Below are 138,427 nucleotides of genomic sequence, written 5' to 3' on the forward strand. Positions count from 1 at the left end.
ATAGCAACGAGGCATGAATGAATTCGTTGTTGCATTGATCAGTTATTTGCCACCATATTTAGACTACTGTACAAAATGCTATAATGTCTTGTGTTCCCTTTTCAGTATTAAATAAAATACAAACACATTGTATTATTTCCACTTATACAATATTTCTTTAAACATATTTCATTAATTTCATTGTGCCTATTTTAAAACAATAAGAACCTATTTTATAAATTTTTCCTACCTATATAGGCCCTTAAAACTTAGTTTTTTTGAGACCTACAGATCCGATGTCTTCTTATGATATGGAGACAATACACTGTGTTTCCCATTTTCCTTTGGATGCCAATAAAAGGTCCAAGCAAATTTTTTTTAGACATGAATAACTTTGTTTGGAGTGTAAATAATTGGATGATAATGCATAATGTATTAAACACAACCAAAATTTTTATTTATTCCTTTCACAGAGAAACTTAAAAGAACCCACAGTTTATATAGGTGCAATTCAATTGTTTTATTTTTTAGGAGATGATTTCATAATAGTTTTGATTTAATGGGTTGAATTTTCAAAAATTTGTATGTACCGTACCGTTTAAATTTGTACTTTTTTATTGGAGGAAGGAGATGTTTGAACCCTCGTACCCCCTCCCCCCCTTGGCTTATGGCCATGGACTATGAACTGGATCTAATATTTTGTTTTGAAATATTGTTTAAAACATGATGAAATACAGGACGATAACTTGCTGGATAGACCCTTTTTTAATATTGTCAGTTTAACAGTTATTTTGTTACCTGGACAAAGGTCCGGACCCGCGCAGGCCGGTTAAAAGGGCATCCACTGTATAGGGCTCCCATGTAGTTCTATCTAAATCTGTATGTAGCATGGTTTCAGTGGAAAGATTTTTCATATTCCTGGATATGAAATGGTAGCAAACAAAGGCCCAGATTAAGGTAATTTGCTGATTATCAAGGATTGTAGGCAGCAGGTATAGGAAAATATAAATTTGATATTTAACACAAAAAAGTCATGTTTTTCAAATCATGTGCTGCATAGAAACAGAAACAAAGAGCTGCAAAAAATTGTTTTAATTTTTGTTTCAGATTTCATTTAAGGTATGATACTCCTACATAGAATAGTATAAATATACACACACAAACAATGACATGGTCAATGAATTAACTTGAAAAATATGTACTAAGAAAACATTCTTAAAATAATATAAATAAAATATTTTAAAATGTTATGAACAGGTATGTATGTGTGAATATATTTAGGACCTACCAAATACAAATAGAACAGGCATAAACAAACATTGACAAAAAAGCCAAGTGCACTACAGCACCAAATGTTTTAACAAATCCAGCTGAATGAGAATCAAGATTTAAAAAATTGCATGCTCTGATAGTGTGAGGCTGCTAAGTGAGTTGGTGGGTTGGTGAAATAAACAATGAATCAAAAAGGTTTTCCTCTCTTTGAAATGATCTAATATTTTTTCAATATTTCTAGGAAAAGAAAACCTCATTGATACTACTAATCTATTATCTACCAGAACTTCAAAGGAATACATACACACAGGATTTTACATAAAATAAATTTGAAATCAGAATTGTATCCAGAACACTTTTAATCCACATCACTATTCTCAATCCATTTTCATACAGTTTTCAGCTGTCATAAGATCATAGCAACACTGAGATAACTCACGGGTGAATTCCTTCATACAGTTTAAGAATGGGTTTACTGGTAATTACCTACCCTACATGGCAGAGAATACTGAGAACATGCGTCTATTCTCAATATATCTCTTCTTTGCACCAAACACACATGCACAAGTTATTAAAAGTGACCATTTTCTGAGCAGCTTCCCAATACACTCTGTGTATCATTTGAATTTTCACAGTATGTATACAGAGGACAGCTGGAATCTGAAATGATAATATCTGGAACTCACATTTTAACGAGCAGAATGTGTCTGGCATATCCAACACATCGACCAGCAAGTTGTGACAGAGCTTCCTTCAGCAAGAAGGTTTTCACAAACCACTTCACACAACCAAGAGCAGATAACCTCAAAGCCTATCTGCTGTAAGTAGATGTCAACTCATGGCACAGGGCTGTGCTCATACTGGGGGGGTATGTAATCATCATACAGAGCTTTAAACTGGAAGTAGTTCAATGCCATTACTGACACACCCAATTTCTAATAAACATATAACATAATCAAGTCTCACATATGAGCAGTCTTCTTAGAACACAACAGTTAAGTTGAAAATCAAGTTCAGGAATGAATAAAGGTGCTAATAACTTGATCATTTCTCTGATGTGTAAACACCAGATCAGAGAAAAGTTCAAAATCTGCGACTGAAATGACGGAGTACTTTTATTCATTCCTGAACTGCAGTCAACATACACTTCATTAGGCTGGATATCATTAAACATCTTCACAAATTCAAGACTGGTGAAGACAATTTGTCTTCTTCCCACAACCCCGTCTACCATATCACCGATATTCTGACGAGTCTCGATACAAGTCTCTTGTTCACCGAAACTTATATGCAAATATTTCAAACTTAACAACCCCATCCCACATATCACCACTCACTCGCGATGAAACACAATTGAAGCTTGTATACAAGTTAAAACAAGGAATTTGTTAGAATGCCAACATGCTGGAAGTTACCTAAACCCACGCATCACCAGCTTAGTACGTAACGAACATTGTCAAGTGTCCTAACAGCAGTCCCTGAGCAATAACAGGATGGTCTTTATGCTGTTCACTACATGAAGTCATCATAGTCGTCATATTCGAAATAATCCAAAGTTTGCTGAAAGAGAAGAACAACAATGATTATATAATTTATTTCATGTGTCAGGCCAATCCTAAATAATGTCAAGGGAAGACAGAATGATAAAGGAAACATTAGAGAAAAAAAAAACACCAATGCATTAATATTTTGAGTAAACAGCCTTCCTCATAATTTAACTATTATCAAACTCATATAATTATACTCATATCCTTAAACCAAAAGTAAATTATATTCCAGTCCTATATTTTCTACATTATCTTACTCCCTTTCTTGTAGCACATACTTCCATTATGAACACAATTTTGAGGGGATAAAATGAGTGCAAATCATAGTGAATTTATGGGTGAATAAACATTTCTAGTTTCAGCGTAAATAATTACGTTCTACAGAAATCAATTTGATGCCTTTGTATCAATTGTTGCGAAAAGTCTAGACTGCCCACATTTTAGTAACTCTTAATTACTACTGTATTACTATTTCTTTCTACTCAAGGGTGAAATTTCCACCTGAAAAATCATGAGCTATCTGGAAGGGCATCAAAGAAATTGGAAAGTTATTGAATATCTTCCTTGAAAAATTTTACAAATCCCTAATTCCAGTTCCTATAAACAAATATTTGCCTCCAATTAGTCCTCTTAAATACCAGCTATCTTCATATTATGATCCGTTGTACTTTAAAAAACTCCATTCAAGCTTATTTGTCAACTAAAGTCATTCCGTGCCATCTCTCCACAGCTCGGAACATTCTGTTTAATCAAGCACGTCATCTCCTTACTCCCAAGTCTTCCCAACCCAAAGACATTTTCATAACAACTCTTGAGCTGGGAATCACCCAGAACAAACCATGCTGTTTTCCTTTAGTTTTTAAATTTTTTTTTCCAGTTCTCAAACTGAGGGTCCTACTGGAACAATCAATGACTTACATGCCCTCTTCCTTACTACAACCATTAAATATCTTCACAACCATATGAAGAGATCTGTAACCTTTATTTACAAGAGAACTTATCCTCTCATTGAAACTTACAACCTGACTTCTCACCCTATTTACAACAATACCACTCTGTCTCGCAACAATTTAATAATTTCGTGTGGCTATTTCTAGCCGAGTGCAGCACTTGTAAGGCAGACCCTCCGGTGAGGGTGGGCGGCATCTGCCATTTCTAGGTAACTGCATGTTATTGTGGTGGAGGATAGTGTTATGTGAGGTGTGCGAGTTGCAGGGATGTTGGGGACAGCACAAACACCCAACCCCCGAGCCAATGGAATTAACCAATGAAGGTTAAAATCCCCGACCCGGCCAGGAATCAAACCCGGGACCCTCTGAACCGAAGGCCAGTACGCTGACCATTCAGCCAACGAGTCGGATGTCTCGCAACAATATCAAGGTACTTTTGCACTCGCTCACAATCCTGTAGTTTATTTATAGAATTACTCTATACAGTATACTATCACCCGCAAAATGCCTTATCTGTGATTCCAGTTCTTTACTCGTATCCTTTATATACTGTATAAGAAAATATCTAGGTCCAATAATACTTGGAATGCACCCTCTTAATCATTACAGGATGAGATAATGCTTCACATATACAATTCAGACTTCTATTTTCTAGAAATTTAGCCACGCATTCAATCATTCTTTTGTCTAGTCCCATAATGCTACTTTTCTTGATAAATAATTTTCATTTCCGCGTTGATGCTACTTACTTCAAAACTACCTAAAAAAAGATGTTCCACCAAATCAACACTTTTAAATACTGAACTAGTTTATTACATTAGAGGACCAGTTCGAACTCATCATGGAGTCATCTTCAGTTCAAATATTAAAGATAAGAACCATAGTACATGCATACATACAAGTAAAAAGTTACAAATAAAATATGTTCATAATGTTGAACCGTCAAGGGTTTTGGAAAATTCTTCCTCAATGTCCTGTTATTTACATTTACAAAGTGTCTTGTTTCAGCTCAAATATTAAAAAAGAGCACAGCTAACACTCCCAGTGTTAGGAAAACACAGGCAAGGAAGGGAACATTCACATACAGTATTTTCAACACCACCAGCTGCAACATAGACAACTAACTTCACAAGTTTACTGGCTCTCTGCGCATAACATCATATTTACAAGCAATATTCACCTTAAAGGATGTTCCCGTCCAAAACACCAATATATTGATAAGTTTAGGCAGATCTATGTAAAGAAGGTTCATTTGACATCAGTTTAATATCCATGATTCACAGAAGTGTTAAGACTTCTACAAGGAACATTTCCAATCATATTACAGCATAACTTTTTCATTCTGTAACGTTAGTAACTTTCAATACGAGTTTTAAACACGAGACGTTTATATATATATATATATAAAAAGAGGACACTGAGGAAGAATTTTCCAGAACCTTTGACGATTCAACATTATGGAATATATATTTTATTTGTAACTTTTTACTTGTATGTATGCATGTACTATGGTTATTTTTAATATTTGAGCTGAAGATGACACCATGATGAGTTGAAACTGGTCCTCTACTGTAATAAATTAGTTAAGTACTTAACAAGTGTTGATTTGGTGGAACATCTTTTTTAAGGTAGTTTTGAAGTAGCATCAACACAGAAATGAAAATTATTTATCAAGATTACTTTTACAGTTTTCAGAAATGCTGAGGTGCCAAAATTTAGTCCCACAGGAGTTCTTTTACATGCCAGTAAATCTACAAGACATGAGGCTGACATATTTGAGCACCTTCAAATACCACCGGACTGAGCCAGGATCGAACCTGCCAAGTTGGGGTCAGAAGGCCAGTCCCTCATCCGTCTGAACCACTCACCCCGGCAGGAAAAGTTCAGTTTCTTGTTCTGTTCCATATACTGTACACTCCCCTTATGTTTCTTAGTTTGCATATGTTTCAGTATACTGCACTTCCCACCATTTGCCACTGCAAAATTACACTTACGGACAATACAAAACGTGAAAGTGGGTCTCTTCCTTGACTCCTTCAAACATGGAAATTCCTCCTTACAAACACTTCAGAACACTGCATCATATATCTAACTTTTGGTCAAGACATAATTACGATGTAAATCAAAAAGTATTACATTACATTATCTCTCAACACGAGCATTACTGCTGGCAAAGCAGGGAAAATAAATATTTTCTTTTTATAAATGATATAAAATAAACCACATAAGCTTTTTTGTAGGTATAGTTATTGCACAGTGAACTTACAATCTGAAATCAGCTCAAAACAAGGAAACAAGCGACGAACAGCAAATCTCATCACATATCGTTTTTTGTAGAAATAGTTATATTTAATTATCTTCCCCTGGTGTTTAAGTATGACTGAATGATGGCATTTCGGCAATTCATAGGGGAATTTTCTGAGACATTCCTCATCAAAGCAGGTTTAAGACAGGGAAATTACCCATCATCACAGCAGTTCAACTGTGCCTTGGAATCAACGAGCTAGAATAACATAGAGGGGCTGTACACCTGACATCAGCGCTCCCTGCTTGAAGCAAGTTGATAAGGGGCAGCCATGTTAACGGTTGTCAAAACAAAGCGGATTGGCGCGAGAGCATATGGTGAGGTGACAGGGAGATCGTGCATGCCAATTTAATTCTCTAAGTTTTAAGAAGTGAAAACATAGATTCTCGCTTTCAAGAATGCCAGCCGTAAGCTCAGCGTATGGTTGTTCTAATCGGAGTAATAAAACCAAGGATATATCGTACTTTAAGTATTACTGAATTATAGCCGATATTCCTTTTTGTAATTTCTGTTTGTAATTAAATCCATTTTATTGTTTACTTAGCGAAAGTACGGATAGCCACGGTAATTATTTGTCGAATTTTGTTTCAGATTTCGTTCAGATGCGTTGTGAGGCCGAAAAGAGATGAATGGTATCCCACTCAATTCAGATGCTTATGCTCTGTACATTTCCAGCCCTATTTAATTTTCATTCACATTTACAAATAAAGGAAATGGAGCGCCCACCACCAAGAAAACGTAACCACAAAAAATCACATTTCGTTCAAACGTACACCAAGTATGATAAATACAGCATTTTACTGCTATTTTTGAAATGTATACAGCCTTTATTGTAGATGTCTGTTGCCACACTTCATAATGGACAACTTTCAAGCTAGTAATCCCAGTATGATATGGTAATGGGAGAAACATGATATCCCCCCTATATTATAATAAATAATTACACTACACGATTATTGTGGTAAAGTATTCATGGGCGGCCTCTGTGGTGCACTGGTTAGCGTGAGCAACTGCCACCCCTGGAAGCCGGGGTTCGATTCCCAGCTCCGCCACGAAATTTGAAAAGGGTCACGAGGGCTGTAACGGGATTCTATCAGCCTGGGGAGGTCAACTGAGTAGAAGTGGGTTCGACTCCCACCTCAGCCATCCTCGAAGTGATTTTCCGTGGTTTCCCACTTCTCCTCCAGGCAAATGCCGGGATGGTACCTATCTTAAGGCCCCGGCCGCTTCCTTCTCCCCCCACAAGGCCCCTGTTCAGCATAGCAGGTGCAGCCCTCCCTCACAGTTGTATCCCCCGACCCAATGTCTCATGCTCCAGAACACTGTCCTTGAGGTGGTAGAGGTGGGATCCGTCACTGAGTCCGTGAGAAAAACCAACCCGGGAGGGTAAACAGATTAAGAAAGCAACACGGTACTCATGAGGATGCAATAATTTTAAAAATATGAACAGCATGGGGTTGTAACCTATTGTAGGTCATATGATTTTAAGGTTTCCTGTCATAAATATTTATGTCCATCGTTTTTATTCTAATTTACGCTTAACCACAACAGCCAAGCAGGGTAACGCTTGTGTTCCGATTTCGAAGCCTATTCGTTTGTCACTGTGCGATGATTTCGAATTACCCTACAATCAACTGATCGTGATGTTGGCCTCGTGCCGCAATATGATGAAGTGGCGGTATTCGCTTTAATGCTTCAAGCTTTCGGCAACGGTCTTTAATTCTATCCCAGTGATTCTAAAATGCGCATTTTCTACACTTTTCGTCATTTAAAGGCCAAGCCCCCTTGCTTTTGTGACCACAGGAAACATGGCGGACGTTCGTTCTATTAGCTTCATCCAGGCAGCGCTTCCGCCTCTCTATGTTATTCTAGCTCGTTGCTTGGAATATATAATCAGAAAATGATACAAGCATAACCCAAAGAACATCAAAATTGAAGATCCAAAGACAATGTTAGTTTAAACTGCATAGGATTTGCTGATGGCCTTGTTAGTTCAGTCACTACAAAAAAATAGCACAGAAAACCAGCTTCAGAATATTCTAAAAAAAAAAAAAAAAGAAGAAATGATGTTAAATTACCCACCACTTGTACATAAAATCATCACAACAGAACAGAAAATAGGTAACAAATTCAAATATTTAAGAGAAATAATAAATAGTAACATACAACCTTAACGAAAAGCTGGCACAGCATAATATAATAAATAAACTGACCAGAGCACAATATATTAAGAACAACACATACAATATAAAAGACCTCTCAACAGCCACTATAAAACAGTTACACAACCAGAAATAACATACACAAGTGAAACTATTTTCAAAACGACTAACATAGCCAAAACAGAAATAGACAAGATTTAAAGAAAAACCAGAATGTGCATAAAAAAACTACCAAGAAAATGGACAATGGAGACTATTTTCTAATGAAACAGCCTACAGGGAAATGGAACAAGTAATGAGCACAATCGGGAAGAAACAAATCTAATTCTTTGGACATTTACTCAGGACACCAGAAAACAGGATCATCAGGAGAATTATAGAAAAATGATGAAACATCAAGAGCAAAATTAGATGGATTAAAGAAATCAAGGAAGATGAGAGAACTAAAATTAAAATAGAAGCTTTAAAGGGGCCAATGACATAGATGTTAGGCCCCTTTAAACAACAAGCATCATCATCCAGGAAGATTTAAAACACAAACCAGACACAATCAAGAAACTAATAATATTTGTTTTTACGTCCCACTAACTACTTTTACGGTTGTTGGAGACACCGAGGTGCCGGAATTTAGTCTCTCAGGAGTTCTTTTATGTGCCAGTAAATTTACCAACACAAGGCTGACGTATTCGAGCACCTTCAAATACGATAGGACTGAGCCATTCAGCCCGGGAAATCAAGACACTCAAAAAACAAACCAAGATCAACAGATGGACAATGGGTCAGGTGATTTCAGATAAAGAAAGTAAAGATCCAACAGAATGAAGTAGTTCTAGGCTGACAGGAAAGTAAAAATCCCTCTATATAAAACTGACAAAAGTGGTTAAAAGGCCATGAAATGCAAATATGTATTACATATATTATTAATTTATGAAAAATTACCAACTTCAAATCTACTTATAAATTACACACAGGTATAATTATTTTTGTTATTCTTCTTGTATGGTCCTTCAGCAGTTCTGGAAATTACATATATATATATTTTTAAATTTATTCTTTGGAAGATACTTTAGTAAATTTTCTCTTACAGTGCAATGTTCAACAGGAAGATTTTAAAATATGAATCTCACTGGATGGAAGACACATTGCCGGCTGTTGAAAATGACACATCTATTAAACAGGCTGCAGGGGGACATGGTGTTCCGAGCAACACCCTCTCCAAGGACGTCAAAGGAAAGACTCCACCAAGGCGCACAATGGAGTCCTAGTCTTAGCACAAAGCATAAAAGGAGAGCATATTGGTAGGATAGGCTGTTTTTCATTGTAAAGCAGAAATTCCCACTGCAATGGAAGACCTGCAAAATAGTCTTCAGCAGCTTACAAAAGAAATGAATAGACCATTTCCCTCTAAAGATGCATGGGTAGGAAGAAAATTACACATCTTTCTTAAGAGGAATTTTGGGCTGCCACAAAAAAACACTACAAAACTATAAAATGTCTGGTTGTGCAGCAGTTTCCCAGAAGAGCATTAGGAACTAGTTCAAGGAGATCCACACATTTTTGGAGAAAAGCAGCCTGGAAAATGTTCTCGTTGATCCACAGTGATTATCCAACGGGGATGAAAGGGAAATAAAGTTGTTGGCAGAAAGTTTTTATCAGCATGTTAACTCAGATCAGAAAGAATGTCTGTTTTACTGATTGGAAATGCTGTTGCAGACTTGTGTTCACCACGGATTTGTTTCAAGTATCAACACCTTCCTCAAGATAATATAGCCAACATGTTCACCGAGTGGGGTGTTGAGAAATCGTCAAATGGGTGGATGACAGGGGAAGTCTTCTGCAAATTTCTCAGTGATATATTTTCACCCAGAGTTGGTGAAGAACATCCCTCTACCAGTAAAGTTTTTCATTAATGGTCATTCCTCACATCTTACATTATATACAAGTTAGTTTTGTAAGGAACATGGAATTATTCTCGTTGCTCTCTTCCCTAACACCACACATCATCCAACCAATAGGTCTAGGAGTTTTTAAGCTGCTAAAGACTGGGTGGAAAACAGCTCTCCATGACGCATTGGAAATGTATAAATTGACAGTTTAGTTGTGATTAAAATAACAGCGCCAAAGTTAGAGTAAAAGACTTGATTCATTAACATGTCTAAAACTCAATGCTAACACGACAATGAGATTCTGGTTAAAAAGTTTCATGCATTTCATCTTTCATTCTAATGGTGAGTGAAACTGTGTGTACTGTAACATATTAGTCTACAGTCTTGATTAAAATTACAATATCGTCTCAAACTTAAAACTTCTGAAGTTTTTTGTCTTTATAAACGTGTTAATTTTATTGGCATTGTACGTTAATCCTTATGTGGCTTTACAACGTTACAGTCATTAATTAATACTGAAGGTTGAATGTGCCTTCTTGGTCGTTTTCCCAACCACAAACTTAAATTGACTAGTTGACATTGTAGAATTAGAAGCTGTTAGGGACTACAGTAGAAAGGGACATTCAGCTACATAAATCACAGGCGTTGATAATATTGCTTCTACGATGTCTGTGTGTACTGGTATATCTGTAACAAGAGAAAGTGTTGATTTATTTTTAAATTATCCTGTTAAACAGTATCACTTAGCCCTTCGACTATTGCCGAGATGTTTAGCGGTGTTTACCGCATAATGGTGACTGTTTGCTACCGCGCCTCTACTCCTTGTGTTGTAAGTGTGGAGAAGCTGTGATGGAGTGCGAGTAGGGGAAGGGAAAGTAGGCGGGGCACTGGTAGCTGATGTAGCGCATGGAGGGGAGTCTATAGGTGTTATTGAAGTGGGGGATGTATCTATTTTTGTAACGGGAGTAGTAATAAATTTGGGGTTAAATATTTTGAAGAAACTTTTTCTGATTTGAACATTTGTGGCAAGTTCAGTAATTGTTTGAGTAAAGGACTCGTTTCAATCACATTTAGATTTTTGTCCTTATTAAAATGTTGATCCCGATGGATATATATATATATTTTCAAACTCTGTCATTAGTTTACCCTTTTCAATCCTTTTGATGATTTTTAAGTCTTTCTCTATTGATGTAAACTGATGGCCAGTTTCATGTGAGAGCTCATTGCAGAGTATTTGTTATGTTTTAAGGCATTAAAGTGTTCTAGATATCTAGTGAGGAAACTGCAGCCAGTTTGGCCAACATACGAATAATTACAGTGTGTACATGAAAGTTTATAGATCACGGATCCCAGGTAGCGGTTATTGTTTAAATTTACGATGTTTTGGTTAAAAAATATGTTCTGGTTAGTGTTATGCATCTTGAAAGCTATAATTACTGACATGTTTTTTCAGGGGATTTGCAATTTGGTTGATGGCAGGATTAGTGTAAGTGAAACTTGCATATTTAGGTTTTTTTCTGGGGTGAGATTTGTTGCCAACTTGAGCTTTATGTATGATTCGGTTTATCATTTCTATTTTATACCCATTAACTAAGGCTATTTCTTTTATGAAATTTAGTTCCTTCGTTAGATTACTGGGTGAAAGGGGGAAAGACCCTATAAACTAGGCTGAAAAAGGCTGCCTGTTTGTGTGATTTTGGGTGAAGCGAATCACTTTTTATTGTTGTTGGGGTATATGACGGTTTTCTATATATTTGAAAACTGAATTTAGTGAATGCATGTATTACATTGATGTCGAGGAAATTTAATGAACTATTATTTCCATCCTCCTTTGTAAACTTTGTACTACGGTCAAGATTGTTTTAAAAAATCTAGAATTTTCTCACTATTGTTTTTCTGATTATCTATTATCACAAATGTATCATCCACATATCTAAGCCAAAGGCATAGTCCTTCTATATTCCTTTTTATTATATTGTACTCCAAGTTGTCCATGTAAATATCAGCCAATACACCTGAGATGGGGTCACTCATAGGTAAAATCATTTGATGATAAATTTTGTTAGTGAAGGTGAAATAATTATTATTTAAAATTAATTTTTGTAAATTCTGATAAACCTTACACTATAGTAAATAAAGACCCTATTCCTACAATTCATAGAATTTATTAACTTTTCAAATAATATGTTACAGTACACACAGTTTCACTCACCATTAGAATGAAAGATGAAATGCATGAAACATTTTAGCCAGAATCTCATTGTGTTATGTTACCATTGTGTTTTAGACATCAGTGTTAATGAATCAAGTCTTTTACTCAAACTTTGGCACTGTTATTTTAATCTCAACTAAACTGTCAATTTATACATTGTATATCGTAACTTCATTTCAGCAAAATGTTTTTATCTAAGTAGTGTTAAGACTATCCTAAAAACTCAACATTTTTACTCAAAGAACTAGAACAAAATAAAATGATTAATACGAACTCGAAACTTCCTAAGGCGAAGGCATTGCCCAAGATACACAAGAACAACATACCATTTGGCCAATTATAAACAGGATGAACAGTCCTACGTATAAAACGTCAAAGTTTATACATAACTTTCTCAAGACACTGTAAGTTTAATAATGAATATTCAATTAAAAATTCAACAGAATTCTGTGAAAGACTAGAAAAGTTCAATTTACAGCCCCAACATAAAATGGGCTCATTCGATATTACAAACATGTATTCAAACAACCCTATCAATGAAACTGTCAACGTTATTAAACTAAACCTTTCCGAACACAGTAACTTAAGTAAGTTTGAGATATATGAATTTATTAACTTACTAAAAATCGTTTTAAATAATATGTTACAGTACACACAGTTTCACTCACCATTAGAATGAAAGATGAAATGCATGAAATCTTTTAGCCAGAATCTCATTGTCATGTTACCATTGAGTTCTGGAAATCAGTGTTAATGAATCAAGTCTTTAACTTGGGCACTGTTATTTTAAAAACTAAACTGTCAATTTATACATTGTATACGTACGTGGTTTGAAAAGTTCTCGGAATGTACTAGAATAAAATATCTTACCTCGGTGGAACTGCTTTTATTTTTCAACATAGTTTCCCTGTAGACTAATGCATTTGGTCCAGCGATGTTCCAATGCCTTGATCCCATCTCGAAAATGAGATTCCTCCAGGCCTGCAAAATACCTCTCCAATTCGGCTGTCAGTTCTTCCCTTGTAGAAAATCTCTGTCCACCGAGGAAAATTTTCAGCTTGGGGAATAGATGAAAGTCTGATGGTGCCAAATCAGGTGAATAAGGTGGATGTGGCAACAATTCGTACCCCAGTTCATGAAGTTTTGCCATGGCAATAACATTTGTGTGCGGCAGAGCGCTGTCCTGATGAAAGATGACATTTTTCCTTGCCAAACCAGGCCTTGTTTCGCGTATCTTTTCCTGTAGTTGGTCTAGGAGGTTTGCATAGTATTGCCCTGTAATTGTTTGGCCAGTAGGAAGATAATCTATCAGCAGAATGCCTTTTGCATCCCAGAAAACTGAGGCCATGACCTTTCCGACCGAACGCACTGCCTTTGCTTTCTTTGGTGGTGGTGGTGGTGGTGGTGGTGGTGAGTCAGCATGTTTCCACTGCTTTGACTGCTGTTTTGTCTCTGGGGTATAGCAGTGGACCCAAGTTTCATCTGTAGTCACAAACCAGCGCAAAGAATCTTGTTGGTTGCACTGAAAACGGGCCAGACTTTGTTCGGACATTTCCAATCTGGTGCGTTTATTGTCCAATGTCAAGAGCCGCGGCACCCATCTTGTGGATAATTTTTTCAAACCCAATTCTTTGGTTAAAATATAATATACCCATTCAGAAGACATCCCTACAGCTTCAGCAATCTCCCGCATTTTCAGTCGACGATCCTCCACGACCATTTTATGCACTTTTGCGATAAATTCTGGGGTCGTAACATTTTTTGGCCGTCCACTACGCAGATCATCATCCAAGCTCTACCGACCAAATTTAAACTCGCTGGTCTACTTGGCAACAGTTGAAAATGAAGGAGCAGAGTCCCCCAGTGTGTTCTGAGAGTCGGCATGAATTTCCTTTGCTTTCATACCTTTCTTTACAAAGTATTTAATCACTGCTCGAATCTGTTTCTTCCATTGTCACAAATCACTACGCAGGAACAACAACAAAGAGTCGTCACTACCACACTCCTGCACTAGAGCACATGACGCGCCACGTGTTCACTCACAAAGGATGTGTGATTATTGCGTGGGAACCTCATTGCTCTAGCACTGACATCTAGCGGTGATTCTGAGAACTTTTCAAACCGTCCTCGTATTATAACTGCATTTCAACAAAATGTTTTTATCTAATTAGTGTTAAGACTGTAATTAAGTATGATTAATTATAAGTAATTCAAGATTATAACTTAACCCTGAGACGTTGTAATGGCTGAGGATGCTCGGTAGACGAGCGAAACGTGTCCCAACTGTAGTATTATGTCAAGGATAAAATCGTAGCAATAAAAACATTTTATGTATTGAATAGGTAGAAAACAAATAAATATTTATGTATTTTATAACAAATTTCAACGCGGGCCTAAATATGAGAGTATTTACATGTAATAAGTGGTATGTTCCGAGATGTCAGCAAGAGATGGCGTGGAATGAGATCAGTAGACAAATAAGTTTGATTGGTGTCTTTAAAAGTACAAAAGATCACACTATTAAGATAAAGTTGGAATTCAAGAGGACAAATTGGGGAAAATATTCCTTTATAAGAAGGGGAGTTAGGGATTGCAATAACTTACCAAGTGAGATGTTCAATAAATTTCCAATTTCTTTACAATCATTTAACAAAAGGCTAGGAAAACAACGGATTGGGAATCTGCCACCTGGAGGACTGCACTAAATGCAGATCAGTAGTGATTGAAATCTGTAGAGTCCTTGAGAACTTCCTTGGAAAGGACTTTTTTGTCTTCAGGAGATGTTTGGCACCGGTATATGAAGGATACATCACTGTTTGAATTTTGAAAATTCATAAAACTCCATAGCCAGCTAGACAGCTCCAATGACCATCCTGAGGTGCCATCTCCAACAATACTCCAACTTCTGTTGTAAAACATTTGTCCACAGTTTCACTGGGTCCTGTTCCTGGTTCAACAGATCATTCTGGGAAAATGATACCCACTAATGAAGATAGATCCACAGTCTTTCCTGACTCTTCCTAGTACATCTACACCCAAACACAAATAGACTCCAACGAGACTTCCCATAATCCTGAAGGGTTTAAACCTTGTTTAAGCCTTCTGAGAAGTTCCCTCTGTTGCTAGCTCAAACACCTGGCAGGACTATTTTTCATGCGAAGAAGCAGCAAAAAATAGAAATGCAGAGAAGAAAAAGGAAGAAAGGCAGCAGAGATGCGAAAGAAAACTGAGAAGGAAAAAGAAGTCACCTGAGAGAAAAAAAACAAGGTTGTTTATGAACTTTCTTCGTTATTTTCAGGCAAACTTATTTATTTGGCATCATCTGATGGAGTGAACTACAAGAAGATAAATTTGAGCTGGAAAATTTGACAGAAAACATTTATGATCTAGTTCTTTTGCTCTAGTGACATTCACTGAAGGAAAGCAAGGGACATAAAAATACCAATAGGCCTGTATAATCCAAGGTACTGAAGTGGTGGTGGTGGTGGTGGTGGTGATTTTTGTTTTATGAGGAAGTACAACTAGATAATCATTCTCTCTGAACAATTAAAGTGGAAAATAAATGTAAAATAATATAATCAACCATTCACTGGAGGAAAGCAAGGGACATAAAAATACCAATAGGCCTGTATAATCCAAGGTACTGAAGTGGTAATGGTGGTGGTGATTTTTGTTTTATGAGGAAGTACAACTAAGTAATCATTCTCTCTGAACAATTAAAGTGGAAAATAAATGTAAAATAAAATAATATATTCAACAACATTTTTCTTAGATGAAGAACAAAATAAAACAAAAATTATCTAATTAAGCCAAAAGGGTCACTAATGAATCCAAAGGGAACTTAAGTTCCCTGACTAACAGAACACTTGAAATTTATATACGCTTGATTAATCCACTTTCACACAAAGCGAATGCCGAGATAAGCAATAGTCGCGTCATCGGCTAATATGAGTTTGAGTAACTCCTGCAGGCCGAGGCTTCGTACTGGGCTAAAGAGATTGGTGAACTCTGTGAGGATGTGGCCACCACAAGAACACACTGTAGGGGTCTTCCCTCTTTAGAAGATAAGAGTGCAGAGATCGTCCATAACCTATCTTCAGCCTACACAAGACTACGGTCTCCCTCTGTTAAGGCCGGATAAAGGACCACAACATGGTAGTTTTCTTCTTAATTACTCCCATCTTGTTGGGAGTACAGATAGATAGCCACTCCGATTCCCAGGACCCCAAGATAGTTCGACGTAGCTGAGAACAAATATCTTTAGCAGGTACATCCACAGGCCTTGGAGGTAAAAGTACCACTTGCTTTGCAGCTTCGTCCACAAGTTCATTTCCCGCAATCCCTACGTGGCTTGGAAGCTATGTGAAAGTGATTCTGGTGTCAGAATAGCTTAACCTGGCTAGGTCATGAATCTGCTGCACCAATGAGTGTTGTGGAGAAACAGGTATCAATGGACTACAGAAACCTTAACGAGTACACGTAATAAACTTCATATTAGAGCCCGTATTGTCAAAGTATCAACTTGTATTGTAAAGGTGGAATTATATAATCCAAATTTTCACAAGTTCCTTAACGAGTAGGTGCAAAAGAGAAAGTAGTTTCTTTCCTTCTTTCTTTCCTCACACAATGCAAACTGCAGAGCTTCTAAGATGGCAAAAAGCTCTGTAGTATACGAGGGTCGGGGCAAAAGTCATGGCAACTATTTTTTTCTTGAAGATACCAGTTCGGTTGGAAAATGGGACATATACATACGAAATGACAAGATGTTAACTACATGTGCGGACAATGAATAGCACTGAAATATCGTAACACACTAATTTATTACGGTAGTATACAGGGCAATATAGCCTTCGTGGTGCAAAAGAATGACAACACAGTACACATGAAGTTGACATGACAAACCTCGGCCTAAAGACCCTCAAAGTAGTCCCCTGCTACTGACACCACACACTGCCAATGATGTGGGAGGTGCTGAACACCATCTGCTTCAGCATTTGCCACACTATGTGTGAATCGGGTCACCTGTTGGCGCACAGCATTAGCAATGTCCTCTCGTGTTGCAAACCGCCTACCACGTAGCGGTTCCTTAATCTTTCAAATGAGATCAAGGTCACAGGACAAACTGTTGGGAGAGTACGGTGGGTGCTCCAATTCTTCCCATCCCCAACGTCGTAGTAGCTGCCCTACACACTTTACTTTTTGTGGTTTTGCACTGTCATGCAGGATTATTGCACTATCCACAAGATACGGACGTTTCTCCCAAACGCGTCGTACCTGTCGCACCAGGAAGTCTCTGCAGTACTGTGCGGTCACTGTTCTGCCATGTGGAACAAAGTGGCAAACAATGACACCCCTGATGTCATGCACGATGATCACCATCAATTTGAATGGGGAAGGATTTTTTTGCTAGGTGCTTTACGTCACACCGACACAGATCGGTCTTATGGCGACGATGGGACAGGAAAGGATTCTGACGGACCTTCTGCCACCTTGCCGATCCGGCATGTCGTCGCTCCGCGGACTGACGTTTCAGTTCTGGTTCATATGCCCTGTCCCAAAATTCATCGATGGTGATTATTCGTGACAATTGATCGCCGTCCTGTTGCCAGCGAGCAAGGTGGTCGGAGCATATTGCATAGCGCACCCAACTTTGAAATTCCGTCAGTACATGCGGTACCCACCGCGATGTGATTTTGCGCAGTTGCAGCTCATTATGCAATATCCTGTGGACAATGCATTTCTCTATGCCACTTGCCCTCTCTAACTCCAGTAGCGTCTATCGTCTGTCTTCATCCAGGAGCTGCTCCATGCCGGCATGTGCCACGTCGGTCCGCACACTAACAGGTCGTCCTGAATGTTGCTCATCACTAGTTGACACGTCCTTGCTTAAACTTTCCAATCCACCGTGCTACTGTACGGTATGGTAGAGCATTATTCCCAAGGGCTTCCACTAATTCACTGTGACATTCCATCGCATTTCTCCCTTGGAGAACGGCTATTTTGATGTAAGCGCGCTGCTCAACACGGGTTACTTCCATCTCGCACGACACTCACCAACTGACTGATTTCACAGCCCTCGCTGCGCTACTACCAGCTATCACAGAGCCATCTGTTGTTCTGCATACACACTATGCCTGCAGAACTTCCACACGACACATATACGTTTGTGATCCGTTCACATGTCCACAAGAAAAAAAAAAAAATAGTTGCCAAGACTTTTGCCCCAATCCTCGTACATGCTACAGACACTAGGAAAAGAGATCTTCATGCTTATATTATCGGTGATGAAAGAACTACCAACATTTTCTCTGATCTTAGAACCATCTGTGAAAACTTTTCTTGCTGTCAGATACTGGTGAACGAAGTCCTGGAAATACCTCCAATGAACGGAGGCATCCGTGTTCATTTTGGGTCCATGAAGTAGATCTAGCCGTATATCCGGTCATGGAACTAACCACGGAGGTACCTCCATTCAAGACAACCATCATTAGCCACAACTAACCCATGATACAAGCTATCAATTTGAATCCTGGCCGGCCGCCTGGTATTCGGCAGGTCTTAGTACCTCTGATGGCAATGGGTACTAAAAGCATTGATAGCTTCGATGTAGCAGCATTTCACAAATTTTGGCGGTGTATATGAGGAGTAACTGCCACCTCCTTATTCGTAAAGATGGAACTCCTGCTTCACCAAGTAGGCTGGGAATGGAGCTAGTATGGAAAGCGCCCATTACCAGCATGATAAACACTGTCTAGAATGTTCAGTGTAGATCTTGATGCAGAACTACACGCCGAACTACAACAGCCTATTCGGGAAAGGACAGTTGCCATATAAAGACGCAGCAGCACAGCACGGTCAGCCCTCTACGAAGTACTGCTGAGAATCTTAAGCATGTTAAGTCTCTTCATGCAGGCAACCTTCAGCTGACGAATGTGGGACTGCCACATTAGTTTATTTTACCAAAATGGAGACCCAGCAATCTGCAGGTGTCTACCATGGATAAGACACTGTTTTGCAAGTGGAGCTCTGGTTCAGGATGCACAAGCCAACATGAACACAAGTGTACAACTGAGGTTTTCACCGCTGAAAATAAAAACCGTGTTGCATGGCCCATCTGTCGACTCCATTAATAGCTTGCTGTAGCTGCCTCTCAGCTAACACCATCCTTCCGGAGCTGTAATGTAGAACTAAATCTTCTACATACAGTGATGGAATGACTGTAGGCCCAGCAGCAGCAACTATGCCGTTGATTGCGAACTGTGACACTCAGTACAGATCCCTGTGGTACTCCATTTTCTTAAACGTAATACTGAGAAAATGCATTCCCTACTCGTGGACTTGAAAGAACCGGAGGGAAATGAAGTTCTCAGTAAGTGTTGGCAAATTTCCCTGAAATCTCCACCGGCGTAGTGTGAAGAAAATCCTGGGGAGAAATGGAAGTTATGGGTTTGTGAGCTAACGACAAGGAAGAAAAGGTGTTCCTATCCAAGGAGAATGCTGTTTCGTTTATAAATAGATTATAAACATGAGACATACTTCCACATCCAGAAGTGAATATATATATATTTTTTTGCTATTTGCTTTACGTCGCACCGACAAAGATATGTCTTATTGCGACGATGGGATAGGAAAGGCCTAGGAATTGGAAGGAAGCGGCCGTGGCCTTAATTAAGGTACAGCCCCGGCATTTGCCTGGTGTGAAAATGGGAAACCACGGAAAAACATCTTCAGGCAGAAGTGAATCAAGAAGGTCCCAGAGTGAAATACATTTGTAAGGGTCCTGTTAATGTTCGGGAGAACTACATTCACACCTAATACAATGAGCTTGAAATACATTATATCCAAGCAAATTTGAATAATTTATATTATTTTTTGAATACGGTTTGCATTCATGTATTAATAATTTCATAAACACTACTGTATTTTATTTATATTGTTTGATTTATTTAACTACAGCTGTACTGTATGTATTGTACCATGAAGGTGGGGTGGCAAATAAACACACAACTAGTAATGTTTACTCTAGAATTTGTTAACTAACACTACCGTGATAGTTAAGGCGCTGAAGTCTAAACGGTCCGACACCGTGGTTAGCCGGTTCAAATCCTGCTGGTTGAAAAAATTTACACCATCAGAATCTTGGCCTGCAGGATAGGGGTGGTATATGATTTCTAATCACTAGATTGCGTGCCAAAAGCCTGGATTAAATTCCAAACCTCTCCACAGTGCTCATACGGAGTCAGGGCATATGACGCTGTTGATGGTGATTTGTCCATTGGATGGACACGTTAAGCCTTGAGCAGAGCCCTTGGTGCTATTCAACAGGAGTAGGCTATGTGCCGGTACCGGGTTTCACCCTCTCCCTACTATCACGTCACGTCAAGTCACGTCATTCATTTCATCACATTAACTCCTCTGATGAGGTTGGCGTCAGGAAGGGCATCCGTCATAAAATCCACCACGACAGATTCATTTCACCTCATACCCAACCCCATAGAGAAACGGGACAAGGGTTGGATAAACAACAACAATTGCTATAAAAATTCACAGGCACACAATTAATTTTTTTTTTTGCTAGTTGTTTTACGTCGCAGCGCCACAGATAGGTCTTACGGCGACGATGGGACAGGAAAGGGCTAGGAGTGGGAAGGAAGCGGCCGTGGCCTTAATTAAGGTACAGCCCCAGCATTTGCCTGGTGTGAAAATGGGAAACCACGGAAAACCATCTTCAGGGCTGCCGATAGTGGGATTCGAACCTACTATCTCCCGGATGCAAGCTCATAGCCGCGTGCCTCTACGCGCATGCCAACTCGCCCGGTCACAATTAATCTAGTATGAGCTCTATCTGTCCTTGCTGTTTAATCACACTAAATATTCACTCTAACACAAGGTAAAGTCCAGCTGTCACTTGAACACTAGGGCAGTTCCCAACTGAACACAATGTATATCTGCCATGGCCACACAGTTCACAGTATGTGCACGCACAACACAGTCTCACAATTCTGATTCACAGTCCACACACTTGCAGCGGGCTTCATTCACAGTCAGTTCACGAACAGCATTCAGCCAACACTATCCACTTGCTGATCCAATACATCACAGCTGCTTTCAAAACTGAAGAGTCTCAATCGCTAGCAGAACTGAATCCAAACTGAACAGACTCAATAAATAGCACAGCTGAACCACTGAAGCTTGTCTGGCCTAACTTGGTGAAGTCACTTACGGATGGAGCCAGGCTAACTTGCTCCTCCCAAGGCCTTATATTAAAATTGCAGACACCAGAGTATTATTGGAGATGATGATGTTTGAGTCATCAGTCCATAGACTGGTTTGATGCAGCTTCCATTCCATCCTATACTGTGCTAACCTTTTCATCCTTTATACTTGAAATCATCTACCTGTTCCAGCTTTGTATCACCAATCTGACATTCAATTCTCTTGGACTTCTTACCTATTGACATAAATTTAGTCTTTGAAAGGCTGATTTTCATACCACACTCACTGCTCCTATTTTCAAGTTCCAAGATATTAGACTGCAGGCTTTCGGCACAATCTGCCATTAAGACCAAGTCATCAGCATAGGCCAGATTGCTTACTACATTTACACCTACCTGAATCCCTCCCTGCCACTTTATACCTTTCACGGGAAAATGGCGACACGTATATTGGTGCAACTCAGTATTTCATTTCAAGATAAAGAGGGATGAAACTATGCTGAACATTATTTTTATAGAATCAAGGATACAGGTATTTTAGAGGTACTTACTAAGGTTTTTACATAAACTATAACAACAAAGGTGAAAGATTACACCCTGTCTAACCCCAGTAAGTACCCCCAACCAAGAACTCATTCTACCATCAATTCTCGCTGCAGCCCAGTTGTCAACATAAATACCTTTGATTTGAAAAATCAACCTCAATCCCGTAGTCCTCCAGTATGGAGAATATCTTTTCCCTCGGTACCCTGTCATACACTTTCTCTACATCTAAGAAACGTATACATACTGAAAATATAATTATGATAGCCCCTCTGTGGTCTGAAACCACACTGTTTTTCATCCAACTTCCTTTCAACCACTGACCGCACCCTCCCTTCCAAGATGCCAGTAAATACTTTGCCTGGTTATCAATGAGATACCTCGATAGTTGTTGCAAGCCTTCCTGTTCACTTGCTTATAGATAGATGCAATTACTGCTTTGGTCCAATCTAAAGATACCTTACCAACTCTCCCTGCTAATGTTATTACTCTATGAAGCCATTTCATCCCTGCATTCCCACTATACTTCACCATTTCAGGTCAAATTTTATCTATTCCTGCTACTTTATGACAAAGGAGTTTATATACCACCTTTTCCACTTCCTCAAGCGTAATTTCACCAACATAATTTCACTCCTCCCCATGAGCTCGGTTGTTTGCGACACCACAAGGAAGATTTCCTTTTATGATGAGAAGATTTCAAAATATTCCCTCCACCTGTCCAGTGATTCCCTGGGATTTATTATAAGTTCACTCGAATTACCCAAAACACAGTTCATTTCCTCTCCTTTAGCCTTCCCTTCCTAAGATTTTTTATTACTGTCCATAAAGGTTTCCCTGCTGCTTGACCTAGCCTTTCCAGGTTATTACGAAAATCTTCCCATGTCTCCTTTTTGGATTCAGCAACTACCGTATTTACTCGCGTATTAGACCCCTTTTTTCCCCCCACTTTTACAGCCAAAAATAATAAAGGGGGGTCCAATATGTGATAACCTCAAAATTTTGTGCAGCGAACACGACTTCTAGGTTATAAATTGTACGTATAAACATTCTATACTATTATTTAACAAACTTAGAATATATTTAAGTTATACCGGCTATTTTCGTCGGAAGGCAGTGTTTCTAAATGTAAAAAGACAAAAAATGGTGAACACGAATTTTAGGCCTACGGTACGTATAAAAGGCCGTTTTAGTTACCCATATCACGTCATTCGATACATCTCATTAATTCCTCTGGTGAGGTTGACGTTAGGAAGGGCATACGGCCGTAGAAACTCGCTACGAAGATTCGTCTTACTTAATAATCCCGTAGAAGAAAGGGATAAGGGTATCGTGTTATCATATAATTAAATATTGATACAAAAGAACTTAATGGCCAGTCATTTGTCTCTATCAGTTCAGTAGTAGGCCTACCACACAGTAAACCTGATCACTGCTTTAATTTGAATTATCGCCTTGTGCCGCCAACTTCCCTGCCTTGCTACCTGCGTGTCGCCATTCTAAGTGATGTCATCTTCACTGCTATCTCTCGTCAGTCGTGTCAGCCATGCTTCATTGTTCATTCTCTTCGAGCCATGCACTGCAATCAAGAGCATGAGAGGTCCCGTCTTTTTGAACCTTTTAAAAATAATTTCGTTCCTGACTATAAAGTCTAAACAGTGTAAATCTATTCCCTGATGGTCTCTGATATTACCAGTTGGTGTATATGTAGCAGAAGCCACCCTTCTGAATAAAGCTGTACTGTAGAAGGCATGCCAAACCATCAGCTGATAACTAACTAGCGTATGTTACGAGTTGTACTTCTGAATGTAAAACATAGTAACTGGAAACATTCTTTTGATAACTGCGGTTGTTGAAACACAGAGCCTTATTTTTGAGTATATTTCATGCATGTTCTCTACATTTATCACATCAGGATTTGCATAAACAGCTGTCCATGAGATAAGACAGACCACGTTGTTTAGGTTAGGTATATTATCGCCCTGATAGTGCCAAAAGTTTGACGGAAAAAATTAAAATAAATAACAGGAAAATATACCGCATTTATGGATATCTACAGGTGTGGTGGTAATGAGTTTTATGATCATAATGTTTAATTTTGTTCGTTCGTTGTCTCTTTTTTTATTAACGCATACCCTAGTATGTTTTGTTTGGCGTCTCCAAAAATCGTTTAAAGTACGTCGGGACATAAAATTATTATTATTATTATTTGTTAGGTACGTTGGTGAGTAAAACGATCGTTTGAATTGGATAGCTTTTATCACGTTTTAAACTTACTTCTCTCCAAATATATACCTATAATGGCCCGAGTTACGAGATATTAAACGACCACTTTGCTAACGATCTCGCCTGCTGTATAAATAGCAACAACTGCGAATATTTCTCAACTAAAGTAAACTCGTTTCCTCATCCCGAGGTGATACAGCTCTTTTTAGACACACGTCTAGTGGAGGGGAGTTACAGGTACCGCTTTTACCGCATATCAGCCTTCCTGCCATTCGTAAATCTCTGGCAGTACGGTACCGGGAATCGAGTCAGACCCCCGAAAACAGCAACTAATTGTGCTAGCCATTATGCTGGCGGACATTATTAACTACAAAACAAAGATATATAGCATGACTGATGCATGCTAGCAATGCGGGTTGGACACGAAGCTAGGCCTATTCATCTATTTGTGCGACGTCATCAGAGCTGCAGTAGACGTACGCTACAGAGGCGGACATTTCTTAACTACGAAACACAGATGTACCGCATGGATTCGATGCGTTTTTCATTGCGTAGGTCGTACGGACGAAACTATTCACAAATTTGTGTGACGTCATCAGAGCTGCAATAAGACTTGTACCCGCTTCGAAGCAAAATCGTCATCGTTCTCTGACGAATTACGTTGGGGGGTCTTAATGGCAAGATTTATTTTTTTCATTTTCTTCGTCTCGAAAAGCCAGGGGGGGCCTAATATGCGAGGGGGTCTAATACACGAGTAAATACGGCATTTGTTTCGCTCTCTTTCTTTCATCTACGTACAATTCCCTGCCATTTCTGATAAGCCTTCTTTTTACGTTTACAAGATGTTTGCTTTTCCCATCTTTACACACAATTGTTCCTAGGCATTCCCTTGCTGTTTCTGCTACAGCATCCCTGTATGCCACCCACTGTCTTTCTATATCTTGAACCTGCTTACTGTCCACTGTTCAAAACTTCTCACTAATCATATCCATGTACTTCTGTATAATTTCCTTGTACTGGAGATTTTCTACCCTTATTCATTTGCAGACAGATTTCACTTTCTCTACCCTAGGCCTAGAGATACTTAGTTCACTACAGATCAGACAGTGGTCTGTATCATTGAAAAATCCCCAGAAAACCTGTATATTCCTAACAATTTCCTGAATTCAAAGTCGGTTAATATATAGTCTATTATGGATCTGGTATCCCTACCCTCCCGTGTGTAGCTGTGAATAGCCTTATGCTTGAAGAATGTATTCGTAACTGCTAAACGCATACTACCACAGAAGTCCAGCAAACACTTCTCATTCCTATTAGCTTTCATATCTTTCCCACATTACCAATCGCCCTTTCGTATCCTTCAGTTCTATTTCCAACTCTTGCATTGAAATCACCCATTAGCACTATCCTATTCTTGCTGCTGACCCTGATTACAATGTCATTCAATGCTCCATAAAACTTGTCAACTTCATCTGGACAAACACATGGTGAATAAGCTGAGACAATTCTCGTTCTAATTCCTCCAACTGCCATCTACCCATATTATTCGCTCATTTACGTGCCTGACAGAAACTATTGTTGGGTGCAATAGTAATCCTGATGAACAGCCCTACCCCACACTCTGCCCTTCTCATTTTAACACCTGCCAAGTACACTTTATAATCTCGTATCTCTTCCTCGTTATCACCCCTTACCTGAATATCATTAACTCCTAACACATCCAGGCGCATCCTCCTTGCTGACTCAGCCACTTCTACTTTCTTTCTTCCATAACCCCCATTATTACTGATAGCTCCCCATTGAATTCCATTTCGTTTGCCAAGTTGTGTCCAGCTGTCAGTGGAGAGATGGCGTGGAATGACATTAGTAGACAAATAAGGTTGAGTGGTGTCTTTAAAAGTAGGAAAGATCACAATATGAAGATAAAGTTGGAATTCAAGAGGACAAATTTGGGCTAATATTCATTTATAGGAAGAGGAATTAGGGATTGAAATAACTTTCCAAGGGGGAAGTTCAATAAATTTCCAATTTCTTCGCAATCATTTAAGAAAAGGGTAGGAAAACAAAAGACTGGGAATCTGCCACCTGGGTGATTACCCTAAATGCAGATCAGTAGTGATTGACAGTAGAATGAAAATTTAATGCTTGGTTCTTCCTAGACAAAATGCCTCTCATTCGGAGGGGTGAAACTGCCATTTTCTTGCACGCAGCAACATTAATATCTACTAGCATAAAACTGAACTATATTCTTAGGCTAATTTGATATTAACATGTTCTTTACCGGGCGAGTTGGCCGTGCGTGTAGAGGCGCGCGGCTGTGAGCTTGCATCCGGGAGATAGTAGGTTCGAATCCCACTATCGGCAGCCCTGAAAATGGTTTTCCGTGGTTTCCCATTTTCACACCAGGCAAATGCTGGGGCTGTACCTTAATTAAGGCCACGGCCGCTTCCTTCCAACTCCTAGGCCTTTCCTATCCCATCGTCGCCATAAGACCTATCTGTGTCGGTGCGACGTAAAGCAAAAAAAACATGTTCTTTTCATAACATGTTTGACTGTCTAAGACAAGCTTACGAACTAGTTAAAAATAATAAAAGAATGACATGGAAGGCCTCATCAAACTAGCTTTCGGACTGGTATATGACAAAAAAGTAATTATAGCTAAGCAAATTTATAATTTACGTTCTGTTTAATTTTTTTTTTTGTGTAAGTACTGTACTATAAAACTCTTTTATTTGAACACCTTGTACTGGATTTAGTATAAAACAAGATTTCAGTTCTATGAATTCACAAGCTTGTGGACTACACTACTCTCATACAAAATCTTTCAAGTTAACATACACAAACATTCAAATTCAACAATTTAACCTGTTTAAAGTGGCACTGAAGCATACCGTAGAATGTTCAATACTTACATTTTCTCCTTCTACTTTCAGTTTAGCTTTCCCTTTCCCCTTGTTCTTTTTTACTTTATCGCCTTTCTCTTGCTTCGTTTTTTCTAGGAACATGTTCTCAACAGTTGTTTTTAATTTTTTCAAATCATGTGATGACACTGAAAATATAAAAATAAGTACCAAATGCATAAAACAATAAATAATGAGACTTAAAATAATGATAATATATACTTTTACTGTATTACAAATGTAAACGACCTTGAAACAAATTCATAGACTCAAATTCTTTCAAGATGTTGTACTAAGTGCACTTTCAATAACAAGTACATTCACTTAACAAATGTGATCTGTGTGAAAATATGTTGTACGAAGATGGCACTGCAAGTATAACAACAATGTGAGAGAACAGGCAAGCAATTGTTATTAATTGCAAGTTCACAAAATATGTTTCAGGACTAAGTAAAATTAAGGAAAGAGCAGAACAAAGGGTAAACCTAAAAAACAAAATACTCCAATTCGAAAACAATTATTACAATGACACATTCACAAATAATTTATAAAAAAGTCTATCACCAGCTGTGGATAGACATTTGTTTGATATAAGCCCTGTAAAACACGAAGAAAGGACACAGAATCTGAAGAAAAGAGTACAATCGACTACACAGGAAACCAGGCTGCCCGTTAGTAACCTAGATCTGTTTTCCCTGTATTTCCCCTGGGATATTCACATTTTCCCTGCATCAAATTTACTGGGACATGATTCATAAGAGTGATGCACGAGTATGTTTATCATACTCTGGAATAATCTTCAAACATATTTTTCATGAAAACTTACAATGGCTTACAGAACTTCAAATAAATGTATCATAGGTCAAAGGAGCTATATGATAACATGAAGTGCCAATCTGTCAAGTAGGTGATCAGTAATCCCATCATAAACAGTCACTACAAGAAACACTACAACCAATGAAAATGAACTACATTGCTCCTAGTAAGCTATCAGTCAACTACTCTTCAAACTAATGCCTGTGTTCATCAGGAACCTTATTCTTGAAATTGGCTTGAGTGGGCGTGCCAGTTTCTAAACACTTTTGAAATAGGAACATACGGGTAAGTGTTCAGAAACTCAGGAATACGATCCTAGATCCTGTAGCAAATGGAAGTGCCATTCGAATACATATGCTGGTCAACTACAGATCAGTCCACATGATGAAAACAGCATTTCTCTCATGACAACAAGCTCTGCCGAACAGCATCACAGGAAAATGGCGGCACATATATTGGTGCAACTCAGTATTTTATTTCAAGATGAAAGGGGAAGAAACTAAGCTGAAAATTATTTTTATGGAATCAAGGGTACAGGTTTTTACAGCAACGGTAAACTACTGCACATACACAACCTCAGTATTGAAATTCAAGACATATTGGGTGAGAAAATTAACAGATAATTTTTATGGAGTCAGGGAAGGAGGACATGCAGTTAACTGCATTTAATAAATCTGCCCAGACAATGCTGGCTGGCTACTACTGTGCTGTCAATAATAATAATAATCGTATGGCCTCAGCTACCGTTTGCAGACATTTCGATTTGACGCCATCTGGCTGTCTGCTCGTCAATTTCGACGTTCCGGTTTACTCTGTCTGCCATCTAGCGGACCTAGAGTAAACCGGATCTCTCTTGGGCGTCTATGGCTGAGATTTAATTAATTTTGTCGGGTAAATACCAAATGTATCACCAGAGATCTTTTACATGCCGACATCGTACGACATGGAGTGTCGAATGGACTTTTTTCCGCCCTTCAAAAATCCGACTACCTCTGCCGGGTTTGAACCCGCTATCTTGGGATCCGGAGGCCGACACTCTACCACGGCTCCACAGAGGCAGCTGTCAATAACAACCCATGAAAAAATGGTAAAAGTTAAATGCGCTTGTGAAAGAATGTGATAAAAATAAAATGCGCTTAAGAAACAACAGCTAAATAACAAAATCAAGCATAGATAAAAGTCATAGCGAATTTCTGTATCCATTTGGTACAAACCGAAATCTGCAACCCTGTTCCTCACCATAACCAAGAAGTAAGCCGTGTCATTTGGGCAGCATCAGTTTTAGTAGTAGTAAGTGCTTAGGATGGATTGTGGGAGTTTTCATTATAGTTCGTTCGTGTCTAAAGAAGACTGTAACATTATTGAAGAGGCAAACAATTTGGTCGCTGCACTGTTAGAAGAAAGTACGATGAGGCAACAGTTGCGATACAGTACGTGACTGGAGGAAAAAAAAAAAGCTTGTTTTGAAAGGAGAAACGGTAACTGCCAGGCATTTCGTGGTTTAAAACTGAAGTTCCCAAAATAGGATATGCGAATGTGTGACTGAAAAACAGTCTGGATGTGCAACCACATGTGTCAGTTGGAATCTAAATTACGGGGTATAAGGCTAGCCATTGATATCTCACGTGTTTCTGAACAAAATAACTTTGGTTTCTGTACGAAAAAGATTTTTCAACATCTCCCAGCCAATTATAAAGTAAATGTAGTGAATTTCCACGTTTGTTATGGGTTTATGCCAAAATTTTTTATACGGACTCTTGCAAGTTGGTAATGCAAACTGGACACCAGTATACTTTGAAATGCTGCTGGAGTATGGGCTACTAATGAATCTTACACTAGGAATTATTTTTCGTCTACCTTTTTCCCACACCCCTGCAGGGTCGCAGTGTGAATTGAGGTAAACAGGTGGGTTTGGCCGCTTTAGAGCTGGATGTCCCTTCCTACACCAAACCTATGTGAAGGGCTGAATTCACCTTTCCATGTTTCTATGGTAGTCAGTTGTGTGGTGTGTGTATGAAGAGGAGAGTACTGGGACAAACACAAACCCCCAGTCCCCAAGTCAGAGGAATTAAGCATGAACATTTCAGACCAGGCCAGATATCAAACCCGGGACCCTGTGAAACAAAGGCCCCTGTGCTGATCATTCGAGCCAAGTTTACGATACGACAAACTGCTTCATACGTTTATAATTGATTGTACTGTAGTATTTACTGAAGTATTCTCCCTAGTTTCACCTGCCGTTTTTACAGACCGCCCGGCTAACAATCTAGACAGCTGCTAGTTACATAATATTAATACATATTTGACTCATTGGGTGCTCCAAATTAAAACGTAAATACTGTAAAACAGTCAAAACTATTTATTTAATAAACTTTGTTATTGTCGGCAAAATTGCATCAATCACATGGGAGTTTAAAACGTTTAGCTTGACTACTGCGTAGTGTCGTGCTTGAGCGGTGTATGGATTAGCGTGGAATTATATATAATCACTCGATTCCACATGACGTTACAAACACGTACGGCACTCCACAGCAACCGAGTGGTAGGCCCTGGAGTTACACGATTACGAGCAAGCAGTAGAGTAGAACACTAATTCAAAATACTCTTATGTCTTGTTCGTGATAATAGCACTAAAATATTTCAGTTTTGCAGTTAATGTTTACCTGCCTTATATCACTGTCAATGCCATGAGGGGGATAAATTGAGATTTTATCATATTCATTTTTTACGTAGAATTCTCCGTCCAGCTACTCATTCCTGCCATCCGACTGATGAAAATTTCTGGGGAGATCAATGTACTGCTTTCAATATAAATATTTAACACAAGAAACATTATTTTCAAAATTTCCTCTCCTAAAATTAGGGTCCAGGGGTTATTCGATGCCAGGTATTATTTGTATATATACAGTACAGTATATGGCATGGGGGAATATTTGGAAGAGGATGACACAAAACAGTATACTGTGTTTAACACAGTCAGTGGCAAATCTGTTGATGTAAGTTTTTAAATCCCGTACTCAACAGAACAAACACATACATGTATGTTTTAATCCAATGCATATTTTGCCGAACACGTATATTTATGGGAAATTCAGGACTTGAATTCCCGCTGAATGGTCAAAGTGTTTCAAGGGTTCAGATATGTTACTTTTTGTTGTTTTTGTTGCCGCAGTTACAAGTAGAATCATTAAATATTAACTTTGGAGTGTAGAATCTTCCTGTTGTTCTGGTTCCAAGATGAAGCGTGGAAGTAAGCACTCGTCTCTTACTGACGAAGAAATTGGAAATTTTCTCATGAACAGTGATTCTGAAGAGGAATTTCTCAAAGATGAATGTGTGTTCAGTGAAATGAAATGTCGTATGGCTTTTAGTGCCGGGATATCCCAGGAAGGGTTCGGCTCGCCAGGTGCAGGTCTTTCTATTTGACGCTCTTAGGCGACCTGCGCGTCGTGATGAGGATGAAATGATGATGAAGACAACACAGGGTGATATTCATCTACAGGAAATCATGACATGTACCGAAAGTGAAGAGTCTTAATGAGGAAAAATTGTCACTCCACGCTATGAGGAGGAAGACGTCAGAAAAAGTAAAGCAAGCCTCTCTATTTTCGTGGTTGTCAGGTATATTCCTTCCCATTATTAAATTCTTCATGATAATTCCCCGAGGTTGATTTTTTCTTGTGTTTTTGTCTCATTAGCTTGTCCAGCTTTTAACTAAAAACCAGTCCCATATATATGAAATGGTGTAATTTTTAGTTATTCTTACAGCAATTGAGGCTGTCACGGCCGATGCTACAAATCATGTCAGTGTTTTCTGGGCTTGTAGGCCGTGGTCCCGGAGCAAGTGATTGTCCCGACATTTCACCGAAGACTGTGTTTGGCATCATCAAGTGTTCTAACTGACTTCGACAGCAGCGAAGCTTTACAATACCAAACGCAGTCTTCGGTGAAATGCCAAGACAATCACTTGCTCCTGGATCACGGTCTACAAGCCCGGAAAACAGTGACATGATTTTTAGTTATTCCATTTAATTTTGTATTGAAAGGTGGATAATTCTTCTCCTATTCTCCTGAATACTGTGTCAATACAGATTATATATGGAGTTTCTTATGACATTTAGGTGAGGGATAACAGTACAGCAGACTATAATGACATGAAATTCATGGTATAAATATAACTACAGTAGAAGTCCGTTATAGCGAGAATTCATAAAAGCGAAAAATTTACTCGCTATAGCAGATTGTCATTATACCCAAATTTTGTATCTAATTCGGAAAAACTCCCATACACATTCAAATCTGTATGAAACGGCAATCAGTTTGTTCAAAACTTGCGTTTCTGCGGATGATATCCACACTATGGATTACTTGTTTGTTATTTTTCGTGGAAGCGTGTGTTTATTTCATTCTGAAAAAAATATAGTACTGTATTTCTCCAAATCCAAGACGAACCCCACTTTTTCTTTCAAAAAATTTTAATCAGGCTCAAAAAGTGCTTTGTAAAATCATATGAATCCCCTTTGTTGAACAATACGCATTTTTAGATGCCGAACATTGGTTTCGTTATGCCGTTTTTTGTTTGTTTTTGCAGCTGTACAATTATTCTTTATTTCCGTGGGTTTAATGACAACTAACTTAAAATTGGCATCATAATACCAAAGAGAACCCGTTGAAAATTTGCCGGCAATACCTATTCCATGCGTCTCTACAATACGACGATCCATCAGGAAAATATTCTTGCCGCCTATAAAATTGTTACTTTTACTCAGCTTAACATATAACCGACTACCACTATACGCACGTCTCACTTGCCGGGTTCGGCCAACTTCAGCGGCAGGTGATGTATAGGCTTAGGCCTAATCGCGGACGTTGAAGGTCAACGACCGAGTTTATTGCGCCACGGTATGGCCATTCTGCCCTTCAGATTTTTGTGCACATGCCTCATAATTTCATCTTCAACTTCTTTAAAGCATCCTTGTTGCGGACCACTGAATGCATTTTTTGTACAGTACGCATTCTTTTTAGCTATCTTTGTCTACATGCTAACGTCAAATATTGGCTTTCGTTAGGCCATATCGTATTTTCTTGCGGCTGTAAATTGTTCTACATTTCCGAGTGTTTAATAACCGTTTACTTAATATTAGCATCATAATATCGACGAGAACCCGTTGATAATTTGCCGGCAATACCTGTTCCACGTATCTTTACAATACGACTATCCATCAAGAAAATGTTCCTGCTGTCTATAAAACTTAATTTTACTAAGCGTCGAGTACAGTAGACGCGTTATAACTCTGACTGAGTAGCTGTACCTTTCTAAGAATTCGAAGGCTCGCATGTTTTAATGCCATTCTGCAGATTTGAGCAATGTTTTTGTAGAGGCTAATAGAATGTCATTCTCTCTTCACTATTTCCCGAGATCCAATGACGTTACACACAGGCACTCTACAACCGGTTGTCGCGGCTAGCGATGTATAATAGAGAGACTGTCGTTTATTGTCAACAAGTTTTGTGTGCGCGCGTGCGGGGGTGAAAAGAAGCAGCGTGGTTACCGCGGTAGTTGCCAGTGGTATTCGTTACTGTTTGGCCGCGAATGCAAGACAACATTTTAGTTTTCTTCTTTAAAAGGCGTCACGTAACTTAACCGTGTATGTATCCTGAAAAAATTTGATACGCATGTAGAGAAATGATACGTTTCTCGCCAAAAATTTACATGTGAACAGCCTTTCCAAAATTTACCTAGACGCAAGAAAATATGAAAAATCCTCTGAAATCAGTGATGTACCCTCTGCCACATCTTGAGGTGCATCACATTCTTACTTAATTTCAGTATATAACATTAAAATTAAGCAATTATTTACTTCAGTATTTTTAATGAGTTGACAACTGCTATCGGCCACGTTATTTACGCATTTATTACGAAAACGTGTTATCCTCTTTCATTTCGAATTTTCTTTAGAGAACAGCAGTTGATGGGTATTACTAATCGACTCCAACATCGCCTTCGAATGACCACGAGAGAGCTCGCGAAAGTACATAGTGAGAAAACTATACCGTGCCGAAGATGATCCATCGCATTTTGTGGCAAACGTTCCAGTTTTCTTATTCAAACAGCATCATCTATCCTAACTTGATCGCACTATACGTATGATGTAAACACGCTTCAAGCGCCAGTATTTACACGATAATAGCCTTTCCGTAATTCAACCAGACGCGAGAAAATATAAACTAACCTCTGAAATCAATTATGCACTCTGTCATATCTCAAGGTGTATCCCATTCTTACTTAATTGCATTATTTTGCATTAAAATTAAGCGATCGTTTAGTCAGCCTTTATAATTAACGAGTTAACAACTGTTATCGAACACGTTATTTACACATTTATTATGAAATACGTGCTCTTTCATTTTGTTTTTTCGTAACAGAACAGCAGTCGACGGGTATTACTAATCGACTCCGACATCGCCTTTGAATGTCGACGAGAGAACTCGCCAGTGGAAATAGCGAGGGAACGATACCGAAAGTAATCGATCGCATGCAGCATAATCGTTGGGGTGCATAAATACTGGCAACGGAAAAAATCGTACACGCTTAATCATTTGTAATAACGGATGCGTCAGTGATAGATCTGTTGCTGTAACTGAAGGACAATACACAGTTTAATATAGGAATTTCGAAGGGACAGCAATAAATAGCCGTTATAACGGGGTTCTCGTTATATGCCGTACTCGCTATAGCGGACTTCTACTGTACTTCCAAACATATTCCTGTCTAGTAAAGTCTATAGGTAAATTTCTGTGTATACTGAGTCAAATGCCTTTTCAAAATATACAAAGGCGAGATATAGCTCTGCCATTCTATGCTTTGTTCTAGAATATAATGTAAAACAAAAGCTAAAGGTTTCCACCTATTCAATACTATTTATTGTAACCTTAAAAAAAGTTACATACTGTATTTGCACGAATAATTCCCGTATATTTTTAAAAAAATTTTGAGGCACGAAATTGGGGTGCGGATTTTATTTGCATCAAGGTTGACGCTCCTGGCTTACCTAGTTTTCAATGCTGAGTGTACAGATATGCTTTGTGCAACCGTAGATGGAAGAAAACTGTCCCCATATGTCATATTTAAACAGAAAACAATTCAGACTTTTAATTCTATACTGACTTTACATTAAAAAAAAATAGTACCGTATTTTAAATTCAAAATTTCTCCGCGTAATGATAGAACAATTCTTCCGGAACGTGCAGGGGTAGCTTTCCACACTTTCACTCACTTCGGTGTGTCTATAGCGTTTCATAGTTGAAAATCGAGTGAAATCGTAATGCTTTTGTATTCAGGGTTTTAAGGAACGCCGCAATATCACGTAGAAATAACAAATGTTAAAATGTTATAAAAACTGCAGGGTTTTTTTTTTGCGCACATTACATTTAAAAACTTTGTATCATTTTGCAGTGCAGGGAACGCGCTTTCCAGCTGAGTCAAGGCCGCGAATACCCATAATTTCGGAAGTGTTAATATTTTTTTCTCTTTCCAATTTGATTCTGATTAGTGACGGGCACAATTGAATATAATGCATTTGAGAACTTGAGGATCGATACTTACATTCGAAACCATATTCTGGAGTTCAACATAACCTTTAAAAGTAGATGTAGGCCTAATTTACGCGGTACAAGATTCCATGAACTGACTACGAACAGTATACCGGTGACCGAATTATAACAGAAGATTAAAAAAAAAAAAGGGATATCGCAATCATGTTGGGTGCTTTGGTATCTAATGTGCTTTATTTTATTAGATTTGAGAATTAAAAACTAATTGTGGTCGGACGATGTCTGGCTTGGCCTTACGGGTATTAGATTTTTTGAAGTTATTATCCGTAAAAACTGGCGAGGGTTGGCATTTCTGAATTACAAGAAGACTGTTAATTCAAAATCATGTAATTGGATGCCCGATTTCTGTATTACCAACACTTTGAATAAATGAGGTTTTACTGTATCGCAAAACTAACATCAGATTTCGCCAGTCTGTCTAAATCAAGTGTCTACATTGCACAAAAAGAATTATCCACCACCGGTCGTGTTACTATCCAGTAAAAAGAGACCACGTGTGAGAAGTGTGACAAACTTATAATTTAGGAGAGGATTCTAGTGATGCAAGAGACAACGAATTTTCTCATCTACAGGGAATCGAGCCTGTAAGTTCAGATTAATGAAATACCTGTCATGTAAGTAGGCCTACTTGCTCATTTTCATGAAAAACATATTTCACAGTAGAAACAATAACTTCCTCGCTGAAGTTTACACGAGAATAGCCTTTCCTAAATTTAACTAGACACAAAAAAATATAAACTATCCTCCGAAATCAGTGATGTACTCTGTCCTATCTTGAAGTGTATCACATTCTTACTTAATTTCAGTATATAACATTAAAATTAAGAGATCGTTTACTTCAGCCTTTATTTTTAATGAGTTAACAACTGCTATCGGGCACGTTATTTACGCATTTATTATGAAAACGTGTTATCCTCTTTCATTTCAAATTTTCTTTAGAAAACAGCAGTCGGCAGGTATTACTAATCGACATGCGTTTGAAATATGATTCTCATGATACATATACGGTTAGGTTAGGTGACGCCGTTTGAGGAAGAAAACTGAAATGTTTGCCACAGAAGTCTCTGGAGTGATGCCGTATTTCTCCGAATCCAAGACAATTTTTTTCTCAGAATCTGTGAAAAATCAAGGGTCGTCTTGCATTCGCGGCCTAACAGTAATGAACACCACTGGCAACTACGGTACTGCAGTAACCACCCTACTTCTTTTCACCCTCACGTGCACGCACACAAAACTTATTGACAGTAAACAATCGTCTATTATACATCACTAGCCGTGGTGACCGTCACAGTGCCTATGTGTAACATCACTGGATCTCTGGAAATATTGAAGAGTGAATGACATTCTATTAGCCTTTACACAATCGTTTCTCAAATCTGCAGAATGACATCAAAAAAATGCAAGGCTTCGAATTCTTAGAAAGGCCAGATAGTAGGAATATTTTTGCGTATTGTAAAGATACGTGGAACAGTTATTGGCAGCAAATTTTCAGTGGGTTCTCATTGATATTATGATGCCAATTTTAAGTAAGTGGTTATTAAACACTCGGAAATGTAGAATAATTGTGCAGCCGCAAGAAAATACGGCATAGGCCTAACTAAAGCCAATATTCGAGTTCGTGTGAAGAGAAAGATAGCTTTAAAATGCGTACTGCATAAAAAATGCATTCAGTGGTTCGCAACAAGGACGTTTTAAAGAAGTTGAAAATGAAATTGTGAGACATGTGCACTTAAAACGCAAGGGCGGAATTGCCATACCGCAGCGCAATAAACTCGTTCGTTGACCTACAACGTCCGCGATTAGGCTGAAGTCATTGAAGTTGGCTGAACCCGGCAGGTGAGACGTGTGTGTAGCGGCAGCCAGTTATATCTGACGCTGAGTGAAAGCAACAGTTTTATAGTAAGCAAGAATATTTTTCTGATGGATTGTCGCATTGTAGAGACGCGTGGAATAGGTATTGCCGGCAAATTTTTAATGGGTTCTGTTTGATATTATGATGCCAATTTTAAGTTAATTGTCATTAAACCCGCTAAAATAAAGAATAATTGTGCAGCCGCAAAAGAATACGCCATAACTAAAGCCAATGTTTGGCGTCTAAAAATACAGTGGAACCTCGATTCTCCGTTTTTGGAGGGACCGCCGTAAAAAAAGTACAACACGGGAAAACGGAAAATTCGGGAATGAATGAACCATGGACAATCTGGCTAAACATCACAAAAAATAAATATGTATACTTAAAATCTTAAAAACACCCCGAAACCAAACCAAACTACAGCCCCAATGGGCCTTCCGCCTACCAAGCGACCGCTGCTCGGTCCAAACGCCTGCAGATTACGACGTGACTCACGGTCAGTGTGACGAATCCTCTCAGCCATTATTCCTGGCTCTCTAGACCAGTGTCGCCATCTCACCATTAAATAGCACCTCAATTAAAGGTAATCGTAGAATGAGTGAACCTAGAACCAGCCTTCATATCCACGTAAAAATACCGGACCTGGCCGGGAATCGAACCTGGGTCCTCCGGGTGAGAAGCAGGCAAGTTCGATTACGGGGCCGGCTTCAAACATTAATTACCACTACGCGCCTTAAAAGTCTCACAATTTTACATTCAGTCTGACCGGGGAAACTTCGGTTTCCTCTGAAAACTTCTTTCAGTTCAGCAACTTTGATCGGTCAAACTGTTCGAAAAACCTAAAAACATCAAGATAAACAATTGAACAAATATTTTTTAATTCTCTAATCTAATAAAATAAAGCACATTGGATACAAAAGCGCCCAACATGATGGCGAAATCCCTTTTACTTTAAATCTTCCATCGTAATTTGGTCACCGGTATACTGTTTGTACTCAGTTTGTGGAAATTTGTACCACGCAAATTAGGCCTACATTGACTTTTAAAGGTTATGTTGAACTCGAGAAAGTTGTTTCGAATGTAAGAATCGATTCTCAAGTTTTTGAATGCATTATATTCAATTACTAATCACGATTAAATTGGAAAGAGAAAAAATTTCATCAAAACTTCCAAATTTATGGTTATTCGCGAACTTGAGCTCAGTTGGAGAACGCGCTCGCTGTCCAAGTCTGCACGAGTGCGAAATGATGCAAAGGTTTTTACATGTAACGTGCACAAATAAAACGACTGCGGTTTTAACGTTTTAACACAATAACGTGAAATTCCCAGTCTTACATGAGGACCAAAACAGTAATAGGCAATCCCCAAACCTCCCATGGCTTTATGTATGTAAGGTGCAAGATCTGTTCTGGTCTCGATAATGTAATCGATACGATAATATTAAAATACTAAATTTGTGTTACTTAAGAAGGAGCCGTTTAGATTCCTGCCTGAAAGCTCATTGACTATACAGTGCCCTGAGGGAAGTGCCGAAAACCTGTTCGGCGATACACTCTGAAAACAAAAAAACATCTAACCCTGGACGTAATGTAGACGCTTTGCAAAAACAAATATTTGACGAAACTCCTTCCGTCTTCAAGTAGAGCTGTCAAAATGTGCTCTGTCTCCTTCCAATTGTTGTGGACACTCTCTGCTTTATGATTTCGATTCTCTAAAAAATACCACCCGAATGTGATGCTAAGATGGTCCCTTATACAAGTTCACCGCCGATCGCTTTTCCGCTTCCTCAAATTACCGCAATGACTGGACGTTAACACCAAGATCCGCTAGTATGCCATAGCCGTCCTTTCGTGAGATACAGTTTCTTGAAAAACGCATGATCGAGTTTTTAGTGTTGATGGGACTGAAATTTCTGAACGGTTGATAAGGGAAATCTTTTCTTCGAGGAACAGACAATGCGGGATTTTTACAACATGATTTAATTAGTATGCTCACGGGACCACGTAATTTGAACGGAGAATACGGGAAAACGTAGTTCCCGGGAACGTATAATCGAGGTTCTACTGTAGTCTAAAATGCGTACTGTACAAGAAAGGCATTCATATGATTTTACAAAGCACTTCTTAAGACATTTAAATTTTTTGAAGGAAAAAGTGCGGGTCGCCTTGGATTCGGAGAAATACGGTACTACAATTTATTCAGAATGTAATTAAACATTCACTTTCACGTAGTATCGGATATCGAAAAATAACAAACAAGTAAACAGTAGTGTGGATATTATCCGCGAAAATGCAAGTTTTGAACAAACTGATTGCCGTTTCATGCTGATTTTAATATGGGGGTTTTCCAGACTTTTTTTAAATTTTTTTTTTATTTACAAAAATCTGATATAATGACAATCCGCTATAGCGAGTACATTTTTTGCTGTTATGAAATCTCGCTATAACGGACTTCTACTGTACATAAATAAATGTCAATACAGAATGAGAATGAAGTTTATGGTATGTAATTACTTAACATGTGCATAGCCTCTAGCAGTTGCTGCCTTTAGCAGAAGATTATATTTGCAATCCGTATGAGTTTTGACCTTGAGGATGGCTTTATACTTCAGTATTGTGCGATAAATTTCAAAGCATTATTCAAAGGACTAGTGTTATGTTTAAAAACACCCATTTAAGCTGCAAACTCACTGGTACTTTATATATAAACTCTTCACCTTCAATCTCCAATGCCTTCATTCTAATAACTTTCTGATTAACTGGATAACCCTGGTTTCACTTCTCCTTCATGAATCTAGAAAACCTATAAATGTTGTTAAATTTTCCTGCCTTTAATCCTCTGAATGCTTCTCTTGATGTGCTTGCATTCTTAAACCTTTCTTTGTCTTTCTAACAATGTCATACGTAATCTGTACATGATTAGAACAACATACAAAGCTTGAACATTTTTTAGTTTACTCGTTGCTTCAAACTCAGCTGAAAAGCAAAGCCACTACAAATGGAGAATGATCCAAATATATCTTCACAAAAACGAGTCTTTAAAAATGTGAGGCTGCGTATACAAGATGACTAAGGTTTCTATTAGTACATTTTAACCTCTTCAGTGGCACGGTTGGTCATAACGTCACCGCCTGAGAAATTCTCATTTAGCTACAATGTTCATTTCACAAACGCAAAATAATTTCTCGGGTACTGCAATCTCTTTGGAAAAAGTTTTCCAGCATTCTCAACAGACGCCGGGAGGTTAACCATCGGTATTCACAATGTCTCTGGCCTAAAATATGCCTTATCTTCTAGAAAAGATTAACAAATACAAACCCACTATCCCTTACTACAAATCTAAATACCACCTTCAGGAAATTGAAATAATAGGGATAATGGTCGGAGCTCGCGGTACCATACCTCGTCACTTCGTCGCCACATGGAAGCACTTCCAACTCCCAATGAAGCTCATCCTAGAAATCGCGACCCTCGTCCTCCGAGCCTCCATCAAGATCATGAGGCACCACCTCTACAGCTAATTTTGAATTTTCTTTTATTAATACATATGTACATAAAATTGATATGTTTTACCTTGTTCTTAGCGGCAGCCTGTAAATACAGGAGGTCCTTCCAAAATAAATGGAAATTATATACAATCTCTGGCCAGCTGACGAGGTAAACAGAAATGGCGAGTGCGAAACGGAAAAGATGTTTGTCTGAAGACAGAATAAGGAATTACATCAAAGATGAATCTCTAAGTGACATTAGTATTTCTGATAGTAGTGATAATGATTCTTCGGATGATTACCTTCTTATTATTTATAGTGAAAGTGAAGAAGATATTACACCAGAAGCTAAGGTGATGGTAGAAGATGTTGAATATACATTCGTGTGGAAAAAGTGTAAGCCTGGGTATAATGTGCGATCTAATATAATTGCATTTATGGGAAATCCTGATGTGAGGGTTGGATTATTATCAGAGGTGAGTGCGATTGACTGTTTTGAACTGTTTCTAAATGGATGAAATTGTAAATTTGACAGTGACAGGGAAAAAATTCGTAGGCTCTATGCTAAAAGTAAACAAAGGAATCTCTGCATGCAAGGGCACAGTTTTGGAAAGAAACAAACTCTTACGAAATTTGGCAGTTTATTGCATTAGTGTTGTTGGAAATACAAAAGCCTGAAATAAAAGTGTATTGCTCACAGGACAGTATTCTCAAAACACCAATATTTTATGAAACCATATCACAGGCCTAGCGTAAAAAAAATGTGTAAATGAGTGTAAAGTAAATTTTTATTAACCCTGAATAATATATGAATGTGTTCCCTTAATAATTGTTACTCAATCCTTGCTTCCTGAAAATAAATAATTTCCTCTGAAAAAACCTCACTTCCCTGCCACAGAAGGTCTGCCAGAACCTGCCACTGAAGGGGTTAACGTAAAAAAAAAAAAAAAAACCAGTCCTATATCCAAGCCAATATGGTAGATTTGAATCAACAGCGAAGAATGCATATAGAGTCAAATCCTGCTAACTCAACCTTCGGTATAATTCAATGAGCACTAATTTTCTTAATTTTTTAATCGGTGAATGGTTTTCGCTGGTCGAGCAGAACATTATCTTTGAAATAACATGGTCTATTAACAGTTAAGACAGTAATACTGCAATTTCTAACATCACCTAAACAGTGCAAACAGAATAGTTACATTTTAATTATAGTACTGTATTATTGTAACTACAATATTGCACATATCATCATCATCATCATCATCATCATCATCATCATCATCATCATCAATGTCCCACTCCAGTCGCTTGGCTGTGGTTAACAAGCCTCCTCCACTCCTTTCTATCCTTCCACTTTTCCTGCTCCATTACTTCTGCCACATCCAATCCAGCTTCTCTAATGTCCTTCCAAATCTGATCCATCCACCTTCTTCTCGATCTTGCAACTGGTCTCTTTACCGTAACTTCTCTTTCCAATTCCTTTCTTGCTACCCGCTCCTTTTCCATTCTTTTTACATGTCCGAACCATCTTAGTCTTGCTTTCTGTATGTTCTGTACTAACGGTTCTATATTTAGCTCTTCTCTGATTTTAATATTTTGAATTCCATCTCTTCTTGTCTTTTTATCCATGCAGCTGAATATCTGCATGCTTTCACATTCTGTTCAGACATATGTCATGGTACTCAATTTGTATAAGATACTTGTCTGTTTGATCCTTTTCAATACTTAATTCATAGAACTGCCTAATGAAACTGGTGACAGGTTTTGTTCTTTTTGTGAAAAATTCCTGTCTGCCCCACTCCCCCCTTTTAGAGATTGCTGGTGAAAGGTAAGTAGCTCGTCAATCAACACTGTTCCTGATTGTGAGCTAAACTTTGAGTTCATTGATCGTACAGTTCCTCAATTTACATCCAGCCTTACAAGAGCTGTATTTCTCAGAAGTCTTTTGTGGTAAATGGAACAATAATTTTACATTTGAGTAACTTTTGACAAAATTTATCAATTAAAATAAAATTTCATAAGAGCTCCCATTTTCATTATTGTAATTTATTATTATTAAAAAATTATTTTTATATCGTACTCATTATTGTTGTTTTGTAATTGCAACGCACATTTTATACTAGCAAAATAGGGTAGATATAACAGTATTTCAGAAAACTACTTGCTTAGTTATCTGTCAGACCTTTCCTCCATTCGCAAAACATGGTATAATATAAAAACAATTTTAAAATCTCAGGTGATGGTAGACGTGATACAAACAGCGTTTTTCAAAATTGGATGCTCAAACAAACAAAGAAAAAGAATCGTGCAAATATCTCCTACAGGTACAGAGATACAATGTTTTAAAAATCCTTAAAAATGTCCAGTCTAGAACGTTTGTTAGGGATATTAAGGCCCAGACTGGAATGGATTAACAAACATTAGGTGTTGGGACAAACTACTACAGTAACCTGTCCCCAGCAGAAACCCAAGGGACCAGATTTTTTCCGTGCTATGTGCAGGATTTCATTTCAAAAAGGTGGTTAAAAAAAAAAAAAAAAAAATCATAAGTACATACCTCTGTTAGATAATACAGCAGTAGAATTTTACGAGTTTGTACAGTAGTAGATAAAATTACACTAATCACGCACTTATATCACTAGAACCGCCAGAACGGTCAAAATGACCGCTAAACATTTTCCAAACTCAATTTTGACTATAGTTTTTATTGTAGGATATTGAGCTGCAGTGACTTTACCTGATTAGTGCCCAGAAAAATCCATACTAAATATAATTAATTTTCCATCAATGGATGGGGCATTAGTAACAGCTATACCTACTACTGCCAGAGCGATCATTTTGACCACTATATCAATTATCATAATAAAATGTATTATAACACATACTTCTTGTTGAGATATAATCATCTACTTATTATCCTATCAACAACAGTAATGTTCAAAACCACAACAATGGAACTCGGATCTATTACAAATTGTACAAGCATTATTTCCACTGCGTCTTCGGTAATGCAGTAAACACGTCCCGTAAACCATCATTTGCTGAGTCTATTGCATGACATTCCTGAAGATATGTCTGACGTAGAATGTGGTCCAGATATAAAGGACCTAAAAAGACAAAATGCATACGAAGATTACTACCAGTTAAGTGATAACTTGGATAACTCGTATCACGCTGAAAACTGTATTGTTCAGGCTGAAGGTAAGTTGATATTAGTGCGAAGGGCGTACTATATTGTTTTACACTATAATGTTTTCTACCTTCTCAACATAATCTCCTTGTAACTGTATTAACTTTTGCCATCGATGTGTCATTCTCTCCAGGACTTCCTGAAACCATTCTTTCGGAGAGCTGCGTACCCATGCCTTGACAGCAGTGTCCAGTTCTGTAAAATCCGCAAAACGGTGACCACGCAGAGGTTTCTTCATGTTCCCTGTTTTCCAACCGTCCACCCAGTTGTAAACTGTTTTCCGTGACGGCGCATGTTCTCCGCAGACTGCCACCAAGTGCCAATGAATTTCTGCAGTGACCACACCTTCTTTCCATAGGAACCAAGTTGTATAGCGCTGTCCCTGACGGTTGCTTTCCACATTGTTCGCTCCTACGGTGACAGTGTTGTTATGAAATGGCTATGATGAGTGCATTCGTTGGCCCCTGTGCATGTTCTGATACCAAACGATGGAACAAGACACTAGTTACATGTCACCACCTTCAAAAGTGAAATGTGAACCATACCCGGACGTACATAAAATAAAGTGTAAAACAATAGAGTACGCTCCTCGTATTATTATAACTATCAGGGTAACAAGTTTGGTGTAATTCCTTGATTTATATCGTATTCAAATTATAGTGGTGCCTTGCATAGGCAGAGTACTGACGAGTATTCAATTATTCCATTACAGCCGAAGAAACAGTAACCCGTAACGCATGGTATAATAGGGGACGCAACAACCAAGGTAAAAGCCTCTCATGCCAGATAATGCGCCATTAGGTACTGATGGCATCAAGAAGTGGAGTGTAGCAGAGTGGGAAGATGGCACTTGGATTGCTTGCCATACACCCTTGAAAGAAAATCCAGGACTTAACCCATATTCAAAGTGGCATGTTTCTGACGATAATGTAACGAATGGGTGGTGTCTTTTTATTGATAATTATTATTGAAACTCATAAACCTATATGCAGAAACAGAGGCAAAACAATAGTAATGAATAACCATGCATATCGAGAACGAAAATATAATAGCTAATTTCAATAGCGGTCAAAATGACCGCATCGGGCGAGTTGGCCGTGCGGTTAGGATCGCGCAGCTGTGAGCTCGCACCCGGAAGATAGTGGGTTTGAACCCCATTTTCGGCAGCCCTGAAGATGGTTTTCCGTGGTTTTCCATTTTCACACCAGGCAAATGCTGGGGCTGTACCTTAATTAAGGCCACGGCCGCTTCCTTCCAATTCCTAGGCCTTTCCTGTCCCATTGTCTCCATAAGACCTATCTGTGTCAGTGAAACGTAAAACAAAGAGAAGAAGAAAAAAAGAAAAGACTGCATTGGCGGTTCCAGGTGTACAATATATTCCGGCGGTTCTAGTGATATACAGTAGTTCATCAGCACTAACACAAATCATGTTCGTACTTAGAACTTCCGCACAGTGCATAGCAGTATACTTATTTAATACAAATTACCGTATTTACTCGTGTATTAGAACCCTCAACCTCAAATTTTGTGCAGTGAACACATGGCTTCTAGGCTGTAAAGAACTATAAATTATAAATGTAAACATTCTACACTATTCTTTAACAAACTTATGAATGTATCTGAGCCATACTGGCTATTTTAATTGGAAAGCAGTATTTCTAAATGTAAAAAGACAATAAAGGGTGAACGCAACTTTTAGGCCTACATATCATGTCATTCGTTTCATCTCATTAATTCCTCTGATTTAGGTTGATGTCAGGAAGAGCATATGATCGTAAAAACTCCCTATGAAATTTCGTCTTACTTCATACTGACCCGATAGAGAAAAGGGATAAGCGTATCGTATTACCATATTAGGCAATACTGATAGAAAGGAACTTAATTGGCCAGTCATTAGTCTGTCAATTGAGCAGCAAGCCTACTGCACAGTAAACCTGAGTAAATCTAATCACTGCTTTCATTTAATTTATCGTCTTGTGTCGCCAACTTCCCTGCTACCGGCATGTCATTATTCCAAATGATGTCGCCTTCACCGCCGTCTTGTCAGCCATGCATCGAAAGCATTCGAGGTCCCGCCTTTTTGAAACTTTTAAAAATAGTTTCCTTCCTGACTAGAGAGCCCAAACAGTGAAAATCTATTCCCAATTGGTTTCTGGAGAGTTTGTGTATGTGTAGTAGTAGCCACTCTTTCCGAATAAAGACATGCTGTAGAAAGCGTGCAAAACCACCAGCTCATAACTAGCGGATGTTACGAGTTGTACTTCCGAATGTAATACATAGTGACTGGAAGCGTTCTTTACATAACCGTGGCTATTGAAAGCCAAACCCTTACTTGGAAGTATATTTCATGCTTGTTCTCCACATTTATCACACCAGGATTTACCTAAACAGCTGTAAATGAGATAAGAGAGATCATGTTGTTTAGGTTAGGTATGTTATCAAGTGCCCTCAAAGTGCCACATAGTGTCAACACCCAGTATATCACAGCCTACAACATATAGGAAGAAGCCTACACGCTATCATTTAAGATATTAGAAATGTAAACCATATGACACTTGACATAGCATATAACGTCATATTAAGGTGCACGTCGCAAACTAAACAAAATTTTTATACTTACAATACGCATTACTATTAACTCAGCATTTAGAATATACTATGAACATAGTACATAGACAATGCATCGAACCGAACATTAAACTACGACCTATTTCTTCATAGACAGTGTCCAGACCACTTCAAGATACACATACTACCAACAGAAGGACATCATGTAATAAGCAACATAATCACCAGAAGAATAAAACTTCGAAATGTTTTTAATAATTATAAGATTTAACGTAAAATAGTGATTACTCTATGAACATCAGTGTATACACAATAGTACAAATCTCAGTTTACGCTGTAACCGTAGAACAGGGTTACAGATTCCATTCAGTATTTATTATTATTATTATGATTATGATTATTATTATTATTATTATCATCATTAACCCGATTCATTAGATTTTATATATTCTGTTTCTCATCATTTAGACTGTAATAATTAGGTATCACGTATATTATTGTATTTAATCATAGGTTAAGTGAAATTTATTTGTAATTATTCTGTATTGTAGTAAGTGAGATTTGTTGGTTTCATATTGTCATGCTGTGGCTTGTAACTCTGGCTGGATGAGCTGGCATAGTATTTTGCAATCGAGGCTATGTTTAACTGTGCAAGTAGATTTTCCGGTGACGCATTCAGCTTAGTCATTCTCAAGCCGCTTGGGTACACTTAGACAACACTTGACTGATGACATCAGTGCGTGGGCACGTGATTGCGGCCAAGTGTCAGTATTCGCCAGCTACTGTATGTTGAAGTGGAAGGGATGGACAGTGAGTAGGGAGATGAGTCGTCATCGCGAGGTGATATAAGTCGAGGCGACGGTGGTGAGAGGTATTCAAATCATATCGTTCAGTTCATATCGTTCAGATCATAGGTAACAGTCAGATGTATCAAATGGAAGAAGTGGTCTTAGTGTGATGGTCAGAGCTAAGAGTTGTGTTTTCAAGAGGTCTTGTAATCATCGAGGAGGTCTACAAGTGGTGGTTGTATCCGAGCAGAGACTGGTACTATGCTGATAAAGAAACATCATCTTCTTGTGAGGATGGACTTCACAAGATGTTTCAATAATATTTTCAAATTTCTAATTATATATTGAGTGGACGTAATTACATTGGAGCTCCCTACACGCGTACATGGTATGTAGGCCAACTCCTTGTTATATAAGAAGATAACAGCAGACGGCTCCCGACTTCAGCTCAGAGGTTTTCCCAAGAATTTCAAGTTCAACAGCGGTGAATGCAGACATCAGGTAATTAAAGCATCAGACATGTTATGCATTCATAACATGAAGAAGAATGTAATCAGCGGCGATATCACATCTCACTTCAAGTTCATGCCAATAGCTTTTTTTAAGATTAAATTTTCCTTTTATTTAGTACCGCAAATCTCACGATATATTTCTTTTGTTAAATTAAAAGACGTCAATGATTGTTCATTGTGACGTAAATTATAGTCATAAACTCAGTTTTATTTTAATTATAATAAGTGATTCCAGTTCCATGTACAATCCTCAATTGTGGAAATGCAACAGTAATTTAATATTGTCCTGATCCATATCCCTGTATATTGCCAGATATGTGAGTTTATCACCTCACGCCTTGAGATAATTGATATAAGAGGTATGCTCTACCGAATTTTGTTGTTTTTCTTAAAAAAGCAACTGGCGCTCAAACAAATGTTATTTATATTGTGTGGAAGATATGAAGGTATAAGAGTAGTGGTTGGAGTAGCCATAACGCTTATCAACAGGAACACTGTAGTGACATGCCTCTCACATTACGTAATCTTTTTATAATTGAAGAAGAGAGGATTTATTTTACCATTTTAACATACAACTTATTTTAAACGGCCTGTCATATTGGGTCAATTTTCATGTATGTACACACCTTCCATTGTGATGTTTTAATAACTATATTGGTATATGACAGCTGAGGATGACCCTAGAGGGGTCGAAACCGGTACTGTGATTACTGTGATTAATAGTATATAAATAAATGTATTGATAAGGTGGAGGCTTCAGTATCATTCATATGTTGTAGCTACAATCAATACGGAAATGAAGCTTATAGATTAAGACAATATTGTCATTGCCGATGAACTGCATTGCTTTCTTTTAATGACGAGCCCAAACGGTCTTGTGGTTTTAAAGGAGAAAGTGCCAGCAGGGAAATCGTACAAGGGCGGGGGTCATTATAATGTGGTGCAAAGTTGCAATGCACACGGAAACGAGAAACTTTCTCCCCTCGTCGTATGTAAGTTCGATAAGCCACAATGTTTTAAGGGCGTAGGGCACTTTCCGTGGAAGTACAATGCATTTAAAAATGCAAACAGTACAGTAATCCAAAAAATTATGTATTTCCACAATGGAAGCAGCATAATTTATCCTCGTCATTGAATTGTGTGATTTCTTTTTCTTTCGTTGCATGCGGTTATGTTTATCAGTGAATTATTTGAACATTGTAAATGCATCTTGTTGGATACATTTCGAAAATAGTTTTCTCCATGGCATTTGAAAGGTTTAAACTATGAATCGAGGTGATTGCATGCATTAATGGGTCTTAGAACACTTTGTGACGTAGCAAGTGTTTACATATCTGAAGTACGAGAGAAGTGCCATGGCAGGAAATCGTACAAGGATAGAGTCATAGGAAAGTTTGATTAGCCAGGATGTTTTAAGTGCATAAGTACAAGGCATCCAAAATGCACACAGTACAGTAATTCAATGAATAAAGTACTAGTATATGGGAGCCAGCATAGATTTCTCCTCATCTTTGAATCGTGCTTTTTTTTTTTCTTTCGTTGCGTGAGGTTATGTTTGTCAGCGAGTTACCCAAGTTCATTATTTGAATACTGTAAATGCACCTTCTTGGATACATTTTGGAAATAGTTTTTTTTAAATGGCATTTGAAATGTTTTAACTGTGAATCAAGGTTAACTGCATGCAGAATATTTTGTAATGCGGCAAGGGTTGGCACTTCTGAATTGCGAATTGGCGGTTAATTCGAAATCACATGATTCGAAGTCCGATTTTTGAGTCCCAACGACTTCAAATTAACGAGGTTTTACTGTACCTACAAAACACAGTCACACATACATGAACGGTGAGTGCTTGCAATGCGCGGGCTGGACACTAAACTATTCACCTATTTGTGCGTCGCCAGCAGAGCTGGAGTAGGCCTACACTAGAGATGGACATACGAAACACAGATGTACCGCATGACTTTGATGAATGTTTTCATTGCGTGGGTCGTACAGATGAAACTATTCACAAATTTGTGCGATGTCATCAGAATTAGGCTTGTGCCCGCTCTTCTGACGAATTATGTTGGGGGCATGGCAAATAATGTTGAACAATTTTGTGTCATTTTTCACTAGTGAAAAAGACTGAATGTTCTTTATGGCTGATAGGGCACATTGGTAGGACTTCACATAACAGAAACCATCTTCGTCCGCCATCAGTTTTTGTTTCCTTTTCTTGGAAATGACGCTCCTCGATTAAGGTTTGATTTATATGTTGGAGTTCTTGATGTTTTCTAACGCAGTCTCTCTCAACATCTAGATCAATGGCTACGTAATTTGCACTGACATCACCATAGTTACACTGTTCAAGAGTTTGTTGTAGCACATCAGTATTTTCGTTTATTATGGTTCCTTCGTCAAGGTGCGAGACAAGCACTGATGTACCGTATTTGGCGACACTCCTTTTACTACTTCTGTGATGCAAATTACAGCATCAAGCGCACAGACATTTCCTTGCTGAATGCTATCTTGGCTATCTTAGACCCATTCGGGATACACATGTACAGGAAAGGGTCAGGAAGGAAATTTTAACATATTTCCCCATTATAATATCAAAATTTCCTTACATTTCCACGTCAGACAGGTTCCGCTAAATACAGGTAAACATACATGAATATTAAAACATAATTCAGGGGACTGGGAAAATTTTCCGATTCATAAAGGTTCCGCTAAAGGCAGCCTTTAATGTATGATAGAGTGGAAAAAGAAAGGTCCAAAATTGAGTCTTGGTGTGTGAAAACAGCCTGTATTGATAGTTTAAATGAAGGGAAAAGTATGAAAGGTGGCAAATTCAAGAAAGCAAGTGAAGCATTTTGTTTGTAGTTTAGGCAGCAAAGAGAAATAGGAACAGCCATTTCAGGAACTTTGCAAGCAAAAGCGCTATGGCATCAGAAACATTTGTGGCAGAATACTATCTGCTGACTTGGAAAATGTTGACGAATTCAAGGATAATTTCTATACATTAATTGGAAAGGAAAGGAGGGTCTCTCTATGGATCAAATTTACAACTGTGATGAATCCAGTCTGAATTTTTGAATGCTGCCTTTGAAAACACAGGGAAAATGTTTTTAAAAATCAGTCCCAGGCTAAAACAGAAGTTAGGAGAGAGAGTTTCAATCTTAGCATGCAGCAATGCAACAGGCCACCATAAAGTCAAACTAATGTTCACAGGCAAATCGAAAAATTCTCGGGCGTTTAAAAATGCAAAAAGTCCACTAATGAGACTGACACCTATGATCTGTCTATCTGGTACATGAATCAGTCAAATGCAAAGATGAATGGAGCGATTTTTAAGGACTGGTTTTGTAAGGAGTTTGTTCCCTTGGTAGAAAAGTTTGTAAAATCGAAAAACCTGCTAAGGAAAGCACTTCTCACTGTCTTGTCCCATTCTCATGTTGAAAAGTTATGAAACGAAGATGTAAGAGCCATGTTTCTCCCTCCTAATATGATTTCATTGTGTCAACCAATGGACCAGGGCAGAGATACAGATGTAAACTTCTTTCTTCTCTTGTTTTGGCCATGAAGGAAGGGTGTGACATGGACAAACTAAAGAAAACAGATATGTTGGACATTGTGGGGTGGATATCTGAATCTTGGAATAAAACAAGAGATTATAAGCTTTGTTTGTTTCTGGGGAAAGTTGCTGGAGCATTCAGGAAACGAGTTTCAAGGAAGCACAGATGAAACAGAAAATAGTGGACTTATTGAAGAAAATTCCAGGCTGCGAATATGTTGCTGGTGGGGTGAAGATGTAGACTGTATGGGGCAGGATGAAAAAATTCAAACTTTTAGATAGTTAAATAGATGCACTAGTGAAAGAGAATGAAGAAAAAAATTATGATGAAACAGAAGATAAAGAGATGGAAGGCAATGGGGAAGTTAAAAAGGTTTCACAGGGAAGGACTACAGGCAGCTAAAGAAAATGTTCCATCAATCACATGAAGGAGCAAGGTGCATCTGGTAGGGGCATTTTGTTTCTCCATTGCCTATGTGACAAAGCTGCACAAAGATGAAATGCAAGATATAGTCAAGTATAACGGCATTTTTTCATCTCTTCAGTTTTCTTAAGTTTCTTTATAATTTTTAACAATTATTTTAGGATATGATGTACTGTACTTTTTTGTGTTCTGTACTGTGCTGGAACTTTCATTAGAGTAATATGCAGTAAAATACTGAGAGATGTGAATAGCTTACCCCTTTATTCCGTAAAACTCAACATATCGGTAACTCGACACCCTTTCAGTTAATAAACCGTATATAGGATAATATCTTTTGTTTATTTCCACCTATTCAATACATTACAAGAAGTTGGCATTTACTTTAAAACATTATTCAGATGAGAGGCGAACATGTCTCATCTGAATGATGTTTTAAAGTAAATGCCAACTTCTTGTAATGTATTGAATAGGTGGAAATAAACAAAAGATATTATCCTATATACGGTTTATGAAACTTTCAATACGGACGAAAAATGATTTTCATCACCCTCTCAGTTCACGTAAGGTTGAGTTTGCGGGAATCTATTGTACTACATTGTATCTTAAATAAGCATTTACAAATAAAATTGTAGTGTTTAAGATATGGTAGTGTGTCTACTATATTCTAAGAACTGAATTATAAATTTATACTGTTACTCAACAGAATACTTACAATTAACACAAATATTCCTGATTAACTCTTCCGCAAAAGTTGGAAAATGTGATGACTTGTTATATAAATTGAGTTTCTTTGTTAATGCTTCTTGTAATTCATCGAATTCTTCTTTACTAGAGGGATTCATGGCATCGATTCCATTTCCCGTGCTTTCCGAAGCACCTGAAAAAGAATAATTTTCTTATTGTACAGGAGAAGGAAACAAAATACACAAGATATAACATCAAAATATTATGAAAATAAGGGGTTATAGTCATTAATTTAGTTAAAGCTTATGATAACATTACAAAAAAAAAAAAAAGCTAGAAATTTTACATGACTATTACTATCATGATTAATGCCACGGGATCTTGAATTTTGCTAGGATATGAACTACGGCGGCCTCAGTAGGAAGCCAGTGATGATGCAACTTGCATCTCATGCCCCATCCCTCCAGAAAAAGATTTCTGCATTACATTACTGAAAAAAATTAACAACCCACACTACAATGAGTTTTAAACGCTACAGCTATGACATGATTTAGGAGTCTGGAAGTTCATAAAATCATAAACCAGCTTTCCACCAGGCTAAAATTGATATGGTTATGTTATCTAATAATCAATTTTTGAATTTCTTAAAGGTTTTAAAATGAAAACCAAATCAAACCTTCTGGCAGAATAGCCCCGAAGGGCCATGGGCTACCAAGTGACTGCTGCTCAGGGCGGCAGATTCTAAGGTTACAAACCATTAGTCTCGTCATTATTCCGTATTGAAAAATAGTTGATCACAAAGTTTATACAAGGAGTAAGTTTAATACCACCTATTCAATACAAATTTATTCCACTATAGTGTGGTTAAATACACATGGAAATTATCAGAAATCTGAAGTACATGTTTCACCCACTATTTATTGGGCATCATCAGCTTCAATCAATCTTAAAACACATACAGACTAACGCTGCAGATACCTTCGGACATACATTACATCTTGAGAATAAATTGACAACATTGTTTACTACGGACATCCACGTCTACAAGAGGCATTTTCTGTTACACGAATTTGTCGTCCAGCCTACCTTCTTTTATTCGATATTTTAGCAGAGTTTTACGGCAAATTCTTCGATGTTTTTCAGCACTTCACGACATACAACTATTTTATTCCAACTTTTCAAGACGTCATAAACTACATTGCCTTCAATTCAACTACTTCTTTCCATCCTTATATTAAATATTGGCCTCAAATATGAACTTTTACTGCATCTTTTAACCGTCTTGTTCTTATCCTGTTGACGCCCTATTTTTTATATTCTGTTTTCCTAATGTAATATATATTGCTTAAGCTTCTCATCAAGAAGATCCATTTCAGTGTCAGACATGGACTACTTTTAAAAAAACAATATATGACTATTACTTTTAGATAAACACATCATTTTTTCAAAGGTTTGTTTTAATACCAATTTTTTTTTTTTACTGTAAACATTTTGCATACACAGTATTAACACTTGTAAATATTCATCAATATTTTTTTACGTAAGTTATTATGATTCCTTAGACCATATGTGTTTAAAGATTGATTGAAGCTGATGGATGCCCAATAAATAGTGGGCGAAACATGTACTTCAGATTTCTGATAATTTCCATGTGTATTTAACCACACTATAGTGGAATAAATTTGTATTGAATAGGTGGTATTAAAATTACTCCTTGTATAAACTTTGTGATCATATTCTAAGGTGTCGTGCGCTTGCACGACGAATCCATTCGGGTGTTATTCTTTACTATCTAGACTGGGGAGGCCATCTCATCATCACATAGCTCCTCATGTAGGCCGAGTAGACCTCGAACCAGTGCTCAAACCCAGGTAGAAATTTCTGACTTGGCTGGAAATCAAACCCAGGGCCTCTGGGTAAGAGGCAGGTATACTACCCCTACACCACGTGGCCAGCAAAGTAGGATTTAAGGTAAAATAAATAAATAAATAAATAAATAAATAAATAAATAAATAAATAAATAAATAAATAAATAAATAAATAAATAAATATGATTAACTGGATTAAAGTCACTTATTTATTATTAAAACAAAGTCGAGCTTTCCACCAATTACACTGGCCTTCATCAGGACATGGAAGGTTTGCTTCTGACTGATCATAGAAATTCTTCAAAGAACGTGGAAGTCACTACTACACTATCCACGGCCCTCCCACTAACTGAACTCAGTTATCGCGCTGTGCTTTGGTGGCTGGGTGTGAAGTTACTGATTCAACACCCTCTGTCGACAGTTTCTGGAGCGTGTTCCATTGTGCCAGGGTAGTGTCTTGCATGTATTTTTATGGACTACAGGTCTCCATGTATCTTATAACTTGAAGCCGCCTTCACCACCATGGCACAGCGCGACCCACTCCAGAAACTGTCGGCAGAGGGCAGTGTATCGGCCGTAACTTCACTCCCAACCACCACCACCACCACAGCACAGCAGGATGACGCGGAGTCCAGCTGGAGGGGGGAGCATGGACAGTGTGGTCATGACTTCCACGTTCTTTCAAGAATTTCTATGACCACTGTCAAACAGATCTTCCATGCCCTGATGAAGGCCAATGTAATTTGGCGGAAAGCTCGGCTTTGTTTTAGTAATTAAAATATAGGTTTTTTCCCACCTTATTCAATGCACAATGTTGTTAACTCTAAAATTAACATATGGATAGTTTAAAGCATAGACATGTTTTGATCCTTTGGATCATCAACAGTACATAAAAATGTTATAAAACAATTAAAATATAAGGGTATTTGTGTGAAAAGTTTCTTTTAAGAGTTATGTCTTCTCACTGCGATTTTCTTTTGTGGAAAAGTTCTTGTGCGTTTCTCATCATTATATGTAAATGTTGTTACAAAGTTCTTAGTTTTTGTAGATGAATAACAGAATGTTGTTGAATCTTATGTGCCTGTTGGTTTTAGCATAGTGAAATATAGTTAAATCGGACCAAGGCTGATATTCTAAGAGTTATAAAATCGAGATTTCATGCAATAGAACCTTATGGCCTGTGGAGTGGTGTGTTGTGATGTGGTTTGTAGTTGACCTGGGGCCTATTCCATGAACAAACTTTGCAACTTTTCAGTTCAGATTTTGTTCCACCATCACTTTTCAGATTTAGCTTGCAAAGTGAAAAGTTAGGAATCTTTTCACTTTTCAAGCCTGTTATGTTCCTCCATTGGTACAGAAATGCAAAGTGCAAAGAAATGAATTGAAAAGTTTTCATAAATCTTGCAAAGAGATGATTCCCTTTTCATATGTTAATTAACAAGTATGCACACTAGTTTCTCGGCGTAGAATTTGGTTTAGTGATATGAACACGTTACGACGTGAGTTTTTGTTAGCATCAAGTGAGGACAGTGATGAAGAATCCAATAAGAGAACATACAAAGACAGGATTAATTTTCATAACCTCACTTCGACGTAATTTCGCGAGTGATTTCGTATTACCCCAACACAAATTGATGATATTCTTCAAATGATCGAACATTTATTGAAACATGCAACAAAAAGAAGTCAATTCCTTTCCAAAAAAGAACAAATTCTTATGTGCTTACATTGGTCAGTAAATGGTGCTGCACGGTGTAGCAGCAATGCATGGGACATCAAAATCAATTACTTGCTGAACTGTTACCAAAGTCGTAGATGTTATAGTAAATGTAATATTTCCTAAGAGTACGTTGGCTTGATAATCCACTTAATATAGCGACGGGATTTCTAATGAAGGGCGAATTTCCTTCTGTGTGTGGATGTGTTGACGATACTCTGGTTAACATTGATGTGTGTCATTTGAGAGGTTATCTTTAAAGTTGTCAAAAAAGGATGTCATGTTTCTCCTTGACAACTTCCAGCACAGCCAGCTTCTTGTAATAACATTTCTTTCCCATGATAAAAACTTAAACGGGACGACAATTATACCGCCAAGTTCGCCGCGAAAAGTAAAGCGTTCAAATCATAGAGTATTAGGCCTATACAGTTTGCTCATGGAATAAACTCGATCGGATCACTCATTCGCAAAGACTTTTCACTTCGCGAAGAAATTGAAAAGTACAACCTAGTTCATGGTGGAACAGAAAGACTTTGCACTTTGCAAGAATTGAAAAGAGAAAAGTGCAAAGTTGAAAAGTTTGTTCATGGAACAGGCCCCTGCTACTTTAGTAATAAATAAGTGGCATTAATACAGTTAAAAAACATAATGAGCCACAAAAAAGTACGTTCATTAATTAAATTAAGGTTTTAAGTTGCACCATTTTTATACATGGATCAATCCATCACTACTGATCTGCATTTAGGGCAGTCGCCCACGTGGCAGATTCCCTACTGATGTTTCCCTAGCCTTTTCTTAAATGATCGCAAAGAAATTGGAAAATTATTGAACATTTCCCTTGGTTATTCCAATCCCTAACTCCCCTTCCTATAAACAAATATTTGCCCCAATTTGTCCTCTTGAAGTCCAACTTTATCTTCATATTGTGATCTTTCCTACTTTTAAAGACACCACTCAAACTTATTCGTCTACTGATGTCCTCCCACGCCATCTCTTCTCTGACAGCTCGGAACATACCATTTAAATTTATAAATCTCATTTTTCTTTTCAACCGTATTGGAGTTCAGAGTATCAAATTATTATAATTAAAGAACCACCTTTCCAATATACAAAATCCTTACATTTAGGATGAAACCATTTAATCACAAATTGGACATGTTTCACTGAACTTTGTGAGCATCATCAGCAATAGTTAACATAAATCATTGGTGGGTCAGGGCCCTGATCCTGGTGTATATCACAAAAGAATGTCTAATATACATCGATAAAAATATATAAATTTAACACTTTAAAATAATCAATAAGATAATTTATGTCTATTAAAACAAAAATTTTTTTTCATTAAAATTGTTTAAAATGTAAACGTAATGGATGGTTTAGAAGTTAAAAATAGTATATGGTAATTAGATGTTCTTAAAAATCGTTGTCCAATATATCTACGCTCGATTGCATTAAACTGTTTGATAAATTCAGTTTTTCATATCAGGGCGAGTTCTTATCATAAACTATATTGCTGTTTTAAAAAAATAAAGATGATGAAAAACGCTAAAATCGCACACGATGGTTGAAAAACGAAGTTCACTGGTGATAAAATGTCGTCTAGATCGGTGTAAATTAGCCTTTATGGGACTCCTTGCGTTGTAATTTCAGCCGTTATTTTGTGCAGTAATGTGTTGAAATTGTTCTTCTAACGGAGAATTACTGATTTATTATATGGAATTGATCGGATGTATCCTGAAAAATAAAAGGGGGGGGGGGGGGGGGAATATGAGTGTCGTCTATTGGAAAAATTATTTTTAAAAAAGTAGCACTTTAAGGAGATGATAACAGAAAGCACTTACCCATGTGTGAACTGGTCCCTTGGTTGTTTACTTAGGTTTGATGGTAACTGGCTCACTGCTGCGTGTGTTATACGAATGCGGTCGTGGAAACGGGGAAGGTAGCGGTGAGGGGAAGGTAGGCGGGGCATTGCGCGAGTTATCAGCCAATGGGGAGGATGCAATGGTAGGAAGCGTTGTGGGTGTGGCTACTGTTGCTGCTGTTGTTACGGGAGGATTAAAAGCATGTTTATAATGTTTTCTAAAGCTAATCGAGATAAAGAAATACGTTGCATCAAAGAACTAGCAATGACGAATGGTTTTAAACCTTAAATGATCACCAGAATCATAGGTAAAATTAAACTAAAGAATTCAACTACACTAGTTCCCGAAAAAACCAAAAGAACAAATTTCGCTACTTTTACTTTCACCAACCCAGCTATTCATAATGTCACTCAACCATTAAATAAACATAATATTAACATCGCATACCGAACCTATAACACCAACCGTAATATCTTTTTCAATTCTAATTCCGTCAATACAATTTACGACAAATACTCAAACTTGGGAATATATAGGCTTAAATGCACACAGTGCAATTTTTCTTATATAGGGCAAACTGGCCGCAGTTTTTGAATAAGATATTTAGAACATTATAATGCCCTGAAACACAGAAAGCATTCTGCTATGAGTATTCATATGAGAGACACAGGACATAACTTCAGTACTATCGATCAAGATATGCAAATACTCAAATACGTAAATAAAAGCAGTCTAATGACCGTGTATGAAAATGTTTATATTTCATAGGACCAATACTTTAATAAGGATAGTAATTTAAATAAGGTATCGGATATTAACAGCCCCATAATTGAGCAAATCCCCAAATTAATTGCTAAATTCGGAATTAATGCTAATAATTTCCTGAAGATTTTCCATTATAAACATGCTTTTAATACTCCAGTAACAACAGCAGCAACAGTAGCCACACCCACAACGCTTCTTACCATTGCATCCTCCCCATTGGCTGATAACTCGCGCAATGCCCCGCCTCCCTTCCCCGTTTCCACGACCGCATTCGTATAACACACGCAGCAGTAAGCCAGTTACCATCAAACCTAAGTAAACAACCACGGGACCAGTTCACACACGGGTAAGTGCTTTCCGTTATCATCTCCTTAAAGTGCTACTTTTTTAAAAATAATTTTTCCAATAGACGACACTCATATTCCCCCCCCCCCCTTTTCTTTTTCAGGATACATCCGATCAATTCCATATAATAGATCAATAATTCTCCGTTAGAAGAACAATTTCAACACATTACTGCACAAAATAACGGCTGAAATTACAACGCAAGGAGTCCCATAAAGGCTAATTTACGCCGATCTAGACGACATTTTATCACCAGTGAACTTCGTTTTTCAACCATCGTGTGCGATTTTAGCGTTTCTCATCATCTTTATTTTAAAAAACAGCAATATAGTTTATAATAAGAACTCACCCTGATATGAAAAACTGAATTCATCAAACAGTTTAATGCAATCGAGCATAGATATATTAGACAACGATTTTTAAGAACATCTAATTACCATATACTATTTTTAACTTCTAAGTCATCCATTACGTTTACATTTTAAACAATTTTAATGAAAAATTTTTTTTTGTTTTAATACATAATCAATCTTATTGATTATTTTAAAGTGTTAAATTTATATATTTTTATCAATGTATATTAGACATTCTTTTGTGATATACACCAGGATCAGGGCCCTGACCCACCAATGATTTAACTATTGCTGATGATGCTCACAAAGTTGAGTGAAACATGTCCAATTTGTGATTAAATGGTTTCATCCTAAATATAAGGATTTTGTGTATTGGAAAGGTGGTTCTTTAATTATAATAATTTGATACATACCATTTAATCGAGCAGCTCGTCTCCTTTCTGCCAAATCTTCGCAGCCCAAACTTTGCAACATTTTTGTAATGCTACTCTTTTGTCAGAAATCACCCAGAACAAATCGAGCTGCTTTTCTTTGGATTTCTTCCAGTTCCTGAATCAAGGAATCCTGGTGAGGGTCCCATACACTGGAACCATACTCTAGGTGGGGTCTTACCAGAGATTTATATGCCCTCTCCTTTACATCCTTACTACAACCCCTAAATACCCTCATAACCATGTGCAGAGATCTGTACCCTTTATTAACAATCATATTTACGTGATTACCCCAATGAAGATCTTTTCTTATATTAACACCTAGGTACTTACAATGATCCTCAAAAGGAACTTTCACCCCATCAACACAGTAATTAAAACTGAGAGGACTTTTCGTATTTGTGAAACTCACAACCTGACTTTTAACCCCGTTTATCATCATACCATTGTCCACCGTCCATCTCACAACACTATCGAGGTCACCCTGCAGCCGCTCACAATCTTGTAGCTTATTTATTACTCTGTACAGAATAACATCATCTACAAACAGCCTTATCTCTGATTCCACTTCTTTACACATATCATTTATATATAGATGTAAGAAAACATAAAGGTCCGACAATACTGCCTTGAGGAATTCCCCTCTTAATTATTACAGGGTCAGATAAAGCTTCGCCTACTCTAATTCTCTGAGTTCTATTTTCTAGAAATATAGCCACCCATTCAGTCACTCTTTTTTCTAGTCCAATTGCACTCCTCTTTGCCAGTAGTCTTCCATGATCTATGTAGCACAAAAATCCAGCCCATGAAAATCCGTATTCACTCGCATGTTAGACCCCCTTTTCCCCACTTTTACAGCCAAAAAATTAAAGTGGGATCCAATATGCGACCAACTCAAATTCTGTTCAGTGAACACATGACTTCTAGGCTATAAAGAGCTATAAATTGTACATGTAAACATTCTACACTACAGGTTTTGATTCTACACTTATATTTAACCTGCGAGTGGTCGCTATACGAGACTTTCACTCACATTATTTTGTATTGTGAGTTTACTTCTCAGTGATGCAAGGGAGGTGACTGTTCTCTCTTCTAGCTGAGTTTATAACTGTCATGACTGAGGAGATTCACATTTGAAGGATAAGCATCCCCGCCTCTAGTCGGAACAAAGATTCATATGAGTTCATGCGGCCTGTGTGAGAGGTTCTCTCATCGCGTTTGTGTATGCTGAAGTCGAGAGGGAAACTTTCTCCTGTTGTAGGCATTAGTATTTGACTTAAGTCGCGCGCGAAACGTTCTCTTTTTGCAGTTACTGATAAATGAGTCTTCAAAAATTATGAGACGCGGAAAATGCTGGGTAATAAGCGCTGTTACAAACTCCAGCCAGCTCAAATGTTAGAGAAAAGACATACTGTACTTTATTCCTGCATTTGTATTGCGATTGTCAGAAAGTTCTATATTAAAATCTAAAACTTATAACGCAGACTTTGCGTCTTATTTCAGTAATTCATTTCATTCTTACACCTCGCAAAATTGTGGAATATATATTTATTTTAAATGAAGTTTAATGTGAGAGAAAGTCTCGCGTGCGACCATTTGTGTTACAATTCAGCTAGTGACCACTCGCGGGTTAATAAACTTACAAATGTATTTGAGTTATACTGGATATTCTTGTTGGTATTTCCAAACGTATAAAGACAATACATTTGGAACACGAGTTTTAGGCCTACATATGAAGTAAATATAGTCAGTTTTAGTTACTCATATCATGCCATTCTTTTCATCTCATTAATTTCTCTGATGAGGTTGACGTCGGGAATAGGGTATTTAAAAAACTCACAAAAAAGATTTGTCTCACTTCATACTCAACCGCGTAGAGAAAAGGGATAAGGGTATCGTATCATCATATTTTGCAATATTGTTATGAAATAACTTAATGGCCAGTCATTTGTCTCTGGCAGTTGAGCAGTAGCCCTATCACACAGTAAACCTGAGTAACCCGGATCACTGCTTTCATTTGAATTATCGTCTTGCACCGCCAACTTCCCTGCTACTGGTGTGTCATCATTCCAAGTGACATCATCTTCACCGCCATCTCGTCAGCCATGCACCGCAATCTAAAGCATTCGAGGTCCCGTCTTTTTGAACCTTTTAAAAATAGTTTCATTTCCAACTATAGAGTCTAAAATGCGTAAATCTGTTCCCCAATGTTTTCTGGAGACGGTCTCTGATATTCTCAGTTGGTGTATGTGTAGCAGAAGACACTCATTCCGAATAAAGACGTGCTGTAGAAAGCGTGCCAAACCACCAGCTGATAACTAACGTATGTTACAGTAATACTTCCGAATGCAATACTGTACATAGTGACTGGAAGCATTCTTTTGATAACTGCGCCTGTTGAAAGCCAGACCCTTATTTTTAAGTAAACAGTATTTCATGCTTGTTCTCTACATTTATCACATCAGGATTTACATAAACAGCTGTAAATGAGATAAGAGAAATCACACTGTTTAGGTTAGGTATGCTATCAAGTGCCAGCATAGTACCAGAAGTTCCACGTCGCGAAGATAAAAAATAAATGACAGGAAAGTTTACCGCATTTATGGATATCTACAGGTGTGGCGGTAATGTGTTTTATTATCATGTTTAATTGTGTACGTTCACTGTCTTCCATTTATTAAATTAACGTATATCCTAGTATGTTTTGTTTGGCGCCTCCGAAAATCGTTAAAAGTGGGGATAAAAAAAAAATCAATATTATTATTACCGCATTATTTTATTATTTGTTAGCTATGTTGGCGAGTAAAACAATCGTTATTGTTCTGGGGTATCTGTGGAACGCAGAGAGATGAAAGAAGGTGCGGATTTGAATGGGTCTAACTACATCATCAAGAATTGAATTAAAATTTTAACAAAGGTTATATTTCTTTCAATATTAAAAAAACAAACTTAACCAATGTCCACTAGGTGAAATCACAATGAAAAATCAGGTACAATGCCAATCTTGAAACGAGACTTGGAAAAATCCAAGATTTAGACCTTTAACAATTTTGGGCTTCAAGTCCTCTAGTTTCTGAGCAACAGCTCAAGTTTACAATTTAAAATGAGGAATAATTTAGTCAAGGGCAGAAATCCCCTAATATCAAGAGCACTTGCTCTCTAAATGACAATGTCTAGCCTTCCAGAGGCACCCTACACTGTTACAAAACTTTGAAAAGAGCTAACAGGCTCTCAGCTTCTTCCAGCCTACTCAAGGCAACATCAAAATTTTACAATCTCTAGCTTCTCACAGCACAACTTACAAAATGAAATAGTTTTACGCAGGGATATCTAGTACCCAACCTACAGGACCTTTGTAAAAAAAGAACAGGTTAGATAAACAGCCCGAGCACAAACTGAACGGAAGCGTACACTGCGCTCCCCGATAATGAAAATTTAAAACCTACCGGGCCCTCGGTCGTTAAAACTGGGGCTAGTCCCAAACTACTGAGGTGGCTCGCATGGAAATAACTTTAATACATTACAAAAACAGTTACTAAATCGAAGTCACCTCACACCAAGATGAAGGGGAGTTCTATCCCCGATTTACAGTTAAAGATTTTATGAAATATTACAATAGCCGAAAGAAGATTTACATTTTAGAAAAGTTGTTACATAGTTAAAGGTTTGGACCTTCCCCTCAGATAAATTTGTGGAGACAGCAAGAAAGATAGAATTTATGTGGCCATTACGTTGTAGATGTTCTGCTGGTCCCTACTTTCCCTTCCTTAGCGCTTCATCACATTGCACACGACACGAGCAGACACTCTCATTGTACTGCAGTCGCCGCGCAAAGTACATAGCCATTGAGGTGAGTCGACTTCATGAATATTTTGATTCAATCAAGTTTTTAATATTTATCTCGCCTTCTATTAACATTGGGCTTTCATCATTACAGGGGTGTATTGAACTGAGAGGCTATGCCCGCTTAACATCAGGGCAAATAATCACAGTTCCAACCATTAGATATACAACATAAGAACTAAGTTTCCACATATCAGTAAACGTCAGAAGACGACGCAGTCTAGCAATTTAATGAACACGAGTTTTTTAATCAAATAAATGGCTACTAATGCATCTGTGAAATGAACATTTTAACATTTTAGGACGTTATTCAGCTCGAATTTCACGATTTTAAGAATGTAGTTGAACTTGATTTTTACAAGTGTATAGAATAATCGCCAACACAGAATACTGAAGACAACTCATCACTCAGAGATGAGATTTTACATTTTTGACTCAAAGGGTTATCTTGTTTGTAAATTAGAGTTTTAAACTTACCATTAGATAGACATTAAGGAGTTAATTATACCAATATGTTGTTTTATATTGTTATATCTCCAAGTTTCTCAACTTATTATGCAGCTGATAATGGTGCCTGAATGAGGGCAGAAAGTAGTTCTGCAATAAAATATATGTTTTAAAAACCATCTAACAACAGTGTATTTGTATTGAACAAGGTGGAACCTTAAAGATTTTTATTTCAATTGTGATCTCAGTTCAATACAGGCAAATAAGATGAAGTTCCTCACGTTTAATGATGAAGCCCACCAGGCATGCACTATAGCTCATCGGTATATGAATTTAAGAATAAAAGTGAGAAAACTTGGTAAAGATATTAAATTTATTAGGCAATGTATAGCATATGATTTGACTCCAAATTTCTTAAAAAGGGTTCTAAAAAGGGACCCAGGGGCGCCACATCAATGTAAAACCTGGAAGTCTAAACAACTCTGGCTAAATAACGAACTAAAATTTCTTCACAAAAAGAAAACCTTTTTGAATCAGCAATAATATGAGGCTCACCTCAATGCTACAGTATCACTATCTACTGCACAACGGAATCTGTTCCAAAATAAAGTTCAATTTAAACTATCTAACATACTTGCAAATAAACAATCAACATTGGAGAAAAAACTAGAAATGCTAAGGAAGAATGCAATAACAGGTAGAACCCAATTCTCTTCCCCGATCCAAAGAACCAACTCGACACATAACAGAGATCCATTGAAACAGTTTCATGTTCCAGTCATTAATCTTTCCAAGGACAACTTGAACAAAGAGGAAAGATGCATTCTTGAGAAAGGTCCTAAACATAATTGGCCAAATTTTAATCAAGCCAAAGTAACTAAAAATCTTATCATAGAAGCAGAAATCGCGTTTGCAAGATGAAGTCAGAACAGAAGTAAAAAAACAGCTTAGCAAAATGGTTAATAATAATAATAATAATAATAATAATAATAATAATTTTGTTGTCCCTAAAGGTTCCTTCAAGGATAGAAAACAAATATTAGAACTTAAAAAGAAAATAAAAAACGAAGAGCTTATTGTCACTAAAGCTGATAAGGGCAACATAACGGTTATCGTGCACAAAGCACATTATATCAAAAAAACAAAAAACTTTAATGATGACTCATTTTCTATTATTACGGAAGACCCGACTCAGTCGTTGCAGAAGCAATTGAAACTAACACTGAAGAAATCGTCTTTCCTCTTTAACGAATTTGAGAAGCAAAAATTAATTAGCATGAACCCCGGCCTACCAACCGCTAAAGCCCTGCCAAAAATCCACAAGGCCGGTGTCCCCATCAGGTCAGTTATAAATTACAGACCTAGCCCCTTTTATAAACTGGCACAGTATATCCAAAAATTCCTAAAACAACATTATAGATTCACTGCAAATAAATCCATAAAGAATCCCGTAGAATTGATTAAAGCTCTAAGTAAATTTTGATTACAAGATCACCACACAATACATTCTTTTGATATAGTAAATACGTTTCCAAACATTAAAACTTCTAAATTGCTTCCTATCATTGCCAAGAATTTGAAGAAATATAGTCACCTAAGCAATTTTGAAATCAAAGACTTTATGGTGATTTTAAAATTGCTGGTCAACAACAACTACTTCACATTTGATCAGATCATTTATAAACAGGATTGCCTTGCAATGGGGTCACCGGCCTCGGGAATCTTGGCAGAGATTTATCTAGATTTTTTTAGAAGATACGCAAATAATTAATAATGACAAATTTAAGAATGTTCTATTTTGGTCCAGGTACGTAGACGATGCTTTTGTTATTCTGGATGAACGCATATCCGACGCCTCTACCACTCTGAATAATCTCAGTACAATCGATACCGATATAAAATTTACTTTGGAATCTGAAATAGAAAAATCCATTAATTATCTGGAGCTAAAGATCAATCGCGCATTTAGCGTACCAATGTCCAAGACTTGGACAAGGAACTGAACATTATTCGATCTATGGCTAAGGCTAACGGTTTTAAAGGGAATTTTATAGAGCGGATAATAAGTAAATTTAAATATTGCCCTCCCACAACCCTGACAAGATAAACCAGGAAAAAAAAAAAAGAAAAGAAAAAAAAAAAAAATCGCGACCTTCACGTTCAATAAAGAGGTTTATAGAGTTACGAACATTTTCAAGAAACGTAATATTAGGATTGTGTTCAAAACAGATAACAGAAGTACAGAAATTTTGCATAATACATCAGCTGTCAATAAGGTCAAACCATACTCTAAATCAGGCGTATACAGGTTCGAATGCAAAGACTGTGGAAGTGGATTTATAGGGCAAACTGGACATAGCTTTAATGTCAGATATCAAGAACACCTCAACGCTGTGAAATATAATATATTTTCAGCCATAGGCCAACACGTCCATGAATACAAACATAAATTCACAGACATAGATCACGATCTTGAGATCATGGAAACAATAGCTAAGGGACCGAGGCTTGACATTACAGAAGTGTGTAGACCAGTATTATAACGCTAACCTAAATCTGAATGAAATTTCAGAGAAACCCAAAGTATTATACGATTGCTTGATTCCATTACTTGACAAGCTAAGAATTCCAGAAAATTTGTCCGTCTTTCGAACACTACGTAACAGTTTTTCATATTAATGTCTTCGTCCACAACGCCCCCCGGAACCTCTCCTACATTGTCAACGTTCCAGAAACATTCCCCTTGCCGCCCCTACTTCCCCTTCCTTAGCGCTTCATCACATCGCACACGACATGAGCAGTCACACTCATCGTACTGCAGTCGCCGCGCAAAGTACATAGCCATTGAGGTGAGTCGACTTCATGAATATTTTGATTCAATCAAGTTTTTAATATTTATCTCGCCTTCTATTAACATTGGGCTTTCATCATTACAGGGGTGTATTGAACTGAGAGGCTATGCCCGCTTAACATCAGGGCAAATAATCACAGTTCCAACCATTAGATATACAACATAAGAACTAAGTTTCCACATATCAGTAAACATCAGAAGACGACGCAGTCTAGCAATTTAATGAACACGAGTTTTTTAATCAAATAAATGGCTACTAATGCATCTGTGAAATGAACATTTTAACAGTTTAGGACGTGATTCAGCTCGAATTTCACGATTTTAAGAATGTAGTTGAACTTGATTTTTACAAGTGTATAGAATAATAGCCAACACAGAATACTGAAGACAACTCATCACTCAGAGATGAGATTTTACATTTTTGACTCAAAGGGTTATCTTGTTTGTAAATTAGAGTTTTAAACTTACCATTAGATAGACATTAAGGAGTTAATTATACCAATATGTTGTTTTATATTGTTATATCTCCAAGTTTCTCAACTTATTATGCAGTTGATAATGGTGCCTGAATGAGGGCAGAAAGTAGTTCTGCAATAAAATATATGTTTTAAAAACCATCTAACAACAGTGTATTTGTATTGAACAAGGTGGAACCTTAAAGATTTTTATTTCAATTGTGATAAATTTACACGATAACAGCCTTTCTGAAATTTAACCAGACGCGAGAAAATATAAAACTAATCACTGAAGTCAGTGATCCACTCTGCCATATCTTGAGGTGTATCCCTTTCTTACTTAATTTCAGTATTAAGCATTAAAATTAAGTGATCATTTAGTCAGCCTTTATTTTTAACGAGTTAACAACTGTTAGCTGACACACGCATTTATTACGAAAACATATTCTCTTTCATTCCGAATTTTCTTTATAGAAGAGCAGTCGATGGGTATTACTAATTGACTCCGACATTACCTTCGAAGTTACATGTTATAAACCTCATTTTAGGTCCGTATTGAAAATTTAACAGTTCAACAATGATAAAGGTGTTTTAATTTATTCCACCTATTCAATACTTATATTTTCACGTATAGTTGTTAAATTCTTAGTTACATGTAATCGCATGCGCTTAATCACTCGTAATAGTGGCTGGATCAGTGATAGGGCTCTTGCTGTAACCGAAAGATAATACACAGTTTAACATAGGAATTTTGAAGGGACAGCAAAATATTGTCGTTATAACGGGGTTCTCGTTATATGCAGTACTCGCTATAGCAGACTTCCACTGTATATCTGAATTCCAGAAAATTGTCAATGACTTGAATATTACCAACATTAAGAGAAATAACTTACCACTTTACATCAAGCATCTTTTACTTTTATAAAAACTTTTGTATCTATTCAAACATGGCAATAATGATAGCCTTACCACCACAGCTTACCAAATGTTTCCATGGCTACACGTAGATCAGATTCTTCTACAAGTTTCTGGCGCAACAATTTTTCTGCCTGTTTTTCTGCAGCTGTTAGCTCAGTTTGTTCTAATTTAACTCTCCTTTCTAATTCCCTTTGCTGTAAACAAACAAAAACAATTAGGGTAAAAACTGAAAAACAAAAAAACACACCAACAATAATGGATAAGTGAAACTACCATTTTCATTAGATAGGCAACACTATCAACAGTATTAAGCTTTGATAACAATATACAACACACAAAGTAATAACTAAAGATGGCACAGCAAATTCTACACAATATTTTTTTATTCCATATTGTAATAGAGGAGGAATGTAGCTTTCGAGTGATCCACATCATCATACAAAATCTATCATACCATGGTATTCTGAAAATCTCCTTTCAACAACCTGTAATAGAAGAAGGAAGTGTTAGCGTGTATATGTGCACGATGTCCAGCCAAATCTATGGCATGCAGAGATCAGATTTTTTTAAACTTGTGGACGGAAGGGGGTCCAAATGCACTTCGAAGACGGATTTTTCATTTTTGCGCTTGTTTGGGAGTTATGAACGAATAACTGGGGAAAATGTGTGTTGGGATATGACAATCCACTAGGATAAAATTTATAAATTCAATGTTGCTAGGCAATGTATATAAATAGGCAGTACAATTCAAGCACTCTCGGTCCCCGACACGAGAAGCTATATTCAGTCTGTGATATCTGGAAGTGTTTGTGTGTATGTGTGCGATGCACGGCCAAATCTACGGCATGCAAAGATTGGAAATTTTTAACATACATGGGCACAATTATAAAGTTTTCATTCATCCTCCTATTCAATACATATTCACACCTGCCTGAGGGGGTTAAAAGGTCATGTCAAAAAATTCATACAGGCTTCAACCCTATTTATGGGTCATCTTCAGTGAAACCTCTTTTCTTCAGCTTTAAAACTTTACAAAGGTACAAGTGTTACAATATTATTTTATTTTAGTTAAAATCTTTAAAAAACATAGCGCAAAAATCATCAAGCACACTACACAAAAAGCTTATCACATGAAGAAGAAAGTTAATGTTCAATCTTTTGACGTGTAAGGCCATTGAATTGTCTTTTGAAACTAATAACTATAATTGAGGACCTGAATACAATAACAGTGTTAGTCTACTTATGCTCTTATTGCATAAACATCATATTCAACATCCTTGAACCCTCTGTTATACAACAAGCTATGTCTTAGTTCTGTACGCAGCTTCTAGAGGTAAGGAGAAGACAGAAATTAACGGCGTGCGCTACGCTGTTGTTGCAAGGAACGAGAGTGATCCTTTATCAACAGTGTAAGAGAAAATGGCGCTTGCTAGTTAGATGATGCACGGGACACATTCAATCTAGTTTTTTACAATAAAATGAATCAGATGTGCCTATTAATGAATAGGAGGTAGATTAAAGTTTTACACCCAGGTGTAGAAGGAAGAAAAGGAAGAGAAAACACTGGTAACTGGAAGAGAAATATTATAAAACGTGTTTCCAAGAGTACCTACTGCAAAAGAGTATACATTTTCAATCCAGTAATACATGAGGCTTCATTTCGAGAATGGCATTGTATCTGGATCTCAGATGTACTTTTCCAACTTTCAGCCATTTGTGTTCATAAATAAAAAGGTTAACGCTCTGTCTTACAATGATTTACAACTAAGTAATATACATAAGCCAGGTTTGAAAGCACAAAAGAGGGGTGATATACTATCCTTAGCTAAGTACTTAAAACCTGAAAATGTAGAGTAGTATGAAAAGGTCTTGTGTGTGAGGCATGAATCAGAAAGTTCAGAAAGTGATTCTGATTGTAACAATGCACGAGTGAAATGATAAATAAATAAATTTTTAAAAAATTAACAAAAATGTTAATTAATTCAATGTATCATCCAAACCTATTTTCCAATCATAGTTGATGTAATCACTCAGAACCTGCGTTTATACAGTATTTCGGAGTTCCACACAATAACAGCATATACTAAGAAAATTTAAGTCATATTATCCTTGTATACATTCGAGATATTTGAGTACAAACTTTAGAATGTCTTATCTGATTGTTAAATATTATGTTTATGTATCCTAAGACCTTATATTAGTTATTCAAATTTAAAACTTTGACTTCCTGTTTCTCAGACAACTTAAATCTACTAACGCTCTTATTGCATCCAGGTCCTCAACTGTAATGTTGTGAATTTATAGTTCAATCTAGGACTGAAAATTCTAATTGTAGATACTTATACTGTGGTACATGAAAAAAAGTGCTTTAATATCTTATACAATGTGGTGAAATGACATAAAATATCAAGAGTATATTCTCTTGTCTTCGAGTGTAAAACTGCAATAAACTTAGTCGTTAGTTTTTTTGTAGTATGAAACAAAATGAATCTTGCAATATTTTTTTATGATAAAAGCAACATAATGTAAAAGGAGGTTTCATAATTCCAGTAGATTCTACAATTAATAGAGGATTGTCAATCATCCTTGATTCAGCCCGCAAGCAAGGAAACGTATTTTTAGCTAATTGACTAAATCGGGTATATAAGTGATATCGTTTGCAAAAATGAGGGAAATTTACATTCAACATTACCTAGCCTTGGTCTGACGTGAGCTTAGCCTTCCTGTTGTGGAGTGTGTGACTATGGGGGATCTGTTGTTGCTCGTGTTTGTGGGAGTTGGTGCTATACTGAGTGGCGGGCTTGTGGGGAAAACGGGAGAGAGATACAGTTGGAAGAGGCAAGGTTTGAAGTAGGGGTTGCTGGTCTTGTGTGTTGCAGGTGGAGTGTATTTTGTTTGCATGTGATCAGAACATAAGTGTCTAATAACATGTTTTTTTTTTTTTTCATTAATGTCCTTTAAATTCTGGGATTGATTTATAAATTGATCTATACCAATGTATAGATTCTCTAGAATGTTGAGCAGGGGGCTCTTCTGTTCTTGTCTTACTATTGTTAAATCTTATACTATGTTAGTGTAATTGTGATTAGTACTTGCATGATGTTCACTCATTGCAGAAAATATTTTGTATTTAGCAGCATTTTAATGTTCGGCGTATCTCAAGGTGAAGTTCCTTCCTGTTTGTCCTACATAGGAACTATTACATGCTTGACATTTGAGTCTGTAAACTCCCGTGTTCATGTTTTTGTTGATGGCGTGGGTGTTGAAAACAGTTTTTTTGCTATCAACATAACCTTACAATCCGAAAGTTCAATCTACAGAAAACGGATCTGTAAAAAACTTTTATAAAAAGCCCTTTGCCAGAAACCTTGACATAGTTTAGAATTTACCAGTGAGTGTGCAAGATAGAAAGTGTCTTTATTTACCTCTTTCTCTTCTATCTTTTCTGCCCTAATTTTTTTCGGTTTCTTTGGCTGTACTGTTTTCACAGCAGGTTCCTGCTTCTCTACATCTTTCTTTTCTTCTTCTTCATCATCTTCCCAGTTGTCCTGCAAGACAAAAACAATTTGTAAAGGTTAGTCATACAGAGAGTAAATAAATTACATGATGGGTTGCCTAAACATTCAACAAATGCAATGGAACAGAAATAATACCACAAAAATTCTTATAATGCATTAATTACTCTACAATATCTCAGACTCTATAAGTTATCAAATATTTAATTGCCAATTCACGATTACCCATCAATTATTCCTTCTCTATTAAATTTTGTAGCCCATATTGTCTAACATGTACGGAGCAATAAATTCACAAGCTCACTGAAGTACTTGAAGAGAGCAAATGTATTCTTCTCTCACATCCTTGACCTTCCAATCTGGGATAGCCTATGTTGGTTAAGCAGATGACAAGGCAATAGCTACCAGGAACAATAGCTTTGAAGTTATTCTCACTGAAGATCTGTCATTGGAAATTCCTTCCATAAATGGGGACTCTAACCACGCATGATTAAAACACAAGTTTGCACCTTACATCTTAACCACCACCAAGCCAATTAATGCCTCCCTATAACGGCCAGATTAACCCTTGTGGATAATATTTCAAGTAAATATGACTAATTTCAAACAATACACTGTACATTTTGATATGGCAGAGGCAAAAATTATGAGATGTAGTTAAAAAATTAGAAAAACTGAAGATATTATAGACTAATGATATTGAAAGCTTAACAATTTCACATCAATACTTACTTAAAATGAACATTTTGTGTCTTTTGTGCAATAAAATCATGCATGTCAAAAAAAATTTTTTTTTGGTATATCATTTTTAACCGTGGTGTACGGATAGCGTGCCTGCCTCTTACCCGGAGGCACTGGGTTCAATTCCCGGTCAGGTCAGGGATTTTTACCTGGACCTGAGGGCTGGTTCGAGGTCCACTCAGCCTACATGATTAGAATTGAGGAGCTATCTGACGGTGAGATGGCGGCCCCATCTAGAAAGCCAAGAATAACGGCCGAGAGAATTTGTCGTGCTGACCACACGACACCTCATAATCTGCGGGCCTTCGGGCTGAGCAGTGGTCGCTTGGTACGCCGAGGCCTTTCAAGGGCTGTAGTGCTATGGGGTTTGGTTATATCATTTTTAAAGCGTAAGAAAGAGTATCAGGTAAGAGAGGCAGGTTTAAATCATGCACGGCTTCAATCGGTTTATGAACAGCTTCATTTTCGAAAGAGATCGTTTGTGACCACTGTGACCACCTGGGTGAGTGGTAGCATTAGTCTACTCCAAGCGAATTTTGAGGAAATTCTGTCTAATAATCAAGAGTGAATTGATAAGAAATTAAAAAATAAAGGATATTTCAAGCAAGAATTTAGTTTAGTCACACCTGAGAAATGTGTCTAATCAGTTCACAGCTTGTAGTGATGATGATGAATAATAATAAATTCTTAGAGCTATTTCTGTATTTGGGGAAGTACATTTCAGATTGTCCTACACAAGAGGTTTGCAGGGGTGTCTCAACGGCGCAGCACTAGCCGCCAGCATCTTGGAAAGGTGTAGTAATCCAACTGATGAGTCCACTGTTACACTGGGGCAAAACGCTGGTAATTTCACGATTGAAAAAGCCTAAAGAGCTTACATGTTTTCAACACTTCAGATGGTTTTTGACAATGAAGTTGTGACAGAACATTTCAACAGAATAACAGCCATTACTGATAAGTCCCTCATGCAATCTTTCATTAAATCAATAGATTGAATCAGCTTGTTCTTTACGTAAAAATCAAAATAGTCTAAACTGACAAGTTCCTGCCAAGCTGTTCATTGTCCAGTTCAAAGAGTTCTCCAAAAAATCCAAATAGACTGCAAACCAACTTGTACGCTTCCATTCTCTCTGACAAATACAAAGTTAAGCCTTGGCAGTCCAAATGATTTTTAACTGGTAGCATTAGTCTACTCCAAGCAAATTTTGAGGAAATTCTGTCTAATAATCAAGAGTGAATTGATAAGAAATTAAAACAAAATAAAGGATATTTCAAGCAAGAATTTAGTTTAGCCACACCTGAGAAATGTGTCTAATCAGTTCACAGCTTGTAATTTTTCATTGTGTGGTACCATTTGAAGCAGTTCCTCACATGAAGTCCAGGTTTACATTCACAGGTTTCACAAATGTAGGTTGTCTTTTGTCTTTGCCCTGGAACATTTCGCTTGGAGCACACAATAGTCTTTGTGCTTTCCTCCTGGGTGTGGAATTATAATATGCAGCCTTCCATCCAGGCTTCGCTCTTCACCTGCAAGTGGAATTCTGCCCCCTTCTTAAGTTACCACTCCCTGTACAGAAGTCTCCAACAAGTTCCGACCAGCTGTCTCCTAAAATTAACTTGTTTCATGGGCTTTAAAAAAAAAATGCTATTTGTTCGGGGCGTCGACCTAGAAAGATCTTTTGCCCCTACTTGCACCATATGTTATGAACCTGCGTGTATTGGGAGATTGCAGAAGTGTAAAGTGTTGAATGTGAGGAAAGGAACGTTAAGGACGACACAAACACCCAGTCCCCAGGCTAGGGATATTAATAATTTACAATTAAAAACCCCTGACCCGGCCGGGAATCGAACCCGGGGCCGCCGGGCGACAGGCGGACGCGCTGCCCCCTACACCACGGGGCCGAACTTGGTATGATTTGCTTTGGCATTATGGGTATAGAGTATGTAGGCTTTTATAACTGGAACCTCTGTACTCCAGAAAAATAATCTTCTTCACTACTTCAGTGTCTTATGGAGGAAGCAATATGTTGCACTCAAATGATTGGCTGTATCGACGCCACCAATATAAGTGTTGTATGAAGCATGGTTTCTTTAAGTAAGTACTGTTTCTAAGTATGTTCGCTGCAGCGCTTCGGTCGTCATTCAGAGCATGCGTGCTCAGTACGTACATCGGTAGGATAGCCACAAATGCCATTACAGAAGCATTCGCCCGTGTTTACATTTGTGCGTACCGAAAATGCCTCTGACAATTAACGGTCCCGCCAAGTGTGAAGTACGCACTGTGATTCATATACTAAATGCAAAAGACTTGAATGCTGTTGAAATTCTTTGGCAGAGTAGTGAAGTGTATGGGGAACACACTATGAGCGAAGGAATGCAAGAAAGTGGGTTAAAGCATTTAAAAAAGGCCATAATAATGTCTACGACAAGAAGTGTAGTGGGCGATCGCCTGTCATTACTGAAAGACTCGGTGCAAGAAGTTGATGCAAAGGTTCAAGAAAACAGACACTTCACGATTTCATCATTAAGTTATGAGCTGCCTGATATTTCAAGCAGTGCTCTTTATGAAAATGTGTCAGGACACTTAGATTATAGGAAGTTGTGCTCACGCTGGGTACCGAGGATGCTGACAGAGGTGCACAAAACCAAGCACATAGGCAGTGCTTTGACTTTCCTTGATAGGAACAGTAATGAAGATGATGTGTTCCTCACCTGAATTGTCACCGGTGACGAACCACAGGTGGCTTATGTTATGCCGGAATCAAAACATTAATCCACGGAATGGAGACACTCGATATCACCCAAGAAAGTGAAGTGCAAGCAAACTCCTGTGCACTGTGTTTTGGGATAAGCAGTGTGTGTTGCTTGTGGATTTTTTGCACCAAGGTAACACAACAAATGCCAATTTATTGTGAGACTTTACGTGAACTGTGTTGTGCAATCCAAAACAAATGGCGTGGCATGCTCACAAGGCTAATTGAACCCTAGATCTCATTGCTTCATTTGGTTGGGAACAATTTGATCATCCTCTGGTATAGTCCTGACCTAGTGCCCACCACTTGTTCCTGCACTTCAAAAAGCGTTTAGGTCAGTGCTACAACGATGATGATGATGATGATGACCTACAAACAACCATACTGTAATGGCTGGCACACCAGGCGGCAGATTTCTATGAGGATGGAATTCAGAAGCTGGTTTCACCAATGGTGAAGCTCTTAGTTTTTAAGCTGTGGTTATTTGCATGTTGAGCTTAGTGCTCACCTCCATAGTGTACTGCTTGTTGTTGGAATGTTGAAACTCCATGCTCCTTTCAAACAGATTGTTAGGAAGGGGAAGTGTCAGTTATTTCCATTATATTTGAAACCCAAAACCCCCAATCCACGACGGTGCATGTTTGGTAAGCAGTGTGCTCAGTAGCGGGTAATAGTGCAACTTAAATTTTGTGCATTGTAGTAAGTCAAGCTTTGTCTTATGCTTGTGTTTAATGTGAAATGTTTATACAAGTTATAATGGCATCCACTGATCAGATACTTTCATGGTTGGGAAGTGGACTTGAACACCAAAAGTGATGGTAATGAAACAGATGAGATTTACTAAAGTGATCATAACTCTGAAACAGAGTGCCTGCAAGTTCTGAGGCAGAAGAGGCACTTCCGTTGATTAAAGGCTGTTTTGTCTTAGGAAAGAATGGAATTACCAAGTGGGGTCTCCATGCTCCCGCTACAAATGTTCGAACCCGGAAACATTTGCAGAACAAGTGTACCAGGAATGATACTGAAAGCTACAGAAGTGATAAATGACTGTGTAAAATATTTGTTTCATATTATGCTGGATTATATTTTCACATTATTTAGCTCATACTCCTCATATTTCAAATTTGTTTAAATTTAAATATTTGTGTTCCTAAAACGTAACTATGTTTAAATTAAAGCATTTGTGTTCCTATATATATTGTTTGTCCACCACTTAGTCCCGTTTCTTGATACGGGGTTGGGAAAGAGGCGAGATGAATTTATATTGCATGTTTTACGGCTAGATGCTCTTCCTGATGCCAACCTGAGTTGAGGAGCTAATGAAGATGAAATGAAAGATTGTGAACAAAATTGGCAGGTGGAAGGAATCAGTTGTGGCCTATGAATAGGAACTGTCCTGGCATTTGCCAGGAAGTGTAAATGGGAAACCACAGTAAACCATTCAAACGTCCCACGTCCCACACGTGCAGAGTTTGACTCCATAGCCGTAGCACGTTAACATGCATGGCGACTCCAGTTGCTTGTGTTCCTAAATAAATACTGTAACTATCTCAAATTGACGTATTAAAAATACCTCCATCTTTATAGCGGCACATTTTGGCCTTTAAAGGTGAGTGCTGCGCTCAGTAGCAAGTAACGGCGGACGTAAAGATCTAGCGAGTAATGCCAGGTTAACAAACTTTGTGGTGAATTGAGAGACGTTAACCAATGGACCGCTTCATCATTCAGAATGTTAAAGTGCATTATCGTAAACTGTTACTGCAGTCTTCTTTGCCATCTCTGAACTAGCTAAAACCGTCTCAGTGCTAGATGCAATATTTTGGATAAGTCAAGGTGTAAAGAAACTGTTACCAGAAAGAGTGACAAAGTGTTTTGGAAAGACAGTTTCCAACAAGGAACGTTACTGATAGTGAAGAATATAAGGATGAACAGCAAGAATTACAAAACTACATTAATGAAGCTGCTTTCAATTGCAATGTCAAGGATTACATAAACATAGTCGGTGATGTGCTACAATGGATACAGATGGCTTAATTAAGAATTTTATGGAAAATCTGGAAGAAGAAGAAGAATAGGGTACAAAGTTTGAAGAAGACTTCAGGTTAAAGACTTATCAAGATCCTGTGAAGAGTTAAAATGAATAAGGTACGTACACAATTGCATATTATATAAACAAGTCTAAGGACATGCCAAATTTCAGCGTATTATTGGTGATTGTATTGCTTGTAACATCATTTTTTCCATCTTGTGATTAAGGCTGAAGTTGACCCAATTAATGGGGTCGAAACTAGTCCCAACATTTAATAAAGATAATTAGACTTTATTTAATTGGTAATGAATAGGTGGACCTCCCTTTCATCCTCTTTTTTGGTGATCGTCAATACGGATCACAATGAAATTTATTACTTGTTAGTTTAAATGAACTACAGCAATGTGCCCTACGGCAAAATGATTCTGATATGCTTGGTGTGGTTTCTCAAGATAATGTGTTTGTGGAAAGTCAAGCAGCTAAGCAGCAATGTGTGCAAAAAAACTCTCCTTGACAGTTGGAAAAAATTATACAATGATTCTTTTTCTGTTCAGCATAAGTTTTGATTGTACTGTATTTGTACCACAAATATAACACTGAATAAGGTACGTACACCATTCTATTTTTTCTCAGTATGTCCATTATATGCATGTTGATGGTTTAATTATTTTAGAATAAGCCTATCTTCATTTACTGGAAACCTACCTTTAACGGAAAAATTTGAGAGTCCCATTCAATTTCGCTGAAGACAGGTTTTACTGTAGTGAATACTCAAGAACAATGATGTGAAGTGATAAAAAGTGACTCATTTGATGAATTCACATTTTTGTTCATTTATCTCAACATAGTCATAGCCAACAAGTTACCACAGTACTGCCAATCTTAAGTAAAAATATGCCTATGAACAAATAATTTCCCTCCTAATTTGCAAGGGTCTAGTTAAACTCAACATCAATCAATCATCTGTATTTAGGGCTGTCGCCTAGGTGGCAGATTCCCTATCAATTGTTTACCTGGCTTTTCCTTAAATATTTTCATAGAACTTGGAAATTCACTGAACATTTCCCTTGATAAATTTGTGAGTCCCAGAGAAGAGCAACATAAGTCAATATCTGGCAAATTTCAGATTTTCTATTTCAGTTACTTTAGGTCATGGGACCAATGACCTTCGATGTTAGGCCCCTTTAAACAACACCAATCATCATCATCATTATCAGTTTAGGTCATATCTTGCTGTGAGAATAGTGATACAGTCAAGGTTAATATAAACATAGTAAAATACATATAGAAAATTATAATATATAAGTAATTTTGCTGTGATTTTGAATGGCAAAAAACAGGAACATCAGCAATAATTGATAATGACTTATGTCCCTTTTCCCTGCAGCTCACCATTTCCAATCCTTTACCCCTCATCCTATAAATGAATGTTTGCTCCAATTTATCCTCTTGAATTCCAGCTTTATTTCTTATTAAGATCTTTCCTACTTTTAACGCTCCGCTCAAGCTAATTCATCTACTAATGTCATTCCACCTCATCTTTTCACTGACAGCTCAGAACATACCACTTAGTCTAGCATCTCATCTCCATATTCCCAAGTCCTACCAGCCCAATGTTTGCAACATTTTGTAACACCACTCCTTTGTCGGAAATCACCCAGAACAAATTATGCTGCTTTCCTTTTGATTTTTTTCCAGTTCTTGTATCAAGTAGTCCTTATGTGGGTCTGTGGGGCCCCATACCCTGGTACTATACTCTAACCGGGATCGTACCTGAGACTTATATACCCTCTTTTTTACATCCTTACTACAACCCTTTAATCCAAACTAAGGTATCCTTATGTATTCAATATGCAGAGTAATGGTGGAGTGAGAAATTAACTTACTTTCATTTTTATACTGCTAAAATTTTACCCATCTAACCTAATTATCATATTATGGTCTGTGAGAGATTATGTGAATTACCTCTTTCTCATTCAGCACCACTATCGTGAAGGATCAACCTAACCATTAAATACCTAATAATTTGAAAACTGAAACAAAGTCAGGTTTAGCAAAGATAGTATGATAAAGAAATCTGATGCAAACACAGACAATAATCATAGTTAATATAAGTTGCGAAGATTATTCTAAATTCCTGGTTTAGAACCAGTATCATCTTATTTTGAGGGTATGTATGTTCATTTACATTTTCGACTTTGCACCAAAAATAGGACCTATACATTTATCAATGTTACAGAATCACAAATGTTGGTAATAAAACACTTTAATAAATGGCATACATTTTTATTATATTTCCACTCCAAAGATTTAGCACTTTTATTGTCAGTTGTATTTAAACAATTACATTGTTCTACCTGATTACTTCCCTTATACCAGCCATCCTTTAAAAGTAGCAATATTTTAAACATCCGAAATGATGTTCCATTGGAAACTTCAACTGTCACTGACAGGTTTACCATGAATAGAACTTCTGTTGGTTCAAGTTTTGTAACAGGCCTACAGGCCTCAGGCACAGTGAGTCAAAGTAAATAGTGGTGAGTTGCAACATCTAAATTGTGAAGAATGATTTAGTGGAAATTATAGGCAGAGCAATAATGTAGCATATAATTTATTTTATTTAGCGTATGGCCCATACAATCAAGTTGAGTTCAGAAATAAATTATATACATATTTACATAACAAGAAAAGGCTCCCTACAACTGAATGTCAAGATCATTGATCCACTGTATTTCTTCTGGAGTTGCCATCAGAAAATCCACTTTGCAATGATGGCAATGAAGTGATGATGCTTGTTTAAATGGGCCTAACATCTAGGTCATCGGCCCGTAATGGCACGAAATGATGCAAAAAGTAATGACAATTTTAAAGTCCAAAATCATCCTGACTAGAATTCAATCAACGAAGAATGAATGGGTGAATATGAATTTTAAACAATCAGTGGATCCAACCCGCAATGCCCCATATTCCCAGAAACTATCGTAAATCAATAGTATTACTGATCAAGGGACTGCTTCTAGAGCAAAATCCTAAATCAATGATGCTTGTTGTCTAAAAGGGTCCAAAATCCAGGCCATTGGCCCCTCATAATGGTACATTGCCAGTAAAGTAGAACCATGGTATGTGTCATATTGCGGTACTAATCAAAAGTAGCATAGAGTCGTGGTATTCTACATATTATGGTACTACTCACAGATAATGTAATATGCACATGTAAAGCAGACCTATCGCGTTTCTCACATTGCGGAGCCACTTACAGGCAACACAAACCTATGATGTTCCTCACATAGGTGTATTAATCACAGGGACTCTAGTACTATCCCATGGTGTTCCTCACATAGCGGGTACTAATCATAGGCAACGCAGACCCACGGTGTCGCTCATATAGTGGTACTAAACACAGGCAACACCCAGACCCATGATGTTTCTCAATGGTACTAATTACAGGCAATGTAAGCCTGTGGTGTTCCACATGTAGTGGTACTAATCACGGGTACTGTAAATCCTACCCTGATTCACACTCTGTTGCCACTGATCACAAACCTATTGTGTATCTAACATTGCGGTACTATTCGCAAGTAAAGGCCATCCATGGTGTTCCCTGAGTGATGGTACTAATTACAAGTAGTCTCATGGTTCTAATTCGATCATCCCTTGGTTGCCCCTTTTAGTTGCCTCTTACAACAGGCAAGGGATACCATGGGTGTGTTCTTTGTCTGCGTCCCCCACCCACAAGGGCTCGTGTGTTTGGTCCACAAGAGCTATTTTATTTCGCTCAAGCCTGCCGGCAAGCCGGTTAGGACCCCATCTGCCACCTTGTAGTATCACCTCTCCCCCTGCTACGCCAGTGTAGTATGTTTGTGGGGCAATGAAGTTCCTTAAAATGAAGTTGTCAAATTAATGAACATCTAAGATATTTGCTGTTAATGTGCCAAGAAGGAACTGCATTTAAACAGAATCTACATAAAGAGTTTTGTCTGTGCTTTGGTCACAATTTAAAAAGATTAATATTTGTGTGTTGGCAATGCCCAGAATAAGAAAGAAATACAATTTTTTAATTTCTGTCATGTCTGTCTGTACAAACACTAGTCTCAAGTTTAAACTCACCTTAAGTAAACTCCAGTTCCTACGAAGCACAACATATTTTAAATCAAAATACAAATATAGGCATCCATTATACACAAACCAATGAAGCACTATAAAATAATTTATGCTTCAAATAATGGAAAACAATGCCTTTTCGAGTTACACTGTTTAAACTATGTGCTTGTCTACGTGTCTCCACTTCTCCCCCCGACTGGTACTCGACAAATATGTGGCATTCTTTTGGTTAGTTTTTCCAACCTTTGTGGTTATAGAATTCATAGATGGCAATGAATATGAATGTTGGTGAATTATATAGCTCGGCTGAAAGTCAAGTGAAATTAATCAATGATATTTTAAAAACTGACAAACGTACAAATAAAAACTGGCGTGATGAAGTATTAGCTTCTGTTAATGTGATCAAGCAGACTTTTGACGTCTTCAATGAACAGTTAATGATCTTGATGAATGCATCTCTTAATCCAGGTAAGCAATCTGCTCTTTATTCGGATGCAGTACAGTCTAAGAAGCTTCCAATTACCTCAAAAAATTTCTGAAGCAAATCTACCAAAAATCTCTCAGAAACCTCCTAAAAATTTCTGGTGGAACGAAGAGCTAACAGGCATGCGTAAACGTGTTCTTGCTTGTCACAGACGTTACAAACGAAGTCGCTGTCCTCTTCTCCGTCAGCGATACGAAGAAATATATCTGGTAGTTAAGGAAGAGTACAAGAATTTGATAATAAGAAGGAAATCGGAAAAATGGAAAGAATTCTGCTCACTGCCTACAAAATGTAATCCTTGGGGAGTTGTTTACAAATTAACAAGAAAACCTGAAAACTTGAATCATACTATTTGCTCAATTGAATCAGACACTGGTTTTACAAAATCATTCTCCAACACTGCTGATGTTCTTATCAACTCTTTCTTCTCCGAAGAAGATAACGATACAGAAACTCAAAAGGCCATTAGATTATTTTGCTCTCTCCCTCCTAATACTGCAGATGATGCGCTTTTCACCTGCCAAGAAGTTGAACGAATAATACTCGCACAAAATGACAAGAAAGCACCAGGTTGGGATAGACAATCAGCAAACATTATCAAAAATATCCACTTGTGTTTTCCTTCCCTGTTTGTCACCCTTTTTAATAAGTGGTTGGTGTTCAGCCTCTTCCCTACTACTTGGAAAATTGCAATTGTTAAAATAATCCCTAAGGCATTATTTCAAGAATGTTTACTGCCAAACCTTTCAGGCCTATTTGCCTCCTTCCAGTTCTGGGGAAGATTTTTGAGAAGTTAATAATCGATCGGGTCATGTACTACTTACATAGTAACAATCATTTAATTTTTTTTTTTGCTATGGGCTTTACGTCGCACCGACACAGATAGGTCTTATGGCGACGATGGGATAGGAAAGGCCTAGGAGTTGGAAGGAAGCGGCCGTGGCCTTAATTAAGGTACAGCCCCAGCATTTGCCTGGTGTGAAAATGGGAAACCACGGAAAACCATTTTCAGGGCTGCCGATAGTGGGATTCGAACCTACTATCTCCCGGATGCAAGCTCACAGCCGCGCGCCTCTACACGCACGGCCAACTCGCCCGGTAACAACAACAATCATTTAAGTCAATGCCAGTACGGATTTACTCCACAAAAATCGACAGAAGATGCTGTTCTTAGTGTAGTAGAATGGGCTGAGAATGTTTTCTCCATGCATGAAGTAGCTATCCTAATATCACTGGATATCTCCAGTGCACAATTAAAAATAGGAGAGGATTTCCACCAATCAATACTTATTTATTGTACACATTAAACTACAGGACCGGTTTCGACCTCATATTCAAGGTCATCTTCAGCTGAACCATATATACATATTAATATAATGAAGCTTTGATTAAGATTGTGGTGTTGAAGGAATGCCATATGATGATGATGTACATTTAGTTACGTACAAATGGGGCACGTCTTAGCGTGAGCTGGCGTATATGTCATTCTGTGCAATATTGCAACTGTATGTCTAAAATGTTGAAGGTCTTAAAACTAGTGTATAAAACAAGTCTTTTCCTAAACTAACTTATATATATGTACAAGATAAAAACAATACATAAAAACACTTCATGTACATGAACATTCGTTCTTGCTTGGTGGTCAATACATCGACTAACTTCCGTATTTAAGTCTTATTCACAGTTGTACACTTCAGCTGCTATTCATAGAGTTTGTAAAATTGCATGGATAAAAGTTTTGTCTTCCTGTGCGTATGTGAGATAAAACACTTTCAATTTAAAAAGGGTGCCCCTTTTTATAAGTTAGTTTAGGAAAAGACGTGTTTTATACACTAGTTTTAAGACCTTCAACATTTTAGACATACAGTTGCAATATTGCACAGAATGACATATACGCCAGCTCACGCTAAGACGTGCCCCATTTGTACATAACTAAATGTACATCATCATCATATGGCATTCCTTCAACACCACAATCTTAATCAAAGCTTCATTATATTAATATGTATATATGGTTCAGCTGAAGATGACCTTGAATATGAGGTCGAAACCGGTCCTGTAGTTTAATGTGTACAATAAATAAGTATTGACTGGTGGAAATCCTCTCCTATTTTTAATTGTGCAATTGTCAATACGGAAATGAAGATTATAGATTACGATATCTCCAGTGCATTCGATAATGCCTGGTGGCCAAAAGTTCTAACTCGATTGAAAAAGAAGCTCTGTCCCAAAAATTTATATAAAATACAATCTCATTTCCAAAATCGGAAAGTTAAACTTCAAGTCGGATCAGCAGTTTCTTCAAAGATCCTGAAAAGGGGTTGCCCACAAGGATCTAGTTGTAGTCCTGGTTTTTGGAACATTTTATACGATGACCTTCTAACTTTACTACGTCTTCCTGTTAGTTGTAAAGTTGTGGCCTATGCTGATGACGCCCTTCTTTTAATTAAAGCAGATAATGTGCAGGATCTGAGAGTAAGAGCAAATTTGTCTCTTGACATTTTATTTACCAGGGGTTGTGATAATAAATTACAATTTAATCCCCAGAAAACGAAGGCCATGCTTGTTACAAGGAGAAGGAAACTAAGAAAGCCTAAAATTAAAATGAATGGACAAAATATCACTATGGATAATCATATTCTTTATCTAGGAGTTGTACTTGACAAGAAGTTAACCTTCAGGGCCCATTTCAACAAACTACAACAGAAAGGCAGTAAGTTTATGCAAGGTTTAGCTATTGCCTGCAGACCTTCTTGGGGACTAAATTCAGAGGTACTAAGAATTATGATACAGCGTTTGTATCTCTGATATTGTATTGTGTTTCCTCTTTTCAAATGACACTTGAGAAGAAATAGGCTCAGCATAAATTGATGCAAATTCAGAGATACCACTCTAGAGCAACCTTGTCATTTTCTACAGTCTGATCACCCAAGTCTCTTCAAAAACTTTATTTATGAAAATTGTTCAATTACCCATGACTGCTTTATTTACACAGATGGATCTCGCATACCAAGTACAGATGAACAGGACAGAGTTGGATGTGCCTTCGTTGTTCATGAAAACAATTCTGAGGTGTTCTCATCCCAGTACAAACTCTCTTCCACAAACTCTATTTTCCAGGCTGAACTGTGGGCGATTAAGTCTGCGATCGAATGGTGCAAATCTAACAATAAGAAATCTCTGTTATTAAGTAATTTGCAAGCTGCACTAAATGCGATAAATCTATATATATAAAATAAGAGTTTTGTCTGTACATTGCTCAGAATTTGAAAATAATGGTATTTCTGTATCGGTCATGTCCATAGTAACAAGAAAATGCACTTTTCACGTTTCCGTAATTTCTGTCTGTCTGTCTGTATGTATGTACACGCATCACGAGAAAACGGTTGAAGAGAATTTAATGAAAATCGGTATGTGAAGTCGGGGGATGAGCCTCTACAATGTAGGTTATAAATCATTTTACTCTCGTTGAGTGAAATGGTAATTTAGGGGAAGGCCTAAAATTGTATTCTCAACTATTTATGTTATTAGTGGTCTAATGAAGATCGGTATGTGAAGTCGGGGGATGAGCCTCTACAATCTAGGCTATAAACCATTTTACTCACGCTGAGTGAAATGGTAGTTTAAGGAAGGCCTAAAATTTAATTCTCAAATATTGTTGTTATTAGTAGTCCTATCTTGATGAAACTCTGTATGCAAAGTCAGGAAATAAGTTGCTATAGTCTAGGCTGTAAATTATTTTATTCACGCTGAGTGAAATGGTAGTTTAGGGGAAGGCCGAAAATGTAATTCTCAAATATTTCTTATTAGAGGTGTAATCGATGAATGCTACATAACTAAGGTTATATAGTATTAAATTTCCTATTATTCATGTCTTATACATTATTACCGTACTGGCTATGATCACAAAGATATTCATGAATTTGGATTTTTGTTACTAAGTCCATATCAGCGCCGAGTAACGAGAAAATGGGTAAACAGTATTTAATGAAAATCGGTATGTAAAGTCGGAGAATAAGAAACTACAGTTTACGGTATAAAATATTTTACAAATCACAGAGTCGAAAGAAAACTAAATGTGTAGGCCTACAATATAGAAAGTTCATAACATTGATCAACAATAACATTACAGTGACCATTGTTTGTCATGAAGTACTTTGTGTCTTCTGTTGCCCCTCATCTCCGGTAGATAGGATTACTGCTGCGTACAGAGTATTTTTTATTCGATTTACGTCGCACCGACATAGATAGGTTTTATGGCGACGATGGGATAGGAAAGGGCTAGGAGTTCCTTAGGCCTTAATTAAGGTACAGGCCCAGCATTTGACTGGTGTGAAAGTGGGAAACCACGGAATACCATCTTCAGCGCTGCCGTCAATGGGGCACTATATCTCGGATGCAAGCTCACAGCTGCGCACCGCTAACCACACGGTCAACTCGCCCAGTCATACAGGGTGTAACAGCCTGTCTGAATATTGATGCGAAGTAGCTGGGGAGTTAGATAACTTTCTTCTTTAGCATGCCATTCCCCTGGATTATAAATTTTCTGATACTACTGGTACGTAACACACTGGATCATCATAGCATTCGGGCTATTCAATCCCTACTCTGAGGCACTGATTGGAATGAACAGTGTGCATATTTAGCGAAATAATGGCAGATGAGTGTTCATGGCAATCTGCGGCCTGGTCATCCCAGCTCTGGAACTTTGGACTATTAGATTGGCACCGCAATCTAACCGCAGCACTGTTCGTTAAAAGTGATAAAACGTGCGGCTTTCCATTTGATCGAGTATTTCATATGATAGCATTGCTTTTAATCGCTACATTCATACTTACGTTTTTGTAATGACCTATGTTTATTTCAGTTAGGAAAACCACAACGTCAGTCTTTCTGAGAATCCTGTAGCGAAGCACGGGTACATCAACTAGTAATAAATATAATCTGAATCCAATAGCTGTAGCTATTAGAACCACAGCTCAACAAAGTCCGCACATCTGTTTTGACTGGATTCATGGCCATTGTGGAATATCTGGAAATGAGAAAGCTGATCTTCTGGCGAAAGCAGCGGCTACATCTAATTTTGAAATTTCTTATGACAAAACATCACCTAGCTACGCTAAAAAAATCATAAAGAAGCACGTAATCCATCAATGGAACATTTGGACTTCTTCCACTAGAGGCCAAATCACCAGAGAAATATTCTTCCCCGAGGTTTCCAACCGCCTGCAAAGTAACGTGTTGGTGCCAAGCTTTGAAATTACTCAATTTCTGATTGGTCATGGTAAATTTGGTTATTATTTTCATCGATTCAGAATCAATCGTCCTGATGGCTACGTGTGTGTTTGCGGATCCTCACAAACAGTGGACCACCTACTATTTGAATGTGCTGCATTTGAAAGAAGAAGGCATGACTTGAACTCCCATTTGAATTATTGCAACAATGCATTATCAAAACCCCTGTATCATTTGATTAAGAAGCCGTGCTGTTACAAATTTTTTATTAACTTCATCCACTTCATTTTCCGTCAATTAGATACATGAATTCATTTTCATTGTAAAAGTGAATATGTATTTTAACTACAATCCTAGTATAGCATGTAAAATAGGGTTCCAAACTGCTTTGGATATTCAATAATAATAATAATAATAATAATAATAATAATAATAATAATAATAATAATAATAATAATAATAATAGTAGTTCCCCTTACTTCCACAAGACATACCCAGAGATCTTCCCTACTGTAGACAGAAGACTGTTTAGCCTTAAGTTAGATTTCATTCCATAACTTGAGTGATAAATCTGATGACACACTTGCACAGCTTGTCCTGCTGTAGAATAAACCCTCTTCCAGATGGTACTGCATTGGTCAATAGAATGTGATGGAACTACTACTTGCTCAAGGTATCTTGCACTCATACATTTTGTAGCAATCTGCCGGTTTGACCAAACAATTGTCTTGTAAAAACATGCCATAGAATGATTTATGCTAGCATATTTTACCACTCAATCAAATTAACCACCACTGATCTGCATTTAGGGCAGTCGCCCACATGGCGGATTTCCTATCTGCCGTTTACCTAGTATTTTCTTAATTGCAAAGAATTTGGAAATTTATCAAACATCTCACTTGGTAAATTATTCCAATCCCTAACTCCTCTTCCTATAAACAAATATTTGCCCTAATCTGTCCTCTTGAATTCCAACTTTATCTTTATATTGTGATCTTAAGGTAATTCCATGCCATTTCTCCACTGACAGCTCAGAATACACTACTTGTTAATTGAGCAGCTTGTCTCCTTTCTCCCAAGTCTTCCCAAAGTTTGCAACATTTTTGTAATGCTACTCTTTTGTCAGAAATCACTAAGAACAAATTAGGCTGCTTTTCTTTATTTTTATTTTTTTCTTTCTTCAGGTCTCATCCTGATGAAGGTCCCATATACTGGAAACATACTCCAATTGGGGTCTTACCAGAGACTTATATGTCCTCCGCTTTACATCTGTACTACTCCCAAATACTCTTATAACTGTGTGAAAGGATCTATAATCTTTATTTCCAACTCCATTTCTGTGTTTAACCCAGTGAATATCTTTGAATGCATTAACACCTAGGTACTTAAGAGTAATCCACATAAGGAACTCTCACCCCATCAACAATAATTAAATCAGAGGACTTTCCTACCTGTGAAACTCACAATTAACTTTTCACCCAATATACCATTATACCACTGCGTGGTGACCTCCTCACAATATTGCCGAGGTCTTTTTGCAGTCGCTTACAATCTTGTAACTTACAACACCTGCAAAAAACCTTATCTCCGATTCCAGTTCTTTATTCATATCATTCATTTATATATAAGAAAAAACATGTCCAATAATACTGCCCTCTTGGACACCCCCACTCCCCACTTAAACATTACAGGATCAGATAACACTTCACCTACTCATTCTCTGAGCTCTATTTTCTAGAAATATAACCACCCATTCAGTCACTCTTTCGTCTAGTCCAATTGCACTCATTTTTGCCCGTAGTCTCTCCCATAATCTACCCTACCAAACGCCTAAGATAAGTCAATTGTAATACAGTTCATCTGACCTCCTGAATCCAAGATATCTGCTATATTTTACTGGAATCCTGTAGTTGAGATTCGGTGGAATAACATTTCCTAAATCCAAACTTCCTTCTATCGAACCAGTTATTAATTAAGCAAATATGTCTAATATAATCAGAAAGAATACTTCCCAAAGCTTACAACAACAACATACACTGATCAGCCAGAACATTATGACCACCTCCCTACTATCGATACAAACCCGTCCAGGCGATAGCATCACCTGGCAAGGAATGACTGGTAGTTGGACACCCACAAGGTCCATGCAGTGTCAGTGAGCGTGCTGTCCGTGTGTAGAATGGGGAAGGCGCGCGATTTATCTGAGTTTGACCGAAGGCTGATTTCGATGGGCCGGAGGCTCGGCACGAGCATTTCGGAAAATGCACGACTTGACGGGTGTTTGAGGAGTGCTGTAGTGTCTTCAACAAGTAGCGAAACCAAAGGTGAAACGATGTCCAAGCGTCGAAGGGATGGGCGGTCACCCCTTATTACAGATGTCAGACGTCTTAGGCTGGGCAGACTGACAAAACAGGACAGGCGGCGACCTGTGGTGGAACCAACATCAGGCATTAATGCTGGGCAGAGTACAAGTGTGTCAGAATACACAGTGCAGTGAACACTCTTAAGGACGAACCTCCGCAGCCGAAGACCTATGCATGTGCCAATGTCAACACCACATCGGCAACTACGACTGAAATGGGCACGTGACCACCGTCACTGATTGTTGGCGCAGTGGCAGAGCGTTGCATGGTCTGATGAACCCTGATACCTTCTTCTTTATGCCGATGGGAGGGTGTGAATCCATCATCTTCCAGGGGAACAGCTCCTTGACACCTGTACTGCGGGACGGAGACAGTTATAATCTGGGGAACATTCACGTGGCATCCATGGGTCCACTGGAGTTTCTGCATGGCACCACGATGGCTGAGAAGTATCGTACACTGGTTGCATCATGTTTCATGACCATCATGTTTCCCCAATGGCAATGGCATTTTTCAACAAGATAATGCGCTATGTCAGAAGGCCAGGAGTGTGATAGAGTGGTTTGAGGAACACAGTGGTAAGCTGCAATTGATGTACTGGCCCCCCAACTCACCAGATCTTAAACCGATCGAACACATCTGGGATGCGACTGAACGTAGCATTAGAGCTCATAACCACCCCCCTCCCTGGAATTTACAGGAATTAGGTAGGTGACTTGTGTGTGCAGATGTAGTGCTAACTCCCTCCAGCGATCTACCAAGGCCTCATTGCTTCCATGCCAACATGCTTCGCTGCTGTTATCCATGCCAAAGGTGGACATACCATCTATTTGGTAGGTGGTCATAATGTTCCAGCTGATCAGTGAAAGTTAAAGCGACTGCCCTATAATTTTTGGCTTTATGTTTATCACCCTTTCCTTTATACATGGGCTTCTATAGCAATTCTTCATTTATTTGGTATAGCTCCCTCATGCAAGCAGGAATCAAACAAGAACTTCAGATACTGTTTTTAGTATATTCCCCGAAAATCTTATCAATTCCAACTACTTTTTTCAACTTTAGTATCGTCTGTAAATGTCTTTATTGTCGCAGGTAAATTTCAATACTTTGTTAGTATTAGTTTTCTTCTCGATCTGGACATTATCCTTGTAATCGATTACCATAGGGAACCTGAAATATCTGTCCACGGTATGTACTAGCCATGCATCTTGGTAGGTGTGCTAGTTGCCAATTAATGAGCTCAAATTGCACACTAGGGTGAAACGTTGGCAACAGGAACGAGTTAGCTGGAAAAATTATGTCCAATAATGGACCAATTATATTGGTATTATCAACAATCTTTACATACTGCTGACTGAATACTTCTGCCTTCATCAAGAGATAAGAATTTCATATTGTTCTGTATTGAAGTGAGTTCACTAATAAGTTAAATGAAAGTATAAAATAGTTCAACCTTTCAATACTATTAAAATAAGAAATGTAAGTTTGCATTCCTATTAAAATTTGTACTGGTTTCGACCAGTATTTTTGGTCATCATCAGCTGATCACAAATAATCGTAAAACAATGCACAGATAAATAAATTGCGAAGTATAAAGAATTCTGTAGGTTGCTGATAGTGAAGCACTAAAATATTTAGGGAGTACTGTGCATTGAAATATAGTCAATCACAAATAAGATGCACAGGTAAAAATATGAAGTTTAGATGATACTGTCAGATGCAGTTTATGAAGCACTATAACACAATGTTATGAAAAATGTCTAAAATCAAATATGTATTTATCAGCTGCAGTTTATAAGGCACTGTATAATTTTAAGGATCAGCACTGCATGTCAATCATGAAGAAGCCATGGCTCAAGAACGTTAGTAAGACATAGCATTAGAGAGCACTGTAAGGAAAGAAGTCCAGAATCAAATATGTATCCAAATATATTACTGAGCAAATTCTTGACGAGTTCAATTGCAGTTTATGAGGCACTGTATAATTTTAGGGAATAGGACTGCCTGTCCATAGATCCAAAAATTATGAAGAAGTCGCCGGTCCAATACGCAAATGTACTATGGAGCAAGTTCCTGAAGAATAGATCGGCACTGTGCTTCTAACTTACGAAACTTTTGGAAGCCACGCGAAAGTGATTCTGGTGCCAGCATCACTTAACCAGGCTAGAAGGTCATGAATCTACTGGTGGGTGCTGCAAGAAACAGTCTTCAATAGACTGCAGAGAGCTTAAAGAGCCGGTACATATAAGAAAGTGGCTTCTTTCATCACGTAGTGCAAACTGCAGAGCCTCTAAGATGGTGTAAAGCTTTGCAGTACACACGCTACATACACTAGGAAGCGAGATTTTCTTGCTCACATCATCAGTGACGAAAGAGCAACCAACATTATCTCAGATTTTAGAACCAGCCGTGAACATATGCTCCGCGGCCGGATATTGGTGAACTAAAACCACGGAGGTACCTCGCTGAAAGTTTGTTCAAGATAACCACCGATATCGATATCAATTCGAAACCCAACCGGCTGTGTGGCTTTCGGCCGGTTTTGGTACCTCCGGTGGTATTGGGTACTACAGATGCATTGATAGCCTGGATGTAGCGGCATTTCACGAATTTTGGCAGCGTATGTGAGCAGTAACTGCTACCTCCTTATCCGTAAAGGTGGAACTCCCGCTTCAGCGAGTAGGCTGGGAATGGGGCTAGTACGGAAAGCTCCTGTTGCCAGCCTAACTCCACTATGGTGAATACTGTCTAAAAGGCTCAGCATAGATTTTGATGCTCAGCCATAAGCCGCACCTCCATAGTCAATTTGGGAGAGGGCCGCCGCAGTGTAAAATCATAGCAGCACCGCATGGTCAGCCCCGCACGAAGTGCCGCTGAGAAACTTAAGCATGTTAAGTCTCTTCATGCAGGCAACCTTCAACTGACGGATATGGGGCTGCCACGTAAGTCCCAGGAATCTGCAGGTTAACCACTGGTAAGACATTGTTTCACAAGCGGAGCTCTGGTTCGTGATGCACAGGCCGACTTCAACAGAAGTGTACAACTGAGGTTTCCGCTGCTGAAAATCAAAAACCATGTTGCAGGGCCCATCTGTCGACTCTGTTAATAGCTTGCTGTAGCTGTCTCTCAGCAAACGCCACCCTTCCGGAGCTGTAATGTAGAGCGAAGTCGTCTACATACAGTGATAAAACGACTGCGGGCCCAGCAGCGGCAACTATGCTGTTGATAGTGATTGCGAACAGCGTCGTCTACATACAGTGATAGAACGACTGCGGGCCCAGCAGCGGCAACTATGCTGTAGATAGCGATTGCGAACAGCGTGACATTCAGTACCGATCCCTGAGGTACTCCATTTTCCTGAACATTATATTGAGAAAATGCATTCCCTACTCGGACTCGAAAGAGACGGAGTTCCATGAAGTTCTCAATAAACGTTGACAAATTTCCCCGAAATCCCCACTGGTGTAGTGTGGAGAGAATCCCATATCGTCAAGTAGTGTCGTTAGCTTTCTCCAGGTCAAAAACATGGCGACTAGGTGTTCCATCTGAAGTATGGAGCGGTACTTCTTCGCTGAAGAAGTCTGAGCGAACTAGGGTACAAACGTCCCCGGTTGCCATGCCATCGACAGCTACTCTGTCTTTGGAATAAAGGCGATATCCTCTCATAGTTGTGTCATGCCCAGGTCTCAAACGAGATTCCTGTAGACAGACTATGGAGGCCGCATAGACGGATATCAATTGACTTAACTCAGCTAGGCGACAGTTGTAACTACTGCAGTTCCACTGCAATAGTGCCATTGTGTGGATAGGTAAAGCTTCGAATTCAGAGCAATTTCTTGCCCTTCATTCGGTCCATCACCTGCCAGGTTCCGCCGTCTTTGTCGGTATCATTTTTGTCACAATCACCATTCATGCCAATGAGTGGTTCAGTCTCCATTCTCTCCTCAGAAAAAGGAGGCGGCGCAGGGACTGGACCCTCCGTGGGCGGTGATCTCATTGATCAGGAACAGTGGGCCTTCTTCCTGGGAGAACTAGGTTCTCCAGAAAGTGATCGAACAAGAGGGTGTCGGGGCCTCTAGCTCTTACCCACTGTTTCTCTCTTTTTTGAAGGAGAACCGCCAGATGGTTTGCCGGATTTCTTCGGCGACCCTGACTCTCAATTGAGTTGGAGAAGGCTTCTTCTCCAATTTCTTAAGGGAGCTCTATGGCTTCACCTTCTCCTCCTCTATGGTCTGGGCATCGGAAGGAGAGCTGGACTTTCCAGCCCTATTTGGGAAAGTCTTTCCCCCCGCCCTGCTGGGGGAGGACTTCCCAGCCGAACGTTCCTGGGAAGCACCCTTCCCAGGCAACGTCGGCAATAACGCACTTTTCGATCCTTGTGCTGTTAAAACTCCAGTGTCTTTAGCGACTATCTTTTGTTGCTGGCTTTGTCTTATCGATGCATTTTCAGTACTGGTGTTCTGTACAAAACTCTGTAGAGTGATCCACACATTTACGACCTTTTCAGCGAAGGAGATGCAGAATTCCGGAGCAGCCATGGACTTGAACTTCCTCTGGGCATCTGAATAAGACAGCTTATCCAGAGTTTTTATCTCCTGGATCTTCTTCTCCTGCTTGAATGTGGGGCACTCCTTGCAGATTGGAGCATGCGCACCCGGGCAGTTGACGCACACAGGTGGTGGTGTGCAGTCAACCCCAGCATGCTCACACTTCCCACACATTTTGCAGGTCGTCGTACCTGTACATCGCAGTGAGATATGGCCAAACTTTTGACAGTTATAACACCTCATTGGTGCTGGAATATACGGACAAACAGTCAGACAATACATTGCTAACTTCATTCGTTCAGGTACGGTCTCAACGTCGAAAGTAAGGATGAAAGCACCCGTATCGAGTAGCTTATCACCCACACGCCTCTTCAACCTCTTCACGTCGGGGTGTAACCGATCATAGTAACATCGAAAGACTTAACCAAATCCCTGTGGAATGTAACTCCCTTGCAGGAGTTAAGGGTTTGGTGCTTCTCGATTTTCACCTCTACCTTTCCGAATAACTTGGCTTTAAGTAGCCGTCTGGACTGTCCAGCCGTAGATGTCTTGATAAGTACGGATCCATCGCAGAGCTTGCGCATCTTGTCGACTTCACCAGCAACAATTTCTTTGATTGAATTGCTTATCATAAAAGGACATTCGTTAAGGAAACTTGTACTATCGACCCTGGAATCAGCCAGGAATCTAGGAAGACGTTCGTCACTCATAGTCTACTGGAACTGGAGTAGACCGCTTATGTTTCTTACCCATTTTTAATGCTGTTTTTTGAAGGGTGCCACCTTTCGAAAAAGAAGGAAGAGAAAGAGATACCGTCTTTGGTCCCACGAGTACTCCGGAAATATGAAGTCGACCTTCGGCAGAGCCAAGGAGATGTACCGAAGGCAAAGCTATATACTCCAGATGGCGACCGATATCTGGAGGGGGTGCTTAGAACTACTCTCCCAGTAGCCCTGCACCACCTCGCCACGACCCGAAACTTGTGATTGGGGGAGGATAAAACCTCCGTACTAACCTACTGTACCCGAGGCAGAGAGGGCGGCCAGATAGGAAGAGGAATGAAATTTAAGAAGGTGAGAATAGAAGGGTAGAAATAGTTTTGAAGAATAAAGAGCACAGACACCTCTCAAGCAACTCGGGGGACACTTTGTTAGTCTGGCTCTACACCGAACATGGGTAACCCTGAGCTGGCACAGCCCTCAGGATCAACAAGCACAGAAGCCCCCACACCGACGTCAAGCACATCATTCTTAAAGGGAACTTGTTAACCATATAGCCACAGGCTGCACAGAAAAAGTTTTTTACTTACAAAAGAAAAACAGAGATTTGTCTTCATATTAGAGAATCTTAAAATCTGAGGTTTGAATGCCAATAACCAATTAATTCATCATCATCCATCTGATCATGGATTGGGTGACACTGGACATCAAGCAATGTAGATTGTTTAATTACACTTGGCTTGACAAACTTGATGATAATCTGTTTCAATGGATCCATCATTAATTCAAACAGTGGATGGATATGATCAAATGATGGGGTAGTCACATGTAAGAAAAGTGGAAAATGCCTTGTTTAAGTCAGAGAAGTAGTGAGATTCACATTTCTGAAAACACGTGAGTCACATTTGGAAAAACTTGCCAGTCTTTTAGCAGAAGATGAGAATGAATCACAAAAAAAGAGTTGTGAATCATTTGTTTGTGGTGACCTGCTGTCTGCTCTGGGCCTAGTAAAAAAAAAAGATAAACTGGCAGAAATATTTGGAGCACACACTACCATCCCATCAATACAAAATGAAAGTAGTGGATACCACCATGTTTCAAAAACAATAAACAATCTCCTCATCAGTGATCATCAAAGTCTAACTTAATTACATCAAAGAAAAATATAACAATTGAGTCGTATGCGCGAACAAACGTCAATGTTACATTCCCTACATATTGAGAAAAACGGCAATGAAGATGATTTATGACAGCGGGACATTGCTATGCGAGAGAATGTAACAGACTTTTGTTCCGTAAACCAACAAGTTAGAAGTGCGCGCGCTCACTCATTCGCACATAATGTATGAATACAGAGGAGAATAGTGTTATTTGAAAGTTTTAGCCTAATTATAATGATTTGGTGCGTACAACATCTTTCCACTCACTGCGGTCACTTTTCCTTTTCCTGCATCTGTTTTTTGTCAACTTGAGTACACTGCTTGGGGAGAACAGTACATTACGATCACTACTATCGTCTGATTGCATGACTATGGTGTCGATGAGTAACTAAATAAACTCAGTAATATAAGACTGAACAAACCAGAACAATCTCTGGACTAGAATGTGTTCATTACATGCATTCAATTCCCGACATTGTCAAGCGCTCGCGCGGGAAACGATGTAACAGACTTTTGTTCCATTATTTTTCAAGTGCATTTCTCTTCACAATTTCCGGAATACTATAGCCATCTGTTGAGATATGCTCAAACTACCTGCAAATACAGATCCAGGACACATCATAGATGTTTGTTCCGTGAATATCTCAAATAACACGAAAATGTAACATAGGCCCTAGAGGTTTGTTCGCGCATACGACTCAATTTTTAATTGTTTTGCCTAAATTTAAAGATTATATCACAATGTATCAATGAATAAACAATTATTAATGGCACATTAGGAAACTAACCACATAAAATATTCAATGTTAAATGAGAATCACTTCTTAAACTCCAGCTCTTTAAATCTTATCTTTTTCTTCTTTCTACTTTTCTTCCCTAAATGATTAAATGCTAGTTTATATAATGGATTTTCAACTGGAATTTTTTTCATTTAAACTCCAGCTTTGGCAAAAAAAAAAAAAAAAGCTATTTTCATATTCCTCCCCCTTAGATTTCAAATCACCAAGATGTTTAACACACTTCACAGCAGTCAGGTTGTTTTTGCCACCATGTGCTATGTTAATATCACAAGAGTACACAGTACAAAACACTAATGTAACCTCCTTTTCTAGATACTGCATCCGTATACATGGGAAACCCAAAGAACAGGTTTCCCTTAACACCTGATAATGGTTTTTTTTTTTTGTAGATTTACTCATGATTACTGATAAACAACATGATCATCAGACAAAATATGCAATGAACACAATTCATGTTGCTCCACAACTACATAACCTCAGCTTCGCAAAACGTGGCAATAAATATGAAGCAAATTAAGTGTCTAACACAATTCACATGTTATTCCATAACTACAACATGACCTACACTTTGTAATATTTTTACTATTTTACATCACAAGACCTTTTTTAAAATTCACGCCAGAACAAGCTTCCGCAGGCCAACAATACATGCTGTGTGGCCAGCGAATATTCGATACATCACTCTGATTTATATTCATCCAATAGTTACACTTCGACTGGAAATACACGATGCAACCTGAATCCTAGTAGACTGATTTTGATTTGTTTGTAATGAAGGAGACTAACTCTTGGATAACTGTTCGGTTGTTCTTTAATGCATTGATACGTTCGATAACCTTTACTATCCTCAACTAAGGTCAACTTTAACTTCATTATCATCTTTAGTGTTCTCATTATTTTATGTGTGCCAATATTTGTATTTAATATACGTTTAAGCTGAACGTGTTTGCGTAACACATCACATTGGCAGGTGTATGGAATAGACACAAGCCTGGAATGAAACATCTGGTGACGAGGTTGTGAACCGCTTAGACTGATTGTGATGGTTCGGTCAGCTTCCGCTTCGAACGCCAGCGTTGCCACGTCCTGGGGGCCATCTGGTGGCGATTCAACGTACCATTTTCCACTTCTATTACAACGTCCAATTTAAAGTGTCACTGTTCAAGAAGCCTTTCTCGTGGACAGTCGAGATTTCTTCCGAGGACGCAGAGCACAGTTCCCTGCGAAACGTTAAGAATTTCACCTTATTTTCTTGACACGGCATAAGCCCAAAAGCCTATACAGTATCACTGATCTGGATTGGTTAGGTCCGGTCAACACCATTGGGCTGGATAGGTTAGACCTGGCTAGTGACAGAACCAATGGTCTGGAGTCCTTCAATTTATGTTTATCTACACACTTTTCATGACAGAGACTGAATAATCAAAAACTTACCTTTATTACGGTGGAGGATACAATATGCTCGCTCTGAGAATAAAGTGATGGACCCGTTCTTCCAGGAGGCGGCAATATTTGAACAAATGTTTTGCCAAGTACCAAATGAAATGGTTCTCTGTCCTGAGGTGGGTAGGGGTCCATAAACAATCCGCCACTTCTTCTCGATAGTGTTCGTGTGAACAGTGAGATCTCCAGCAAGGCGTTCTTGGTTCACTTCATGAACCAGTCCACTCCTATGTGTGTATTGAGATATTGAATGGTTTACCTACAGCTGCAGAAAAAACTTGTCCTGGAGGTATCGTAAGCCCTCCAATAGTCCGAAATTATTGGTGTCCAAGGTAATATACGTTCTCTGATAACATTCAACAAAGCAGCACTGCTGCAAAATTCAACGGGCACGTTGCCTCGCTCAACACCACCAAAAAACCACTGCCTTTCCAATCTAAGAGCATGGCCATTCTTCCTTTGCCAAAGTCCACCTCGTCAATCTCTACAACAATGTCTACTCCTTCAATTCGTGATGAATTACGTGTGACCCAATCCTCACAAACTACCCGGCAATAACTTGACCAGTCACACACACTGTCTTGAGACTGCATTCCAGCTCATGCTGGATGAATGCGTAATGTGGCCTGTTTGATAGTAACCAGCACGTTACAAACCGTACACTTTTCACATGCAAAATGCGCGTCTCCAAAAATGTTCCTGTTTTAGCAGATAACTTAACAGAGCACTCATGTTTTCCGCACCTGAAAGACAACTTTGTTCTATACACTTTAACGTTCAAATTTTTACAACAACATACTCTACAAAGAACAGAACCTTTAATTAGCCCATGGCTGATTAAAAAGTCACTGAATTTTGCTTCATCCACACTCAAAATCCTATACTGTAGATACTTCTATCACATCCACCGCAAACCACTATCACTTTGAAAATGTGCGCTTTTCTTATTTTCACCAAAAGTGGTAACCCTGTGGCCATTTATCACGCAACCTCTAGCGGGAAAAGAATTACATAGACTTTTTCACAGTTGACCAACAGAAACAAAGAAAATGGCTGCACTTCGTTCCTTCATGGTGTTCCGCTTTTAATTTTTCTATGTAAGTAAGAATACGTTTGGGGCGGGATAATGGATTTTTAGTACGCATAGAGGTAGGATCGGGTACGATGCGCAAAGGTATCACCGAGATATCACTATAAAATTTGTCACAAATGGAACATAGCAATTGCTTTTACACATATCAAGTGAAAAATTCCTGGCACATTAAGAAATATTTCATTTTTGGAGTATATTATGTATGCGTACTTTACCACTTTACAAGTACATTTGGTGTTACGCTCACAGTGACACACGTATGTCTTTTGTCTCACACGTTGAACAATTTCGTGTGTAATGTCTTTGTTCGCTAAAGTTCTTTGATCACGACGAGTTGTGGACTTGTGCCCTAACTGATTCATTAAGTTATTTATTGGTCCAGGGATCATGCTACTTCGGCAATAGCTTAAGGTCTTGTAATTTAACAATAACCTGTTCATTTGCCTCATCAAAAAATGAATACTGTTCACCTCCATTTTGCTTTTTGAACTAGCCGCTCTACTCATAATGGACAAAGATAATGAGAATCCACAGACATAGCACTCGCATTCCTCGGTGCTAGCCCTGGACCTCAAGCAAAGAACAAAAGACGGCATCAGCAGCGGAATACGACATAAACCAGTCCTGTCTACAAGCCTTCAGTATGTTTTCATATTTCTCAAATAACGACGGTATTTCTTAATGTGCCAGGAATTTTTCACTTGATATGTGTAAAAGCAATTGTTATGTTCCATTTGTGACAAATTTTATAGTGATATCTCGGTGATACCTTTGCGCATCATACCCGTAGGATCTCTCCTTGCTGCTACATCAGGCATTTATTGTACAACACTACTTTACAATCATTCCAAATGACTCCCAACTGTGGCCCGCCTAAGGTAGTGTCACCCAAGTGGCATATTTAATGAACATCCCACAATATAGTGCTCCCCAATACACAATGCTAGAATTCTATGTTCCACAACTAGATGGCAGTAAAAACTGATCGATGCAACTAGTATTGATTCAGAGTATCTCTAATACTGCACTGGGGAGTCATACAATGATTATTAACATTTTCAGTTAAGTACTAAAATTCATACTCAGGAGAAGTTGTACAGAATATAATCCCTCGAAGATCATCTATCACTCATAGAGGTTTTCATCACTTTGGTTATGACATTTCACTGGAAGGGATATTTAGTCTGGTTTTTATGAATATTTAGACCTACTCTCTTCACTTTCAGTTATTCAATTATAAACAAAATTATTTTACCCAAAAACAGACTTAAAAGTAACTGCATCATGCACACTATAACAGAAAAGTGGTTTTATTCCTAACATTATAAAAACATTATCCATCGATAAAATAACTATTAAAACATGACGAGCCTGCATTATATTAAACATTACCTTATGTTTTTTTGACCAAGCACTGCCTGACAAAAGGAATATGGAGCAATTAATGGGAACTTCAGAGGTAAAACAGTGACAGCTGTTCTGTACACAGATTGACTTTACAGTATAAATAATTCTACAAATCGAATAAACGACACCGAAAATGTGAAAAGCATGAAGAACATGCTCAACATAATTTATGAGACGTTCGATTTGGAACCAAAAGAGGCAAAATAATTGGCATGCCACGCACCTTAACGTCCTCTTCTTCATCTTCGCCTACCCACTTATTGGCACCCACGACAGGAGCCACGGGTAGTTGTTTCGCTTCGGCATCTGAAAATATTATACGTTCAGTATACGCTATCTTAGCCCAATGCATTATTATTCTCCTAGAAAATAATATAGAATATTTACCCCACTCTTCATCCATGTTAGGACTTTCACGTGAACGAAAATGTGGTTCCTATTACACGTTACCTGATAACACTAGAGGGCAGTAGTTTCGAAACAACGCAAATGGGACAATTTTAATCGTGATTCTGAAGTGTAATTTTACTTCACACACACGAATACTTAACTGTCAACCACGTAGTAAAGAACAATACTGGATAATTCTACATATATTACAACATATTTCTTGAACCGGAGAAGAGTTGCGGTCTAGAGCAAAATTAGCCATTTCCAACATCCGTAAATGATCTACTGATTACACACAGAGAATGCAATTCATACTCCAAAGAAACCAGAGCATCTTCAGGTTAATAATTATACTTTGAAAGTTGAATCTTGAACACATTCAGAATTTCGATCATAGACGACCAGAAATACAAAAATTCTCAAGTATTAATTACATAGAGCTATCGCATATACAAATCGAAGAAAAAGTGCAGAACAACAATTTTATGTGTAAAGTCGTCAGCCACTACTCGTTTCCGAAAATACGTTTTTCTCCTGCAGTTCTCCTTAAAGGCTGTTGGCTCTACAGAGATGTCGCTGATGACAGATCGAGCTAAATTTCGCATCAAACATGTGGCCGCACAAGTCACATCTAAGGCTGGCTGTCTTGTTTAGATCTGTTAATAAGCCTCATACCTGGCACCAGATTTTCTCTTGGGCAACTACCAACATATTGACCTTTGTTCCTTCCATTAATTTCAGGCAGGAGTTGGTTAGGCTACGGTTAGATTTACGGCTTTATATATCACTATTCTCCCATATCAATTTCAAGGGTCGCCTAACCACAAACAAAAATAAAGAGTATATCTGAGTGAAGATTAATAAACTTCATTATTTATAAATTTCAGCAAAATTATCCGCACTGTCATACAGTTTGCATCCGCCAATACACTAACTTCCGCGGATAAATGCGCGGATATCCGCATCCGTACAGGGTTCTATATACAGCTAACATTCCTTGAACTGCTGATGGCCTTGAACATAGTCAAGTGTGCTGAAAGGCTGGCATGAAGAAGGGCTATAATAAACTAAACAGACCTCCGACACATAAGCACCGCCAGAATTCAAGTTTGCAAACTCGAGTACCTAACCCACAGTGCGGGAACACTTGGTCAAAGTGCAATGGCTGTCTTGTTTACTCCTACGTGTAGTGCGATTGGTGTGCGACGCGTAGTGTATTCGTGTTGCTTCTCGAACTTACTACTTTGTTCATTCCAGATTATGATATACGGTAATGACAATTGACAGTGGTGGTCAAGAGGAGACCGATCCGGTCTCCACTTATTAACATTTAACAACAACATGTTAAATGTTAGAAGTGTTAAATGTTAACTGGTGACACCACCAACATGTTAAACGTTTAATGTTGAATACTGTTTCATTTAACATTGTGTCCACAATGTAACAACATGTTAAATATTAAAAGTGTTAAATGTTAACTGGTGACACCATCAACATGTTAAATGCTGAACGCTGTTTCATTTAACATTGTATCCACACTTAATAAACATGTTAAACTTCACTTTCTTTGTTTATGTATAATTAGTTCACCATATCAATTTGTGGTAATACATTAAGGTGGTGTCTGGTATTTTCAAAGAAGGACATTGGACTCAGATGAAGGGGATTTGGCTTTGTTATTGCCATTGTTGCTTCTTGTTATGATTTAGAAATGCAGTTCTTTAAGAGACATTTCCTCCGGTCATCCTGCTCATTGCTTCAAAAGCAAACCACTTTCAAGTATAAATTTTGTCCGCTCCCGCCCCGTCTTTTCTGTTTTTTTTTTTTTTTTTTTTTTTTTTTTTTTGCAATACTCGACTGTACTGGGAGCGGAGGGTCGCTAGGTTTGTTTTCGATGCACTCGCGGGAATAATTATAGATAGTTAAGAATTCCTGTAAAATGTCGGCTTTCTTCGCTTTATCCCTGCATTCCTTTGATGAGACATCCCATAAACAAGGCCTTTCTATTATATCATTAATTAAGTCCAAAATATGCTTGCTCCACTCCATTTCTGACTATAAATTTTAGTATAGTGCACAGAGAACGACACACGTGCGCGTATCGGTACCAGTACTGTATTTGTAGCTTATAACAAAGAGAATGAGTGTTGCGGAGTGTTGTAACTATAATCCTACTTCACAAGAAGCACGTCGTTTGCATCGTTTGTCTCTCTGTTGACATGGAAACGGAAAGGAAGTTGCCGAAGCTGTGCCAATATCTCATAAACAACGAATTGAATTGACATGTTTTCCAATTGGAGTGGAAAACACGCCAACATGTTAAAAGTGTTGACCTCAACATTCTGAGTTAACATGCAAAATCAACTGGAAAACAAAATCACAATATACATGTCAATTGCAACATGTTAAATTTAACATGTCGGTGTTAAATGTTAATCAGTGGAGACCGGCCTTCAAAAACATGTTAAACTCAAGGGCGACTTTTCAGGTGAAGTGCCACTCCACCACTTATTTTTACCATAATGAATTACTTAAATTTATTTTTCTTATGACATTTGTTGGTTTTACGGAAAGAAAATGTTTCATTGTACGGCCTTTGGAGCACCTCGTCACCTGATGAGAACCAGGGGAATTCACGAAAACGCCGGCTGTCGGCCATAGTACGGCGCGTGAGACGAGAGATTCCGCAGCTGCCTCTACCTCCGAAGTGCTCCTTCCTAGCGCTTGGCCTTGGCGGTTGCCATGACAACCGTGACGTCACCCGCGTACTTTCCACATAGCGGAATGTGCTAGTGAAGTTGTCGGAAGAGCGGAATGTTTCGTCTTCCCTGCGTCATCCTGTGTGAAGTACGAGTACTTACGGTCGTGGTTCATTCGTAGTGTTGTGCTGTTTTATTTAAATATGCATCCTATTTATGACATAGTGTGCATTTTATTATAAACACCATTTTCACGTTGGAGAAACGAAGATCAGAATGAAGTTCTACGTTTTGATCGCCCTACTGAATCACTGCAAATTTGTGCTACAAAATAAGTGAAACATTCCGGTAAATCTTACAATCTTAGTTTCAAACGATCGTGGTTTAATGAATTTCCATGGTTGTGCTCCTCTCCAGCTCTACAGAAGTTGTTTTGTTGGGCCTGCTTGCCTTTTATCAAGAAAAATAACGTTTGCAATAAAGAAGGATTTTCAGCACTTTTGAACATAATACGTTCTTTACATAAGCACTCAGACTCTGCAGAATATAAAATACGGCAGCTAGATTTCAAGACATTGGAAAGAAACCAAAATATGATCTCCGATTTCCTGAAGGAAAATGCCAGACTGTATATTGTAATTGTACATTTCAGTGAAAATGTACATTTAAATAGGCTTTTTCCTTCAGTTGGTATTTGATGCAGTGCTCTATTTAAAGGGGCCCATAGACGAGCAATATTATTGCGCAATATCGGGGTTTGTGCAATAAAATTGATAGCGTGAATTTAATATTGAAGGGCTGTGCAATATATTGTACGAAATCAAGAAAGTTTGAAATATATTGCGCAAATCGCAAAATACTGTGCTGTGTGTTGGCAATATTGTGCAATATCCCGTCCTCCCGCCAGTTGGTATCAACAAGCGTTGGAGAAGGTATTGTGATGGCAGGCAAAAAGGAGGAGAAAAGTTTATTTTGCAGTTTATCGAAGTGTACCATGGCCTGGGACGTTAAAAGCAAAGCGAGGAGTTCATAATACAATTCACTGCGCAGAAAGTTTCGAAAATCATTTGGTTCCCATTTTCTCAGTTCATTGAGTAAATTTTCATGAGTGTACTTTTCTCTGTCTAGAAACCACCGTTTCGCCCTTGTGCCCCTTTTCCGTTTCTGCTTCTTTTTGGCACTTATGCCCACGGCGATCGAAACGCAGCAAAGATCAGTGTCACTCCGTGTAATCACCAAATAAAATACCGGCATGGACTGACTATATATTGCAACGCATATTGTACGTCTATGACCGCTTTGCACAATATATTGCACAACTATCAATATTATCTCCACACGATTCTATTTATTGCACAAACTCGATTTTTGTGCAATAATATTGTACGTTTATAGGCAGCTAACAATATACTGTACAATCCATTTTGCGCAATAATATTGCACATCTATGGGCCCCTTAAGTAAGGAAGAACTACCTTTTCGTAGTCATGACGAAACATTAAATTCAATAAATCGTGGTCACGTGCTGGACCCTTCGCCAGTCACAGGTACGAGGTAGAGTACAAAACAACCAAAAGCAACACTTAGTTCCTAAATCTTGTCCTCCTCTGTGGTGTAGCGGTTAGTGTGATTAGCTGCTACCCCGGAGGCCTGGGTTCGATTCCCAGCTCTGCCAAGAAATTTGAAAAAGTCCACTCACCATCGGGAGATCAACTGAGTAGAGGCGGGCTGGATTCCCACCTCAACCATCCGGGAAGAGGTTTTCCATGATTTCCCACTTCTCCTCCAGGCAAATGCCGGGAGGGTACATAATTTAAGGCCACGGCCGCTTCCTTCCCTCTTCCTTGTCTATCCCTTCCAATCTTCACATATCCCACCAAGGCCCCTGTTCAACATAGCAGGTGAGGCCACCTGGGCGAGGTACTGGTCATCCTCCCCAGTTGTATCCCCCGATCCAGAGTCTAAAGCTCCAAGACACTGTCCTTGAGGCGGTAGAGGTGAACGTCCTCGCTGAGTCCGATTAAGAAAGAAAGAAGTTCCTAAATCTGCGCTCGAAACCGAACAGGTAATAGCTCTTCACCATACTTTACAGCCACGAGCCGCCAATGGTTAAACTTTACTTCCTTTTTCTATGGTACAGGTAATTCATTATATCAATTTGTAGTAATACTTTAGGTGGTGTCCAGTATTTTCAAACAATGACAATGGACTCAGATGAAGAATTACCGGGCGAGTTGGCCGTGCGGTTAGGGGCACGTGGCTGTGAGCTTGCATCTGGGAGGTAGTGGGTTCGAATCCCACTGTCGGCGGCCCTGAAGAAGGTTTCCCATCTTCACACCAGGCAAATGTTGGGGCTGTACCTTAATTAAGGTCACGGTCGCTTCCTTCCAAATCCTAGGTATTTCCTATCCCATCGTCGCCATAAGACCTATCTTTGTCAGTGTGACGTAAAGCCACTGGCAAAAAGAAAAAAGGATGAAGAGTATTTGGCCTTTGTTATTGCCACTGTTGCTTCTTGTTATGATTTAGAAATGCAGTTTTATTAGGCACATTTCCTCCCCTCATCCTGCTCGTTGCCTCAAAAGCAAACCACTTTGAAGTATAAACTATGTTCGCTGCCGCCCCCGACTTTTCTGACTTTTTACCATTTTCGACTGTACCGTACTGGGAGCGGAGGGATGCTAGTAATTTTTCGATACACTCGTGGGAACACTTCTAGATAATTTCGAGTTCCTGGAAACTGTCGGCTTTCTTCGCTTTATCTCTGTATTCCTTTGATGAGACATCCCACAAACTAGGCCTTTCCATTATATAATTAAGTCCAGAGTAATCTACTTGCTCCACTCCATTTCTGACTATAAATTTTAGTACAGGTGTAGTGCAGAGAGAATGACATACGGTACGTGCGCGTACTGTATTTGTTGCTTATAACAAAGAGAATGAGTATTGCGGAGTGTTGTAACTATAATCCTACTTCACGAGAAGTACGTCGTCTGTGTCGTTTAGGCTATCTGTTTGAAAGGAAGGAAAGTAGGCCTCCAAACAATGTACAGGATAGAGTAGGTGTAGGCCTCTTACCCGGAAGCCCCGGGTTCGATTCCCGGACAGGTCAGGGATGTTTACCTGACCTGAGGGCTGGTTCGAGGTCTACTCAGCCTACGTGATTAGAATTGAGGAGATATCTGACGGTGAGATAGCGGCCCCGGTCTATAAAGCCAAGATTAACAGCCGAGAGGATTCGCAGTGCTGATCACACGACACCTCGTAATCTGCAGGCCTTCGGGCTGAGCGGCGGTCGCTTGGTAGGCCAAGGCCCTTCAAGGGCTGTAGTGCCATGGGGTTTGGTTTTTTAATAGAGGGATGGGAAGGAAAGTGGGGAATTGTAGAAGAGAGGTGGTCTAATGTTTTAAGGGGAATGAGATTGCAGGCTAAGGAACACACTCAGGATCAAAATTCAGGACAGGTGTCGGTGAGAAATCGGTACGAGTCACTGCAGGTAGAACAACCGAGGGAAGATGAGGAACAGGGACTTGTTGCCGAGATGTGTGGAAGTAGGAGAAAGGGATGAGGTAGGAAAGGGAGATGTGGAGTAGTGGATAGGAAAAGACAGGTGGAACAGGGTCATGGGATGGAGAAAAGGGAGGAAGAAGTAGCTTCTGCGGCTGTCAGGAAAGATTGGACTGACCAGGAGGGGAGGGGTTCAAATGATGTGGGTAGGGTTGAGGCTCTGCTCATGGGGGATTCTATCGTTAGATATATCGGGAAAGTGTGTGGAGGAAGGGTACCAGGATTTAAGTTAAGGCAGATGTTGAGGAAAGTAAAAGAGAAGGAGGAGGGAAAGGAGAAGGTGGTAGTGTTTCACGTTGGTACTAACAACGTAAGACAAGCAGGTATAAGTACCAACATAGTTGGGGATGTGTGGGATCTGGTGAATGCAGCACGGGTAAAGCTTAAGGAAGCGGAGATTATTATCAGTGGAATACTGTGTAGGAGGGATACTGACTGGAGAGTGATTGGGGGTTTAAATGAGACAATGGAGTGGATATGTGGGAAACGGGGAGTGAGATTTCTATATCCTAATGGGTGAGTAGGAGACAGGGATCTGCGCTCAGATGGCCTTCACTTAAACCGCAGTGGTACATATAAGTTAGGAAATTTGTTTAGAAGGGTTATAGGCAAGTATATTCAGGGAAACAGGGTGGCCTAGGGAACGGTGTTAAGTGAACAGGGTACTGGAAATCAAGTAGGGATGACATAAAACTGTTAGTGCTTAACTGTAGAAGTATTGTAAAGAAAGGAATCGAATTAAGTAATTTAATAGATATATACTTACAAGATATTGTAATAGAAGTCGAATCATGGCTGAGAAATGACATACTGGATGCAGAAATTTTCTCACGGAACTGGAGGGTGTATCGTAGAGATAGGATAGGAATGGTAGGAGGGGGAGTATTCATTCTCGTGAAGGAAGAATGTGTAATCTACGAAAAAGTTAAAGATGAGCAATACGAAATTCTAGGGGTAAGGCTCATCTCTAAAGATAACAGGTAACTTGATGTCTTTGGTGTGTACAGACCAGGAAAGGGTAGCGCAGATGACGATCCAGAATTATTTGATAAGATAATCAGCTATGTGGGAAACGATAAGGAAAGGAACGTGTTTCCGCGAGTGATATCAATTTACCAAATGTCCATTGGGAAGGTAATGCGAACGACAGGAAGTATTACTAACAAATGGCAAATAAATATCGGAAAGGCATCTGATTCAGAAAGTGATGGAACCAACTAGAGGGAAGAATATTCTGGATGTGGTGCTGGTAAAACCAGATGAGCTCTATAGAGAAACAAAAGTAATAGATGGTATTAGTGATCACGAAGCTGTTTTTGTGGTAATTAAAAATAAATGTGAAAGAAAGGAAGATATTGAAATTAGGACTTTTTGGCCGTAACGTATGGCTGATAAAACAGACCTGACGGAGATTTTAATAAGTACCTATGATCGGTGGAAAACGGTAAATAAATATATAAACAGACTCTGGGATGGGTTTAAAGCAATTGATGAGGAATGTGAAAATAGGTTTGTACCTTTAAAGGTGGTAAGGAATGGTAAAGGTCCACTATATTATAACAGGGAAGTAAAGAGACTAAGAAAGAGGTGCAGGTTCGAAAGAAATAGAGTTAGAAATGGCTGTGGAAGTAAGGAGAAATTGAAGGAACTTACTAGGAAATTGAATCTAGCAAAGAAGTCAGCTAAGGATAACATGATGGCAAGCATAATTGGTGGCCATACTAATTTTAGTGAAAAATGGAAGAGTATGTATAGGTACTTTAAGGCAGAAACGGGTTCCAAGAAGGCCATTCCAGGAATCATTAATGAACAAGGGGAGTGTGTATGCCAGGATCTTCAAAAGGCAGAAGTATTCAGTCAGCAGTATGTAAAGATATGTCAATATTGATCTGCATTCAGTTCAGTCGCCCAGGTGGCAGATTCCCTATCTGTTGTTTTCCTAGCATTTTTCTAAATGATTTCAAAGAAATTGGAAATTTATTGAACATCTCCCTTGGTAAGTTATTCCAATCCCTAACTCCCCTTCCTATAAATGAATATTTACCCCAATTTGTCCTCTTGAATTCCAACTTTATCTTCATATTGTGATCTCTCCTACTTTTATAAACGCCACCCAAACTTATTCGTCTGCTGATGTCCTACCACGCCATCTCTCCACTGACACCTTGCAACATACCACTTAGACGAGCAGCTCGTCTCCTTTCTCTCAAATCTTCCCAGACCAAACTTTGCAACATTTTTGTAACGCTACTCTTTTTTGTCGGAAATGGCCCAGAACAAATCGAGCTGCTTTTCTATGGATTTTTCCAATTCTTGAATCAGATAATCCTGGCGAGGGTCCCATACACTGCAACCATACTCTAGTTGGGGTCTTACCAGCCATTTATATGCACTCTCCTTTACATCCTTACTACAACCCCTAAACACCCTCATAACCATGTGCAGAGATCTGTACCCTTTATTTACAATCCCATTTATGTGATTACCCCAATGAAGGTCTTTCCTTATATTAACACCCAGATACTTACAATGATCCCCAACAGGAACTTTCAACCCATCAACGCAGTAATTAAAACTGAGGGTAATTTTTCTATTTGTGAAACCCACAACGTGACTTTTAACCCCGTTTATCATCATACCCTTGTCCACCGTCCATCTCACAACACTATCGAGGTCACCCCGAAGCCGCTCACAATCTTGTAAATTATTTATTACTCTATACAGAATAACATCATCCGCAAAAAGCCTTACCTCAGATTCCACTCCTTTAGTCATATCATTTATATATATAAGAAAACATAAAGGTGCGATAATACTGCCTTGAGGAATTCCCCTCTTAATTATTACAGGGTCAGATAAAGCTTCACCTACACTAATTCTCTGAGATCTATTTTCCAGAAATATAGCAACCCATTCAGTCACCCTTTTGTCTAGTCCAATTGCACACATTTTTGCCAGTAGTCTCCCATGATCCACCCTATCAAATGCTTTAGACAGGTCAATCGCGATACAGTCCATTGGACCTCCAGAGTCCAAGATATCTGCTATATCTTGCTGGAATCCTATAAGTTGAGCTTCAGTGGAATAACCTTTCCTAAAACCGAACTGCCTTCAATCGAACCAGTTATTAATTTCACAAACATGTCTAATATAATCAGAAAGAATGCCTTCCCAAAGCTTACATACAACGCATGTCAAACTTACTGGCCTGTAATTTTCAGCTTTATGTCTATCACCCTTTCCTTTATACACAGGGGCTACAATAGCAACTCTCCATTCATCTGGTATAGCTCCTCCGACCAAACAATAATAAAATGAGTCCCTCAGATATGGTACTATATCCCAACCCATTGTCTGCAGTATATCCCCAGAAATCGGATCAATTCCAGCCAGTAGCATAGCCAGGATTTTAGTTTGGGGGGGGGGTTCATTCAGAATTTTATTTTGATAGGTGTCCAAACTTCCATAGTTTAGATGGTGTAGAATACCGAAAAAAGGAAATGGGTGTCCTTGGATCCAAGTAAGAGTGGTGGATTCGTGCGGATTCCGGAAGCTAATAGTAATTTTCAATTTTCTTCTTCTTCTTCTTCCCACTATATTCCTACATATGTGGGGTCGCGGGTGCGAACTGTGTCGCACATGTGGATTTGGCTCTGTTTTACGTCCGGATGTCCTTCCCGACGCCAACATTATATAGAGGGAGGTAATCAGTGTTGTGTGTTTCTTTGGTGGTTGGTAGTGTAGTATGTTGTCTGAAAATGAATATGTTGGGACAAACACCTAGTCCCCAGCCAGAAGAATTAATCAGACGCGATTAAAATCCCTGACCAAGTCGGGAATCGAACCCGGGACCGTGTTAACCGAAGGCCTCTACACTGATCATTCAGCCAATGAGTCGGACTCCGTAAGCTAATATTAATGCACATTATATATAAAATGCTCAATAAAAGTACATTCGTTAAAAACTCCTGGGGTGTCTCGACTTCTTGGACGACAACCCCGTCCCCCGGCTACCACTGTTACTCCCATCCCAACATAACTGCAGCATTTCATATATTCCGAGTACAAGTGAAATGAATGCAAGAATAAACAGTTTAAGTAAGGATGCAATATTCTGGTTTAGAATAAATACGGTAAAGTTATTATAATAATGGTCATGTGATAAGCAATAAAGAAGTGATATTTTATACAAATAATGCGGCAAAGATATACACACATGCGCGTCGAATACAGGTTTCTCTCCTTCTGGTCCATGGCTAGATGATGAAGGCAAGAGAATGATGGCCCACCGTGACTCGTTATTTCTACATTATAAACAAACCCTACATGACACAGACTTCGAATCTAACCGCATCTTAAGAAATCACACAAAGCAGTTATTCATAAATTTTTGAAAATATATATATATTCGGAATTTTGTTAACAACTTAAATTCTAATCGCGTATGGGACCAGCTTAGAGCTCTGGGAATAGGAAAACATTAACAGGGACAGACAACTCCTGACATTCCACTTGACAAACTGAACGATTACTCTAGTAAAATAAATAATCAACCTACCCAAATTAACCGCACAGACTCACCGCCCTCTCCTCCAGCCAATCCACCATTCACATTTCACAGTCTCACAGAAAATCAGGTTAAAAGTCTCGCCTATGCTGACGCACATACTGAACTACTGTTTACTAAACGGAATTTTCTCTACTGTCTGGAAAACAGCCAATATTGTATCGGTACCTAAGAGTTTAGGCCCATAATCACCATCTGACTATCGTCCTATCACACGAAACAAATACGTAAAAATATTTTTGGAGTTCTTCACCCTCTTAAACGGCAGAGGGATGTATTTCCATTTGAGCTACAGGCCAAACGAATACAGACACTCATTCTCCCTATTCCTGATTATTGCAACAGGAAATAACACACATGGCCTCTGTACTGACGATCTTCATATATCGACACTGCAAGACAAGATATTAACAGGGATCTCCGACGACTCAGTGTACTGTATATGCACAACGAAGCTCTCTTATACTAAACTGCAAAAAACTTAGACAATTATAATTGGATCACGATTATAATTACCGAGCTGCTAAAACAATGTTGCAATCCCGCCTATCCTACTGATTTATTCCCCACAGTAAAACGGTTTAAAATCCCGGCGTAATGATGAATGAAGCAGTTGATTGGTCTGATCACACGAAACAAATAAGTAAAAAGATTTTTGGAGTTTTTCACCCTCTTAAACGGCAGAGGGATGTATTTCCACTTGAGCTACAGGCCAAACGAATGCAGACACTCATTCTCTCTATTAGTTAGGATTAGTTAGCAGGCCGGATCGAACTCGATATCTGCAGTCGCTTAAGTGCGGCCAGTGGGTTCAAACACCACTATCGGCAGCCCTAAAGATGGTTTTCTGTGGTTTCCCATTTTCACACCAGGCAAATGCTGGGACTGTACCTTAATTAAGGCCACGGCCGTTTCTTCCCACACTCAGCCCTTTCCTTTCCCATCGCCGCCATAAGACCTACGGTGCGACGTAAAGCAAATTCTAAATAAAAAAATCTTTTCACAGCCCCTTCCAAGGAAAAGTATTATCCACACTACTGGCCTGGACACCACTGAAATTATTTTGTGGGCACGCCACTGCATCCACTCACCATTGAAGGTACAAGGTAAGTCCGAAGAATGGTTGGATACTCAAAATACGCCACCATAAATGATGCGGTTCTGGCTCAAAAGTGTAAGGAAACGTAAGGGACGTGATCTAGTGTATCCGTATCAATGGAACGTGACTTCCCTTTTTAAAAATGTTTCATGTATCGACTGCGATTCAAGCCTGGGCCGTCCTGATGAGAAGATAAAACCATTGGAACTGAGTTATCACGCCCGCCAATTACAAAATAGTTACCCGCACTTTTGATGGTGCCATTTGAGGTTCCAATCAGTCCCCTGGCATTTAACAAAATATATAGGGTACCTATCGAACTTAGGCACGACTCCGCGATTGTCTTGCTATTTTAAAAGTAAAAACGGCTTCTCAGTGACAAAACGGTCCCTCTTCACAAAAGGTTACTTATATGGCACAAAATGATGAACTAACGCGCAGCTCACAATCCTGTCACAGTCTTCCCAACGCTGCAACTTAAACACAGCACATCTCTCAACCACGGTACAACCCGAAGATCCCTAGGGCATTGTTGTTTCCTGGAACCGATATGCAAAAGCTGACACGATGTTGTAATCCTGCAACTGTTTCTGGGACGTGGCCCCCGTTATCTCGGTGGTCACGTTCCGGCCCCGTACTGAGTAATCCCCTGCTAATTGCCCCTTTCTTCATGTCTTGACATTTGTCAACACACGGTTACATACTCAATACTGAGGCCTCTACAGGGAAATATCCCCGCGCATCACAATCCTAAGTGTCTTCCTTTGATTCAAGCAGTACAAATATGGAGAATTATATATGGCCCTATTGAGCCCTGCTAGTAGATTCTTGTCGCTACATTAACTTAACATTTCGGCATACGTTTTTAAGTTGTTCGCCATCATGTTATCCTTAGCTGCTTTCTTTGCTAGATTCAATTTTCTAGTAAGTTCCTTCAATTTCTCCTTACTTCCACAGCTATTTCTAACTATATTTCTTTCCAGTCTGCACCTCCTTCTTAGTCTCTTTATTTCTCTATTATAATAAAGTGGGTCCTTACCATTCCTCACCTCCCTTAAAGGTACAAACCTGTTTTTGCATTCCTCAACAATTTCTTTAAACCCATCCCAGAGTCTGTTTACATTTTTATTTACCGTTTTCCACCGATCATAGTTACTTTTTAGAAACTGCCTCATGCCTGCTATATCAGCCATATGGTGCTGCCTAATAGTCCTAATTTTAAGACCTTCCTTTCTATCACATTTATTTTTGACTACGACAAAAACAGCTTCATGATCACTAATACCATCTATTACCTCAGTTTCCCTATAGAGCTCATCTGGTTTTATCAGCACCACATCCAGGATATTTTCCCTCTGGTTGGTTCCATCACTTTCTGAATCAGCTGTCCTTCCCATATTAACTTATTTGCCATTTGTTGGTCATGCTTCCTGTCGTTCGCATTCCCTTCCCAATTTCCATCTGGCAAATTCAGATCTCCCGCTACAATCACATTTCTTTCCATGTCGTTTTCCACATAGCTGACTATCCTATCAAATAATTCCGAATCCGCGTCAGTGCTACCCTTTTCCGGTTTGTACACTCCAAATATATCAAGTTGCCTATTATCTTTAGAAATGAGCCTTTCATCTTTAACTTTTTCGTAGCTTACAAATTCTTCTTTCACCAGAATGAATACTCCCCCTCCTACTATTCCTATCCTATCTCTACGATACACACTCCAGTGCCGTGAGAAAATTTCTGCATCCATTATATCATTTCTCAGCCATGATTCAACTCCTATTACAATATCTGGTAAATATATATCTATTAAATTACTTAATTCTATTCCTTTCTTTACAATACTTCTACAGTTCAACACTAACAATTTTATGTCATCCCCACTTGATTTCCAGTTCCCTGTTCCCTTATCACCGCTCCCTAGGCCACCCTGTTTCCCTGAATGTACCTCCCTATTACCCTTCCAAACAAATTTCCCAACTTATACGTACCACTGCAGTTTAAGTGAAGGCCATCAGAGCGCAGATCCCTATCTTCTACCCACCCATTAGGATCTAGAAATTTCACTCCCAGTTTACCACATACCCACTCCATAGTCTCATTTAAATCCCCAATCACCCTTCACCCTTGCTGCATTTACCAGATCCCAGACATCTCCAACTATGTTGGTACTTATATCAGCTTGCCTTACGTTGTTGGTACCAACGTGAAACACTACCAACATCTCCTTCACCTCCTCCCTCTCTTCAACTTTCCTCAACATCTGCCTCAACCTAATTCCTGGATAACATTCTACCCTGGTTCTCTTTCCTCCACACACTTTCCCCACGTGTCTAACGATGGAATCTCCCATGAGCAGAGCCTCAACCCTACCCACCTCATTTGATCCCCTCTCCTGCTGGTAAGCCCTATCTTTCCTGATAGCTGCAGAAGCTACTTCCTCCTCCCTTTTCTCCTTCCCATGACCCTGTTCCACCTGTCTTTTCCTATCCTATACTCTATATTTCCCTTTCCTACCTTTTCCCTTCCTCCTACTTCCACACATCTCAGCAATAGTTCCCTGTCCCTCAACTTCCCTCTGTTCTACCTGGAGTGACTCGTACCGATTTCGCACAGACACCTGTCCTGAATTCTGATCCTGAATAGAGCCCTTAGCCTGCAATCTCCTTCCCGTTAGAACATTAGACCACCTGTCTTCTACAACTCCCCCTTTCCTTCCCCTCCCTGTTGTACACCTACTGTAACCTGTACATTGTTTGAGGGAGTCCTATCTTCCTTCCTGTCTTCTGTGAGAATCCTAATTATCTCCCTCAAACTCTCCAACTCCTCCCTCATACCCCTCAATGCCTCGCCACACCCACAGTTTGTACACTCGCGCTCCTCAGCCATTCTTGTGGAAAAAATGAAAATTAAATAAACTTATTTGCAAAAAATAAAAGAACGGAGGTATATATTGTCTGGGATAGTACCCAAAGATCACACAACAATACGGTAATTAATATACGACTACACTACTATACTACTGAGTCGTACTCTATTTTTATCCTACAATCCCTAACAGGATAAAAACTGATGTTAATTACTGAATATCGAAAGTAATACACAAGAACTACACAATTCCAAACTGCAATTAAGCCTATCATAATTACAACAACATAATTTTAGTAAGAGTTTCTACGGATACCTCTACTACTCCAGTATTACACAAATATTTTACAATAATAAAATAAGCACACTAAATTCTAAATTACTCGTATACTACTGTACAGTACACTACAGTAATTTTTAAACTACTTTCAGACCTATCCTAATTAGCATACCGGTACCGTATGTCACTACTAAGCACAAACAGAAATGAATTTGCAAGAAATACTGTACTCAAAGATTACCAAAGCTAAATGCTTAGACGAATTATATTAGTACTACGCTCTAATAGATGCACACGAAAGATAACACACAAATATAGCAGGCAAGATACGGCACTAGGCCTATCTAAATGTAGGCTACTGTATCTATACTACAGTGTATCTACACTACAATTTTCAGCTGAAGTGTGGTTATATGAACTTTTACTGCTGGTGGATTAGTATTATTTTCCTTACTACGCGGGGCGGAGAATAAAAGTGTCCTTAAATGCTGAGAATAAGAGGTTGCCTACTATAATTTCTGTCAAAACCACGCCGGGGGCTTGAAGTGCAATATTATTGGGATATAGGAATTTGATTATTAACTTTTACTCGATGAATAAACGAAGGTGGAAAGTACAAAGTATGCAGGGAACTAAGACTACAAATTAACGGAATAATGAATCAGCTGATTTTGTATTTATCATGTGCTTGTAGCAACAATCCCAGAAATAGTTAAGTACCGTAATTATTCAGTGTAATTACCGTGAATTCTCTATCTTCTCTTTAAATCGATGTTTACAGGCTTATCGTGTTATTTAATGTAATAAATTATTACCTTCGTGATAGTTTGAACGGATATCTGTACGAAATATCGGAAAAGTAGCGGCAGAAATTACAATGAGTTACAACTCCTTATGATAATCTGCCTTTGTAAGTATAATACAAACGAACCTACAGATATTTAAAAATATTGTTTTAAAAGATAATATTAACACCTAAAGTAATTCCTAAGCCTAAATTCGAAACAAAGTACCCTGTTAGCCTACTTAACCTAGAAAACGTAATCTACTGAACACCGAATGAATTACTTGTTATAAAATTCAAATAAATAACACTACTCCCAATTTCTACCAACAAGCACTAAACACCAATATACAAATAGCACTAAATGGAACGCACAAACACAAAATTTAAATAATTTCAATAGGTTTTTACTACTTTTTCACTACAATAATGCAAGAGCTCTCTCAACAGCCAACCGTTCACAAGCGCATCCAACAATGTCCATTCAAGATTGTAGGCTACAAGGATAATGTCCAGATAGAGGAGATGACTAATACTAAAGAAGTATTAAAATTTACCTATCACAGCAATGACATTTACAGTAAGATACAAAAGTCGAAAACTAGAAAAGCAGCAGGAATTCATAAGGTTTCGGGGGATATACTAAAGAGATTGGATTGGGATATAGTACCATATCTGAAGTACTTGTTAGGTGATTGTTTGCATGAAGGAACTGTACCATATGAATGGAGAGTTGCTATAGTAGCCCCTGTGTATAAAGGAAAGGGTGATAGACATAAAGCTGAAAATTACAGGCCAGTCAGTTTGACTTGCATTGTATGTAAGCTTTGGGAAAGCACTCTTTCTGATTATATAAGACATGTTTGCAAAATTAATAACTGGTTTGATAGAAGGCAGTTGAGTTTAGGAAAAGTTATTCCACTGAAGCCAAATTGTAGGATTCCAGCAATGTTGTTGTTTGTGTCATTAGTCCATAGACTGGTTTGATGCAGCTCTCCATGCCACCCTATCCTGTGCCAACTTTTTCATTTCTACGTAACTATTGCATCCTACATCTGCTCTAACCTGCTTGTCATATTCATACCTTGGACTACCCCTACCGTTCTTACCACCTACACTTCCTTCAAAAACCAACTGAACAAGTCCTGGGTGTCTTAAGGTGTGTCCTCTCATTCTATCTCTTCTTCTCGTCAAATTTAGCCAAATAGATCTCCTCTCAGCAATTCGATTCAGTATCTCTTCATCCGTGATTCGATCTATAAATCTCACCTTCAGCATTCTTCTGTAACACCACATTTCAAAAGCTTCTATTCTCTTTCTTTCTGAGCTAGTTACCGTCCATGTTTCACTTCCATACAATGCCACGCTCCACACGAAAGTCTTCAAAAACATCTTTCTAATTCCGATATCAATGTTTGAAGTGAGCAAATTTCTTTTCTTAAGAAAGCTCTTCCTTGCTTGTGCTAGTCTTCATTTTATGTCCTCCTTACTTCTGCCATCGTTAGTTATTTTACTACCCAAATAGGAGATATCCTGGGTCAGGAGGTCAATTGGACTGTATCGTGTTTGACCTGTGTAAGGCATTTAATAGGGTAGATCATGGGAGACTACTGACAAAATGAGTGTAGTTGGACTTGACAAAAGGGTGACTGAATGGGTGGCTCTGTTTCTAGAAAATAGAACTCAGAGAATTAGAGTAGGTGAAGTTTTATCTGACCCTGTAATAATTAAGAGGGGAATTCCTCAAGGCAGTATTATTGGACCTTTATGTTTTCTTATAGATGTCAATGATATGTGTAAAGAAGTGGAATCAGACATAAGGATTTTCGCAGATGATGTTATTCTGTACAGAGTAACTTAATAAATAAGTTACAAGATTTTGAACAACTGCAAAATGGCCTCGATAATGTTGTGAGATGGACAGTAGGCAATGGTAAGAGTATAAACAGGGATAAAAGTCAGGTTGTGAGTTTCACAAATAGGAAAAAGTCCTCTCAGTTTTAATTACTGCGTTGATGGGGTGAAGGTTCCTTTTTTTTTTGCTAGGGGCTTTACGTCGCACCGATACAGATAGGTCTTATGGCGACGATGGGATAGGAAAGGCCTAGGAGTTGGAAGTAAGCGGCCGTGGCCTTAATTAAGGTACAGCCCCAGCATTTATCTGGTGTGAAAATGGGAAACCACGGAAAACCATCTTCAGGGCTGCCGATAGTGGGATTCGAACCTACTATCTCCCGGATGCAAGCTCACAGCCGCGCGCCTCTACGCGCACGGCCAACTCGCCCGGTAAGGTTCCTTTTGGGGATCATTGTAAATACCTCGGTATTAATATAAGGAAAGATATTAATTGGGGTAATCACATAAATATGATAGTAAATAAAGGGTACAGATCTCTGCACATCGTTATGAGGGTATTTAGGGGTTGTAGTAAGGACGTAAAGAGAGATCATATTCGTCTCTGTTGAGATTCCAACTAGAGTTTGGTCAGTGTATGGAACTCTCACCAGTATTACCTGATTCAGGAATTGGAAAAAATCCAAAGAAAAGCAGCTCGATTTGTTCTGGGCGATTTCCGACAAAAGAGTAACGTTACAAAAATGTTGCAAAGTTTGGGCTGGGAAGACTTGGGAGAAAGGAGACGAGCTGCTTGACTAAGATTCATGTTGCAAGCTGTCAGTGAGGAGATGCCGTGGGAGGACATCAGTAGACGAATAAGTTTGGGTGGTGTCTTTAAATGTAGGAAAGATCACAATATGAAGATAAATTTGGAATTCAAGAGGACTAATTGGGGGAAATATTCGTTTATAGGAAGGGGAGTTAGATATTGGAATAAAATACCCAATTTTTCCAAAATTTCCAATTTCTTTGCAATCATTTAAGAAAAGGCTAGGAAAACAACAGATAGGGAATCTGCCACCTGTGCGACTGCCCTAAATGCAGATCAGTAGTGATTTATTTATTTATTTATTTATTTATTTATTTATTTATTTATTGATTTATTTATTTATTTATTTATTTATTTATTTATTTATTTATTTATTTATTTATTTATTTATTTATTTATTTATTTATTTATTTATTTATCGATTGACTGATTGATTGACTGATTGATTGATTGATTGATTGATTGATTGATTGATTGATTGATTGATTGATTGAATTGTAACATGTTATATTTAACATGTTGGTGTTAAATGTCAATCAGTTGAGACCGGCCTCCATAGTAGTGTGGGTCGGGAAGAAATCGTAAAAATGGATTTAAGAGTGACTAATAGCCTCACTACTAATTCCTCTCTGAATAATTCAGCCCCATGTGACTCGAACTCTGCACTTCCTACTAACCCTCCAACTAAATTTGATTGCCATACGTATCCATATAATCACCCAGGACCCTATATTGTCTTTGTTTCCTCCAAAGGTACTACTAACATTTTTAACTCATTGCGGACCGTGGACGGCGTAAGACGTTCAAGCTTGCTCCTATGCTGCGGGCCGTGGACGGCGTAAGACGTTTAATGTTCCGCGTGAAGCAATGCTGGTTATATTCGTCATCTATGCATTCTTACACCTTAGTCAGCGTTACTGGTTGTAGCAGGAAGTAGGTTGACCTTGTTGAGATAACCTGCGCGTTGAGTGGGCTCATTTTTATCTCAGCGGTTTTAGCTGAAAAATCTCATAACTTCCTCGCGCGTCAAGTCGGTACTTGAGATTCCAATGCAGTGCGTGTCGTCCTTACCGAGTGTAGCATAATGGCTTATAATACAAAGTTTCTTGCGGAAGATTAAATAGATATTGTTCACAATGATTATTCTGGTGATGAACTTATTCCTGAAATAGACTCAGATATTGAAAGTGAGAGTGACGAGGAAATTGCGATTCCTGAATCCGATAGGCCTATAGAGAAAAGTGAAGTGCCTGATACATATCATCCTAGTTATTGTCCACAAGTTCCACCATTTACAGAGAATTCAGGTATAAACGTTCAAATAGAAAATAAGCAGGATATTTTGAGTTACGTGAGTATTTTCATGAATGACGAATTTTATCAGTATGTGTGTGAGCAGACCAATCTATACGCGAGTCAAGTGATAAGTGCGGCGCCCCGGCCTTTCACAAAGAATTCGATCATTCAATCGTGGAAACCGATTAGTCCAAAATCCCGATATAAAAATGTACTGGACCGAAGACCGTGTTATTCGTACTACGATATTTTCTAAAACAATGTTGCGAATACGCTTCCTTCATATTCTTTCATTTCTTCACTTCGATGACAGTAATCGTTATGCCGAAAATACAGATAGGTTGTATGAAATTAGACGTATTTTGAAGCCTGTCACACCAGCTATCACACCTTAAATATTTACTAGAGGTAAGCACAAAGTATCATTTTTCTAACATTTATAGTTTAGGAGTAATTGTAAAATGTGATAAGTGATGCACGTCAAGAGGGCCAGGCATGAGAATGGCCGGTCCAGGCATTCAAGTGTCCCACTCAGAAGCAGGTACTGAACGTGTTAATTTACATCCCATGGCACTTGGTCGACTCCTTTATGGAAGAATTTTTTCCGTGAAATCTACTCAGTCAAAAGGACGGAACAGGATCCAAGTAACATTCCATTCAGCCTCTCATGCTAATGCCTTTTTGCAAAGCTCATTTCTTGCCTCTAGCAATGTGTAAGCATTTATACCACACTCAAACATATTTCACATTGATATCATCAGAGGTGTCGACAAGAAGCTAACAGAAACTCACATACTCATCCTCCTCAAAAGTGATATCAAAGTGCAATCAGTTCATCGATTAAGTCGAAAAACCATTCAAGATGGCCAGGCCGTTTACCTGCGCACTGGATCAGTTAAGCTTGTCTTTTGTTCCAAAAACCTCCCAAAATATGTCTCCACCTACCAAGTTTTACTAGAAGTAACTCTGTTTATTTTTTTTCCTATCCTTTGTGCATAATGTCAAAGATACGGTCACACACTCCGTAATTGCCAATCTTCTACATTTATATGCCGCACTTGTGCACTTAATCATGCTACATCTGACTGTCTTTTCAACGTCATACAATGTTTTTCATTGCCACCAGGAACATATAACAGGTTCTGCAGTTGTGCTGACAATAAGCGACAAGTCGAAATAAAGAAATTAATATGCATTGAGAAAGTATCGTTTTCCGAAGCCGCTTCCCGATTATATCCCCCCACTTTACATCAACAGGACTATCTACAACATTTTCCCCTCTACCCGCTCATTGATTTCCCTCCACTGTAGAGACACCACGTAAACGTAAATTTTACACAGCTCATTGTCAAAGATCTCGCTCTCAAACCACCACAAGGATATGATAGGACCGGATATTTGCATATTGTACTGCCCTCCTATTTACCACCTATAATGCAGACTCAGACTTCGCCACATCCTATTCATTCTTCTCAGCCAATACCACTACATCTCGGCAAGACATAGCTCTTCAAACCCACAACACCCCATCCCAACCGTTAACTTCACAACACAGAAAGAACATGTCCAGCAGTGTATTCATAATCTAATCATTCAGCTCACTCAATTGCTTCGGGATCAACCCAATATACTAACCGTGCTTGGACAATTACGTGAAAGTTTACAGTTAATGTTTGAAGATGGTACTGAGAATCATTCAATGGAATGGTAGAAACATACGCAACAAATATCATGAGCTGCAAATTATTGTAAAGGGAACTTCACTCTCACTGGTAGCCCTCCAAGAAACTTGGCTCTCCCCAGACACTAATTTTTCTTTTAAACATTTTTCTATTGAACGACATGACGGCATTTGATATGACTGAGTAGCCTTTTTTATACATCAATACAATCGTTTTACCCCACAGTCTCACATACACAATTCCTATGCCCTGGGTATTCGGTCTCATCATACATACTTTATTAATTTATATTATCCTCCGGAGGTCTGCGTCACCTACGCCCATTGGAGTCAATCTCTTCAACAATTCTCACCTGACAGCCAACTCATTATCCTCGGAGATCTGAATATTCAACGCACGAAATGGGGATCTCTCGCTGATACCGCCAGAATAACTCACTTCCTCAACGCTATACATCAATGTGATTTAGTCCTTCTTAATGATGGTTCCCCTCTGGAGCTATAATATTGCCTCGAAAACTACATGGTGAACATTACGAGATACTCATAGCAGTGATCACTAACCCATCTAATCACATATGGATTCGGACCGCCAACTCTTCATACTACGATATATCACTCAAATAGTTCCATCTGATCCCTCCAAAATTTTGATGCATCGTGTTTCACGTCATTCTTGCTACAACAATTACAGACATGCCGAGAGGCAGAGATTAGATACCCTTCAGTTTTACATATCATATACATATATATCACACTTTCAAAACCTTACAATCCAGTTTTCCACTCTTCTGCACCACAGTCTTCAGTCCTAATGTGTCCTATCACACTCCGTGAGTTCACAGCCACTCTTCAAAGCTGTAAAGCATCTACTCCTGGCTCAGACTACGTGTTAAAAGCACTACCGCTTAAAGCCACACTAGATGTTGTCCGCTTCTTTAATATAGTATTAAGTACCTCCAAACATCCCGATGACTGAAATACTTTCTTTTTAGTACCCATCCCAAAACCTCTTCTACCCCTGACAAACGCCAATAATATTCGGGGGATAGTTCTTGACTCTTGTATATGTAAAACCTTTCTTAAAATCATGCCCCAAAGATTTGTTTGATTTTGGAGTATTATTCCATAGCACCCTAAAATCAATACGCATATTTTAAAGGCCAAAGCTCTCAGGATGCAATTAATATCCCCATCACAGACAACTTACTCGCTAAAACACGAAAACATAGTGTTGCTGTTTTCTTAGATATTAAAGGGGCTTTTGATTCCATCCCACTTCATCTGTTATGGGACTTGTTATCTCGAACAAGTATCCCGACGTCGTTTATCACACTTCTTTGAAATCTCCTTAGCCCTCGCACCTTCATTACCAAACCCCCATTCCGTACACAAGCTACACGTCAATCTATGGTTGGCCTTCCGCAGGGTGATATATTTAGTGGTATACTTTTCACTTTATATCTATCGGAATTAGAACAGTTAGTCGTACAATACGCCAGGATTATAATCTACGCTGGCAACATTGTCATCTACATAACCAAAAATGATATTGATATCGCTCGTAACTCCATCACTCAAACAATGATCAAAGTGCAGCACTGGCTTTCCCATGGCTTTTCCGTATCTTCTTCCAAATGCTCTGGACTCATATTCACTAACAAACGCACATTCAACTCCGAACCCTTAACATTAGCCTCGTATCAAATTCCTATCAGTTCAAATCATATATACCTTGGCATTATTCTTGATACCAAATTACATTTTCCCTCCATGTGAATCGCCTACGATATAAGCGGCTGGAATTGATAAGATTTTTCGGGATATACTAAAGACAATGGTTTGGGATATAGTACCATATCTGAAGTACTTATTTGATTATTGTTTGATCGAAGGAGCTATACCAGATGAATGGATAGTTGCTATAGTAGCCCCATGTGTACAAATGAAAGGGTGACAGACATGACGCTGAAAATTATAGGCCAGTAAGTTTGACATGCATTGTATGTAAGCTTTGGTAACGCAGCATTATTGGACCTTTATGTTCTTATATATATAAATGATATGAGTAAAGGAGTGGAATCAGAGGTAAGGCTTTTTGCGAATGATGTTATTCTTTATAGAGTAATTAATAAGTTACAGATTGTGAGCAACTGCAACGTGACCTCGATAATGTTGTGAGACAGCAGGCATTGGCATGTTGATAAACGGGGTTAAAAATCAGGTTGTGAGTTTCGCAAATAAGAAAAGTCCTCTCACGAGGGAAGTACCCCAGCTCGAACGGCTAAAACCGACTGGAAGTGCGCTTAACATACGAAGATATGTCTGTTCTACTACTCATCAAGTGCATTTATCCGCAAAACCCCACATTAGTGAACAATCAGTGTTTGTAAGTTACGGCGTACAAAGTTTGCAGAAACACAATTCGCAGCAGAAACTACCGTGCAATAGGCACTTCGGACCATTATAGTAACAAGAAACAGATGTGGTGCAGTATCATCTGGCAAAAGGTTGAACACGTGCTTGCAACAAGAACTCTTAACACATGCAGTACCGTGTCGACATAGTCATCTTTCCTACAATAGAAGATCTGTGTTGTCCTTTATTCGACGTCCAAGTGTAAATGTGGATTTTCAATGAAGTGACTAAAACACAGCGGAATGGAATAGTATGCACACTTAACGAGGGTAACATGTAGACATACTACATTATTTACATTGTTCCCCATTGCAATAGTCCAAACTGAAATGCCACGGTGATCACATTATCAAACGAAGCAATAGGATCATCCACATCATAACCTGCTCTTTACCATGCGTGTATTAACATAGGTCTGTATCTGGGTGCAGATAGTTGGTTGTAGATGACGGAGTGAAACGGATGATGAAGTATCGATCATATAACGTGGCCTGCACGGTATCTATTTGCAAACGTACAAAATCAACTAAACGTCTGACACATAGCTTGTATTGCCTAAAAAATATACATCTAGATGTTGACGGTATTTGGTTGCTTTTGGTGACAATATCTTGAATGTAATATCTTTATTTGGAAAACATTCTTCAATGACGCTGTAGTATTTGTGTCCTGACCAGGAATCGCAATGTAATAGACCTCTCTCACCAACATGTTTAGCGAGGACCGAATTAAAGAAGCTCTTCATATGTGCTTAAGTCACTTTTCCATTTTTACTCACTTCAACATGGATGTTTCGTGGACACATTGCTGTCAGCCTCTTTGCAACCTGCGGACCAAACGTTCCATCCTTTTTCTGCAGACAAATGTAAAGCTTGTTAGCTCATTTGCCATTCATGGACACAGCCACATCAATTGTGTAACTATGTGCCGAACTATGCACAACTGTACCAGACCACCTGTTGATTTTCCCCTCTGTTTGAAACTGTTGCAGAAGACGTTAATTCATAAAAAATTGTCTCTAATCACTATTCCACACGCATTTCTTCATTGTATTCCTGTCTTGAATAAACATGTTCACGTCTGCCACAAATGATTCTGCTGTTTGTATAATAACATGCTCTTCTTCAATCTCTTTGCGAGCCATGAACATAGTGATATGTCTGGACGAAATATTATATTCGTTTTTGAAGACCCTGAAAAAATGCAACGAAGCTTTAAAATTGTCCAGAGAAACTGCTCTAGCGGCCTCCAGAGCCCACGCTTGAATGTACCAGTAGTGGTCCACTGATCCATTATCTCTAGCTCTGTCAAATTGTGCTTTTACAGACTCTTTTAAAGCCTTCTGTTTTAATGTTTTGTTTTCCTTGATCAGGTCTTGCCTTTTGCGCGTCACATAATCTAAAATTAATTCGCAGTTGGATTTCGACCTAAAGCTGCTAAAACGCTTCATCAGTTTCTGATATGAATTGTAACCGCGATTATAATAATCCCCATAAATGTTGTCCAATGTTCGGTCATTAATACTCCGTATCACACTTATTCGTACACGTTTCAGGGTGTGAAGGAGCGAAATCACCGTCACGTGTAGTTCCTTCCGTTTCTGGATTGTCAGTACGGTGGGAACCCTCATACTCATGTGCTGTTTCTTCTACGCCGTCCGTCTCACAGTTACCATTACTCTCCAATATGTCGGTATGTAGTTCTGTTCTCTAGGAGGCGCTGACTGTATCTAGGACATCTCCATCTAGAGTGGCTTATGGGTTAGTCTTTACTTATCGAGGATATTAGATACGTTTTAGAAATGGTTTAAAAGTGCATTAAAGTGTTAACAGGAAGTTTCATGTTTAAAGGTGAAATATTGTGATATATTGTTCTCTCTATATAATACTTTCAAGTGTATCCGTTGTGAATTAACAGTGTTACGAAGAAAAATGTGGTAAAAAATTTACTATTTACGATGGTTTAAATTAACGTACGGGTTGCGGAAGTGTACTGCCAGACGGCTTGTTCTTTCAAGAACTACCTACCTATCTCGACTTCAAGTGTTTTTTACCGTTTTCTACTTTCAAAGTTGAGTCTATTACTGGTGGTTTGTGGCTTGTGTTTTAACGGGAAATGTGATTCCCTTGGGCATGTTCGTGTTGACTTGTAATTAATAATTATAGCCCTATCGGAAAAATACATATGTAAATAATTGATGAAATGTTTAGAATGGACCTTTCAAGTCTGGGTTATGGTCTAGAATTCAAATAAGTGAACAAAACATATATAAATTACTACTTTTGAATGATTATTAGGCCTATGTTCCAATTGTTAGGTTAAGAGTCAAAGAGATTATGTTGAAACAATACAGAGCGAATTTAATTTCTCAGACCGGAAGTGATAGCATACATCACTAGTGTAAACAGTCAGCATCTACATTTAGCTTCAATATCGTATCTTATCAAGTACGCATTTCGGGAATAGAATTATCTATAGGAGCCACCATCTTACCATACTGTAGATATAGCAGGCAGCATGGCAAGCATACATGAGGTTCGGTTAGTTCTGAAGGGATAGAATTAAAGGCAGGCAATATAGTGAGTAATATCCTGAGCTGGCTTGAAGATAATAAATTAATTTTAAGTAACCAGAAAACTTCTGTGATGAGATATCACCATAAGATTAATCTAAATATGGAAATTAGTCCAATATAATTTGGAGAGACCATAGTTGAGTACTCATCATCAACAACATAGTTTCTTGGCTTGTGAATGGATGAATCATTAACCTGGGAGAAACATACAGAGTTTATAAGGAAAAAGCTTAGTAGAATTTCATGATAATATCCTTGAAACATAGTTGTAATTTAGAGGCTTGCTGAATAATATATTTTGCATATGTCCATCCCATACTAGCCTATGGAATCAGTTACTGGGGGAATTCACGATATAGAGAAGTCATCTTTAAGTTACAAAAGGAAATAATTAGAGGAATGGCCGGTGTCGGCAGGAGGACAAGCTGCAAGAAATACTTTATACTTTATATTATTTTACCATTTCCTAGCCTTTATATCTTCCATACACTTGTATATATGAAGGAGAATGTAAACATTTTCAGCATAAACTCCGATGTACATAGGTATAATACTAGAAATAGACACAGTCTGCACATAGAACCACACAAAACTATAATATATAATAATAATATAATTTTATTAAACACACTGTGTACAAGGTATTAATTAATTAAACGAAATTAGCATTATTTGCATAGTGCGACAAAGTCAATGTCCTGTCTTTGCACTCAATGATATGATACGTGTTGCACATATGGTGCACGGACATCTGTCGGTGGGGCTGTGGCATCCCTTGGTTGAACATATTCGGTGATGTAGTCCGTGGGCTGCCACTCTCGTATATAAATGGCGTAGTTGGTAGTTGGCCTTTTTCCATTCGTTGCTTGTCATCGCTGGGGTGGTGAAGAGTCCGGGATTGATGTCCCTCGCTTTCTGTCGCCTGTCTTTTAGGAATCTGCCGCTACTGTTTGTAGACACGCCAAAGATGTAGAAAAGGAAATCTAATAACTTATTTATTTATACACGTGTAGGCATTCCACTCAATGGAAGAGTTGCATGTATGAAACAAAAACTAATACTGTTCGGTGTAAAGTACGTATGTAGAGGTTATACATCTGTTTGGAGCTTCTGTTGCATTCCGACCAGATTGTCCAGATTAAAATAATGTCTGTGTATTCACCGCTGCTGATCACACTAGCTACTGCCGATATGCAGACAGAAAATATAGTGCGGGTGTAGCATACACCAGCCTAGAACTATGCGGTTGAAAACGATGTTTACTAATGCAAGGGGTGCATTCGACCGGCAGCGCTGAGTAACATGCTGCGAGTGTGACTCTGTTTCTTATTTCTTCATATTCTGACGTAACCTGCCCGCTGGCAGTAGTTCCCCTGTTAAAATCAGTTGGTAGACACCCCACACATCAGTTATGCGTGCGGGACATTTATAAGTAGAAAGTACGGCGTCCGTGAGCCACCTGGTATATATCAGTGAATGTCTGACCGCATTTAATGCAATTGTCAGTTTCTCTCCTGTGTGAGACAGTGTATGCGGTTGTGGTAAATCTCTGAGCGCACTTATTGCAACTGTGCATTTTTTCTTCTCCTGTGTGGGTCGATTTGTGCGTTGGCGTGAGTTATTCGGTTTGCGCTATCTAAAACTATGCTATATGAATCAAGTTTGAGTTATGCAGGAGTACATTTATTTAACAAATTGCCAGACTACATTAAGCATATAAAACCATGTTCAAAATTTTTTAGAAAGAATTATTCAAATTTGTTTCTAACCATCATTTTTACTCTATTGAAGAATACGTAGCTCTTGAAAATTAACTTATGTTTCGCTTTTTTTTATCTGTGCCTCTTTACCACATTGGCTATTTCTCTTTATTTATCATGGCATGCATATTACTGTTTTATCCTTTGTTGCTGTAAATATGATTATTGACGTGTCCGATATCACTGTATGATCAGTTGGATGAAATACAATACAATACTACTGCTCCATGCGGAGAATGTGGGAAATCGACCATGGAAGCTGATGTAGCTGTCGAATGTTATGGCAGTTGTAAAATATGTTACTACAAAGAATTTGCAAGTATCGGTGCAGGTGAGTTTGCTGCAATTAAGAAAGCAAAATGTTCCCTCATTTGGTTATGCAAAGACTGTAAACATGACTTTGCCATGATGCTGTGGCGGCTCTTAGGGTGTAAGTTTGGTGCAGCCCAACACTCGCGTATGCAGTAAACTTGTACAATTTGAATAGGTGTGTTGGATAATCTAGCTAGGAGGAAATAAGTTATCGGGGTGATCTTTTGGTAGGATAATGGTCTACAAACATCCGCTGTATAAGTTTCATGCACTTACTTTTAATAAATGTAACTCTAAAATTAACTAAAATACAAATATTTCTTACATTCGGTAACGTCAAATCTATTCTTCAGTCCTTTGAAGCAGCGTACTTGTCAATGATGTCATCGTAAAAGGGCATTGTATCCATCAAGTCGCTGAGCAGTGACTTCTCCAGGGATATGGTTGCCAGCGCAGTCAACCTCTCCTGCGATGTTGAATTCCTTAAGTAGGGTTTTATCCGCTTAAGGCACGAAAAGCTTCTTTCTACTGAGCAGCTGGTAGACGGGATGGTAAGTATTAAACAAAATAATTGACACGCTTCTTTGAAAACGTCCGCGAGTTCATTTTTATTGAGCGACATAATTATTTCCTCCAAACTGGTATTTTTGTAGGTGGAATCAGAATAGAAAAACTGAAGTTCATTTTTTTAACCTATGTGTGTCAAATATCTCGGGATAAGAGATTTTTAAGTTCTTTAGAGCATCAAGAGGGAGGATTTTAGAAAATTCTTCAAACTTAGAGCTATCTCCTAAGCAAAAAATTAGAGTTTCTACATATCTTGAAATCTTGTATCAATCTCTACGGAGACTGAGTCCAGTATCTGAAAATAAAGCACTCGATACTTTAGAAAATTTCACTTTCTGTTTTTAAACCAGAATGTCTTTTTAGTTCAATGTTGGTTTTCTTCTCAGCCGAACGAAAATAGGTTTTAAATATTTCTTCATTCCTTTTACATAGTATCAATTGCCATGTGGTGCTTATTTTTGAGAGGCAGAAGTGAACGTCCAGAGACTTCTTTTGGAGCACGTTAAATAATATATTAGCAAGCTCAAAAATATCATTGAATACTATATATAAAAATGTGAAGTGGAAGCTATTGAAGTTATTAAACAACCCCTCTAATTGGCGAATGGCTTTTTCGTCTGACAGAGGATCGTCCATGAGTCTTTCAAAAATTTCTTTCAATCCCTCCCACTCCTCGACAACCACGCTCAAACGTTTTCCATGTGACGACCAACGTGTATCCACACCAGATAATATTCGCTTCGCAATTACTGAATCAGCGACGAAAGTTCTTTTGGCTGATGGATGAAAAAATGAAGGAATACCATCAAGACTCGCAAAAAGTACGGCACTCTGATATGTTGGTAATAATTTGCTTTACCACTAGATTTAATCGGTGTGTCAATCAATGTACAAATAATGCTTGAGGGGCATCTTACTTGACCGTAGTTTGTAGATCATTCAGATGACCTGCCATGACACTAGCTCCGTCATAACACTGGGCAATCAATTTAGTTTTGTAGGAAAATTCACTCAAAACAGTCTGCATCAGGCTGAATAAATTAATCGCCGTACGGTCTGAGGCGTTGTTATGCAAAATGCGCTAATAATGTGATATAATTTGGACTATCAACTGTCTACGCGACATATATATGATTTGTGTGCATTATTGGCACAAGTAATTTTGGTGAATTATGCATTCTACTATTGAAACTCTGCATTACGGCAAGTGCCTGCAAACTGAGTGGTAATTGCCATTATCTATTTGAGACTTAGAATTCTACACTATATGAAGTATTGGATGACTAAACTTTGTATCTGGTGGACTCTGATAATTTTAGTACATGAGTGCTCGGAACAGTTAGCCTACTGGTCATCTACTCAGTCTATATGTGGCGATTTTGACTTTTCGTCACATAGTTATTCTGGATGTTATTATCTCTAAGGGTATAATCATATTGTGGACAGCTACACGGACTCCTACGCCATCTATGTGAGTACATAGCTACTGTAATGTGTGTTTCGACTGCGCTCGCCAGGGCGTGTACCGGGACTAGACTGTGTCGCTTCTAGCGGCGGATAGTGAAGTGCGGCTGTCTACGCTTAAAATTGTTTGGAAGCAGACGTTGACTTGGAGCTATGGCTTGTGTTTGTTATAGTAAGCTAAATTGACTCGTGCGCTTAAATTGCTATTCAAGAATGAAAACTGTAAAAAGCAATGATTTATTGTTAAGACAGCATCATACACAATTAACAACCAGATATAAACAAACCTACTTAAACATACATTCCACAAGCAGGTTATACAAACTTAAAAGAAGCAAAGAGAGAATGTAAAGATTGGTCCCTAAATGTTTGGAATCGTTTTGATGTAGATGGAACCACCACATACTCACTCCCCAGTGATAGCGGAGAGGTATTTAGCTGGAAAGCGAACAGTAAAGCCACGTAAATTCACGGGAAACGACGAAAGAACGCCATTCTTAAGAGAGATGGATGATTTTTTATCGGATTATAGGATGCCGCCTGATCGCCGGCTGAGGACAGTCGAGAAATTTTTAGGTAACGCAGCTGCGGAATAGGCAAATGCTTTTAAATACACGTTTACCACACACGAGGAGTTCAAGGAGGCTTTCCTTAAGAAGGTTTGGGACGTGTCAACACAACAGTCATTACGAATGGAGCTGTATTCGCTTAAGTACCCAGCTACACTGCCTACGAAGTTCTCCCAGTTCTTTATTTCACAAGTAATAAAATTTAGGGATTTAGACGCGCCCCCTAGTGAAAGCGAGATGATCGCAACGATATCTCGGAAATTACCCATCAACGTACAGAGAACGTTAACCGCTGCTAACGTCAGAACGGCAGCCGAGGCGGAAGTGACTCTGCGTCAATTAGACCAAACGTCAAGTCAAAATCAACCAAGATTTAGGCATGTCGAGGCGATCCATACGTTAGATGTAGAAGAAGGTAGTAATCCACCGAAGATGAGGAGACGTAGTAACCAGCAGAGCTCAGGAACTCAGACGATGCCTCGTGAGCAAACGAACGGTGAAGCTACATTTCGCGAGGGAAATTGGCAGCGGAGAAACCGAGGAGATAACTTTAGGAGACCTAACTACCAGGAAAACGTGAGAAATCAGCGAGGATATAGTTATCAAGTGGGCATAATGGGAGGACGTATCGTTACAAGTACCGGAACTGTAGAGGACCCAGAAGGCCATACTATCGCTGGGATGAGAAGGAACAACAACTAAGAACTCGAAGAGGAAATTACCAGATGAATCACGATCAGAGGAGTGAAGAGTCCAGAATGTATATAGAAGAGTTGAGGGGAATAAGGTAGGAGGAAGACCGTCGGAGAGGAGCCATACAGGCTAGTAACAATGAGGACTGTCATGGAGCAGAAAGTGTTGCATATAGGGAGCACCGCCTAAGGTAAGAAGAGAATGGACTTAATCCCTATGCACCAAACTATGAAGGTAGAGGAATAAATGGAAGTAAAGCCCAATGACGACGACTGAAAAAAAGAACTGATGACATCCAGGAAGATGAGGAAGGAGAGAAAGCAGAGGAAGGAAGTGAAGAGGATGGAGAAGAAGATGAAGACCCTAATGACGGTCCGGTGATGGTGGAAGGAGACACCAACGATGAAGACATTGAGAATGTCAACTACACCGAAATGGAAAGAGCTATTCAACCAGAAGAAAAAAATTGTGAAGAATGTGGTAGCATACAGCGACATTTCCATGCACTATTAGACGTGTATTACAACATCCGTCAAGATAATGAGCGACTGTTGGAAGAGAATATGAACCTGCGAGATGGCAAATAGCACTAAATGAAAGAGATTCCACATTTACAAATGACGGAAATCAATGAAGAAAAAAATACGCTGTATTAATTTTTTCCCGGAGTAGGAGAGAGATGAGCCGTATCCTGACGGCCCATAAGAGACACTCCGATTATTATTTGTCATATTATATAATTTTATAGAAATAAATTTTATTCCGGCATGGTAAACGTAGTAGTTCGCAGGATAGCTGGGACCGGAAGTCCACGGAGACATCAAGTCGCTGGATATTGCGCGATGCCTCCTCGGGACCGTGAGAAAGGCTTAGCGTTACCAGAAGTTAGCACATCTCGGCACGTGTAGAAAACGTTGGCCAAGAGGAACATTCAGCCAATTAGAACGCGTGGGTGTGGCAGAAAAGGAGTCTGGATCGTGCGAAATTAAAATCCCAGGTTAACCTACATGGACAATTGCATGAAGAAAATATCGCTATAAAGGAACCAGTTCTGTTAGTTGACGGATTTCCACCTGTCGGAAAGTGTAATAATATAAGGAATACGCTATAGAAATAATCTGAGTCATTTTTATGTCATCAGGAGCGTGTTTTATGTTAATTTTAATTAATATAAAAGTCATTGTGAATCACAAGCACGCTGATTGGTTGATTTTTTAAACATGCGGGAATCCCATAGCTACAACGGCGTTAGCGAAGCTTCTCGAGCGTCTCAAGCTTTGGGAGCATCACTCTGATTGTGGGAGCCGACTTGGTGTGAGCGTTGTTCGGTATTGCTCTGAGACTTGTGCGTGAATGTTGCCACGTGGTTAGATATATAATAGTGTATGGTCTTACGACCGAGAAACAGTGCTTTTAGTTCTGAAGTTTACTGAATTAACTGGTGCAGTGCTCAATTGCCGATTTCATTGTGGCGCAAGGTTTTACTCCAGATAAATCGACAGTAATGAAAATGAAATGGCGTATGGCTTTTAGTGCCGGGAGTGTCCGTGGACATGTTCGGCTCGCCAGGTTCAGATCTTTCGATTTGACACCCGTAGGTAACCTGCGCGTCGTGATGAGGATGAAATGATGATAAAGACGGCACATACAACCAACCCAGTGACAGTGAAATTAACCAATGATGTTTAAAATGCCCGACCCTGCCGGGAATCGAACCCGGGACCCCTGTGACCAAAGGCCAGCACGCTAACCATTTAGCCATGGAGCCGGACATCGACAGTAATAATAGCCTCAGACTGGAAAGTGAAAAAGAAAAGCTCAGTTGTATTGCATTTTCGTGTCAATCAATCAATCAATCAATCAATCAATCAATCAATCAATCAATCAATCAATCAATCAATCAATCAATCAATCAATCAATCAATCAATCAATCAATCAATCAATCAATCAATGCTGATCTGCATTTAGGGCAGTCGCCCAGGTGGCAGATTCCCTATTTGTTGTTTTCCTAGCCTTTTCCTAAATGATTTCAAAGATATTGGAAATTTATTGAACATCTCCCTTGGTAAGTTATTCCAATCCCTAACTCCCCTTCCTATAAATGAATATTTGCCCCAGTTTGTCCTCTTGAATTCCAACTTTATCTTCATATTGTGATCTTTCCTACTTTTATAAACGTCATTCAAACTTATTCGTCTACTAATGCCATTCCAAACCATCTCTCCGCTGACAGCCCGGAACATACCACTTAGTCGAGCAGCTCTTCTTCTTTCTCTCAATTCTTCCCAACCCAAACATTTCAATATTTGTGTAACGCTACTCTTTTGTCGGAAATCACCCAGAACAAATCGAGCTGCTTTTCTTTGGATTTTTTCCAGTTCTTGAATCAGGTAATCCTGGTGAGGGTCCCATACACTGGAACCATACTCTAGTTGGGGTCTTACCAGAGACTTATATGCCCTCTCCTTTACATCCTTACTACAACTCTTAAACACCATCATAACCATGTGCAGAGATCTGTACCCTTTATTTACAATCCCATTTATGTGATTACCCCAATGAAGATCTTTCCTTATATTAACACCTAGATACTTGCAATGATCCCCACGGTCACGTTTCGCGAAGAACTTCCGCACCAAACCGCGAGCCGCTCTAACTAACTGTATAAAAGAAACCCTAATTGATTAATTTTAAATGTGTTTGTTTGTCAGTAATGTTGGCGTAGTTCACAGCTAACAAAGGTTTATTCGGCACGTGAAGAGACATACACCTAAAGTCTCCTCTGTTGCAGTGTACAGGAACTTTAATCAAGAAGATGGCAACGCCCATAAAAGAAAGAAGATTGTTTTCATGTGTTAAAGCAGTGATCAACATGGAGTAAGACACAACCATGGCAAGGATGTGAGCCGTTGCCAATGTCCAGAGAGTCGTCACAGATACGACGCATGTTTTAAAATTAGATGGCATGTTATATGAATTATGTTTAAATACTAGTGAAGTTTGGTGTAACGTAAATTTTGCCTGACGGCATGTGTTTATTTTACATTTGTAATGCTGTAAATACGGATAAAAGAGGAATGCATGATTTCTATATTTTTATTTTACTTTACAATTAGTTAGATGGGCTAATGAGGGAGTTGCTAGGATTTATTCTGTTGTGTCATTATGCATGATAATTAGCTTAGTATTATTCCGATATTCTTGTATATTAGAGATAGGATATTAGATTGACAAAATCATCCATTTCCCGAGTTAAACACTTGCTACATTGAGAGTAAATTCAATTTAATTTTGGTCATTTAGAAAGTTAGTAACATTTAGGTTGCATGACGCATGTTATTTCTGGAGCTGCCATGTGTGGAGCTGTATCGCAACGTTGAGTGAGAATGGAGTCTACCAATGTAGGCTGGAAATTGTTTCGCACAATGATGCCTATGGGAGTCGAACCTGGATTTATAATGGGAAAGGCTGATGAGAATGTAAGAAATATAAGAGGTTTTAATGCATGCTGATTTTTGAAGTTGATTATGCAGGCCGATTGCATGCCTGATGAAGTGATAAGAATGATGTGTTGTGAATTTAGCCCCGCGAGTGTATTCTGAGATAATATTGAGAATCAGAATTGACGGGAAATTGATGCCAGGCCAGTGAGTCTGATATGTGTGATAAATTATTGTAGCATGCTAGTAAGAAGCACGATTGTATGTAATTTCCGTGCAGTTGAGGAAATATGAGATCGACTTACAGGTTTACTTATCAGCCGTGTTTACATAGACAGCGTGAATGGGATGTTATTTCGGTGATACCATCTTGTCGAACAGTAAAAGCCGGAGTGCAGAATTGAGTTCTAACATTTCTTTTCAGCCAACAGCACAACAGGAAATATGTGACGGATGAACGCACGTTTGGGTGCGCAAATGCAGCAGAAGAATGCAATGTTGCTCATTGTTTTCCACATGTTTAATAAATGATAATAATATGTTTTCTCGTACAGGAGGGTGTTTTGTGCTATTTCATGTTGTTTTGATTTGTTGTCTTGTTGTTTAATGGGGAGCAGCCCGAGTGCTGAGTACTATTGGTGGTCGGTCTAGTTCTCACTCGATCTTTTGGTGAACCCCGTTTCACGTCGAGTCATTGTAGTATGTAAGATTTCCATTTCTTTATCCGATGTAAATGTTTGACATACTTTGCGTATGTTGTGTCCATTGTAAATATAGCGTAGGGGAATGCCACTAGTATTTTCCGTAATTCTTATCATGTCCCATTGCGTCTTCATTTTCTTTTTATGTTAACTTGCGACGATTCTCCGAAATTAAAATCGGTATGAATGTGATATTAAACGTCCTGTTATTCCATGCGAATCGAATACGTATTTGTATACGCATAGGTATACTATTATGAACATGAACTTTGGACAATCATGTGAAGAATATTTTTGAAGTTCACAAGGATTTAATGTTGTGTTTGAAATTTCTTCTCGCATTTAATTATTTGCATAATTACCGTCTTAATGTCCATTTCGTTTCAATTTTTGAGATAATGTTATTATCATTTTATTAGTTGATTTTCTTTTTATGTTAGTATGATTCTGGGTTATTTTGGGAATAAACTCGTCCTACCCCATATTATTGTTTCTCATTCGAGTTATACCTCCATTTTCCTGTCATTTACTTACAGTTAAGTGAGAAACTTCGACTTTTAGACTTGCCCATCGACAACCAACCCACTTCTCTGCCCAAAACTGAGTTAGTCGGATGTTTATACAGGAATGGAGGCATCGTCCTAGAGGGTTACTACCCCTGGGTACGGTACAGTACACTCCGTCGCGCCTCGCTTACGTGCTGACAAGAGAACTGTTTTATGTAGAAGAGCTGCGTCTGAAGTTCCTGCTCCCCAACACCACGGCGTATAAGGCACTACTGCAGGAACTTCATCAAAAGCGGAACAACATATCGGACGATTTTTACCTCAGTGACGCAATGATTTTGTTTTTTTGCTACATGCTTTACGTTGCACCGACACAGATAGGTCTTATGGCGACGATGAGCCAGGAAAGGGCTGTGAGTGAGAAGGAATCGGCCGTGGCCTTAATTAAGGTACAGCCCCAGCATTTGCCTGGTGTGAAAATGGAAAACAACGGAAAACCATTTTCAGAGCTGCCGACAGTGGGGTTCGAACCTACTATCTCCCGAATACTGGATACTGGCCGCACTTAAGCGACTGCAGGTATCGAGCTTGGTGA

At 38.6% G+C, this 138,427-nt stretch overlaps 1 protein-coding gene across 1 annotated transcript; it reads right to left on the reverse strand.

The window, feature by feature from the left end:
- Positions 1 to 1,056: 1,056 nt before the first annotated feature.
- On the reverse strand, positions 1,057 to 101,615 carry eIF3j (eukaryotic translation initiation factor 3 subunit j). The gene is made up of 7 exons (XM_067146490.2): positions 101,318 to 101,615; positions 101,154 to 101,236; positions 71,966 to 72,088; positions 68,605 to 68,734; positions 52,714 to 52,878; positions 27,210 to 27,346; positions 1,057 to 2,811 (listed from the first exon to the last, which is right to left on the reverse strand). Exons 1-7 carry the CDS (start codon positions 101,331 to 101,333, stop codon positions 2,764 to 2,766), a joined length of 702 nt encoding a protein of 233 aa, XP_067002591.1. The 5' UTR covers positions 101,334 to 101,615; the 3' UTR covers positions 1,057 to 2,763.
- Positions 101,616 to 138,427: the final 36,812 nt, after the last annotated feature.

The sequence above is a fragment of the Anabrus simplex genome, chromosome 4, assembly GCF_040414725.1.
Source record: "Anabrus simplex isolate iqAnaSimp1 chromosome 4, ASM4041472v1, whole genome shotgun sequence".
Classification (NCBI taxonomy): domain Eukaryota; kingdom Metazoa; phylum Arthropoda; class Insecta; order Orthoptera; family Tettigoniidae; genus Anabrus; species Anabrus simplex.

Bases quoted from the DNA above. Each gene is read 5' to 3' on its own strand.
- eIF3j (XM_067146490.2), bottom strand. The intron at 68,735-71,965 runs GTAAATAAAGAC...GTTTGTTTACAG, and splicing joins AAAAGATAGAAGAGAAAGAG to CAAAGGGAATTAGAAAGGAG. The intron at 27,347-52,713 runs GTAAGTATTCTG...TTATATTTTCAG, and splicing joins CAGGAATATTTGTGTTAATT to TGTCATCACATGATTTGAAA.